The following is a 144,179-nucleotide window of genomic DNA, read 5'->3' as shown; positions in this document are numbered from 1 at the left end:
CCATTCTTTCCTTAATAAGCCATGCTTTCTCATGCCTCCATCCCTTAACAAATGGTTCTATTTAGAAAGTTCTTCTCCCCTTCTCATACTGTAAGACTTGGATTAAGTATTACTTCCCATGTGAAAATTTTTCTTATTCCGTCTTTCCCACTTAAATCTGGGCCCAGAAGAGTTAATTGCTCCCATTACAATCTGTTCATATCTCTGTTATAGCAGGTATCCCACTCTAAAATAATTATTTTTTACGTTTGGTTTATCTCCCCCTCCCCCACCTCAAATAGGTCATGAACAAGGACAAGGACAGAGACCACATTTCTCAACTCTGAATATATGGACCTAGCATTTGGCAGACTCAAAAAATTTTTTGCTGACTGAATAAGTGACTCTACATGAAAAACCAAGTTGGCACTGAAAAGTTATATGGCAAACAAAGAAAAAAAGCAAGGGAATTAAATATTCTTAATGAACAGGAGGTCATCCAGCCATTCTAGCATTATGCAGCCAACTCCATTCTAGACCATTACCTCACACAAGGACCAGGGTGACCACAGCTTCCTCTCCCTTAGAGTATGTTTAAAACCTTGACAGATTACTGCAAATAACACAGCTTTTCATCAATCTTCAGTAGGCAATACAACTGAAGAGATTACTTTCCAGGTCTGTACTTCTCAGTGAAGGCTTCATGCTTAAATAATCACATAGGAGGGCCAGTCTCATCCATTACATGTTGATTACCACAAGTATCCGTTTACCAACACAGCTAGTATCGACATTCCTAGCATGCTGTTTTTAAATTCTATAGGTGAATGCTATAAGCTCAGAGCCAGCCCTAACTCCATGGAAAAGCATGATCTTGAAGAAATAACTTAACTCTCTGTGTTTTATGAGTTTATCTTTAGAGAGTGGAAATATTACAATGAGAGTTTTAGAAGTATCTTAAACACGAGGAGATTTAGGCCATAAAATTAATTACTAGAATCTAGATCTGATTCTCAATCCAAGCTTCTTCAGCTACCTCAAAAAGCAGATCTCCACCTGCCTTACAAATTCATTGTGAGGGTAAAATAAGGCAGAATGTGTTGTTGGAATAAACATACATGAGAGTTCTTTGAAAAGACTCTACATAATGTACTTGTTATTAATTAAGTAGAAAATAGACCACAGTTAATGTGACCTACAGTGTTCACCCCAAGCCTGTTCTTGAACATTCAGCTCACACATAGTAATTAAAAGGTACGAAAAAGAACCATCATCTTGTTTCTTTATACATTCAAACCCAGGTCACGCCTATGAGATCCCTGGCATTCTCCATGCCCATCAGCCAGGGAATAACCTTTCTTATGACATGTCTACTGTGTCCCAAGGTTTCGGCATAAAGCCTTTGGAGGACACAACAGACCAAGGGTTTTCTATTTCTCCATGACAAAATCACAAGTATTGAATCCTGGCAACCAGGGCAGTAATTTTAAAGCTCCTTGAGACTATGTCAACACTGACATATAAATATATAAAATATATAACATTGCAATAGTTTTAAATGAGAAAATTTCCCTTCAAAAGCAACATCCCTCTCCATCTTACTAGATATATGCTCTTCTTTGACAGAGTTTCTACCTCCACACAGGATTAAAGGATACAACCATGCTCAAAATGACACATGAGATTTTATTATTCTGAGAAGCACAAACAAAATTAAATGAATATGAGAATACCACCTCCCCAGGCATACTTCACAAAAACATAGTAGTCAGAGAAAACTCAACAGACAGCTCTACTAGTTTGCTTAGTGATGTCCCATGTATACAATCACTTTTTCCATTCCACCACTTAAATAACCATGATTCAAGGAACAACTGTTCGAGAACATACCACCCTGAAAGTCAGCTCAAAAACACAGTTCCAGAAAGCATTCAGTCCTCCTGCTGCTTACATCACACTTTGGAAAAAACTCTAGAGCTAGGTGAAGCATCTTGGATAAGTCTACTAACTCAGAAAATTTGCAATTATTCATTGCTAGTATTTAGAAATGTAATTTATTTTTATATATTGACTTTATGTCCTATGAACTTGCTAAATTAACTTATTAGTTGTAGGAGATATGTATGTCTTGTAGGCCTCAAGCTACTCAAGTACCTGATTAACTGTACTCTCCCACTAACCTGTGTAAATTCTATAATTTAACTCTCTAACACAGTTCCTCTTATTTTCTGTTTCTAAGTTATTGAGAAAGTTCCAGCACCCAACTGATCATCCAGTACTAGGGAGGAAAAAAATATGTCCTATTTTCTGTACTAGGGTACCAAATGAAACAATCTTGGCCAGTGTACTGAAGCCTGAAGCAGCATTACCCCTAGTGTGTCTGGAACCCAGTTACACTCAGAAGAAAGGAGGTATAAGTCCTTTCTACTGGTCTCCAAACTTGTCATCCTACATACTTACATTGGAATTATCTTTATAGTTAATTTATCTTGACATTCCAAATACATCACATACAGAGAGTGTGTAATGAGGAAAGAAATCTTGTAGTGTTGAAAACCAGAGCCAACAGCGTTTACATCTTCCTCTCAGGTGTCTGAAGTTCAAAGTAGGCAATGTGATGGAGTTGACATGTTAGGAAAAATCACTAATTTGTTATATGTTTTTATCTTACCCACATAACTCAGATTTGTGATCAAACAAATGTGAGGATAACTCATAAAACTCACAAAATTATACTTGGACTTTTAAAAAGATAATTTAACACCTTTCTGGGAAAATATCTCCCTCTTTCCACCTCAATTAAATAAGCAATGTGGAAAGTATTTCACAAGTAAGAAACAGTTCATGGAGCAGATTAAAATGTAAGATTCCTTTTCACACAAACTCTAGCACATACAAGATTTGAGCGAGGGGTCCAGAGTACATTGGGGTAAACTTAGAACTCTTGTACAGTTTCTAGAACTGTATCATTTGGCTCCACCAAGATTGGCAGAGCTCACATACTTTTTGAGTCACAAATTAAGAATGTGTCATTTTTACTTATTTGTGAGAATTCCGGTATCCAGTTGATCAGCTAACAAATAAATCTTTAGAAGTAGAACCACTGAATTGGTCAAAGTCCCTGAAATTTCTAGAAATCACCAAGACAAATGCAGAATATCACAGTCACCACAGACTCAAAATATCATAACAAAATGGTACAGATGAACCGGTTTGCAGCGCAGAAATTGAGATACAGAAGTAGAGAAAAAACGTATGGACACCAAGGGGGGAAAGTGGTGGGAAGGGGGGTGGTGGTGTGATGAATTGGGAGATTGGGATTGACATACATACACTGATGTGTATAAAATGGATGACTAATAAGAACCTGCTGTATAAAAAAAAATTAAATTTAAAAAAAAATATCATAACAGGGCTTCCCTGGTGGCGCAGTGGTTGAGAGTCCGCCTGCCGATGCAGGGGATACGGGTTCGTGCCCCGGTCTGGGAAGATCCCACATGCCACGGAGCGGCTGGGCCCGTGAGCCATGGCTGCTGAGCCTGCGCATCCGGAGCCTGCGCTCCGCAACGGGAGAGGCCACAACAGTGAGAGGCCCGCGTACCGAAAAAAAAAAAATATATATATATATATATATCATAACAAAAATAAAGAAATAAACAGACTTCCGGGTAAGATGGCGGAAGAGTAAGACGCGGAGATCACCTTCCTCCCCACGGATACACCAGAAATACAGCTACACGTGGAACAACTCCTACAGAACACCTACTGAACGCTGGCAGAAGACCCCAGACCTCCCAAAAGGCAAGAAACTCCCCACATACCTGGGTAGGGCAAAGCGGAGAGATTCCCGCACAGAGGATCCGTGCCGAGCGGCACTCACCAGCCCGAGGGGCTTGTCTGCTCGCCTGCCGGGGCGGGCGGCGCTGGAAGCTGAGGCTCGGGCTTCGGTCAGAGCGCAGGGAGAGGACTGGGGCTGGCGGCGAGAACTCAGCCTGAAGGGGGCTAATGTGCCACAGCTAGCCGGCAGGGAGTCCGGGAAAACTCTGGAGCTGCCGAAGAGGCAAGAGACTTTTTCTTCCCTCTTGGTTTCCTGGTGCGCGAGGAGAGGGGATTAAGAGCGCTGCTTAAAGGGGCTCCACAGACGGGCGCGGGTCGCGACCAGTGACGGGCGTGGGACGCTGGGGCTGCTGCTGCCGCCGCCAAGAAGCCTGTGTGCGAGCGCAGGTCACTGCCCACACCGCCCTTCCGGGAGCCTGTGCAGCCCGCCACTGCCGGGGTCCCGGGATCCAGGGGCGGCTTCCCTGGGAGAACGCACGGCGCGCCTCGGGCTGGTGCAACGTCACGCCGACCTCTGCCGCTGCAGGCTCGCCCCGCACTCCGTGCCCCTCCCTCCCGCCCGGCCTGAGTGAGCCAGAGTCCCCGAAGAGGCTGCTCCTTTAACCCTGTCCTGTCTGAGCGAAGAACAGACGCCCTCCGGCGACCTACACGCAGAGGCGGGGCCAAATCCAAAGCTGAGACCCAGGAGCTGTGAGAACAAAGAAGAGAAAGGGAAACCTCTCCCAGCAGCCTCAGAAGCAGCGGATTAAAGCTCCACAATCAACTTGATGTACCCTGCATCTGTGGAATACATGAATAGACAACACATCATCCCAAATTGAGGAGCCCGGAGTCAGTGCTGTGCCTCTGAGGTGGGAGAGCCAACTTCAGGACACTGGTCCACAAGAGACCTCCCAGCTCCACATAATATCAAATGGCAAAAATCTTCCAGAGATCTCCATCTCAACACCAGCACCCAGCTTCACTCAACGACCAGCAAGCTACAGTGCTGGACACCCTATGCCAAACAACTAGCAAGACAGGAACACAACGCCACCCATTAGCAGAGAGGCGGCCTAAAATCATAAAAAGTCCGCAGACACCCCAAAACACACCACCAGACGTGGACCTGCCCACCAGAAAGACAAGATCCAGCCTCATCCACCAGAACACAGGCACTAGTCCCCTCCACCAGGAAGCCGACACAACCCACTAAACCAACCTTAGCCACTGGGGACAGACACCAAAAACAACGGGAACTACGAACCTGCAGCCTGCAAAAAGGAGACCCCAAACACAGTAACATAAGCAAAATGAGAAGACAGAAAAACACACAGCAGGAGAAGGAGCAAGATAAAAACCCACCAGACCTAACAAATGAAGAGGTAATAGGCAGTCTACCTGAAAAAGAATTCAGAATAATGATGGTAAAGATGATCCAAGATTCTATTTCCCAGATCCAAAATCTTGGAAATAGAATAGACAAAATGCAAGAAACAGTTAACAAGGACCTAGAAGAACTAAAGATGAATCAACTATCGATTAAAAACACAATACATGAAATAAAAAATACTCTAGATGGGATCAATAGTAGAATAACTGAGGCAGAAGAACGGATAAGTGAGGTGGAAGATAAAATAGTGGAAATAACTGCTGCAGAGCAAAATAAAGAAAAAAGAATGAAAAGAACAGAGGACAGTCTCAGAGACCTCTGGGACAACATTAAACGCACCAACATTCGAATTATAGGGGTTCCAGAAGAAGAAGAGAAAAAGAAAGGAACTGAGAAAATATTTGAAGAGATTATAGTTGAAAACTTCCCTAATATGGGAAAGGAAATAGTTAATCAAGTCCAGGAGGCACAGAGAGTCCCATACAGAATAAATCCAAGGAGAAATACGCCAAGACGCATATTAATCAAACTGTCAAAAATTAAACACAAAGAAATCATATTAAAAGCAGCAAGGCAAAAACAACAAATAACACACAAGGGAATCCCCATCAGGATAACAGCTGATCTCTCAGCAGAAACTCTACAAGCCAGAAGGGAGTGGCAGGACATAATTAAAGTGATGAAGGAGAAAAACCTGCAACCAAGATTACTCTACCCAGCAAGGATCTCATTCAGATTTGATGGAGAAATTAAAACGTTTACAGACAAGCAAAAGCTGAGAGAGTTCAGCACCACCAAACCAGCTTTACAACAAATGCTAAAGGAACTTCTCTAGGCAAGAAACACAACAGAAGTAAAAGACCTACAATAACAAACCCAAAACAATTAAGAAAATGGGAATAGGGACATACATATCGATAATTACCTTAAATGTAAATGGACTAAATGCTCCCACCAAAAGATACAGATTGGCTGAATGGATACAAAAACAAGACCCATATATATGCTGTCTACAAGAGACCCACTTCAGACCTAGAGACACATACAGACTGAAAGTAAGGGGATGGAAAAAGATATTCCATGCAAATGGAAATCAAAAGAAAGCTGGAGTAGCAATTCTCATATCAGACAAAATAGACTTTAAAATAAAGACTACTAGAAGAGACAAAGAAGGATACTACCTAATGATCAAGGGATCAATCCAAGAAGAAGATATAACAATTGTAAATAAATATGCACCAAACATAGGAGCACCTCAATACATAAGGCAAATACTAACAGCCATAAAAGGAGAAATCGACAGTAACACAATCATAGTAGGGGACTTTAACACCCCACTTTCAGCAATGGACAGATCATCCAAAATGAAAATAAATAAGGAAACACAAGCTTTAAATGATACATTAAACAAGATGGACTTAATTGATATTTATAGGACATTCCATCCAAAAACAACAGAATACACATTTTTCTCAAGTGCTCATGGAACATTCTCCAGGATAGATCATATCTTGGGTCACAAATCAAGCCTTGGTAAATTTAAGAAAATTGAAATTGTATCAAGTATCTTTTCCGACCACAATGCTATGAGACTAGATATCAATTACAGGAAAAGAGCTGTAAAAAATACAAACACATGGAGGCTAAACAATACACTACTTAATAACGAAGTGATCACTGAAGAAATCAAAGAGGAAATTAAAAAATACCTAGAAACAAATGACAATGGAGACACGACGACCCAAAACCTATGGGATGCAGCAAAAGCAGTTCTAAGAGGGAAGTTTACAGCAATACAATCCCACCTTAAGAAACAGGAAACATCTCGAATAAACAACCTAACCTTGCACCTAAAGCAATTAGAGAAAGAAGAACAAAAACATCCCAAAGTTAGCAGAAGGAAAGAAATCATAAAAATCAGATCAGAAATAAATGAAAAAGAAATGAAGGAAACGATAGCAAAGATCAATAAAACTAAAAGCTGGTTCTTTGAGAAGATAAACAAAATTGATAAACCATTAGCCAGACTCATCAAGAAAAAAAGGGAGAAGACTCAAATCAATAGAATTAGAAATGAAAAAGGAGAAGTAACAACTGACACTGCAGAAATACAAAAGATCATGAGAGATTACTATAAGCAACTCTATGCCAATAAAATGGACAACCTGGAAGAAATGGACAAATTCTTAGAAATGCACAACCTGCCGAGACTGAACCAGGAAGAAATAGAAAATATGAACAGACCAATCACAAGCACTGAAATTGAAACTGTGATAAAAAATCTTCCAACAAACAAAAGCCCAGGACCAGATGGCTTCACAGGCGAATTCTATCAAGCATTTAGAGAAGAGCTAACACCTATCCTTCTCAAACTCTTCCAAAATATAGCAGAGGGAGGAACACTCCCAAACTCATTCTACGAGGCCACCATCACCTTGATACCAAAACCAGACAAGGATGTCACAAAGAAAGAAAACTACAGGCCAATATCACTGATGAACATAGATGCAAAAATCCTCAACAAAATACTAGCAAACAGAATCCAACAGCACATTAAAAGGATCATACACCATGATCAAGTGGGGTTTATTCCAGGAATGCAAGGATTCTTCAATATACGCAAATCAATCAACGTGATACACCATATTAACAAATTGAAGGAGAAAAACCATATGATCATCTCAATAGATGCAGAGAAAACTTTAGACAAAATTCAACACCCATTTATGATAAAAACCCTGCAGAAAGTAGGCATAGAGGGAACTTTCCTCAACATAATAAAGGCCATATATGACAAACCCACAGCCAGCATCGTCCTCAATGGTGAAAAACTGAAACCATTTCCACTAAGATCAGGAACAAGACAAGGTTGCCCACTCTCACCACTCTTATTCAACCTAGTTTTGGAAGTTTTAGCCACAGCAATCAGAGAAGAAAAGGAAATAAAAGGAATCCAAATTGGAAAAGAAGAAGTAAAGCTGTCACTGTTTGCAGATGACATGATACTATACATAGAGAATCCTAAAGATGCTACCAGAAAACTACTAGAGCTAATCAATGAATTTGGTAAAGTTGCAGGATACAAAATTAATGCACAGAAATCTCTGGCATTCCTATATACTAATGATGAAAAATCTGAAAGTGAAATCAAGAAAACACTCCCATTTACCATTGCAACAAAAAGAATAAAATATCTAGGAATAAACCTACCTAAGGAGACAAAAGACCTGTATGCAGAAAATTATAAGACACTGATGAAAGAAATTAAAGATGATACAAATAGATGGAGAGATGTACCATGTTCTTGGATTGGAAGAATCAACATTGTGAAAATGACTCTACTACCCAAAGCAATCTACAGATTCACTGCAATGCCTATCAACCTACCCCTGGCATTTTTCACAGAACTAGAGCAAAAAATTTCGCAATTTGTATGGAAACACAAAAGACCCCGAATAGCCAAAGCAATCTTGAGAACGAAAAATGGAGCTGGAGGAATCAGGCTCCCTGACTTCAGACTATACTACAAAGCTACAGTAATCAAGACAGTATGGTACTGGCACAAAAACAGAAAGATAGATCAATGGAACAGGATAGAAAGCCCAGAGTTAAACGCACGGACATATGGTCACCTTATCTTTGATAAAGGAGGCAGGAATGTACAGTGGAGAAAGGACAGTCTCTTCAATAAGTGGTGCTGGGAAAACTGGACAGGGACATGTAAAAGTATGAGATTAGATCACTCCCTAACACCATACACAAAAATAAGCTCAAAATGGATTAAAGACCTAAATGTAAGGCCAGACACTATCAAACTCTTAGAGGAAAACATAGGCAGAACACTCTATGACATAAATCACAGCAAGATCCTTTTGGACCCACCTCCTAGAGAAATGGAAATAAAGACAAAAATAAACACATGGGACCTAATGAAACTTAAAAGCTTTTGCACAGCAAAGGAAACCATAAACAAGACCAAAAGACAACCCTCAGAATGGGAGAAAATATTTGCAAATGAAGCAACTGACAAAGGATTAATCTCCAAAATTTATAAGCAGCTCAGGCAGCTGAATAACAAAAAAACAAACAACCCAATCCAAAAATGGGCAGAAGACCTAAATAGACATTTCTCCACAGAAGATATACAGACTGCCAACAAACACATGAAAGGATGCTCAACATCTTTACTCATTAGAGAAATGCAAATCAAAACTACAATGAGATATCATCTCACACCCGTCAGAATGGCCATCATCAAAAAATCTAGAAACAATAAATGCTGGAGAGGGTGTGGAGAAAAGGGAACACTCTTGCACTGCTGGTGGGAATGTGAATTGGTACAGCCGCTATGGAGAACGGTATGGAGGTTCCTTAAAAAACTACAAATAGAACTACCATATGACCCAGCAATCCCACTACTAGGCATATACCCTGAGAAAACCATAATTCAAAAAGAGACATGTACCAAAATGTTCATAGCAGCCCTATTTACAATAGCCCGGAGATGGAAACAACCTAAGTGTCCATCATCGGATGACTGGATAAAGAAGATGTGGCACATATGTACAATGGAATATTACTCAGCCATAAAAAGAAATGAAATTGAGCTATTTGTAATGAGGTGGATAGACCTAGAGTCTGTCATACAGAGTGAAGTAAGTCAGAAAGAGAAAGACAAATACTGTATGCTAACACATATATATGGAATTTAAGAAAAAAAAATGTCATGAAGAACATAGGGGTAAGACAGGAATAAAGACACAGACCTACTAGAGAATGGACTTGAGGATATGGGGAGAGGGAAGAGTAAGCTGTGACAAAGTGAAAGAGCGGCATGGACATATATACACTACCAAACGTAAGGTAGATAGCTAGTGGGAAGCAGCCGCATAGCACAGGGAGATCAGCTCGGTGCTTTGTGACCGCCTGGAGGGGTGGGATAGGGAGGGTGGGAGGGAGACGCAAAAGGGAGGGGATATGGAAACATATGTATATGTATAACTGATTAAATTTGTTATAAAGCAAAAAATAAAAAAAACCAAAAAAAAAAAAAAAAGAATGAAACAAACATATATGGACCAGCCACAGCGAAGAGCAAAAGGCCTCAGATTGTAGTCACTGTGTGCTTCATTCCTCTAACAGTTAGAAAACCAGGTGTGGTACTTAAATGAAAATGAAAACTAAATCTACACAGAGAATTTAACCACTATGAGCAAGTAATTATGAGTAATCACACCAAATAAAGTTTTTATAAGACTAAACTTGAATCATCTGAATAACTGCCTTAACTGGCTATTTGTTTCTTGCACAGCTTCTTAAATTTTGAGATCATATGATTGTATATAACTTAAATGCTTCTTAGGACTCGTAAACACAGTGATGAGTTATTTTTAACTTCTCTCTTTCGAGTAATTTAAAAACATGGAATATGAATTAATAAGTTAAGAAGCCAGAATTTGAGCAAATTGGAAAAATCTCAAGATATTGAATGAATTTCCATACACTCATTTTAAGGCCAGAATATACTGATGGAAAGCAATTAATGTGTCATCAAAATGCACAATCTTCTGTAGACTGAGATAACTGTTTGAGTTTTAACATTTCAACCCCAAAGAAGGTAACCAGTGCTCCTTAGGCTTCTATGTAAACAACCAAGTTGCCACACTAGATTACCATGCCCTTTGAGGTTGAGGACCCTCACAGTGCCAGGCAGATGGGACCTGACCCAGTGTACCCAAGAGACATTGCCCCAAATATCTCTCCTCAGTGTGAGAGAGCACATCTGTTTCAAAGGAAAGCTTTGAAGAAGACGGATTCAGATGCTGTTTCCCATATTAACAAACTAACACCCACACCCCACATGTATGGAGTCTCTCTAAAAGTTGTTATTTTAGTCACAGAAATTGCACAGATGAATGTCAGGATGAACCAGTCTTATGTACTAGAGCAAACAGTGATATAAGGATGTCTTGGTTTACTAAATTAAATTAAATATCAAGAGATAAACAGATGACATGAGATAAAGACTTACATTCATACACACCCACGTACATAAGCATTGCTACCAATGGCACTGTAAATCAACTAATTGCTTTCAGAGAAGGCTTTGATCAACAGTAAATGTGTTTATTTGTATATGCATACCTATATTTCCCTTAAAAATTTTTTTTGGGGAGGCAACAGGTTTTTAAGTAGAACAGAATTCTAATCAGAAATGGATGGAAGCTTTGCTCTACTTGCACAGCATGGTCTTTTTGGTCAATTCCAATTTGTCTAAATCACAATTCATTCAAAAATTCAACCATCTATCTCCTGAGCACATACCCTGTGTTAGGCACTGTGGATAGAAAATCAAGTAATAGTTCTGCCTCAAAGAAGTTTCCCAGGAGAGACAAGTGAGAAAGGGTTGTCATGAGAACTGTAGAAACTAACAGAGAAAGTCATAAGGTCTAGGCTGAATTAGGGAAACAAAGAAAAAATGTTATTTAGTTCCCTGGCAGGTAGTATTGAAAAGAGTTCAACAAGGGGAAAGATGCTTGAGCATCTTGGAGGATTAGCTGGAATTTGACAAGTAGACATGACCAAGGATAGCGGGGTATAGGGCCTGGTAGTGCAAACAGCATGTGCACATTCACAGAGGCAAGAAACAGCACAGCATGTTCAAGAACCAGTAGTTGAACTGTCATTGGATTTAAATACAGAACAGTTGTGTTAATATATTCTATAATTTCCTTATAAATAAACCATACATTAAAGCCACATTGCGGTTTTTCCCCATCTTTTAATACTGAGAAAAAAAATCCCACGAATTTTCTTTGAAATTTTACAAGATCATCCAAAACACATTCTAGGGGAAAGTTACAAACACAATTACAGTAGATATAAATTCACAAATGACTTACAGTTGAACTTCAACGAGGAAGAAACTTCTCCGATGTATTTCTTTTCCATCACCCTTGGATTTCAGGTTAAGCATTTAATTCAATTCTTTGCTCAGAAGCACCATATGGTAGAAGTTATTCCTGAAGCACAGTGCAAAGATTAAGAACTTTGGACCTGTTCCCACCTGGGTTTGAATCTTGCCTTTGTTTCTCAGTAACTATGTGACCCTAAGTTTCTTAACTTTTTGAGCCTCCGTTTCCTTGTGTTATACCAACACACGCCTCAAATGGATAGTCTGATAATTAAATGAGATTATATGTAAAGAGCTTTGCAGAGAGTCTGGCATGTAGTAAGGTTTCAATAAATGATTTAAAAATAAGAACAAAACAAGACAATACAATTTATGTAATTGTATTTAGTTAATTTTATGTTTAAAATTTTAAGTTTATGTTTAAGTTTATGTAATTATCCAAGTAATTGTGAACTAATTCTCATTTTTGAGAAAACAGCTATTTTAGATATTTAAAAGGATGTGGGTTTCAGAAGAAAATGGATGGGGGTTGATTTTTCTAGCAAAGTAAGTCAATTCTCTTTTTTCCTGTAAGTGTATAGAACCAACCTAAACTTCTGCTCTCACTAAACTCCCTAAACTTCTTGAATTTTGGTTGTACCAAATTACTCTTTAGTTAAATGTTGCTTGTATTGTTTATTATAAAGAGATGAGTGAAAGAAAAAGTACCTATACACCAAAGAAGGGGATATTGAGATATCTGAGAAGCCTAAAAACTCATGAACAGCATGGCACACTTTAAAAAGGCAACCAGTAGAAGCCCACATGAGCAGTTTCCAAGAACACCTTAATAATTAGCACTGTCAATTGACTGACTCTTCAACTGATGCAATTGCACAGTATTTTTTAACTCTAGCTGTATTAAAATCACCTGGGGATCCCTTTATGATCCCTTGTGCCTTCTGGTTGGTCTAGATAGCAGCCTTGCTGTCTGCATTTCAAAAATTCCCCACTCAATTCAAATATGCATCCAAGATTTAAAACCACTGGTGTGGCATAATGCCCTCTTATAATACTGAAAACAAGAAAGAGAGAAAAGAAACTATTTGTTATATACAGGGACACTTGAAGATGGTCATGTTCTGATTTTTGGTTCCGTTAATAATTTTGCAAGGGAAAAATAATGCCATAAAATGTCTTTTGTTTAATTTAATTCAATTTAATGGCAATGTTTACTGAGTGCTTGCTATGTACACTGTACATTGTGCTAACAACTGTCAGGAATATTTTTTTAAAGTCAGTGACACTGTTCTTGGCAGAGGAAATAATCTGATTGGGAAGACAACATTAACACACAAAAACATAATTAGTGATAGCTATAACATAATAATATGAATAATTGAATGGTCTGATTCTAGAGTCTCAGGAAGGTCAGGAGAAATGACCAAAGTGGCTGAATTTCTAGGGAACGCTTCAAGGACATTGGGGGAAACTGAGACAGACCTTTAAAAGGTAAGAATTGTAAAAGCAGAGAGAAAAGGAGAAGTTCAGCATTTCTTTTGGGGGATGTACATTGGGAAGAATCCAGTTTTCAAGTCATCTTTCTAGCTGGGCTTATTTATCATTGTCTAGTTTAAAGGCATACCCAGCCTGCTCCTGGCCTCCAACAAGGCTCTCCTTTCTTCATAATTTGGTGCCTGTGTAGGATATGAACAGACACACACCATGATAAAATGACAGCCATGGCCTCTTTCTGCAAAGAAAAAGTCTCTGAGATCAGCTCATGGGGAAAAGCAAAACCAAAAACAATGGAACAACCCTGTAGAAATCAAGACATTTTTAACACTCTTGAGTTTATTTCATTTTCACTCATTGCCCAGGTGGGTTTCCTGACATTTTATTTTCTTGGCTCGGGCTTCCCTGGTGGCGCAGTGGTTGAGAGTCCGCCTACTGATGCAGGGGACACGGGTTCGTGCCCTGGTCCGGGAAGATTCCACATGTCGCAGAGCGGCTAGGCCTGTGAGCCTTGGCCGCTGAGCCTGCGCGTCCGGAGCCTGTGCTCCGCAACGGGAGAGGCCACAACAGTGAGAGGCCCGCGTACCGCAAAAAGAAAAAACACACACACACACACAAAAAAACTGTTCCTATTTTCTTGGCTAATGTTCTTTAGTTTACCATTTGTCTTCAGTCTACAGTGTTGCTCACTGGATTTGGTTGTGTCCTCCCTTTAAAATGCCGGCAGTATTTACTTTAAAGGTTTTAATACTGGTTGAGGATTTTCCTTCTTTAATTTGCAATTTGTGGTTGGGAAATGATCTGCTTAATATTTGCCAATATATTATTCCTTCTTGCACTTCAGTGGGTCCATTTACAAAATATTTAATGTCATTTGTGTCTTTGAAGAACAGTGTATTCAGTTAGAACAAAAGCGAGTACCTGCAGTGAGCTTGTGATGATTTATAATTGGAAAACTACTAACTTAACTAGGTTTGTGAACTAATATAGAATAGGAAATTTTTGGATGTACACTCTATTCCTTTTATTCATTAATTTATTTATTCAACAAATGTTTACTGAGACACCCTCTCTGCATCAGGCACCAGGTTAGGCACAAATAAGGCTCAGCTCCTGCCTCCAGAAAACTTATGATTCTTTTTGGGGTGGGGAGGAGATAGAAAAATAGAGAGTGCAAACACAATGTGAATAATGCCATGACAAAGGTAAGCACAGGGAGCTATGGGAAGCCCAGAGGGAGGATAATCCCATCCCTGAGTGGTGCCTCAACTGTAGTAAAAGCAAAGGATTTTAGCTGCACAAATAAGAGAGAAAAATCACCTCAGGCAGAGGAAGTGGTTTGTACAATGGCCTAATGTCACAAGAGATCATGAAGCTCAAAGCATGGAAGAAGTAACCCAAGATAAAACTGAAGAGATGAACAAGAACCGAGTATGGAAGTATGTGGTACCAAAAAAGCATGAACTTAACTCTATAGACAATGAAGAATCACTGAAGAAGTTTAAGTAGGAAGATGCATGATCTGGTTTAATATGGCTGTGATTTGGAGAACAGACTGAGGACAAGGAGAAGAACAAATGAAATAGATGCAGTGATCTGAGTGAGAAATAAAGAGACTACGAACGAAAAGAGTAGAAATTCATACGTAGAAAAAGGGATGAATTTGAGAGGCAGTAGAAGATAGAATTGACAGAATACACGGAATGATCCGATGAGGATAGATATGGAAATGGAAAAAAGGCAGTCAAGGATGATGTCTAGGTTTCTAGCTTGAGCAACTGCCCACTGTGGCACCACTAACTAAACATTCCTCTCTTACACTCATTGTGGCTTAAGTAAATTTTGCCCAGAACTAAGCTAAGCAAATGTGTTTAAGTAATAATGGGAATTTAAGTAATTCACTCATGATTCAATGAATAAAATGGGAAAAATTTCATCTGTGATTCTATTTGGATGATATTTGTATTGGGTATTTCTTAATTTGAATCCATTACTTTTAAATAAGTCAGCACAGGAATTAGAGACTAGAAAATGTACCCTTGTCATGTGAGTAATCTAAGGACATCTTCCTCCATTTGTGAAAACTATAGACCTCTGAAACCATTTGTTTAACCTCTGAGACCAGAAAAGGGACAACAGGCAGGCATCACCTTGAACACAGCCAGGATGTCAACTGACTGAAGAAATCCACTGTGTCAAGGATTGGCCTATTGTAGCTTACTGATGCTACAGGCCTTCATGAGTACAAAGAAGACATGGAGACACATTCAGGGCCACAAGGAGCAGCCTTCCTCATATGTTATGCTACCTCACATATCAAAACTTTTTCTAATGTTTGATATGCTTAGAAAATAAAGGAAATTGAAATGGCATGAGACTGAAGGAAAATGGTAAATGGGCCTAGTCTCCTATGAAATAAGAATGGGTAACTACCTATTGCATGAATAACTAATACACTAATGCATGAATAACTAATAACTAACTAAACCACTTCCTGGCATATGTTAACCAGTACACTATGTGTCAGGAACCAAGTCAGATTCCTGCTCTAGTGGAAAGTATAGGCTAGTGAAAAAGACAGACATTGAACCAGTGAGGAAAGTCTGCTGAAAATTTGGAAAATGGTACCGAGGACAATGGAAGTAAACAGCAGAGGACCTCACTTAAGGGATCAAATGACCCTAGTGCAAAGGGTCATAGAAACCTCTCAGAGCAAAATCTCTCTGAGCATATTCATGCTCAGACTCAGGTAAACTGGGATCAGGGAAAAGGAAGAGTACTCCAGAAACAAGGAAGGGCTAGAAACTACCCCTGATAAACTCAATAATGTGCCTCGGAGAGCCTCACAGAGAGAGGTGATGATGGGATATCAGTTTGTCAAGGTCTGAAAGCATATCAGATAAGTGAAGCTCTCTAAATAAGCTGAGGCTTCCAAAAAGAATGCTCAGCAAAAATCATGGTTAAAAACAAGATCAGTGGATGAGAGTGAATCTTTCACCTGCTTCTGCATCATGCATTGAAAACAGTGATCTCTGAATTGAAACCTAGAGAATAATTTAAATATGAGGATATGAAATTCCAAACTGTTTAAAAATAAAATGAAATAAGAGTCTCGGTTCATTTCTAGAACACTGGGAAACCTGATATAAAGTAGATCAAAATTGATAGTAGTTAAAGAATTTTAGAGAATACAGGACATGCCTAAAGACCTATTTTCAAAATGAAAAACAAATTATAAAAAATGAATATGATCATAATTTGGGGGCAAGATTCCACAGTGTGGTAACCACGTCTTCAAAGAAAAGAACACAGAGCAAATGGTTAACTGATATTACATTATTACATTTATATTAATAATATACAATTGATGTTACATTATAATTCCTAATATTGAAAATACCCAATAATATATTGACAATATATTACAATATAATATATCACAATAATATCTATTGTATTATCCAGGTTTCAGAGAACCAGAAACCTGCTGACATATTTATATGTCAGAGTCACCCCTAAGTAGGGCTATAATGATGCAGCTGTCCAACTTCGGTGATATTGGCATAACATGCAGAACTGTCCGTAAACTACGCTCAAGATTTTTCTTCTTTGTTCAGTTGGCTTTAAAGAACTCCACTGGAGGTCATAGGCGTGAACTGAGGATGAGGACTCAATTTTGAGAGTCTGAACAACATGCTAGAGCAACTTACCAGTACCTTCTAGACCTGCCCGAGCTTGGTTTCTTATATATCATTTTCACATGATGATAGACTGTGCTGTACACACCCAACTTCGTGGGTCAGACAACATCCAGTTCATGATGGGAAGCTCAAGCCACATACTCACTTGGTGTCCCGTGGTTGAACTTTCAGTCTTTACATGGTGCAGTAGCAAATCAGAAGCTTTTTCAAAAGAATAATTACTTGTAGAGGAAGGCACAGATCTGCCTCAAAAGCCTAGAGATCTACTTGCCAGAACTCCATACAGCATCCCTATTTATTATGTACACACTGTCACTGGATCTCCTGGATCATAAGGCTCAGGTGGTGGAGCAGCAGGCCCTGAGGCTGGAATTGCTGCAGAGCCTTCTCTTGCTCTGGTTCACATTCAAAACTGGCAGCCTTAAGGGGTAACTCTGCACATAGCTAGGAGCATGCTCAAATGTGGTACATGTGACCTCAATTTTTTTTTTAGAAACCACACACCAAGCACTGTACCTCTTTTTTTTTTTTTGCGGTACGCGGGCCTCTCACTGTTGTGGCCTCTCCCGTTGCGGAGCACAGGCTCCGGACGCGCAGGCTCAGCGGCCATGGCTCACGGGCCCAGCCGTTCCACGGCATGTGGGATCTTCCTGGACCAGGACACGAACCCGTGTCCCCTGCATCGGCAGGTGGACTCTCAACCACTGCGCCACCAGGGAAGCCCCCTATACCTCTTTTTTTCATGGCGGATGGTGCAAGGTGCAGCAACTTATCTTTCACCTTACTCTAGACCATTAAGCCCCCGGAAACTTCACTGAAATGTTGGGCCTCTGAATTTTTGTGGGATTTATGTCCCACTCTCTTGTTTACACATTTTTTTACGAAGGCATCTGATTTCTACTTTCTGCTCCTTAGATACAATCAACATGATATTATGTAGAACACCAGTGTAATGTTTTGTTCAATGTCATGACAATCTATTTCTCTGCAAACTATCTTACAGCAGAGAGCAGAATTGACATAGCCCAGACTCAGGAGTGTGAAGGTCCACTGTTGGCTGTGCCAGATAAAAGCAAACTGCCTCTGGTGATCCTTGCAAAATAGTTTGGAGGAAAAGGTATTATTCAGGTCAATAGCTATATTCCAAGCTCCAGGGCCCGTGTTTATTTGTTCTAGTCATTTTGGGACAGCAGCTGCAATTGGAGTTACCACCTGTTTAAATTTATGATTCACATTCTCCAAGATCCAGTCAACGTCTGCATAGGCTAAACAGGTGAGTTAAATGGGCACGAGAATGGGCACTCTGCACCTTTCAAGTCTTTGATAGTGGCACTAATCTCTGCAATTTCCCCCAGGGATGTGATATTGCTTTTGGTTTATTATAGTTGTAGGGGTGGGAAATTCCAGGGGCTTCTACTTTGCTCCTCCTATTGTAATGACCCTTTTTCCATGGGTCAGAGAGCCTAAGCAGGGATTCTGACTGCTGCCAATTATACATTCCAATTTCTACAACTATACATTCAGGGGAAATAACCACAAAATTGGTCAGTTGAACAACTGAGCTCACAGTGAGTTAAACTTGGGCTCAGATTTTATCTGTCTCCTGACCACTGAAAACCCCTATTTTAACTGGTGCGCTATGGTGGGTAGTTTAGGTCATAGGAATTAACATAATTAAGAGCCAGTATCTAGTAATTCCTGAAAGACCTAGGTATTTCTTTTTCCTTTTCCACAATGCACCCTCATTCTATCAAATGGCTGCAGGTCCCTTTGGGAAAAGACTTGCAGGAAGTCTATGGTATTTACTAGAAGCAATAATGAAGGGTCCTTGCTCAAGGGGGCCTGGCCTTTCCTTCAATCAAGGGACTCTGAATTTGTGAATTGGATTAGGTTAAAACTTGGTGAGTGGCCTTTACTCTCCACTGTGGCAACCCAGTCAGGCTTTTGGCTACCCAACTAGAGTTTTTCTATTACATAGATCAAGCAATACTCTAGTATACTGCTCATTCCTATTTCATTCCTAGGGACACCATGATCAATTAGCCATCATCAAAGATCTTTGCAGTCCAATGCACTCCTATGATTATTATGTCCCTGCTGCCTACACCTTCAGTAAAAAGAAACCCCATGTCATGGGGAGAAAAAAGAAGGAACTGTCCTATCGTGTCCTGGGATTTTCACAGTAAAAATGATTCTCTCTTTGGCTACCTCATGCAGGTCTGAGGTTCTGATTTATTCTACCTTTATGGTCCAGGAACGCCCCGGTCAAAAAATTAACAAGCAACTATACCTTTTTAGGGTCATAGTTTGCTCATCTGAAAGATGTAAATAATATTTACCTCCCTCAAATGGTAGTTGTAAGGATTAAATGTGATAATGTATAAAAGTAATACATTTCATGAGGCAGAGTATATAGAAAAATTTTGAGAAATATTAGCTATTACCATTACTCTATAAGAGAAGAATATTATGCATCAATTCTACACACAAAAGTGCACCTCAGCCACCATACACTGTCCAGAGTAGCAGGACAAAAGCATGCAAACTTCCAGATGTCCCCGGGTCAGTTTTTGCCACTTGTCTTTTCTGAAGCAGCTGTTCTCCCTCAAGCTGACTGAAGTTGTATACCTCTGGCTCCTCTGGCGGGGCTACGTGCATACCCCTCGGTGCTGGCTGAGTTTGTCCTCAAAGCAGCTTGACTCTCTAACCTTAAGTAAACTCAGCGATCCAGGGCCTATGACAAATGCACAGTAAGGACGACATTACGACAGAGGAGCTGCTTGATTTATTGTGCCTTATGAAATAGAACCCTCCTCACATCATGGGAATTAGTGATGGAATTTTTAAAAGAATAACAAAATGAAATCATGAACGGAAGAAAAAAATGCCCGGATCCAACTCAAAAAAAAAAAAAGTTTCTAATAAAAAATGCAAACCAGATGCAGTTAGAGATGACTGATAATTAAGGATGATAAATGACTAATGTTTTCTATTGAATTATCCGGTGCACACTATTGTTTCTGCATGAGGGAACAATTTACATATGGCTGCTGGGATATCTTTTTACCTAAATTTGATTTCACAGGCAATTCTCCCAATCCCAAAGTGCCCTCCATCACTGGGTCCTATACTTCCCTCAGGAAAGTGACTATCTTACCTTTCCAAGATCTCTTTTATAAGAATAAGAAAGAATAGGATAGATTATGCATAAATATTCTCTCCAATAAGCATACAATGTACGCAACGAAGCCACAATAAGTAGGATACAAATGCTGTTTCCTTGGTGGGGATGACACATTAGCATGAGGCTTCCCATATTTCCAAACCAGTCTACCTTGTGATTAAGGGTGTATATCGTTCAGGCACACATAGGGGGTGAGGTGCACGGTCTGTGATTAAACCTTTCTTAAATCCCAGAACAATCCCCCATTCTCGCTGTCAATTTATCATGACCACAGCCTGTTTTCTGAGCTCCTAAAGAGTTTTAGTCTATATCACATAACACAGTTTTAGTGGTATGCTGCCTTTTACTACTAGCCATTGTTTAATTTGTGCTAGTATTATCTCAGCAACTAGATTACGATAAGGTAGGGACTTAATCCACTGCCCCCATCCACTTAGTACCATGTGAGCATGAAGGGTATCCTCAACAAATACTCAAAGGATGTGTGCTCCATCCCATATGTCCATATATATGTTAATACTCAACTGAGACGACTAGATTCAACCCAGACTTGGTTTATGTAACTTCAGGATTTTTTAGACATGATGAGATTATGTTAACCACATAAGAAGCAGAGTTGTAATGAAGAACAGGCTAATAGTCAAATGATTAACACTCTCTCTACCCCTAGAGAATCCCACTTAAAGTTTAACATTAGCCTTTCCCAGTTGAAGTTGCTATAGATGAAGTATTGTCATCTGAAGTTTTCAGCTGAGTTGTTAAGTCTCCACTCTCACATAGGGAAGAAAATAATGTTTATTTTATATATGTTGAAGGAAAAACAGCCCAATCTGAGAAGAAAAGAAATGTCTTCTAAGAGGAAACCTGATTCCTCCCACTCACCCCTCTAGGGCCAGTAACACTTTCTGTCTAGCCAGTAAGAGGATTTTGGTTTAATTCAACTTATTACCTGAGGAAAATCTATGGGGAAGGATTTAGGGGATTTTTCATGTGGATTCTTATTCAATTCATTTAACTATCTTGGACAATAAAACTTTCTTTACATTTGCTGCCTTGCTTGTAAAAGAGGAGGAATTCTGTTTTTCAGGTAGAGGTTTCCAGCAAACTTTAACAGAATCAGATGAAAGAAACTACATAAGAAAGGAAAGTGATCTGTTGGAGCCTCTTATCTCATTTTGGTTGTCCACGTGTCTTGTTTGATTTCCTAATCATACTCTTCAAAGCCCAGATGTTGCACATCTGAAACAGAGTATGTTGGACACTGTGGTGATGACAATGTTAAAGGAAAGTCACTCTTGGGTTGCACATCAGACAGCCAAATTGCTCTGTTAGTTTTAAATTCAAAAATTGGCCCCAGCTGCTTCAACTTCTTTTGGCTCCTGACTGAGAACACTAAATAAAGATAAATAATTAATCAGCCTATTGGAAAGAAAGTAAGCAAATGTCATGTGATTTAGAGACTGAGGTTACAATAGTTTGGGTCACCAGAAAGTTACTGCGTATCTTCTTTCAGACTTTTCTGCAGAAGTGTTGGGTTAAATAGGACAGACACCTGGGCCAAATTCCCCGACACAGTCTGCAAAGTTTGGTTCTGGCTATGGGATCTATACCTTTGTGGTATTATGGCCAGAGAAAACATTACTCAGATTTACTTTAGATATTTGCAAAACATTCTATGAACTAACAGTCTGATTTTTGTGGAGGTGATAGGGATGGAGGGGAGTTTCTCCCTTAATATTCTTAAAGCTGATTTAAATATTTGGTTTGTCATAAGTGGAAATGATTAACAGAATTAAATCCATTTTGACTCAGATAGTAATCAGCCAACTAGTAATTATAACTAATAGTTGAACTAGGATTAGAAGAAACACATATAGGACAATTAGTCACTCTTCATTTATATGGTAACTATATTACAAAAGCAACAATTCTGTGATGTAAATGTATGGGTTACAATTATCAGTACTTTCTTGGGCAACTGCTAGTTATTTGGGTTTTAAGACAAAGGGGTATAAGGATGCTATTTTGGAGTTTTGTAGAGTGATAATTACTAGCTCTTCTCTTTTAGTTGCAAGTTACAGAAACCCAACTCATCCTAGCTCAAACTAAGGGAATACATGGCTTACATAACTGGTAAAGCCAAGGCATGAATTGGCACTGCTCGTTCCAGGGGTTCTATCAGTGTCATCCAAATCCTGTCTCTTTTCTCTTGCTCTATAGTTTCTTTGTTTGGCTTCATTTTCAAGCAGACACATCCAATGATGGCACTATATTGACACAGTTATTGGCATTAGAGGCACATAAAACACCTAAAGCTAGGGAGGCCTGAAAGAAGGGCTCTCCTGTCTCATGCTGTCTCTGCTTGGTCAGGTGTAGGACACATGCTCAGCCCCAGAGGGAAAGGAAAGGTCAAGTCAGAACTATATGAACCAAAATTGGAAGACAGCTGGTTCTCATAAGGAAATGTGGGTTCTGCTACCAGAGGAGATAATAAATATCTACAACCTATGTCCCTTTTCCTCAGTTTTTCCCCACCTCCTACTCCTACCTCATCAACTTTAGTAGCATATTACGCAGGCAGAAAAAGGGGATGAATGAAAGCTAGGCCAAGACAACTAAGACTCATGTGCCTTCTCCATCTTCCTTCGTCTTTGCAAGAGTGACCTTGGAGACTCTGTGGTCCAGATGGGATGGGACCAGATGGAGAAGCTCTCCCCGACACAAACTGGCCTCCGTGTGAGCAAGAAACAAACTTTATTACATTAAGTTACTGAGATTTGGAAATCTGCATGTTGCAGCACCTAGGGTTAATTACCTAATATATTACTATTTCTTAGCAGTAGAGAGATGAGAGGTACCATTTAAATAAAGCCTTACTTATGGATCTCACATAGTAATTTACTCTCTGACTTCTTGAAAATGGAAACTTGAAAGTTTCCTTTAATAAGAGTTAAAAGCAATCGTTTTAAGGTGTCCTGCATGTCTCCATTATTAATTTATTGACAGTGTTTTCTTTATACAGAGTATTTAATTGGCATTTAGGACTTAACTCAGGGAACTTGATTCCCAAAATATGATGTTCTTTTACATTTAAATGATTTTTTGTGTTTTTATTGAGAACCTTTCTAAAATGTATTATTCCTCTTATCAGCTATTATTTTTCAAAAATTAAGAAATTTTTGATGATGTAATATCACCATGAAAATTGATTATCTGTATTTACTTCAGTAAATGAAGAAATGGATTGAATGAGCACTGACCTTCAGACTTTTTCTGGCAGCCTGTCTTGAAAATAATTCTTTAATTACTTGCTCTTTGTATTTTTCCCTAACTTCTGGTTCAGGTAGGATCCAGTTAATTAAGGATTCTGCCTAATTAAGTTCCTATTTATCTGGGTTTCACTGAAATAAGAAATTAAGAAGTTGTTATTTTGGATGCAGTGTAGAAAACAGTGTAGAAAAACAGACATTGTTCCAGGGATCTAACAGTAAAAAAAAAATGGGATAACTGCTAGACCCTAATGTCTTTTCTCTCCATTGCAATGGCCCTTCTGATAATTTCTTTTAGCTATAGCTACTATTCAAACTATTTTACCTTATGTATACTTATCCTCACCCCAAGAAGTCCATTTTGAAGAGAAAAACCTACATATCATTTATTCATTCAACAAATAGTGTGCTCCTATAATAAGTAAAGAAGTCTGTGCCAGTGGGGCACAGGATTATGAGCAATTATGGTGTAATAAGTGCTAAGTGCTGTGTAAGCTACATACACAGAAGTACATACAGCAGAAACGTAGACAAGACTTTCTGGCAGAAAAGATACCTCAGCTTGTCCTCGGGACTAGCCTGGTAAAAATGCAAATTTAGGGCACTGAGGCAAAGAGCACAGGCACAGAAGTAGAGAGAGGAAGAAGGATTAGCTGGTTTTACTTACTAATGTAATCAGCCTTGGAATATTCAGGAATCCATTTGCAACCATGCGCATCCTTACAAAAGATGATTTTAAGGCACAAGTAAGTTGTGCCTTATCTCTTGGAAGGACAATTCACAGCATGTTCCATGAATCCTTGGTTTGAAAACTCATTGTGCACAAACTGATCCCAGGAAGCTGAGATATGGCATTGTTACCCCTGCAAGGACTGTTAGGATCCCCAAGAGAGCTAGCCAGAGGGCAGGTGGAAATCCACAGGCTAAGCTGATAGGCTCCACGGGTTAGCATGCAACTAATATGAATGAAACTGGGCCTCAGTACTGTGCGGATCAGTGAGCTTCCTGCTGATCCCCAACTGTGGGACCTCTGACTGTGGAGTGGACCTTTGTCCCAGCTGTGTCAAGACCTAAGTGGGGTACAGATCTGCCACCATCATGAAAACACCACTTAGAGACCATATTTTCTTGTGGATAGGTCGGTAATATATTTTGATATGAAGGGTGGCCTATATATGAAGGATATATACTTTATTCATTTCTCTATCACAAACATCATTGCTTAGGGAAACTACACGGGATTTCATTGTATTTTTCACCTTTCTTTTGATCTCGATCATTCCTTATCAATCTGTATCTAGTCACCAGATACAGGTTTGTTTTTTTAAGTGTGATTAATTCACATTTACCCTTCCTTGTTCTGAAAGGATTTTAGGTAGTTTAAAAGATATATAAACACAGAAGGATACCATACATTAAGAGTAAGCGATGAGAGACGTGCTGTTTAAAGAAAAAAGTGGCTTATAACACAGTTACATACTAATGTGCCAATTTATTAAAATAGAAAGATGTATACATGTATACAAAAAGACTATAAAATATTCTGGGTTTGTTGTTTTTGCTTTTCCATATTTTCCAATTAGTCTAAGATAAACAAGAACAGTTTTACAATTACAGTCTTTTTTATAAAGTACATAAGAAAGGAATAGGAAACACACACACACACACACACACACAAAGGCAAAAGCACATATCCTGTAAGTTACCTGACTGACTAGTCACAAATAGGACTCAAACTGTCTAATAGCTACTGTGAGCATGGAAACTTGGTTAGCAACAATTTCACATTGTTTAAAAGAAACCAGTTGTTCAGGAAAAACACTGATATTCCTGATACTTATATCCAAGAAAAATATCTAAGACACTAAAAAAGAATAACATACTCATAATAAAAAAGTATCCGTTTATTACCTAACCACTCAACTTTCTGATACTCACTAACTGTATATAGGATAATAGAATAGGAATTATTTTATATTCATGTCACATGAATTGAGTATGAGGCAAGGAACTATTTCCAAAGTGGGTTTATGTTGTAACTTTGCAATTCGTGTATCCATTTGAGAATGGATAACAAGAGTGGGTCGTGCATAATGTCTCATTAGAGGACTTCATTTATTAACTAGAGAAATGAAGGAACTTGCCCTAACATTTAAAAATAGAAAATGGAATTATCCACGTGCATTTGGTGTGCTAGGTGCCGTGATTCAGACTATATTTTATAAGAGAGTGGTTTTAGTAATCTCTCGTTGAGTCCTCACGAGCGAAGACTCAGGGAGAGTGCTCATTCTCCTGGGTTCAGAGTGAGCAAAAATCCTTCTGAGGTGGTACTCAGCTGGGGCACACAGCGTTTCTACTATGACACAAATCTGCATTTTCAACCATGTTCAGGATCCAGCCATCAATGGTTACAGGGAAAAGCCTCCCAAAGAGGCACAGAGCCAGAAGGTTACTCCTAGAAATCCCGGTAAGGGGAACACTAATACCCCTCAGATAGGATCCTCTATGATCTGAGCCCCAAATGCTCAATCATTACATTCAACTTCTATAAAGACTGAGGAAGACAGATAATTTCTTCTCCCAATTCTGTATAAATTCTAATTCACATATAAAGTGTACAAAATTCAGATTATTTCTATCTACACAAAGGCTATAATTTAACAGATGAGTTCTTGGCACCTAGTTTAAATTTAAAATCCAATGTTTCAACTTAATAGCATTTATTGAACACCTACTAAACTTAACACATTCTATTAGGTGCTGTGGCATACACAAAGACAAGAACACAAGTATATGACTTTCAGAAATAATAGTGTTTTCTTTTCAGAATATAAGTGCTGAAAGTAATTATCAGGCTTCATGTGCTATGTTCAACATTGCTACATGACCTTATACTGAAGAACAGCATTAGTTAATCCTTAGAACTCCCCAGGAACAATGAAATAAGTATTTTTATCAGCTGGGATCCCAGCAGATGCTATTAGATATATCACAGTGGTTTTTACAGTGATTCCTAAACCTGCACTAGACTAGGTGCAAGTGATTCAAGGAAAAAGACACAAGACACTAAGAAGTGTTCAGATCACACAGCTGGATAGCATGGAGCTGGGACTGTAAATCAGACCCTTGAAATTTGTACCTGCCCCAGCAGCATCAGCATCACCTGAGAACATCAGCAGTGCAAATCTCAGGCCCCATCAAAGACCTATTGAGTCAGAAACTCTGGCCTGGGGCCCAGCAATCTGTGCTGTGACAAACCCTCCAAATGATTCTGATACATGCTGAAATTTGAGAACCAATGATATGTCAAGATGTGGAGAAAACTTAAGCTGACACTTGATTTTTCCAGCTGTGGCCACTTTGTTCTGAACCTGATCTGACATTACATCTTAACACTAAAGGCCAATTGTAATGTGACTTCTAATACCATATTCTTCTCCCCAACTCTCGGAAGAGTTCATTTTAGCTTCTGAGAAAAAAAAATTCTCCTTCACTGATCAGTATGCCAGCTTTTATTCTTAGAACCAGGCCTGCATTGAATTATCTGCAGAGATTTCAAAGATCTTTAATAGCCCACCAACATATGGGAAAATAAACTACTGACAATGTGTCAATGTTTTCTTTTGCTTTTTTTTTTTGCTTTGCTTTTCTGTGATTGAGTTACTGAAAACAATGCATAGCTTTTGCAATCCTGAGGTCTGTGGACTTACAGAAGATCTACTAAAAATGTCATAAATTCAAAGCAATTTGGTAAAGGAAAATAAGAATTCAAGCTATCACACGAATGCCAATGGCCCAAGTGGCTTATGATTAAAACATGACATCGGGACTTCCCTGGTGGCGCAGTGGTTAAGACGCCGAGCTCCCAGTGCAGGGGGCCTGGGTTCGATCCCTGTTCAGGGAACTAGATCCCACGTGCATGCCACAACTGAGAGTTTGCATGCCATAACTAAGGAGCCCGCCTGCCACAACTAAGGAGCCTGCATGCCACAACTAAGGAACCCGCCAACCATAACTAAGGAGCACACGTGCCACAACTAAGGAGCAGGCAAGCTGCAACTAAAGGGCCTGCCTGCTGCAATTAAGACCCAGCACAACCAAAAAAAAAACCATGATGTCTGCTTTACATGATTTTTACAGCTAATTAGAAAGATTTATCAGCATCCAAAAGAAGCCCCCCAGAGGAAACAGGGCTGCACGCATTGATTAATGATAACCAGTTCTTACTTAAAGTGGAAAACTACTACACTCCAAACACTCATGTTTGGCAATAAGACTGACTATTTTTTCTGAAGGGCATAATAAGGCCATAAGTGGCACTCACTTGCCTACTTCCTCCATATATTCTTCACCAACTCAAGTCCCATCAACTCCACAAAGCTTCACTCACTGGCATTTTATTTCCTTCTTTAACAGAACAAATTATTGTAGCCTACAAGTCAGAGTGTAGGGCTGAATTATCAAAGTGGTTGGAAGTCAGACCAGTTTGGATCCTCCACTTAGTAGGTGTATGGTTATTAGGTAAGCTCAACCTCTCTCGGCCTCAGCTTCCTCATCTGTAAAAATGTGGGAAGTAATACTACTAACATCACAGAACTGTTATAAGAATTAAATGTAGTAAAACATATAAGATGCTTAGCACATTGTTTATATAAATGCTGAATAAGTGGTGCTGTTATATTGTCATTATTGTTCAAATTTGGTTTATGCGTGATGATGTAACCAACTAGAATGTTAAGTTCCTGGAAGAAAAGCACTGGGTCTATGATTCCTATAGGAAAAAAGGTACGAGTGGAAAAGAGAGAAAGGAGGAAAGGGAGGAAGGAGAGAAAATCCATACAAACTTTCCCACCAACTGGCTGATTCCTGGAATTCTACCTTCAGAGCTTCATTCCTTTATTTTTGGTTCTGATCTCACGAATCCATCTGGTTTTGCAAACATCTCTCCCTTAGGATGAATGTAAGATCTGAAAGTCAATTTTTATTCAAATTTTGGAGAAAGAGAACATGTGAGAATACCAGGTACGTGATATTGGGCCAAAAAACAAGGGAAGAGGGTGTCTGTGCAGCAAGGATAAGCCTTGCAGCTTCCAAAGTTCCCTGGACCCTAACCACAAGCGGCAAATTGGAAACTACTATGGAAACCAACATGTCTCTTGATTCTGATATGGAAATCCTAGAGAGAAAGCAAAAGAAGTGAAAGTTCCTTCATTCTCTGATGGGCAGCACATCTCCATCACTGTCTCCAGAGATTAGACCCCCTTTCCTGACTGAGTTTCCATCCAGAATTCAGAAAAGGAAAGGGACCCATGGCTACTATTTATTGTGTCATCTGTTGTGTTTTCTTTTATTTTGATCCATGTGGTTCTACTTTTGTAGGACTCTCTAATTGCCCCCAAACCCTCCCAGGGGGATCCACTGGGAAGTAGCCATACCTTAACTCCTTTATTTGACTCTTCAAAAACAAAGGCAACTTTAACAGGGCATTTATGACAGATCCTTTTTTGTTTCAATGAAACTAGGAAGAAACCTCCTTCATCTACAGAAACCAAAGGTATCACTATTGTCAATCTCTCCCTCATGTCCACAGTTACAGCCTTCAAAAACAAAAGAAAAACTGTTCCTTAGAAGTTTCCAATAACCAGAGAAGACGATGCCTTTGAATGCTGGCAGGTCCTAGATGACAGGTTCCGGAAACAGAGACACCCTGCTGGCAGCAGCAGATGGAGAGCTCCCAGCATGAAGCTGTTAACAAAGGGGAGCTGGGATAACATGCAGCTTCACAGCTTGCCAGCTGTCTCCAATTGCAGGGCTCAGACATAGGTCCAAAGCAACTAAAACAGCAAGAACACTTAGGTACAACTCAGTGTTGGAGTTTTATTGTTTCCTAAGAAGTTTGCTTCTTTTAAGAAAAAGAAACTATGTAGAAACCAGAGAAACCCAAATGATTATTGCTTTAGGGATGCTTTCAGAATTCTCCCAGAAACACTAAAGGTACAGTCAGTAAAAGTTTGGCATTTTAGTGGTTGCTCACAACTCTGTCTCTTTGGCATCACAGACAACACATCTGCTCAAAGGAATTTCCTATATCTGATCACAAACTACCAAGCCATTGGTTTATGGCTGCCTAACATTTGTAGCCTAGTCCTGCTGTGTGTTCAGTCAAGCACAGCCTTACAGGTAGTTGGGGCAAAGCAAGGGAAGGGAGGAAGGTAACTCATTTACTGAACATCTTCTGTGACTTGGCATTGTTTGGTGCTGATAGAGACCCTTCACTCATTCAGTTATCAAGGAATCAGAATGACTGGATTTCACCAGCTTCCAGGCACACACCTTGATACCTTAAATTACAGTGACTCCAAGTTCTCCCTCCCCAAACTGGCAGACTCTCTCCTTTTCCTGTGGTCCTCTTCTCATGTGTCCAAGAATCCCCAGATATGCTGACTCATCTCCTAAATGAGTCCTGGCTCTTCCCATAGGTCAGGAACTCCAACAGCCCTCAATTCTGGATAACTCCACAACAGCTGGTCTGGAGGTTGGTTCCTACAAAAGCCAATGCCAGACCGCAGTCACCACCATCATAGCTGTAGTGCCTGGAATACGGTCACTCACAAAGTGAGAAGAAACAATTCTTTGGGATCCACTTTGTAAAACTGGAGAAAAAGAAAAAGAAAAAAAAGAGGGAATGAAGAAAGTCTTTCTGTCAAAATTCTAACAGATGCTTTTGTGGGACTTGATGAGATGAGTTTTAAATTTATAGGAAAATGCAAAGAGTTAGAAATAGTCAAAATGCGCTTTTGAATAAAAACAAAAAAGAAGAGAAGATGACTTGCTTGTCCAGATATCAAATATCAAATCATATTCTAAAGTTACAGTGATTAACATAGTGAGGTATTGGTCCAAACATGCACAATTCTATCTATGGAATAGAAAAAGCCTTAAACAGACCTGTGCATAAATGGATACTTGGTTTATGTCAAATGTTGCCCTGCAGAGCAGTGGGGAATGGATGATGTTTTAAATAAATAGTGCTAGGAAAACTGGATATTTTAACAGAAAGAAAATAAAATTTGATCTCCTTAACTCACACCATACACTAAAATTATTTCTGAGTGAATCAGAGCTCTAAATGTGAAAGGCAAAACAACAGATTTTCTAGAAGATAATATAGGAGACTAACTTCATGACCTGACTTAGGAAAATACAGTATTTCTAAAACAGGACACATAAAGTTCTCACCATGAAGAAAAAAATTGTTGAATTTATACGTAACAAAAATGAAAACAGCTGTTTATCAGATAGTACTATTAAACAAGTAAAAAGCCACAAACTGAAGAAAGGTTCAGACTCAGAATTTTTTAATAACGCCAATGAAACAATTAAAAAAAGATGGACAACACATCCCCCAAAATGAGGCAGAGACTTAGACACATCACAGATGAAATCCAAATGATCTATAAACATGTGCTCATCTACTAGAAATCAGGAAAATAAAAATTACAAACAATAAGTAATGGTTACACAATTCTGTGAATATACTAAAAATCACTGAACTGTCCATTCAAGAAATGAGTGAATTGTGTGGTATATGAATTCTATCTCAATAAAACTATTATTTAAAAAAATTGTTTAAACACAGCACATTTAGCACACACTTACCAAAATGACTAAAATTAAAAAGATTGTATTGGTGAGAATGTGGGGCAATTAAGTTCTTAATCACTTCTGGTGGGAAGGTAAATTGGTACAACCACTTTGGAAAATAATCTGGCATAATCTGTTAAAGTTGAAAATACGCATACAGTATAACCTAGCAAGTCAACTCCAAGGTATAAACCCGACCAAATGAATGTATGCGTTTACCAGCAGACACATAAAAAAATGTTGGCAGCAGCATTATTCATGAATGCCAAAATCTGTAAATAACCGAAATGTCCATCATTGCTAGAACTGATAAATACTGTAAACTATAGTATATTCACACAGCAAAGAACATGAACAAACTTTGGTTAGATGCAACAATATACATGAATCTTACAAAAGTGTTGAGCAAAACAAGCTACCAAACCATGGTGTTTGAAGATGCACTCTTAGGTGGTAAATCTCTAAGGTAAGCAATGAAGCGCTTACCTGAAAGTCAGGATATTGATTCCATTTAAAAGGCACCAGGGCAACTGTGTTGGGAAAGTGGCACATGGATGGCTTCCTGTTTGGGCAATATTCTATTTCTTGATTTAAGTGATGGTTACATGAGTCATGTGTGTTTACTCTGTGATAATTTATTGAACAATATACTTATGTTGTACACATTTTACTATATATATTTTACAAAACAGCAGTTATTTAAAAAATAAAGTTTTGAAGGGAGTTGCTCAGGCCCCCCAACATTCCAGCCATTAAGCAATGCACCTTGTTTTCACCTTGGCTAGTGGAGCCAATGTCTGGCTGTTCAGGTAGAGGGCACTTCAAGCCTCACCTCTACCGCACCATGTAGTTTGCCCTTTGTCTCACCCTCAGGGTAGGTCTGACAATTCACCCGGGGTTTCCATCATCTCTAGGCAAGAGAACATAGTATTCCGACTGAGGAGTGTATTTAGTCCACAGAGAGTCACGCCAAATAGCATGGGCCTATGATTCACTCACTACAAGGCAGGAGAGGATGAATTCTGGCCCTCAGGGCACCCCTGACTCACCCTGGCCAGCCGGGAGAGGCCAGCCTTGGTACTGGCCTGCAAAACGTGTTTCTTCCAGAGGGCTTCTTTGCTCACCTACTTTTACAGTCTGGCCTTGATCTTGTTCCCTGGAGTCATCCAACAAGGGAGGAGGTCTGAATCCTAGTCCATTTCTCTAAGGAGACTCCACTTCTGTGTAAATGTACATGTGCAGGCAACTCTGCCCAATACCATCTGAGTTCCACCTGTCCATAGTCTGAGCATCTGCCTCAGCATCCATCCTTTTTTACCCACAATAAGCTCATGAAATAGGTACTATTATCCTCATTGTACATATAAGGAACAGCTTCAGAGAAACAGTACAATCTGCCCTTGACTGCATAGCTAAAGAGTAATAATAATATAATTTTGATGATAAAGTATTATCTTTTGAGTACTTACTGTGTGCGGGCACTCTCCTAAGCACTTTACATGTGTTAAATTTATAATCCTCAAAACAGCCCTATGAGATAGGTACTATGATTATTTCCATTTCACAGTTAAGAATACGGAAGCCCAGAGAGGACTAAGTAAGGTGTTGACAGTAGTGAACAGAGGCATCAGGAATTAAACCAAGCCTACTTAATCACAATTTAGCCAGCGGTTGTCCAGAATTAAAGGATAGATTATTTTGTTTTCTGGTTTGGAGTCTTCCAATATACCAAGAGAAGGTCACTGTCAGTGGATAAAACACAAAAAGGGGGCATCCTTTACACTGCTGGGTAGCAGGGCTACAGGAGGACTCAGGCTGGTGGGATTCAGCTCAGTCCTACCTGCATCTTACAGGAGCCCTGTAGCTTCTCCAGGCCCAGGCTCAGTGGACATCATGACAGAAGAAACAGATGACGGGACCAAGTATCATCTCTCCTTTACAGTACTCCAGTTAATAGATTCCCTTTATAGTAGGTGGTCTTGTCAAGCTATTTACTTAACAGTAAAAAAAAAAAAAAAAGCTTCAGATTCAATTATTTGGGTTTTTAGAGCTCCTTTTCATAGGCAAATAGTTCACATCTTTTTGTGAGTGAACTATGGTCAGTGGTTTCTAGCTTTGGGAACTAGTTTCTACCCTTTCACTTTCTCCTTCTGTCAACTCTGTCCCCTAGTGAGTGTAAGTGGTGACTCTGTACTTATCCGCAGATAAGGATCTCAGCGGAATCTAGATGCTCCTAGACTCAAAGCAGGGGCGCCACCCCCGCCCAGGGGATCAGTCTTCACCTCCAAAGTAAATGCCAAGTTCTGTTCTAGTATCAAGTTAACTATCCTTTGTAACTATCCCTGCTCTGCATCAAAGGTAGTAAGCAAACATAAAACAAGGCTTTGAAACAAACAATTAAGTGACAATGAAAACCACTGGGCCTCCTAACGGTACATGATTTTTTGGCCTGCAGAAACCATGTTTTTGACCTGGTGTTTGCTCTCAAAATAGAATTTGCTCCTTATGGTTTATTGACCATTATTATCTTGTCAGAAATTGTCACAGTTTATTAAACAGAAAGTTTTAAAAGATTGTCTCCAATCTTTAACTGTGACTTTCTTTGTATATTGGAGGCAAATTAATTTTTTCTTATAACACTGCCTTTCAGCTTCAGGAGGCAAGTTGATTGGGAAATGCAGTCTAATAGCTCTTGCCTCTATTTCCCCTACACAACCTCAATCCAGGAGCCCAGGGCTCTGGGTGACTCTGGCAGCAGTGTAGTTAATGTACTCTAATTCCCATTTTGAGAAGAGAAGATACTAATCCTTCTGGAACTGTTCCCATGTCCTTAAAAGTGGACCACAGAGCTCTGGTTTAATCCAGGGTGTCAGTTGGCACATAGGCAGACTTTCAGAGATGCCTTGGGCTGTCCTCAGATACCCCACAGGTCAAGGGTCCCAAATTGTTGCCTGGTCCCTCCGTCCCTCCACTGCAGGCCCACCTTTTCTCAGGAGTCAGCACCAACGTCAGCCCTCACCATCACCTCCTCCCTCCCCTCCTCCCATGCTTACAAGCTGCCACTTCTCCCAAAGTATCCTCTCCAAATGTTGCCAACGTCTAGCTCTTTCTAATCCACTGGGTGAAGGAGACCCTCAGTGGCATCTTCAGGAATGTTATATCAAATAATATTGTAGGAACAGCCATGTCAGTGAAACCCAGCAGGACCCTGTGGGGCTCTCCTGGGAACAAAAGCCTTTCCATGTCCCCCATTTCTTGTTAGTAGGGAAAAGGCTTCAGCCTCCTAGACCCTCCCTGAGTTCTAAAGGGCAGATTCAAACAATTACTAATTAGGGGAGTGGTATTTCTGACTTCTTCTACAGGAAATAAGGCTCCTATCCAGGTGGAGGATGATAACTTCAAGCTGAGCATAAGTACATGGACCCAGAAGTCTGATTGGAGCCAGAAGTCCGATTCCTGCAACACCACCCTGTTACCTCACTACCATCCAATCAGAGGAAGGTCACACACACTGCCTTCCTCTTCCCAAATTTTGCCTATAAAAACTCTTCCCTCAATATCAGTGGGGAGTTCAGGCCTTTTGAGCACGAATCACCATTCTCCTTCCTTGGCCCTGAAATAAAAATTTATCTGCTCCAAACCCCGATGTTTTGGTTTGTTAGGCCTTACTGTGCATCGGGCACACAAACTAGGGTTCGACAACATCAGCAGGATGGTCTCCCTCCTTGCACGGTCCCCCCTCGACCCACCTCCACATGTTCTGATCCACCATCTCATCCCTCACTCCTACTCCTAGAACTCTGACCTCAGTTCCACTCTGATGAAACCTTCAAGTCCCAGACCCAGAAGGCTCAAATCCTCCCAGCTTTCTGGCCTGGACTCTAAAAGCTTTTGCTCAGTGATTGTTTATTTTTCCTTGGCTTGGAATGATTTCCAATGTCATTAAGAATGACAACTTCGGTCTAGAGACCCTTGCCACTCAAAGTGTGGCCAAAGACCAGCAGCATCGGGCTCCACCTGGAAGCAGGATGGAAATACAGAATCTCAGGCCTCACCACAGACCATCTGCATTTTCACAAGATCCTTAGGGGATTCACATTAGGATTTGAGAAGCTCTAGTCTAGAAAACAGAAACGTCTGTTCTAACACAAGTTTAATTTATTCTTTTTTTTTAATCCCCAATTGCAGGATGTTTTTACAAAATCAGAACTGTTGCAGAAATATTTTCTTAATTTAAGTTCCACTGAATTTGGCTAATTAAAAATAAAAGCTAATAAGACTTTCCACATTCTCAGGAAAATTTAGTATTTTTGTATATAATTTCTATGTGTATAATAAGGTTTAGGCTAGATATCTAATCCTTGACATATCTCCCCATATTAATTTACACACAAAGTTCACTGAGTCTCTAATTTATTTTTAACTAAAAATAACCTTTTCTTGTTTTCATGTTATAAAAGCAAAACATGTTTTTATAGAAAAATCAGAAAAAACACATAATTGGAAGGAAATAAAACAAATCAATAAGATAAAATAAAACTATGCAGAGATAACCACTGTAAGACACTGCAATATTTCTGTGTATATGTAATATCATTACAAATAACAGATGATAAAATGCAATCGCATGGTACATACCCTTTTTTCATTTATCTATCATGGACAACACATGTCCAATAAATATTAATCTACAATATTTTTTAAATGGCTGAAGACTATTGATTATTTATTTAGGACATTAAAACAACCAATGTTTCACCAGGATCCATTTCTATTTTCTTCCAAAGGCATTTAAAAAATAAGTAACTACATGTTAGCTATCCTCTGGGCTTGATTCAATTGATGGTTTATAAGGCAGTATCATTTATTCATTTGATTAATTTGTATCACCTTCAGTCCTTTGTGTTCACTAATACAATTAAGAAATACATCTGTGGGAAAAGTGTGTGAGTTTTTATGCAGCTCTATGAATAGATAAAACCAAAATCTGTCCACTAAGTAACATCCTTTGAGGGTCGTTAAGTGGATTGGCCTATACTAACAGTATTGTTTTCTGTACAATAGATTGATAAGCTATACATGTGTTCTTTCTTTCCCTGGGGTTAATTTTGAACTCATTTAGGATGTACTAAGAGCATATGAAAACCGAAGTCATGAGTTTAAAAACTAAAAAACACACTGAGGTTAAGGCTGAAGTTGCCACGGAAGTATCACCTACCTGTATACTGGTGATTATTGATCAACATTAGCCTTTGCAAAGACATACATATATATAAAAAACTACAACAAGGCACAGGATAAAAGTTATACATAACATTTAAACAACCTTAAAATCCTTTACACCTGGCTATAGAACACAACCCAGTCAATGAAACAAAGTGGAAAGTTGTGGTGATTCATAAGTGCCATCCCTCCTCACTAAAAACAAAATTGGTTTTCCACAACATGAAACATATTTAGACGCCTCTGCTCAGCCAGAGTTCTTTGGTTTGCATCAACAGAAAGGAACTGTGGCTATCTTAGGCAAATAAAAATGGACTATATTGTAAGAACATGGAATAGCAACAGAAGAAAAAGTTGAACAGCCAAGCCTCAGACAGGATGGTAATCCAGAAACTCCGGGATCTAGGCAGCAATGGTCCTCTCAGCTCTTATGATAGAATAAATGAGCTTCAGTCTCACAATCAGAGAGTGCCTGATTGGCCCTGCTGTGGTCACACACCAACTCATTTGGTCACTGGAGGGGAGAGGACCTTCACTGACAGCCCCACCAATCTGGAGGCCTCTAATGAGGAAGACGTTATTATGAAATAAAAGGGAAATGGGCCTCTGGGCAGGCAAGACAACAGCTGTTCACAACAGCCATTATCTTCTAACAGTGTAATGACTACACACTGGCTATTGGTGGCAAAGAAGGACACCAACAAATTCAAGTATCAGACTGAACTGGTTACAGGCATCAGCAACTGAAAGAACTAACTGATCCTTGGTTCATTCTGAGGATTGTGAAGCATGTAGGGGAAAAAAAAGAAGCCTGTGATTTACTGATGTATAATAAATGGTTTTGGAGAGAGTAGGCCATTTTAGTTTAAATAAACAAATAATTAACCTTGATAACAAAAGTTTAAGAACTATGTTAATGACTTTTGTCATCTTTCTTCTCTGCTATTAGATAATAGTTGTTACATATGTGGTATTAATGGAAACTTGTTTTGAGTTTGAAGCAGTGCTTATCAAATTTTAATGTCCATATAAATCACTTGGGGATTTTGTTAAGATGCAGATTCTGATTTGGCAGGTCTGGCATGGGGCCTGTGATCAGGCATTTCTAACAAGTGCTGGGGTGATAACAGCAAAGTACCAGAGGGCTGAGCCTCCCCCTACCTTGCAGCTCCCCCATGGCCGTGGCTGTGATTCTCCTCTCACATCATGGGGTCCTTCATTCAGCCCCTGCACTACTCACCAGCACTTCCAAGTAACAAGAGGCTACTTAACTTTTGGCAACTTTTAGAAAGATATGGTGAGGAAGAAGATTGACACTACCCACGAACGGGAGTCTTATGGATTTCATTTATATAAGTGCAATGGACTGAATGTTTGTGTTCCTCCCAAATTCATTCTTTGAAATCCTAATCCCCAATGTGAGGGTACTAGGAGGTGGGGCTTTTGGGAGGTGCTTAGGTCATGAGGATGGAGCCTCACGAATGAGATTAGTGCCCTTATGAAAGAGACCCTAGAGAGCTCCCTTGCCCCTTCTGCCGTGTGAGGACACAGCGAGAATATAACAATCTATGAACAGGAAGTGGGCTCTCATCAGACACCGAATCTGCTGGCACTTTGATCTTGAACTTCTCAGCCTCCAGAACTGTGAGAAATAAATTTCTGTTGTTTATAAGCTACCCAGTCTGTTATCCTGTTATAGGAGCCCAAACAGACTAAGACACCAAGTGATTCCCTTTCCCTGAGCACAGAAACTACAATCCATTTGTCCTCTTCTAAAAGCAGACCACAGTGGTTTATGTTGCATTCTCAAAATGCTGCTCAACTCAGAAATCTAATATACTGACTTACATCAGCCCTTAAAATGGGGCATTGTCTGTCATCAGAGTTGGGGGATTCATTTCTCGATCAAAAGAAAAAAGGGAAACTTTGAAACAAATCTATTGTGTGCTTGCTGGACAGAGCCCAGGCCTTGTCCTCACCTCTGGCAGTGACTGGCCACATCCTGTGAGCAGGGCCAACCCAGACCCTCCGGATGTTGTGAGGTGCTTTTATCTGCACCTTGTCACAGATGCACTGAGTGACAGAACATGGAGTGAATGGTCTATTCTCTCTGTAGAGATAGAGTCAACAGTGTTCTTGTAGCACACTTGGCCTTACTTGCCTGAAGGAGAGTGAGGGCACCACACACACCCCCTCTGGCATTTCACTTCCCTCAGTGGACAGCTTGAGCTGGAGAGCCAGTGATAAGATATAAGTAAAACAGAGATAGCGGATGTCAGGTTCTGAGGCAAAGCATTATTTTTAGAGCTTGTAGGTAATAGAGTAGCTAACCCTAAGGGGAAAACAATTCCTCAATTTTAAAATTTGACTTCTTGACCTAAGGTTTTGAATTTAAGAAATATTATAAAAATCTTGCAACCAGGTCTAGGTTGGGTCTACAGCATGAAGAAAGGAAGAAAAAAACGACCTGCTCACAAAAGTAAAAAGTGACAATGCATTTGAAGTAAACCCATAGGGTTTATATAATTTTTCTCTGAGTCTTGATGGTCCTTGTCCATTCATTTTCACTAGAATGCTGGTGAGCAGAGGGCTCGTGAAAACATCATGGCCAGCAGAAACAGTTCTCACCCACATTTCCACTGACCATGATTTTTTTCCTTCCTTTCCTCCAGATAAATTTTCTGAATATATTCTCAGAGCTGTCTTTGGACATGACAATGTGCAGTTCTATGTCAATGGAGAAAAGTTTCTTGAGAACAGGATTTAATTCCATACAACCAGACAATATGATTAGGTATTGAGAACACCAAAATAAATGGGCCAGAGGCCTTATCCTGGAGAAACCTACAGTCCATAGGAGAAAAGAGTTACTAGCTATTGGTAGACCGTAATGGTCAAAAGTACAGACGTCATCAGTCAAATGCAGGTTCAAATCTAACATTATTCACCATTAAACCACTTACTTCATTTAGTCTCCATGAATTTCAGTTTCCTCATCTGTAAAATGGCATAGAATGGCCATGAAGATGAAATATTCCATAAAAAGCACTTATTACAATGTCAGCCTATTAAATATTTGGTATATTCGGGTAATTATTATCATTAGCATTGCAGCTCACTGAATTTCCTCATGCTCAGCCTCTACCTTCTATCCACTAACTGTTTCTCCTACTACACATGTTTTTGGTCTGTTTATAAGAGCTGTCATAGACACTCATTTTAGCCACACAATCCCTGGTCCAAAATACATTGAAAGAACAGGGAGGAACACCCTGAATTGTGTGATGTATGTTTGGCTTGTACCACCTCTGGGATCTTTCTGGGCCCAGAATCTTAAAAGTGAAGAGAAACTTAGAAATCTAGTAGCTAACCCTGTTTATAGTACAGCTGTTACCTGCCACATCTTTGGCTATCAACAGGGAGACAGAGTGGTGCTGACAGACAGCAGAGGTGCAAGGACTCAATGCATCCAGAGGCATAGAAGGGAATAACCTCAATACCCAAGGTAGGCTCCTAGACCCATCTGAGGCACAATAACAAAAATCCAGCCAGCTCCATCATCTGCATTGGCCATATCCTTTTGAAATACTACTGGGGAGATGGAGCTGCCCAGCTAAGCCTCTCAATCCTCACCTGCCCTTTAGCAAAGATGTTCTAGTAGAAAGACTTTGAAGACAACCAGGGCCATAAGGAGGTAATCTCTTAGGCCACTAGGGCTTGACCTATGTGCCTTGAGTTCCATTGCTGTGAAAAAGCTAAAACCATCTCACATACAGATGGCCGGTTTGATTGCCTGAAGACAGTGGTGTAAATGACACGTTTTCTGTGTTTTTCCTGAAGACTAATTGCTCCCTGCACAGAAGCATTTTAACTATTTTAATTATCACCAAACCCACTACAAAACTCCTGGTGTCTGTGCATTTAAAGCAACTTTAACCAAGCTTGTTTTGTTCACTGGTCACCATGATTTCTCCTAGAATTACAGTGTTCAGACCTCTGATTTATATTCAACACTGACCAAAAAGCCACCAATCCCTTCCAATCACTGGGGACTCTAAACTTCTCCAGAGATCCCCTAACAGAGCAAGGAATAGAAACAGTATGTCCACCCAGATATCCCAATATGATTCACCAAAAGACTCTCCTTGAAAAGTATCTGATTTTTCCCTAATATATGGAAGATAAATAACTTCAAAGAAAACTTAACACATAAGACTTAATTCCCAGCATCCGAAAGTCAAGACATAAACCACAGACACCATCAGACAGTTACCTGTGGAATAAACTTTATTTCCTGCCACAGAGGGACGGAGAAGAGTAAAGAGGGAGATAGGGGGCAGTAAAGTCTTGCAACCTTGGACAGTCTCCCACGCATCCAGGGGCTTTGCTTAGGCTGCTTTGTAAAGGAAAATTAATGCTCAAAACAAGTTTATCATTTATTGAGTATGTACATATTCATAATTCTCTTTAAAAAAAGTCTATGAAGGGCATAAGATGAGGGATCCTTTGATAAAATGGCACCAGAATTCACTGACCAGAGGACACCGGTCTCATCCACATAACTGCAGGGCTATTTGTCACTACACAAGACTCAGTGGGCTGCCTACCCGAGCTGCTATCTGCACTAGACACAGCCTTTCTGGGGCCAGGTGAAGGCACACACACATCAAAGCCCGCCTTATCTCCGTCCCTGCTTCTTATCTTCTGTGGAAAAACAAGGGCTCCAGCCCGGGCTCTCAGGCCAAGTCCCCTTCACACATGCATATTCAACGGCACACCGAGTCTGCATTCCTTCCAGAAGTACAACTTCCTCCCAAGTAAAGGGCACGCTTTGCCTCAGGGAGGATGGTGACCTCCACCCTGAAGAAACAGTCCTCCAGCAATCTATCTTTTCTCCCAAACCCACATGTTTTTCAAAGTAACCTTGACCAGATCTTTTCTCGATTGGAAACCACTCCACGGACCAGAAAGGAATCAAGCAGCCCAGGAAATAAGCCTCAGCTGATCCCAAAGGTGGCCGATCAGGTAGCTACAAAAGGAGTCGCATTCTTTGCTTAGTTATGCACCTAAGAAAGGGCACTGCCTCCACTAGGTCATGGGAGGCCTCAAGAAAGAATCTGAAAATTGACAGGAAATAAATCCATCCTTTACCTTTCCCTACTGAGCTCAACGGCCCCTCCACGTCTCTTCATTGCAAGTTTTGAAATCAAGTGAAAGACTTTCTTGGACGATAGCCTGGAGGATTTGACTCCTTCCCATGACAAATATGCCTGATGGGTTTAGCTTTAGGCTCTGGGTTTTCTCTTCCCTTACAGAACAATCTTTTAAAATGCATTTATACACATCATCACAATAGACTCTCATTTCAAGGGAGATAGCTAAGGAAACATTATTATTATTTTTAGGTTAACAATGAGAAGTAGACACAGATGAAGTCAGAGCTGTCCTGATGGTGCTGGGAGGGACCCTCTCACTTCTGGTTCTTTTGTTACCGGCAAAGCCCATCAACAATTCCTGGGAAATAAAAATAGAATCCAGGTAATAAAGTCTAACCTTTTGTTTTTCCTTTTCCTTTGTGCTTGGTCTAGTTTCACTTGCTCACAGGGTGCCGCGTGCAGAGGCCTTGCCCCGGCCCTTCAGACCAGAGTTCCCGGTGACAAAACGCTGCGCTGACACCTCATTCGTGGACCTGAGGCAGAAGCGCTGCGCTCGACACCGCAATTCAAGATGGCGGCGGGCGTGTGCAGAGACGCTGCCGGCCCCGCCCACCCCACCCCGTTCCCGCCCCGCCCACCCCACCCCGTTCCCGCCCCGCCCACCCCACCCCGTTCCCGCCCCGCCCACCCCACCCCGTTCCCGCCCCCGCCCCGGCCCCGCCCCGCGACCTGGAGCCCCAGCAGCATAGCGGCGCGCCTGCGCCAGTGCCCGACCCGTGAGAGCTCTGCTCCACCCGCTCTCCCGCCCAGGAGAACCCTGTAAAGCAGCCCTGATCATGGCCTGTCAGGGAGGGCGTGGACTCCAGAGCGCGAGCTCTCACCTCTCCAGTCTCTGATCAAAGAATAAAACTGTCCTTTGCTTCTGAACCGAACTCGGTCTCTTTCTATTAGCTCAAACGACACCGGCCAGGAAGACGCTTGTTGGGGCCCAACTAGAAAGGGTCGGTCACACTTTGTTCTTGCCATGTTCCACATGTGTGTTGCAATGATGGCTTCACATTTGGACTATCCAGTGTTGTTTGACATTGAGCTAAGCCATCTGTGACAGTGGTTGTCTCCAGGGCAGGGAGCTGGGTGGCTGAGGCACCCACTGGGAGGGAAAGAGGGGAGAGGGAAACTTTTCACTGGGTATATCCTTTTAAGCTGTTTTGAATTTTAAACCATGTAAACTTATTGCCTATTCACCAAATTTAACAAAAATGTTTAAAGGACTGTGGAACTTTATAGAACACAGAGGAAGCATGAAAAAGATAACTGTAGAGCTTTATAGGAGGAAACATGAACATTTAAAGAAAATGGTTAAGGGGTGAAAAGAAATATACACTAAGGGACTTCCCTGGCAGTCCAGTGGTTAAGACTCCATGCTCACAATGCAGGGGGCATGGGTTCGATCCTTGGTCGGGGAACTAAGGTCCCACATGCCCCACGGTGCAGCCCCCAAAAATAAATATACACTGAAGGAGAAATTTTTTCAATTCTTTTAAGACTGACTATATCTCCCAGCCTATCTCCCCACCATTCCTAACCTCACTAGTCCCTCAGCAAGAACAGTATTATATTGAAAGTGGCACAGTCTAGCTTTGTGTCTGATATTTTTGCTTTTTTTTTTTTTAAGTACCAGAGTTTGGAACTCAGAATATGATTTTTAGTAGTGTAACAAAAATTAGCTTAACCAGACTACGTATATAGCTTCTCAGCCCAAGAAACAGTCTTTTTATCATCTTTTTGGCCAAGGTGGTTGGTATACATCAGGCATTCAGTAAATGTTGAAGGAGAAGCAAGAAGGGAATGATAGAGGGAGGGGACTGGAGAGGAAGGAAGGATGACAAACAAATGCCCTCCCTCTCATCCTCATTATTGACGGGTTTTTAAAGGGTCATCAGAATTTGGAGACTCAAAAAAAAAAAAAAAAAAAGACTGTATGCTCTGGGTAGGCTACTTCGAGGAGATGGGAAAGACAAGTGCTCGGGGTTCTGAGCCATTTTCCTTCAGGGAACACTCCAGGTCTTAGACATCAGAACAATGGACCCCAAGGCAAAGCTCTGAAACAAGCAACAGTGTTTGAATCACAAACTGTTTTTTATTTATGAGAGACTCCTTGAGGTTGATCAATAAAATATCCTTTATGTCTATTGCTAGGATTTCAAAATCATGACGCTTCAACAGCTCATTTGTCTTGTCTTGAAGAAGCAGCTCCCGGAGACAGGGTTTGTGTTTGTCCTTGGAAAGAAGGACAAACGAGAGCCGGCAACGCAAGAGTCTTTATTTTTGTCAGCTTGCTCTTCTGCAGGCTTACACCGTCAGCACTGTGTGAAGAGTGAAACCAATAAAAAGCATCTCCCTCAATGCAGGAGGCCAACTCAAGACTGTTTCTTGGCTCTGAAGCAAGTGTCTGTCAGTCAGGTTCAGGGAGGTTTCTGCTGCATTTAGGTGGGAAATCTTTCACACAGTGTAACTGGGAGCCTAAGATGAAGAAACTGAGGCTCCCAGGTAGTAATGCTTTGCTTCAGGCCGCCTTAAGTATGTGGCTTGCCCCACTGAGCGGTCATTAACTGAGACCCAGAACCAAGAAAGGAACAGACCCTAGAGCAGTGGCAAAGCCACAAACTCCACCACCATAGGACCTTTGTCAAGCGTCTCAGCCACAGGGTACCATTTTGCAAGAAGCTACAACTTCCTAAAGAGACTTGACAACGGCATAAAGGGAACGATCATCATAGGGAGGGAACTTCTAGCTCAAGCCCAGACTCTGTAGAAAGGCATGTAAGTCCTTTATATTTATGATCTGGCCCTCATTTCCTCTCCAGCTTCATTTCTTCTCTTCACCCAACACTTTTAGTTTAGCTCCAAGTATCCGAACTACTTGAATTGTTATCCAAATGTGCTTTTCCCTCTGCCTGGAATCCCCCTCTCGCCCTCACACAACCTGACGTCAGCTGGCAACTTGCACTGCTTCTTCTTCAGGAGTCTACTTAGATGTCATTCTCTCCCACCCCTTATATTTTAAAATGTAGATTTTATGATTATTCAAGTAAGCTGAGACCAACAGATTAGAATATGATTACCATTGAAAAGATAGTTTGTCCCTCAAAGTTCCCCAAAGACAGCATGTCTTGCCATGCAGGGACACACACGTTGGTCAGAAGGCAGAGGGGAGTGAGGGGAAAATGTGGGCAAGAGCCTTTACTGGGGTTCCCACAGGAACAAACTGTGAAGTAGGGTAAGCAGGCTTGGAATTGGCTAGTTTGAATAGTTTCAGTGGGCTCTGGGGTGTAGGGTCTGTCCCTAGTTGTCTGTATGTGGCCCTTGAGTGATTATGACATGGGAATAGTGGCCCAGAGTGTAAGGGGCTGAGAGAGGACGTAGGTGTATATGGGCTCTGAGCTGCTTAGTCTGCATATGAGAGACACACTAGCAGGCGAGTCCTTTACCACCTCTAGGAATTGCCTGCCCTGGAAGGAGCAGTCTCTCCAAGATCAGCAAGGTCCCACATGTCAAAATATCAGAAACATGGGCTTCCCTGGTGGCGCAGTGGTTGAGAGTCTGCCTGCCGATGCAGGGGACACGGGTTCATGCCCCGGTCTGGGAAGATCCCACATGCCGCGGAGTGGCTGGGCCCGTGAGCCATGGTCGCTGAGCCTGCGCGCCCGGAGCCTGTGCTCCGCAACGGGAGAGGCCACAACAGTGAGAGGCCCACGTACCGCAAAAAAAAAAAAAATCAGAAACGCATGGTTAATACACCCTACACTATTCGAAGTGGTTAAATGTTCCTCTTATATTCACCATGGACTAATGCTCTGGTAAGACTGGCGACTATTTGAATTGACTACTTACCTCCTTGTTTACTACCACTTGTAGCCCGACCAACTATAAGCTCATTGAGGACAGGGGCTGTGTCTTTTTCATTGCTAAGAATGGCAACAAAGTATACAGAGATCAACTTGATAGGCTTTGAGGTCTAACCCTTGGTTCTGGTGCACTAGGTGACATCACCTGCTGCAGGACTGAGTCTCCTGGACGACTCCCAGCTCGTGGTAACGCGTCATGTCTTCTCCAAGCAGCCTCGCTCGTTACACAGCACTCATCTTGCCCTTCTCTCCTCAGGAACCCACTTAGCATCATGCAAGTTCCTCTCTTCGGGTTTAGAAGCCAGACTGGAGGCAAAAACAAAGTTCTGTTGTTTTCAGGTTCTTGATCTGTTTTTCCAAAACTAAGAAAGAAAACAAGCTAACAAAGGCATAAATCAAAAAACAAATTTTTATTCTCTATTTTGCTCCAAAAGATAAGATTGTTTGTAGAATTAAATGTCAAGGGATCTTATGACATTTCCTGGCAGAATTTGTGTGAAGCTTTCGACCAGTTCGTTTAATCCAAATTAGTAGGAGCTTCAGAAAAGGTTTTTGGCCCGTCCTCAGCTAGGAAGAGGTTTTGTCATGAACTCTGCCAAATGCATAAGTATATATAAAAAGAGAGTAGAGGGAAATCGGGATTTTGGCCCAACTTTTTTTAATAATGAAGAAACAAACAAAACCCCCAGTTTAATTAAAAATTTCCCCATTCTGGCCTCCCCTGTAATTTTTATGTTGCTACCCAAAAGTTATTACATAGTTACTTAAAAAAGAGAAAGGGGAAGTATTTTTAATTTTAAAGGATAAGGAGAAGAGGAAAAAAACCCTTGAGTTCTTCTTTTTCTACATCCAGAGTTCAAACAGCAGTGGCCTGTGTTTCTTTAGCAGGTTTGTCTTAGAGGCAACTAACAGCAGCCTATCGGTTTTTAAAGTTCTAATTCTACGATGAGGCTCACTGATGTATACAACAAATGGAGTACATGCACACATCCAGTCGTACAGAAGCACATCACCCCAAAGCCAGTGCTGCTCTCTGCAGCTTCTAGTAGTACAACATAGTAATTTCATCTCGTTAGTAACTCGAATATAAGTTTCTTGTAATAACTTTGGAATTGCCTGATCCAGTCTCATGGGTATTGGGTCGCGCCAATTCTCTTTGCTAAACATACATATCACGCAGGGGGACAATGCAACAGAATGAACCTTAGAGCTGTATGGGGTATCTTAACTCAGTAGTTCTTTGTCTCATGCAGGCATCTTCTGCTCCTCACGTTTGCAATCACTATCCAGCTTTGGCCTTGAATACTCAACAGCCTACTGTGCAGATCTCTGTGCCTGTTCCATAGGCTTCTCATGTTCAGGATGTCTGTCCGATCCTAAACACATCCTCTTTCCACTATTTTCTATTCCAGTTTGTGTCATGCCATCCATGCAGTCACCCAGTTGGAACCCTGGACATCATCCATTACTCATCCCTGTGCCCAGTCAATCACCAGGACATGCTCATTTCATCTTCTTAATATTCTCCATTCAATCTTTACTACCACTGCTCTAGTTGAGATCCTTACATCTCTAACCTGGACGGATGACTGCAACAACCTTCTGACAAACATCCCAGCTTCTAGTGTATCTCCCTTCACTCCAAACTATTACCACTGGAGTGATGGTGATAGACCAAGCCTGATAATATCTCCTTCCCACTAAAAATACTGAGGTAGCTTCACTTCCTCCCCCAGAGCAGAGGGAGGCGAGGCAGAAACCCCTCCTGCCATAATCTCTAGCCTTACTTTGTTGATTCCCAGGTCACACATCACCCTTCAGTGATTCTAAACCACATGTAGCTCCCCTACACGCCATGCTCTTTCTATGCCCTGGCATCAACCAATCACCAGCAGGCAAGCCTTAGAACATGTGTAACAGGGAAAATAGAGTAGCACATATAACTGCTACATGGAAAAGCAGTTACCATTAAAATAAAATAGAAAACAATTTTTGTTTACATTTTTTGGGATCTAGAGGAAAATGTAAGGAGAAGAAAATTAAAGATAATAAATCAGCTGAAATATTGATTTTCTGGCTTCAACATCAATAATAAAGCATACTAGGTAGAGGAGTCCTTTTGGACCGGATTGTCACAGCTCCCTCTTTGGTGCTGGTTTTGGAAACCTTCCCAGCCTGAGACTCAAGCTATTAATCAACAATTGTCTCTGAGTTGAAACCCACCAACTGAAAGACTTAGGTGTCTGACAAAGGACAAAACACTGCACTAGTCAGAGCCAACTCTGGAGCAACGTACTAAGCCTTTCTGAGAAGGCTTGGTAAATGACTGCCAGAGAAAACACAGAACAATGTAGAGAAAATTGCCAAAGCTCAAAAATTCCAGATGCCTGTGGATGGTAGGGAGCATGGAAAGTCTACCAGATACCTTGACTATCAGCCCATGGTTGAGTGGCTTTTGCAATGAAAGGTATAATACCATTGTCATACCAAATGGTCCAGAAAGCCAAACATGTGACACGAATTAGTCTCAAGGGCCAAAGAACGTGGCTGGAGTCAACTGAAGAACAACACTAACCCGAGAAAGCGCCAACAACTCTGAGAGTGGCGCAAAGATCTAAAATAATCAATCTGCCAGAAGCAGGCTGGACAACACTCCATGCAATGTGGTCTCCTTCACCACAAGGCAATCAGGTCTACCTTTGGCAGGAGTCACAAGTCTGGCAGCAAATGGTAACTCTGCATCAGAAACACAGTCCTTTACTTTGTGTCCTGTCTATATAATGGTGGATATGCTGCCATGTGTGGGACAATGATGGATCCAGGGAACAGTGATGGCAATCTGGGTGGTGCCAGCCCAACCAACAGCTTTATTCTAGTTGGTCTCATCAGAGAATGACCCAGACAGCTCTGTCAGCAGCCACAGTCTGTTTCCACTATTTGTAGCCCCTAAGGAAGGGTATCTTTAATCAGCTAATCTGTAGTTTCCCAAGTGACATAACAAACCGTAGGTCATTAGCAACAGCCTAAAAGTCAGTAAAAATATAACAAGGCTCAGCAAAGAGGGTATTGGCTGGAGTTATGAGAATAGCTTTTTCTGCCCAGGGACCAGGCCAGCCACATCCATTTTCAGGTCTGTGTACCTGGCGCTGAGATCGAGCAGCCACAGCAGTCCACCACCACTGGGTTTCAGTTTGGCCAATCCATCAGTGAACGAGGCAGAGGCATTTAGAGGAATCTCCTAATTGTAACCTAAATGTATTTTTAACCCACCCTAAATGTAACCTTTATGAATCAAGGACACCATTGAGCCACTCCTTTTGTTTCAGGCAGTGGAATGGGGGGTAAAACTTTCCCCAAACGGATAGCTGCCACCTTTTCATCTAAATCCAAGATGCAACAAGGGCTAAGCCAGCTGCATTCTTGAATATACCAATTCCATTGGACAACTGAGGCTTGTTGGGCCCTTCTATCTTGGTAGTTGTGAGTCTGTTTGATCCACTCCATTTTGGAAGTATCAGGTTGGATGGCTCAGGTATTCAGTTTTGAAAAGAGCCCAGTAGTCAGCTAATAGTTAGCAGACTATTAGCTAGAATAGTCTTCTTCCCTTTTCAGAAGAGGGAGGAGGAAGGGGAGGTGGAGACACTATCTTTATCTTTCAAGGGTGCTCACACTCCACCAAAAGACGGTCTATGATGCAGGGGGTCAGTGCCCCCTTTAGTAAGGTATACGGAAACGCAAGGCATCTATGGAGAATTGTCTCCCAAGAGGTAAAAACTATAGAAAAATAATGCAAAACGAAGTTTTGCTGTTTGTGCTAGAAGCACTCAGACTTGTGGTGAGATACTCCAGTCCATGATTTATAAATAAACAGATATTAAAGAGGTTTTACAGATTTTTAAAGCTCACCAATACCAGCTCTGACCATCCTGATCCACTTCAAAAATGTACAACACATTAGATACAATACTTGGGCAGCCCATCAAAGCCCAACCCAAGTACCATTTCATTTCCAATTTTAATTTTCTCCCCAGCCATTTAAAAAATCTGACTAATTTCACACATAAGCCCAGCTAATCTCCACTGCTGGATGTTAGACAAAATAGAGTTCTTCTGATAAGCCCTCAGGAGAAAGTCAGGAAGGCTTGATTAAAGGAGAGATTTTAAAGTCATAGAGGTCAAAGCAGATTCCTTTTTAGGTGATTCAGTTTGGCATCATGGCGATATAATTATCTTAGTAAGAACATTCAAATTCTAGAACAAAAATATACTAAGCACGTCCTAATATCCCAAGAAATAGGGCTAGCAGTTACATAAAGTGAAGCTGGCTTATCTTAACATTCATCTTTTAAGCCTATTTTGTTCCATGGCCCAGGCTTCTTAAGAGACTGCCATGAGAATTTAGCCTCCATCCCCCTAAGAGCCTGTCTACAATGGCTTATAAAGCAAGGGATAAGAGCCAAATTCCAGGTTGGCCTCAGTTATGTCTAAATGTCAACTTGCTTATCCCACATAGTGAAACATGTGAACATCCTGAGGCAGACCTCTATTAAGGGAATAGAGTCAGGTTTGCCCAAAGGACATCCAGGAATGTGCTGTCTCCATGATGCTATGGCTAGATAGAATCACAGATATGTTTATCATTCCATTACAATTCTTTACACTCTAGACCTTATGTTCTTAAACCACTCTGTTTTAGAGACGACCTCAATGTTTTAGTAAAGTACAAACATCATCAGTCTAGTGTTATTGTGTGCATGTGTATGTTCTGGATTAAGGCACTTTTTTTTTTTTTTTTTGGTTTGGATTACAAACCACATTACTTGATAAATATCTGAGAAAAATGGGAGTGGGTGAGTTGGAAATCAAAGTAGACTTCGCTTATTCTATGAATACAATCCTTCTAAGACAGAAAGATTCTTACAAGTGTTTAGTTTTCTAAATAACTTTATAATGGAGAAAACCCATGCTCTTGTAAAAAGAGCCAAAGTCCTTATTCTGGTATAATTTACTCCCTTTGGGTCAAACAGGCAAATCAACAATAAGGTCATCAATATTCTCAGCAACACCAACCTCCATTTCTACCCCTATGTTCCATTAATGAATTTATGCAGGGCCAGTGCCTTCTTTAGTATTAGAACCATGAACATCAGCTTAGTTCCACTGTGGTTTCAGAAGGGAGATTAGAATGGTGTAGAAAGATTATTTTCCCCAAAAAATGTCACCTTTGATTTTCAACACATAATGTTTTATTACATATCTCTTTGGATTAGTAATACTTGATAATATTTCCAGCATGGGTTAGTTCTCTTAACCCAAAAGGACTAAGGCCTTTGATTCAAGAGTCAGATTTGCTTATATTGGCATCTAGATAACACAAACTTAACATCTAATTTCCTGATGTTAAAAAAAAAAGTCATCCCTGATTGTTTAATTATAAGAGTATAAAACATATTATCTTAAAAGTTGTTTCTGTCCCAAACTTTTAAAGCACATTTTTTATCCAATAATGTAAACACATTCACTACAATGCATCTGGTATGTTAACTCATACTCTACTTTTCCCTACCAAACTTGAAATAAAGTTCTTTAGTTGTAATCACCATTCTTCTTAAATATGTAGGGTATATCAAATTTTAAGTGAGTTTCCACCATAAGGAAATAACGGTAACACTGACTTACCTCCCAGAGTTTAAACAGTTTGAAAATGTTTCATTGCTCAATCTCTGTACTTAAAGAATTAGTCATAAGGAAGTTAGTGGCGAACAGGCCTAAACCTGGGTCACCTTGGGCAGGAAGTGGCTAGAAATTTGTAGATTTTAAACTTTTTTTAATCTGTTGGCCACTTTGGCTAAATACCCCAAAGACCTCCTATTCCACTATTCCTTCCCAGCTACCACAGCAAAAAAAAAAAAAAAAAAAAAAAAAAAAAATCCACCAGAATGGATGGGAAGGAGGTTACTTATGATGAAACGCCACCAAGACGGTCACATCCATAACCGTCTGTATTTTACGGATGTTTTAATATATGCCAGAAATAAAATTATAGAGTCTGTCATATTATAAACATTAAATAGGCCAGCCCACAGACCACCTAGGGTTCATTCACAGATTACACTGTAAATTCATACTACAGGACTACCTAAAATGTAGGCATTTTGCTAGGTGATATTCCTGCCAGTAAGTGCATGAGGAATACACATAAAACTAAAGCAATCCCGGAAATGATCTTCTCCAACTTATGCAGAAGTAGTAAGATCCTGATGCCAGAAAATAAAGTCTCTTTTTTAAGAATAAGAGGACGTGTTACCTGCACTAAAATCAAAATCGGTTGAAAGTGTTTGGGTTTCTTTTTCACTTCTGAGTACCAACCTTAAAACAACTGCACAAATTCACACTCTGAGTCCAGTGACATTTCAGGAATGGGAGACTGAACTTATTGATATATATGAAAATAAACCTCACAACAATGAAGAATTAAAGATTAGAAGGCCTCCACGAATGGTAATAAGAAATAATTTGAAATATTTTTTTTAATGTTGGATAATTTTTAAGAACAAAGTGACTAAAATTAATGTTGCAACTTTTCCAGATCTAATTTGGAACTAATTTGGACTAATTTTTGTGACAACCAAAAAATGGGGCAAGGCTAAAATCTCATTCCAAATTTAGTCAGCTACAAAGTTTCAAACTCACCGCCCATATAACCTCAAAAAATTTTAAATAAGTCAGTTTACAACAGAAATACTGAAAATAAATCATCCTTGAATACTTTTAGATTTTCCCCAGTGTACCACAAATCACATCCAGAAACCCAAACAAAACAATCACTGAAATGTTTGAGATCTGCTGCTGAAATTCAGAGCTGCAGGACAAGAAAAGGAGGGAGAACTAAGCGGATGGCCTGCTCTCTCTCTGCTTGGGCAGCACTGGTCTCCTGGAGGTCCTAAGCTATGCACGTTCAAATTGTGAGTCCATAAAAGCCAACAGTAACACTAAAATAATAATAATAGCATAAATAAAAATAGGCTCTGGTTAAAGAGAGAGGATTCGTTTACTGCCGTCCTGCTGAGGTACTTTGACCACCGTGAGCAGGAAAGCTATTAGCATCCTGAATTAACGGGTAGAGTGGTTTTCAAACAAGATATTTTCATGATGGACACAATGTAGACTCAGCAAAGTTTCTCCTTCAAGAAAATACAGCTTCGATTTCAAAGAGTTCTGATTAGACTTAATACCATTAGGGAACCATCAAGGATTTGTGCTGTTGTTACTGCTTTTAACTATCAGTTACTTTCTAAACCAAAAATTGTGGGTAGTTAACTTGACCAACAGTCAAGGTTTAGGAATGCAGACGCAAATCCAAGGTACAGACGAGCTTCAGATGTGGACAGGCCTCAAGGAGTTTGGAATCTTTTTAGGTTGTCAGGTCCTAGCCTTTCTCATCATCACCATTGTGATTACTTACTTGTCTGGGATTTATAAATAAAAATTCATTTCCTTCATCACATCCCCTCCGTATACTACACGATTTTAGGAATCCTCAGTAAGCTTTATTAGTGACAATGTAAAACAATTACAATCAAAAACAAAATTAAACAAGCCTACCTAATGAATAAATTCTCAAACATACTAATGCCTATAACATATCCAGCAGATATCTGTTTAAAAAGTCAACACCATTTGTAAATTAATTACCAAAAATATAACTGTTTTCAATTTCCATAATACTTGAAAGCATAAATATAAAGTTCAAAAGAACACATACAACAAAATAGTCTATAAAACAAAGTTAACATTAAAAGAATTGTTCAGTTGACTTTATAGCATTTATTTTGTTATATAAAATTATTTAAAACAGTACATTTTCTGTATCATACATGAAAGTTCACATCCAGATGTCTTTTCTATCAAATCCTTATTCTTTCTCCATTGTCAAAATCCTAATTTTCACTCCTGGCTAGATTTTTCTTCCTTGGCAATTCTTTTTGTTACCCCACTGAAATATTTCTCACGGAAGGAATTATGACCTTGGTACGGCAGAAAGTGATCACTCAGCAGATGTGAATACTGGTCCCGGTTCTGGTTGGTTGGAAAATACAGAAAATAAAGATGTTTGAGTTATTTCTTTCGTTAGCCTGCAACCAAAGCAGTCATTTACTTTAAGCAAAATCTCACTCTCTGGTACACATTTGTTTTCCTTTATTACATGAACAAGAAATACACCACCACTTTATATCTGTATCATGCTTGGGTCTCCAAAGTGTTTTCACTTACTTCACCTCATCTGATCCACACAACGGTCCTCTGCACAGAGAAGGCAAAAACTTTTACTGGGAAAAGAGACCCAGGGAATGCAAAGAGAATCATCCAGGCAACTCGAGTTGGGACAACCACCTGCATCTTCCAATTCCTAGTTCAGCACAAACTGAAACTGTCTTTGACTATAAGAATTATCAAGCAAAGAAGCTTCTACTCCAATGGTGTACAACAAATTATTACATTTGTATGATGTCATACAGATCAGTAAAACTGTTTGGGGGTACATGCACGTTCAGTTAATGAAATAAACTATTCCTGGCAACTTTAAGTAACCTCAGTAGATGAAGATACAGGATAAACAAGTGATTTTCACACTTTTAGAATTCAGAGACAGGTGAGGACTAGTGCTTAGACTGACATTTGGAAACTGGAAATATTAACCTGGGATAAAATGTCATGTTTCAGCTTAGAAAATTGAGGATAAGAAGACTGACAGACAACATTGAAACATCAGCTTCTCAGCCAATTTCACTAGCCACCTCAAACTGTGAAAAAAAAAATCTAATTAGAAATAAAATCTCAGGCTTCCCTGGTGGCGCAGTGGTTGAGAGTCCGCCTGCCGACGCAGGGGACACGGGTTCGTGCCCCGGTCCGGGAAGATCCCACATGCCGCGGAGCGGCTGAGCCCATGAGCCATGGCCACTGAGCCTGCATGTCCGGAGCCTGTGCTCCGCAACGGGAGAGGCCGCAGCAGCGAGAGGCCCGCGTACCGCAAAAAAAAAAAAAAAAAAAAGAAAGAAAGAAAATCTCATTTCCCATGCACTTCTGTAAATTCATATTCAAATGTACAGGGATTAATGTGATTCTGAGAATTGGTGGGAGACATAATTAGAAAATATGAAGCCTAATTATTTATCCTGGTTTCAGTATCAAAATGATATCTACAAATATATCTGGAATATAACAATCCTCAAAATATTTTTGTATTTTTCCTCATTCCTGTATGAGATGAATACTTTCATTCTCTCCCTCATATCTAATATTAATAAAAGCCCAGGTTTAGCAAAATAAAATTATGTTGGCTGAGTTGTTTATTCAGAAACTATTTTGCCCCAGAATGTTTTTTTTTTAATTATACAAAAAAATTATTAAACATGCCCAGATTTCCTGAGTCATTTAAAAAGAAAAAAAGTGGCTATTTAAATTTTATGGCACTAAGTATACTACAGTTCCAAATTCTTGCAAGCACGTGAAAGCATGCCAATGGTTACTAACTTCAGGCTATATAATCCCCAAAAGATAAAAAGTTAAAGAATACCAAATGAAAGGTAGTATTTATGGGGTATTTATTATGGGCCAAAAACCATCCTAAATGCTTTACATGCACTATCTAATATAAACTCATCAGCTCTAAGAGATAAGTACACTATTATTACCATCTACAGATGAGGAGTTATTTAAGAGTACAGGCCCGAGCCAATACAGCTGGTAAGTGACAGAGCTAGGATTTGAACACAGGTCTACCAGACCCAGGGACTACACCCTTTAACTATAACATAATGAGGTTTTTTCCCCCAAAAGAGCTAACTTTTTTTCCTCAACTCAAGAAGCAGGAGTATCTCTGGGAATAAACATGTGATGGACAAAGGCTTCCCAGAAAGGAAGAGACCTGGATCAGAAATGCTATTAACTTTGTTCTAGTAACTAAGAGGATTATTTCAATGACACAAAATTTTCATACTAGAAGGCGATATAAGGAGTCACAGGATGCCTGAGGGATACCATAACCCTAGCAGTACTGTCGACTGGACAGGAGGACTCAACGTCCACATCTCCAGACCGGACCTGGGAGAGCAGCAATACAGGACGATGGTCCAGCATTTAGCCTTGCCTTGTGCATGCCAACTTTTATCAGAAGTCTGACTGAAGAGTCATAGGAAAGGAAGGGACTTGCCATCATCTGCTCTTCCAGGCGTTCTACATTCTGTCCTTGTATCAAATAAGATCACTAGAAAACTTGCCTACTTTCTGAACTACATCAGCTTAATCCTGGCAGAAATACCTTTACTTGGTTATACGTAAAGCTATGTCCAGATGTGACATCTCTCCTGCTACATTACTTCTCACAGCTCTCTGAATCATTCTCCACCCAGTCATCAAAATCAGACACCTGGGTCAAATCGCTCTCCCTTTTCTTCTCACATTAAGTCAGTCCTAAAATCTTAGATTCTGCATCCTAAATTTCTCAAATCCACTCCTCCTCTTCATCCATAACTCCAGTACTATAGTTTAAGCCTTCCTCATCTCTCCTTGCTTTTTTCCTAAACTGCCAGTTGCCTTGCCTTTGTGGCTCTCTCTCTATTCTCCATAATGGGATCAAATGCAACTTATTAAAACGCAAATCTAATATTCCAGCATTCTGGCTAAAATCCAAACGGGTTCAAACTTTCCCCAATTCTGAGGCTTTTCCCTTAACATTTGGGAGTGAGATTCAATTGCACATCAGTTTGCTGAATGTCTTCTCAGTTTCCTCTTCTGTACAAGAGGGATCAGAACACTGTCAGGCAGTGAGATCGTTCCCAGCTTTGCCTTCTGTCCTCTCTTCTCCCTGTGACTCCTCTAAGCCATGCAAGAGCACCTCTACATCTCAAAATGCACTGCAGACTACTTCAGTGAATGTCCTGGGGCTGCAGTGGTATGACAGGACAGAAATGTGTGATCCCAGAGTGCTAGCTTAAAAGGTAGAGGCATGGTAAGACAGCTGAAGATCACGATGTGCCGGGGACTAACTCAGGCTCAGTTACTTATGTGCCTAACCCACCAACACTGCCAATTATGCAGCTCACTGGGGGAAGCAGGAGAGAAAAGCCGAAGCACAATGGAAAGTAGGTATCCTCATAGACCAAAGTGGGAGGAGCTTAACCAAATAGCTTGTCTTTGACTTAAAGGATATATATAGGACAAACTGAGGATGAAGAAGAGACTATAAAGACCAGAGGCAGAGACTGAGAATGAACAGCAGAAACCTGGAAAACCCAAAAGTAATGATTAAAACCTATGCCAATTAATGTTTATCAAGAAAACATATACTACCTATGGCATTCTTTATCTAACTAGTTTAGACTTCACGATTCGCTCAGAACATATAGTAGTAAAAGCAAAATAAGCCCCTAACAGTGCTACAGAGACCCAGTGACAGAGAAATACATGCTACGGGAAAAGTGGAGAAAGACTATTAACCTTCGAAATGCAGCCTCTGGGGGCTGGGGGAAATCCTATTTATCTCCCAGGGAGTAGAGAAGAATCAATGTGAGGTATGTGTTTGGGTCCTATACTGGCACGCCTCCTTCTATAAGATTGATTACCCCCTAATTGTGAAATAAGACATTCATAACAAAAACTCCTGGAGAACCCAAAAACTCCAAATCCCTTGTGCAGACAGGGACCTGGCAAGAGCCGTTCTATTACTAGCAGCGTTAAGTCCTGCTTCGGGATAAGCCAGACACTCCAGAGACTTTGGCTGCCATTTTCATCTAAGTGGAAAAGATATGGTTCATAAAATGTTCCACATAAAACATTCAGTACATTTATGGTCCACATATTATCACATACATATCATATACGTAAAGATCATTACCTATGAACAATACACATTTAACATATACTCTGGTCCTTATGAAAAATACCATTTGCAGCATTCAGAACTTATGTTACCTTGATGCTGAATAAAATGGCAAGCTCGCTATTTTTTTCTCTCTTTTCCCTCTCTCTTTCATCCTATCTTTAGTTTAGTTCACCAGGGCTCACACTTGAGATGATGATATTCAACTCTACATATTTTTCATCACCTTTTGGTAACTCTTCTCTATTCACATTCCCTGCCCATCTCAACCAAGAATATCTGCAGATTTTTTTTTTCAACTCAGTATCTCAAAGGCCAAGGGTTTACTTAAAAGGAGAAGAGTATCCTCAAGCAGCACAACCCTTGATCTCCCTCACTAACTCAATCTTGCCCCAATGTTTGATTTCTGGTTTCTCTAACACTTCCAAATCTGTCTATCACTATCAGTCATGATATCATCTATGTATCATAAAACCTGAGTTCCGCCAATCTTTAGTAAGCAAGAAATACTTCATGGAAAATAAAAATACACAAAGAATTAGGAAATGCCAAGAAAGAAAACTATGGCGATGAAAGATTACAGACCACCTTTCCCAAATTTCATAACTACTGGTTAAATTTTGGCACATGGCAGTACTTAAGGAAATATGAATAAAATATTAAGATTGTTGATTACACTATCTACTTTTTATCATTTTTATAACCAGACATCAAGAATTTCTGTAGGAAAATCTGTGCTAGCTACAGATGGCTACATAATGGAAATACACAGCTTTCAGACCTATCACTTAACTTTGTAAGACAAACAGCAATTGTAAATATGACAAGAAACATACAAGTTCTGATTCAAGAAAGCAACTGATACGTATTTGCAACTATGTGTTTTACATAAGTGAATTATTTAATTTTCTGCATCTTTTCACAGCAGATTATTATCTAAATTTTGCAGATATGGAAAGAGACTAAAAGAGTTTAAATAATCTGCCACAAGTCACACATCTAGTAAGCAGTATTTCCAGAATTGTAGACTAGATCAGACTTCAAAACTCATGCTTTTTCCATCACTTTTTTTTTTTTTAAAGTAGAAATTACATCAAAACAATGGTTAAAGAGTTAACTTCCCACGTGGTAGATTAGTGGGTCGTTCAAAATGGAGTTTGACATTTAGAGAACATTCTTCACGGAACAGCAACATATTTGGTAGCACATATTTCAGATCTAAATTTTTACACAGAACCCCTTTAACCACTGTCCCACCCAGCCAATTTCCTGTCCTATCAGTACTGCTAATTCTAAACATAAACCACTCGAGGAATTTTAACACACTTGCCAAAAAAAATCAAAGGAAGCTTTACAATTGGTAGTGTACTTTTATGTGTACAGTGCCCTCTTCTGGCTGAAGCAGATAAATCCTTCTTTATAGTATTTCCTGCTGTGGATAAAGATAGTTTAAAGCAGAGCTGACCATCATGCATCCGACAGTCAGAAGCACTCTATTTCCCTCACTGTCTCTAAGTCCTGATTGCTGTAAACATCCAGAGTTACAGAGCAGCAACATGATGGCCATTTTCCTTCAGAGGGCACTGGCATTTATTCACACCATTTCATTTTTAGAAATATACAAATACATATTTACCTTAGTGATTGTAAAGTGTATCATTGTCATTTATGTCCATTTGCAAATTATTCTCAAGAAAAATAAAGGAAAAGTACATAAACTAGACCTTATTCAAGTTAATCTTTATTTTTACAAATAACTCTACATCAAAAGTAGAGCATCAAAAAGAACACAGGAGACATTAAAAGGAAAGTACTTCAGCCACTTGTAATTTAATAAATGTTAATCTAAAGGGGAATAACTTCTCAAGAAAAGAAAAAAAACTGTATGTTTTGTAGTTACATCTGAAGCTGACACTTTGAATGCAACTAATGACATTCTGGATTACACTGGGAGAATACATACATGTAAGAGCGTCCTGAACATCATAAAACTGCTCAGACTTTAAAGACACTAAAGTTGACAACTCCATTTAGGTAAAACTATCCTTCTAGTTACTGCCTTCTCCCAGACATCTGCCATTCTTTGTTATCATCTCCTCCTTAAACAGAAGGAAGGTGTTATGATTTTCCACAGTATGGCGATTCAGCTGCGTTTTTGGTTTGCTTCTCATGAGAAATGAGGCCTAGGTATGATGGGATTAAAATGTTTCTGTACCACTGACTTTTGAGGAGTGATATCAGGGTAATGATAAAATTCAGTGTATTTTGAAACAGAAAACTTTTAGCTAGCCTTAACTATCTATTCCTACTCTCCTTTCAAATGGATGATTTAAATGCTGTTGAATTTGATTGTTTTTACTCTAGAGGGGCCCCAAACAATCACTGAACAATTACTATTCATTCTATAAATATTTACTGAGTGGTGAGCAAAACAGTCAAGCTCCATGAATTCACAGTTATATACTAGCAGGAACAGACATTAAACAATGTATACCCAAACATGTATTTACAAACCATGATTAAACACTGGGAAGAAAAAGGTTACTATAAGAATATAAGGAGACACCTACTTAGATGGGGGAGAAGAGAATGGATAAGAAAGGCTTCCCTAAGGAAGTGACATTTATCTGAGACCTAAAGGATGAATCAAATTTACTCATAGAAAGAGATGAGAAGAAAGCATTCTAGGGAACACACTGTGTTCTAGGGAACACAATGAGGGAGGAAACACAATGTGAAAAGACTCAGACTTGAAAGAGGTAAGTACATTCTGGGAACTGAAAGCAGGCTAGTGTGGCTAAGGCTTGCAAAACTAAAGGGAAGGTGGCAGAAAATGAAATTGGAGAGACAGGCCAGAAGTCTAAGGTCAGGCCGGCCTTGAAGGTTATGTGAAGGATTTTGAATTTTAGTCTAAATTTCACAGAAAGTTATTGATGACTTTTAAGCAGGGGAGTTTCATTATCTGTTTACATTCTGAAAGATATTCTGGCTACCGTACAGGAAATGTAATGGTAGGAGAAATTCCAGAGGCAGGGAAACCAGCTGGAAGACTACTGCAGTAGTCCAGGAAAGCGGCACTGCACCATGTCCTTTGGGAAGCAGGGAGGAAGGACAAAAATACATGCACCTACTCAGCTACCCCAAGCCAGATTTCTAAAAGTTATCCTTAACTCCTGTCTCCCTTACCCCAATTATTCAATTAGTCATTAGGTCCTGCCACATCTACCTCCCCTGAAGCTCTCAATTCCACTGTCTCGCCCACAATCTCCAGTTTCTACCTTTCTTAGTTGACAGCCTCATCATCTTCACATGACCATGCCAGAAGCCTCCAGGCTGGTATCACAGGCATCTTTCCATAATAAAAACTTGCCTGCATGTTAAAGCCTGGGTGACCTTCCTAAAGCAAGAACTTCTGCCACTCTCCTAACTCACATTCCTCAGGGCTTGCCATCACTGATAGGATAAACTTGAAACTCTTTGGTATGTAAAGACCAAACTCAACACTAGGCAGGCCTTTGGTTTTCCACTTCGCAAGCCACTCCTCCCCACATATTTAGTATTTCAGTCATGCTTAAATGTCTAGGGTTCCCTGAATGCACCATAACCCCTCTCATGTCTCTGTACCTTTGCTGAAAATGTTGGCCTCTTGACTCAAGCACCATCTCCTCAGGTAGGCGCTCCCTGGTGTTCACAGAGCAATGTGCACTGATCACTACAGAACCAAACACGTTATGCTGGAATGGGTTGGGTCATCGTTTCTCCCACATGCAAGTTCTCTAAGGATAAGGACTATGTTTTATCAGTCTGTTCTGTCTCAACACATGACACAAATGGTCCCATAAACACATGCTGAGTGATGACAGCCATGGCTTTCCCCTCAGGGAACATGCAATCAAATCAGAAAAAGAAAACATACAAAAATATGAAAAATACATGAATGTAAAAATCAGTAAAAGACAGTTTTCTCATTTCTCATACTACCTTTTCCATTCACTCTCAACAAAACTTAATCCTTCTTTAAAGAGAGAAAAAAAGGAGTTATCAGGTATGAATTTTCTCAACTTCCTTGCCCCCAGCCCCCCTCTACTACAAACTGGATCCCCTTGCTTAACTCTACAGTCTGTCTCATCACTCCCAACCCACATTCTAACTGAAGCCAAAATTCTCTCTCACGGTATCCCTTTACTGCCCAAAGAGTTAACTTCAAAGAATCCCCCAACAATATACCTAAGAATAATCATCAATTTATAAAAATTACTGTTTAAAAACAAGAGCTTTCCCCTAGAAAGGTGTCACTTTGGGGATGAAGTTGAAAACCATCTGGAAGAAAACCAAATGGCTTCTATTTTAATAATAGGTCAGGTTTAAGTTGTCCTTTCACTTACTGACAGCTCCTGATAATGAGATAATGATTTCTTCTACCTCACTAGTATTAACCTTAAGTCATTTATATTCGCAAAGTGGCAGCAGTTTATACAAACCAGCAGTTTCACTGCAAACACTTGAAGACAAATGGCTTACGAAACTTACTCTATGGTAAGTGGAAACCAATGAGGCTGTCATCGTAAGTAAAAGCCATCAAACTGGTGATGCTCACCTAATTCTGTCGAGGATTCATGAAACAGATTAAAGGTATAATACACATTCTTTAATAAGGTGAGAGGAAGAAGGCAAAGAGATGGAAGAGGAAAACAGTGAGCAGATTTTCCTTCTTATAATCAGCAGAGAGTGGAAATGAAATGTAAATGACAGTGCTGAACGTCATGGACCTCAGTTCAGCTTCAGGGTAATTATCCATGTCCGGCTTTTGTTTAAAAATCCTGCTCCCCTTATCAAAGCTTCCCAGTGTTCTACATCTGGTACTGGACAGTAGCTATAGAAACCACTTGTGCTAAAGTTATACAACTATAAACAGCACTAGGCCATTTCCAAACCAAGGACAAGCAGGTCAAAAGTCTGGCATCCAATACTATTAAGGAAAAAAACCCTCTAGCACTACTCTTAATGGGAGCAAGGTAAGGGTTGGAAATCTTCATCCCTAAACTAGGTATTTACATGTAACCTGTACTTGTAAAAAGTTTAATTACTCTGTAAGATATTAAGTTACCTAAAATTTGTTAAAATATTTTAATATATATAAAAATCTTTATATCTAGAATTCTGAAAATGAGTGACATCTAATAATTGAATTTTGACATCTGGCACTCAACATATAATTTCTTTCTAACTAAAAAAAACCCATCATGGATATTTGTGTTATCATGATGATACAGAACTATGAATACTTTCTACATACTCGCCACTAAAACCTATAACTCCATAAAATTCAAAACTTAACCTCAAACACTAAAATACAGGCCAACACAGGGGATAAAAATGTAATGACAACTTATTAGTTACTATATCTAAAAGTCAATTAAAGTTAAGAAGAACCTTACCCTAAGCAGCAGAGGATGAGTAACAGACCAAAACACGCATAGACATGAACATACATACTCTTGATTTAATTTGGAGACAATTCATCTCCTAGGTGACTTCTTAAAATCATCAACAATCCATTAAAAGAAAAATTAATTAAAATACACATGCATTTATATATGTAAGCATCAAAAACAAACAAAATTATTTTGCTTAGGGATGAATTCGACAGTGATAATATTACAAAGGGAAGTAAGGAAGTGATTACAATAAAAGTCAGATTAGTGGTTATACCTGCAGGAGGTGTTTATGATCAAAAATAGCCACAAAAGGGGGTGCTCCAATACTCCGTAATTCTGACCTTGGTGGTGGTTACAGAGATGTTTACTTTATAATTATTCATTAAACTGTACCCTTTAGGTTTGGGGCAAAAAAATACACATTAAAATCTCAGGGTTGGGTTCTTGGTGGGTCATGGAGTGAGAAGACGACACTAGTTTGTGTTTGAATTTGAAAAACACTAGAAATATAGTTCTAAATTAAATAACCATTTGATAAATAAATAAAAATACAAAAAATAGAAAACGTGTCATTTGAGAATTATAAAAAAAGCTCCAGAGGATTATGCTATGAACATAAACTTCCCATTTCCCTAAACCATTCATGCCTTGGACTCCTAGATCATACTTTATATTTTGCAACTGACCTCTGCCTAAGATTCTGTAACAGCAGTTAAAGACTGTTTTACTGCCATGGTTTGAAAATATGAACATTAGAGCTGAAACATTAAGATGGATGTTCTCTCTGCCTTCAGAGAACTGCTTTTTCCTGCAAATAAAAGAGTCATATCCAAATAGCATCATAAGTAGAAGGATCCACGTATCTTAAATGATTCCTTCTTGGAGCTAGTAGGGGATAGACTTTTGCTTTTTCTTGGTTTACCAGAAATAGTAATTTAAAACTATTATGATAGCATTAATTTAACAAAAAATCCGGTTTGGCAAAGTCATTTAGTTGCAGAAGTATAAAAGAAAAAGTCAAGTGATGACTCTCTAAAATTTAAATTCAAGGAAAAGTACCATTTACAGCAAAAGTGATTCATTCAGAACTAAGTAGATGGCATGATCCTTAAAACTGAATTAATACAATATGATATGCAGCATCAGGCTTCTTTCTGTTTTTATAAGCCTTTTTTAAATATCTCAAGTTGAAATATAATTTATAAATAATGCAAATAGCTTCCTTCTGATTTCTAATGCAAAATAATTTAAAAGTGTCTCTCTTTCTCCATCTCTCTCCCTGCCCTCTCTCTCTCACACACACACAGAGACACACACACAGACACACATTTTGATGGTAATGAATACTGTATTGTACTATGACCTAGACTCAGTTCATATCCAACTATCATGTTCTGACTTAGTGTCACCCTGTCTTATTTTCCTCACTGATAAATGAAGTAGCATCTATTTCCCACCAGGTATGTTATAAGACTGAAATACTTCATACCTAATCTCTAATCTTTCATAGCTCTAATCAAAAGGAAAATACCCAACCATCCTGGCAAGAGACAGGCAAAAAACAAAGTATTTCAGAAAGAAAGGTCAACAGCAAGAGACCACCTTTAATTCAAATGGCTGCCAAAGGAAAAAAAATTGACAACATCGATCCTGGGAAAGGATAATGCATAATGGAAACAGGCACAAGCATTATGTCAGCAAAACACCACAGTTTATGATTAGCAACACTACTATCATTCTAATATGGAAACTACTTATACAAAGACTAATTTCTTCCACTTCAAGCCATTCATAAGTCATCTTCTCAAACAAGTGGCCTCAGTTTCTCTTCTCTCTCTTCCTCATTTAAAACACTGTTGTTGTTGTTATAATGTTAATGGTTCTTTTCTCCCTCCGCAGCTTTAAAATCTTTCAGTCCTTTAGTCAAGTCTTTCAGTTTTGGCCACCTTCCATTCTGATTAATGAAGCATTCATAGGCTTCATGTTACTGGACTCTTTCATTTGGTCCAAAATAAAAAATTACATTAACTTTCATCACCTGCTACTATGACCTCCCAATATTCTCTACTTTAAATCATGGGAACTATACTGGCTAGCTATAAAAAAAATAACAACTGATTTATACAATATTATAACTTTAGTCTAAATTAATGCCCATATGGTATCTAAAATTAAATTTATCTATACTTCAGTACTTCTCAAACCACCAGCAGTGTAAGGCAGGATGTCAAGTAAATAAGCCACAAAACAAATAGGGCACATGATGGCCCATTTAGTGCAATGACAATTTAAGATAATTTTCTTATATTTAACCAAGTACTATAGTGTATAAAAGTTGCATGAATGTTTAAAAAAAAATTTCAAGGAAGTCTTGAAAATAGCTGCTTTGGGCACTCATTTGTCTATCCAAGTATATTGGTATAAAACACTGAGAGAGTATTATTTTGGGTACTTCACTGAAGACAAACTACTACACTTGATTTCTGAACTGTTCTGGACAATTCTAGAGATCAGCATTTTTCTCCTATGAATTTTATATGAGAAAAATGTTTTATAGGAGTAACCACTGTGACCACAACTATATATAGCAGCATTGACTACATGTTGTATCAACAGGAAAAATAAGTTCTAGTAAAAACAAATCACATTCTGCCATGGCCCCATGAGTGATGAGAAAAAACTGGCTTTAAAAGAAACTTGTAACATGCTACTCAAGAACATTTGCCTTTTAATCTTGGCATATTCTAAAGGTAGAATTGTGTTTTGGTGAAGAGGCAACATGATCTAGAAAAAAGGATAGAGAATTTCAGGGACAAGGAGGAGTTCTGGTCTCAAATTGGCCACTTCCTATTTAAGTGGACTGGGCTAGGCCTTGGCCACTTCCTCATCTCTAACAGAGGCAAAATAATAAGGTCAAATGGATGTGAAACCGCTGTAAAAAATAAAGCATTAAAACAGTGTTACTTGTCATTCACTTAGCTTTCAGACTACATCAACAGGGAATAATGACAGAAAACTAGCTTTTCTTAATCAGGCATCTTCATAATTTTAACATGGTTAGCAAGAATTTTCTCCTTTACTACTAATGTTCAGTGAGTCTGAAAACTATAGCCAATAATGTAAAGATACAAAGTTTTATGAAATATCTATATTCTTTAGATTTTTTTACATGTATAACTTATGTTTACATTTTAAAAGGGGGGGGAGGAAGAACACTTTATAACAACACATCAAGTGGGTCAAAAGTTATACTGAAGTTAAACCTAACAAGTAACAAATCAAAAATGAAGAGACACAGTATACAAAAGTGTAAAAATCTAAAATTAATAGTCTTCCACTGCCAAAATCAACAACACTGAACAAGGTCGAGAATAATTTGTTAGATGTGCATGAGAACTGTTTGACAATTTTATGTCATCACTTTCATTATAAAGGACTGGGATCTTGCTGCAATTATATACACTCCTCTCCATACAAACAGAAGGTAGAAATGAAGTAATTAATTAAAAGCCAAACACGACTAATTTAACATGACAAAGTAATTTCAGTTATAATAAACTCCATACAAGTTAAAACTCACTGATTAAATTTGATCTTATAAAGTGAAGCCCATTTCAAAAAATTACTTGAGCAAAAGGCTTTCCTTGTTTTATAAATTAATTTGCAAGGACAAAAGTAAAATGATAAAAAGCAACCAAACAAAAATTAACACTGCCTTTATAGGTTTAAAAATATCTAAGGTGAGTGACCTTATTTATCATTTTTAGGTACGAAAAAGCATTCTCAGAAGCATTCTTAGATCATTCTCTATTTCTTCTTCTGTGTATCAAATTTGCTTAGGGAAATATTATAAATCTGCCAAAAAAATATACTAGACTTTCCTAAACAAATTAAACTCAGGGAAAAGCAAATGTGCAATTGTCCACAATGGGTCTTAATTTTGTCACTAAAACAGAAATGACTGATTTATTATGGGGCTCCATTAATTATTAAAGCCTTTTCTCTAGATTTTTCTCCTTCCAATTCTTTGGAACAGTGCTTCAAGCCCTCATAATCATCATATGGTGCAAGTACTTTTTATGGAGGCCACAAAATTAAGACTGCTGATGTCATTCACTGTACTTTCTAATATCAAGACTTAAAACTGCAAAATTTACAGGTAATATTTGTATTTTTAATGCATTAAAATAAACATTAAATAAACAACCTAACTTTATACCTCAACAAACTAGAAAAAGAAGAACAAACAAAGCTCACAGTAGAAGGAAGGAAATAAAGATCAGAAAAGAAATAAGTGAAATAGAGACTAAAAACATAATAGAAAAGATGAATGAAACTAAGAGCTGGTTCTTTGAAAAGATAAATAGAGCTGACAAGCCTTTAGCTAGACTCACCTGAAAAAAAAAAAGACTCAAATAAGTAAAATCAGAACTGAAAGAAGAAACTTTAAACGGATACCACAGAAATACAAAGGATCATAAGAGACCACTATCAACACTTATATGCCAACAAATTATACAACCTAGAAGAAATTCCTAGAAACACACAACCTTCTAAGATTGGGTCATGAAGAAACAGAAAATCTGAATAGACCAATTGCTAATAGAAATTCAATCAGTAATCAAAAACTTCCCAACAAACAAAAGCAGAGGACCAGATGTCTTCATTTGTGGATTCTACAAAACATTCAAAGAAGAATTAATACCATCTTTTTCAAAGTCTTCCAAAATATACAGAAAGAGGGAACACTTCCAAACTCATTCTACAAGGCCAGCATTACCCAAAACCAGACAAGGATACCACAAGAAAAGAAATTACAGACTAATATCCTTGATGAATATAGATATACAACTCCTCAGCAAAATATTAGCAAACCAAACTCAATGATACATTAAAAGAATCATACACCATGATTAAGTGGAATTTATTCCAGGGATGCCAGAAGAGTTCAATACAAGTCAATCAAACGTGATACACCACATTAAAAAAAGGAGGAATAGGGCTTCCCTGGTGGCGCAGTGGTTGAGAGTCCGCCTGCCGATGCAGGGGACACGGGTTCACGCCCTGGTCTGGGAAGATCCCACATGCCGCACAGCGGCTAGGCCCGTGAACCATGGCCGCGGAGCCTGTGCTCTGCAACGGGACAGGCCACAACAGTGAGAGGCCCGTGTACCACAAAAAAAAAAAAAAAAAAGGAAGAATAAAATTATATGATCATCTCAATAGATGCAGAGAAAGCATTTGACAAAATTCAACATCCATTTATGATAAAAATTTGTATGGAACTGCAAAAAAGCCCAAATAGCTGAAGCAATCTTGAGAAAGAAGAACAAAGCTGGAGGTATTATGCTCCTTGATTTCAAACTATATTACAAAGCTGTATCAATTACAGCAGTATGGTTTTAGCATAAAAACAGACACATAGATCAATGGAAGAGAATAGAGAACCCAGAAGTAACTCCACACTTTTATGTTCAATTAATTAATGTATGACAAAAGAGCCAAGAATATACAATGGGGAAAGGACAGTCTCTTCAATAAAGAGTGCTGGGAAGACTGGACAGCCACATGCAAAAGAATGAAACTCTATCCTCTTCCATCATACACAGAAATTAACTACAATGGATTAGAGACTTGAAGAAAACACAAGTGGTTTCTTGACATCGATCCTGGTGATGATCTTTTGGATATGACTTTAAAAATAAGACAACAAAAGCAAAAACAAACAAGTAAGACTACATCAAACTAAAAGGTTTCTGCACAGCAAAGAAAATCATCAACAAAATGAAAAGGCAACCTACCAAATGGGAAAAAACATTTGCAAATCATGTATCTGATAAGGGTTAACATCCAAAATATACAAAGAACTCATATAACTCAAAAGCAAAAAATTAAAATAAAAAAATGGGCAGAGGATCTGAATAGACATTGTTCCAAAGACAACATACAGATGGTCAACAGGCACTTGAAAAGATGCTCAACATCACTAATCTCGGAAATGCAAATCAAAACCACAATGAGAGATCATCTCACACCTATTAAAATGGCTGTTATCCAAAGGAAATAACAAATGTTTGTGAGGATAAAAAGGAAAGGGAACCTGTTTGCATTTTTGGAAGAAAGGTAAATTGGTGCAGCCACAATGGAAAACAATATGAAGACCCCTCGAATTAAAAACAGAACTAACATATGACCCAGCAATTCCACTTCTGGGCATTTACCTTATGAGGACGAAAACCCTAACCTGAAAAGATACATACACCCCCACATTCAGTGCAGCATTATTTACAACAGCTGAGATATGGGAGCAAGTTGTATGTTCATCTATGGATGAATGGATAATGCAGACGTGATATGTATAATAGAATACTCCTCAGCCATAAAAAAAGAATGAAATCTTTCCATTTGCAACAACATGGATGGACCCTGAGAACTTAAGCAAAGTGAAATAAGACAGAAAAAGACAAACACCATATGATCTCACTTATACGTAGATTCTAAAAAAGAAAACAAAAAACGAAGCTTATTAAGACAGAGAACAGATTGATAGTTGTCAGGGGGTTAGAGGTGGGAGACAGTGGAGGGGGGGTCAAAAAGTACAAACTTCCAACTATAAAATAAATAAGCCATGAGGATGTAATGTACAGCATGGTAACTAGTTAATAATAGTGCATTGCGTATCTGAAAGTTGCTAAGAGAGTAGATCTTGAAAGTCCTCATCATGAGAAAAAAAATTTGTAACTATGTATGGTGATGGATGTTAACTAGACTTACTGTGGTGATCATTTCCTAATGCACACAAACACTGAACCATGGTGTACAGATGAGAAATATGTCCATTATACCTCATTAAGAATGCTAATGTCACTCACTTTACTTTCTCATTTCAAGACTAAAACTACAAAATCTATAGGTAATATTTGTCTTTTATATGTATTACTCATGTGGCTGGCACATAAATGTTACTTATTATTCTTATTATTACTACCTCAAGTAAGTACATTAAGTGCTGTGATTTCTAAGAGCTGTAATGTTACTATCTGAATTATCAAATGTCTTACTACTTCCCTCAAAATATAAAAGACATGAGAATTGACTGGGAGAGTATGAAAAACGCATACTCTAACATACAACAGAAGGCTTTTATTCAATGTGACAGATACTGATAATCAGTGTTATGGACTGAATTGTGTGCCTCAAAATTTGTATGTTGAAGTCCTAACCCCCCAATATTTCTGTACTTGGACATAGGGCCTTAAAGGAGGTGAATGAAGTTAAATGAGGCCATCACTGTGGGGTGGCAATCCAATAGCACCGATGTCCTTATAAGAGGAAGAAACATCAGCAGTGTGTATGTACAGAGGACACAAAGAGAAGGCGGCTGTCTACAAGCTAGGAAGAGAGGTCTCATCAGAAACCAAACCTGCTGGCTTTGGACTTCCAGCCTCCAGAACTGTGAGAAAATCAAGTTCTTTTACTTAAGCCACTCTGTCTGCAGTATTCTGTTATGGCAGGCTGAGTAGACTACAGTTAATTTAAAAAGTCAGTAAAAGCAGGAAAAAACTAAAATGCTTTGTTAATATATTAAACATCTTATTTCAACTTAAAAATCTGTATATTCATGGACTTCCCTGGTGGTCCAGTGGTTAAGACTACGCTTCCACTGCAGGGAGCGTGGGTTCAATCCCTGGTCGGTGAACTAAGATTCCACATGTCACGTTATCAATCTTTTGATACAGAATTAAGACCTGCAAAGATGTCCAGTTTTGGCTTCTGTAAAATGAAGCAAGAACTTAGACTCTTACAAAGCAACCTCAGTGCAGAAACCTGGACTGCAGTAACCTTTTTCCAACCTGTTATAGTTATCTCAACCATTTCCAATACGAGACTCTAAATTTTTCGGCAATTCACTTTGTCCTATCTTTCTAAAGCATTCTTATTTGTTTCTACAGAAATGACAACTTTATTTTTCCATTCATATTTCACTGGTCTAACTAGTATTTAATTAGATTATATAAATGCCATAGCAAATATAACTGGCATAAACAGCTCATAGGAAAAACACAAGTGACTCACAATAGACAATTCATCTGTAAGTACAGAAGTGTACAGATACAGTAGAGACCAAGTAACTCACTAGTTCAAAGTATCTGACCTATTCTAGGCATCATGCATTGTGTTTTAGAGCAGGAATAGCCAGTACTGGTTAATCAACTGAGTTTGAAATGAGGTTAGTTAAGAGGGCTTCTATGGTACAGCCCTCCCTTGGCATCCACAGGAGATTGGTTCCAGGGCCCACTGTGGATACCAAAATTGGCAGATGCTCAAGTCTGAGAGTCGGGTCTCGGCATCCACGGGTTCTGCATGATCAGTTTCAACCAACTGTGGATCGTGTGCCACATTTAGGATGTGCAGTTTGGCTGAATCTGTGGATGTGAAACCCTCGGATAGGGAGGGCTTATTGCATATCCAAATAAATGGTGGCCATTTAAAATGATCGCTTTGGAAGGTTGTGTCACTGTGTCAAACAATTTGAAAACTCCTCTTTTGGAATTTCTGAAAACTGCTTATATTTTAAACGCTGAATGGTAAACTGTCATCCTTGGAATGAGAGTTGACTTCCAAAAAACATTAAGTGACCTGTCTGGTATAAAATGTGAGCAGCAAAGTGAAGGAATATAATTTGAAGAAAAGCAAGGTGTACTATAAAGTAAAATAACTGTTTAATATATTTCTTCTTTAAATGTAAATCTAAAAGTTTTAAGAACATGCTGAATAATTATGACATAAGTATACTGAGTACAAGATGCCACTCCAAGAATTATTTGCATATAAACTTCTAGTATTTGTTTAAAATGACTATCAGACATTCATTTTAATTACATCACATATACCTTTACATATGTATGTATGTGTGTACACAAATACATACATACACATATACGTAAGAGTGGACACCAATCACTTTATACACCCCCCCCAACACACACACATACGTATATGTATATATACACATAACTTAGCCTTCAGAAATGCCCTGATACTGGAGCCCAATTATTGAGGAAATTTTGTCACATTGAAGATTCTGAACCTTACTCTGTTATAAAAATGAGTCATGAAAATTTTTGCATCAAGAAATGACTTAATGGGGCCTCCCTGGTGGCGCAGTGGTTGAGAGTCCGCCTGCCGATGCAGGGGATACGGGTTCGTGCCCCGGTCTGGGAGGATCCCATATGCCGCGGAGCGGCTGGGCCCGTGAGCCATGGCCGCTGGGCCTGCGCGTCCGGAGCCTGTGCTCCGCAACGGGAGAGGCCACAAGAGTGAGAGGCCCGCATACCGCAAAAAAAAGAAAAAAAAAAAAAAAAAAAAAAAAAAAAAGAAATGACTTAATGAATGCAGTGTTTTAGGAAGATTTATTTAACATGTAAGAACTAGAGGTGTGAAAAATGGAAGGAGAAAGGTAATTTAGGACATTATCAGCATAAACCAGGTATATGGTAATAAGGGTCTAAATTAGAGACAGACAGGAAATGGAAATTAAAAGGACAAAAACAAGAAATATGTAAAATAATATATGCAAAAGGGACTGTACGAACATTAGTTTTATTATTGTGAAAGAACCCATAAGCTGTGAAATAGATGAAAAAAATCAAATGCAGAGTAAGGATGAGTAAGACAAAATCCTCAGGCAGTAACACCCTGTTCTTTTCCGCTTGCCCTACAAATCTAAAACAAAGATGAGGCTTACTCAAATTTCTAGTGAATATGGAAGAGCTTTGGTTGTCAATCAAGATAAGTACAGCCCAAGGAGCATTCTATAGATTTAATTAAGCTCCATTATGAGGTATTATATCAATTCTGATCTGGATATGAAGTAACAGATATTTTGTTCTTTCTTCTCAAGCTTAAATGAATTATGTGTGGGGGAGAAAGAAAGAAAAAGAGAGAGAGAAAACACGTGTCGGACCCTAACAGAGGGGGGCAAATTACTTTCTCCTTTCTATAAAGTGACATTTTCTCTTCAGTACAGTCTGCAATCAAGTAGGTTCTGCTTTTGGAGAGAAACGGTAACTGGTACATTGCTAATTAGACAATGGTTGTTTAATTAAGAGTGCTCTGTTTTATAACTGAGTTAGCCCAAGGATGTCAAATAAGCCTGAAAAGTAAAGGTCAACTTTTATTTCTAGTCTTCAACTTCTATACTCTATTCCTACCCTCTGAACTCCACCAAAGGCCACAAACCTGTTCAACTTCTACCTCTTCCTGAACTCGTCAATAATTTTTTAAAAAATCAAGGACTAACATTTCCAAACTTCATTAGAGGAAAACTAGAAAAATCTACTTCTAATTCTTCCATAATTTATCTGAAAAACACTAGGATAACTTACCTCAAATCCCTTCACCTTTTCCATCGTTATCAAGCGCCTTGATGTGCGACCGGAAAGCTTCTGCTCACAGTTGCTGATGAGTTTCAAGCAAGGGTGCCAGGGTACCATCTCTTCAGTGTATCTGAAGAAAGAGCAGCTGACTGTTAGGGACACTCACATGTGCACCACGCAAAGGATCATCATGGGGGTTATCCAGTGTGGTATGGGACGTCCTCCCACTACATGCTATACCATTTTATTTCACATACACTAATTGTCCATATAATCCATAAATAATCTGCATTTATAAAAAGCAAAGTATTTAACATAACCACATCCAAAGAAAGTAGTTTAATTTTTTTACCTGTATAATGAGAATGAGAGAGAACACAGGTATGTTTTATTGAAGAATGCCAAGCATTTAAACCACAAAAATACAAGATGACAATTCTACCCTAAAGGATCCCACAAGAGCACATAAGACAGACAGAAATACATTCCACAACAACCCCCTAACATTCATGAGGGACTGATTTAACTGGGGATGTTTATAAATTCCCAGAGTAAAGTCCACTACAGCATATACCCCTTTAAAATGAAAAGTCCCTGCAAAATTTTTTATGACATCTTGAGACCTCTATTAACCTTGTTTTATATAAGATTATTCAGATAAACTACCACTAAACACTACAGATGACATCAATCCTCTGCCATGAAATAAAACCAAAGTTACGATAAAGAGCAGTGGTGCTTGCTGCTGTACAGCACATATACTTAGTGAATGAAGATGACGACACCTAGAAAGCAGGACAGTCAGGGCGCAGTAGTTCAGAACTTCATGTCTGATAGGTTGTTGGCACTAATCTTGGTAGAAGAAACAGGTAACAAATGTGGGGGGAACAGTTATGGAGCAGAATTCAGAAGAACAGCAGGAGAGAGGGCTCACTAGGTAGGGCCACCTTTAAGAACACTGGGATTGCCAGCTTTTATTTTTCCTTTGCAAACCTTCGTATGTTTCTAGATAAATAGCCTGCAAACATTTCTTATATGGGAAATCTTAAAGCTCTGATCCAAAATGGGAAAGGTGCTGATTAGCGCTTCCTGTAAAGGACCACCATCTGACCAGCCAATTCTAATGCATCAACACTGTCTTCCCCACCACCCGTTCACTGATTTCTCTAGGTCCCTGTGACCTTCAACAAGCTCTCCCTCATTACCTTGACCACATGCTCAAAACTTTCATCACCCACTTACCAAGCAACATTCATAATGCACTTCACTTCATTATCAGTGGAAGGAATTCTCTTGAAGTCATTCTCTGCCTCCCTCCTTAGGGCTTTCCAACAAATAATGGCCATTTCAGATTTCATCTCACCTAATAATTCTCTAATGCTCACTATACAGTCAGAAATGTTGAGCTCCTATAACATTAAGTTGATGTCAAATTTGGAGTCTTCACACAAAGCATTTATGATATGAAAGAATACATTCTACACCATAGTTGACAGGCTTAAGTAATGGTAACAAAGAGAAGATATAGTTTTGACCTTAGGCTTGCAAACATCAGGGTTTAGAAATGTCTGAAATTGTCAAATTTAGTAATGTACCCTTTTTTAAAGAAAAAAAGTCTTATTTCTTGGCAAAGGAAAAGGTATTTTTATTAAATTTTATTTATATACCTTTTATTGACAAGGTTTTTTTTGTTTTTTTGCAGTACACGGGCCTCTCACTGTTGTGGCCTCTCCTGTTGCGGAGCACAGGCTCCGGACGCGCAGGTTCAGCGGCCATGGCTCACGGGCCCAGCCGCTCTGCGGCATGTGGGATCTTCCCGGACTGGGGCACGAACCCATGTCCCCTGCATCGGCAGGCGGACTCTCAACCACTGCGCCACCAGGGAAGCCCAGAATATTTTTTTAAATTAATTTATTTACTTTTGGCTGTGTTGGGTCTTCGTTTCTGTGTGAGGGCTTTCTCTAGTTGGACAAGGTATTTTTATTAAAATGTTTCTTAAATGTATACAAACATAAATTCCTCATGCTTATATAATTTATGTAACTATAAAACCCAAAACAAATTTATAAATTAAATCAAAGTACAAAACTAATACAATTTTAATTAACATTTATGACATGAATAATGCTAAACTGGTGAAACTAAGTCATTGGCATTTGGCTTAACAGCAGAAAAACATTTACATGTTCTAGATTATTTTTTGACTTGATCTTGGAGTTTAAGCATGAAAGGACATCATTTAGGTCATCATTATCATGAACAAACTTGTTTTTAACCACTACTCTATTATATGAATGAGCCAATCAATTTAACAGTGTACTCCCAAAATATCACACTAAAAATAAAAAACAGCAGTTAAAAATTATTTACTAACATATTTCATACTAATGGACTATTTGAAATCTGTTAAGTAGAAGCTATAAATCTGTACTATGCCTAGACTATTATGATAGTATGGTATCTTATCTTAATTCCCTGTTTTTAGTACTATTCCCCTATAATCTAAGCATTTATTTAAAATCTAAATCAGCCAGAATAGGTAAATCCACAGAGATAGATAAGTGGTTGCTAGGGACAAGAGCAGTAGTGACTGCTTATGCATACAGGGTTTCTTTTGGGGATTATAAAAATGTTCTAGAGGGCTTCCCTGATGGTGCACTGGTTACAAATCCACCTGCCAACGCAGGGGACACAGGTTCAAGCCCTAGTCCGGGAAGATCCCACATGCCACAGAGCAACTAAGCCCGTGCACCACAATTACTGAGCCTGTGCTCTAGAGCCCACGAGCCACAACTACTGAGCCTGCACACCACAACTACTGAAGCCTGCATGCCTAGAGCCCATGCTCTGCAACAAAGAAGCCCACGCACCGCAACGAAGAGTAGCCCCCACTCGTTGCAACTAGAGAAAGCCCATGAGCAGCAATGAAGACCCAACGCAGCCAAAAATAAATAAATAAAATAAATTTATTTTTAAAAAAAGTTCTAGAATTAGACAGTGGTGATGGCTGTATAACTTTGAGGTTATACTAAAAACCATGGAGTTGTACACTTTAAAAGGGTGACTTTCATGGTATACAAATTATATTTCAACCTTTTTTAAAAAAGCAAAAAAAAAAAAGTGTATAGGTCCCTAGCTTTTCCATCAATCAATTTTGACAGCCATGTATTTTCCTGCGAATCTTCATGATTCAAGCTAACTATTTCCAAATGTCATTAGAGTTTCATTCCCATTTGAGAAATGGATTTTGTGCTGATTGGAGCACTTACTGAAAACAATTTAAAGAATCACTTTTCTCTGTTTCCTGTATGAAAGATGAAAAACAACATGTTCTGCTCTGTTTTGTGTGGCTCTGAGCCACCACAAAATTCATTTCATCACAATTAAAATTTATCCCCAAATCTTACTTTGGAGTACTTTATTAGACTTCTTCACTTTGTCATCATTTTTATCACAAGCACTAGCAGTTGGATTTCTAGTAAAGGACATCCTTCACAAAGAAACACAGTTTCTAATCACTTCAAGAGCATTATCTGTGTATAAATGACAATTAGAAAACAACACATAGGGATATGTGGAACCTGGGCAAAAAGCTACACTCACTCAACAGCTTAGCAACTCCTATAATATCAAATACACGAGTTGAATGTATGCCCTGCCCAAATGAATGTTATACAGATCTTCAGGGTCATTTGCAAATAGTTGAAATTGTGAATAATAAACTCACAAATACCAAAAGTCAAGAATAATTTTATGTGGTAAGTCTCTATGAGTTATAAAAGTAAACTACTAGGAAAGCACATATGAAGGATTGATGAATTCTGCTTAGAAGCTTTCAGAAAGTGTCACAGAGGTGGTAACAATTAAGCCAGGCCTTGAAAGATGACTAGAATTTTACGGCTGAGGGAAGAAGAAACAGTATATCAAGCAATGGGTACAGAATAAATAAAGGTTGAAGGACATAACATATACAGAATGTCTTGATGCTAGCCAAAAATACAATATACTAGAGTGGGGAGAATCTGGACTAGAGGAAGCAGAAGTTTGTTGAGTAGCAGTTTCTTCACCACAATTTAAATTACCAAATAGTGAGAAAATCCTTTTTCAATCATCAGTTCTGACAATTCTTCACAAATAACTAAGCTGTTAGGTAGTATTTTGTTTTTATCGTCTTATACCTTTCAAAATGTCTTGGGTTTAAAAAAAATAAAAATGTTCTGGGTTTAATGAATAATACCTTAACTTGATTATAATGTGCAAGTCTTATTTTTAAACTTCAATCATATAACAGGATTTGGCTGAGTAAATTAATTCAATAGTAGGACTAAAAGCCTACACCAAAAATACAAAAGTTTTCAAATTAAGCTGTGCTAAGGTACAATTTTAAAATGAATTCTTTATTCCTAGTCTAATAAAAAGCTGTATTTGCAATATAACATAACCAAACTAATTCTAAATTGTTTAATTCAGAAGCAAGAACATTATTTCAAACTTTTGCAGATGACTTTAGTTTTAAGTTCATCTAATACTGCGTTATTTTAAAAAGAGTAAATACTTTGGATTATGTTTGCTGCAAAAGTGAAAACAGTTCATTCCCTAATATAAACTCAAGACAAACTAAGTTCATTAATAAGATCACTTTGAGTTAAGGGGAGGAGAAAGCACAACAGAAGTCTAGTTATGAACATCAGAAGACCTGACAAATAAGTCAGCGAAGTAAATGCCATAGGGGTCTTTCCGTGTGTGTCCTAGCCTGGATGAAATTTGTCCTTTGATAAAACATCTAAGGTAAAAAAAAAAAAAAAAAAAAAGTGACAAAAACATGCTTCCCTTTCTTACTTCTAAAAAATCCCTTTGGTTATATGGACTTGGAAATTTCCCCTTATTGAAAATTATTAAAAGAGAAGTCACTGAAGAAATATCCAGTGGCCATTTTTTAAGGTCTTCAGAAATACTAAAATAGTTGAAAGTGCCTCCAGTTTGACTTTTTATAAAAAAGAAATAAATAAAAGAATTACAGAAGATATTCATAACCACATTTAATTTCAATTATAATTAAATAATAAACTACAAAATAGTGGAAAGTCAGAAATGCCAGAATATAAGAAACACACAAAAACTAATGAGGATATTTCAAAAGGACAGAGGAGCCACCTCAGAGGGACTCCTGCTGATCATAAATCTGGGACAATTTGAACAAAATAATGATAGTAATAAATTATAATCTAATGAATAATATAGGAATCTATGACTCCATACCAATATAAATTAATAAATTAATGGGGGGGAAGGGAAAACTAATCCTTATAGTAGAAAGCCAACTTAAAATGCAGAAGGAATGATGGAATAGAAAAGTCATCATTATGGTGGTTGTCAACAATAGAGTTGTCATTGTGAGTAGTCACCCGATGAAGAACAAGATACTGGTGTAATCTTGTGATACCTCCCCCTGGGAAATACTAATCGAGAAGAACATGATAACTCACAGCGGAGAAACCTGACAGAGAACAACATGACCAGATGATCAAGTTTAAGACCTCCTGTAGGGGTTGGTTCTGTGTGCCCCATAATGCAGGGCACTAAGCACAGTACCATTTTTGTGGTATTTCTACCAAGAGCATTGCCTGAGTCTGGTCAAGGAAGAAACATCAGATGGACCAGGTTAAGGGTCAACCTTCACAATATAAGCCCTGTACTCTATAAAACTGTTAAGCACACAAAAGATAAGGAAAGATTGAGGAAATATTCCAGACTGGAGGAGAATGACATGATGGGTCAATGCAGTACAGTTTCCTAGGTAGACTGCAATTAGTAATATCTGACTGGGGTCCATGATCTGGACAGCAGCATTATCAATGCTGATTTCCAGACTTCAGGGGTTGATGGTGATTTGACAACAATGCTCTTGTTTCTGAGAAATGCAATGAAATATGCAGGGGTGATGGGGCATCATCATATCTGCAACTTCTCAAATAGTTCCAAAAAACATTAATGATAATGGGCATGTGATTAATGTAATGGGTGAGGAAAGGGGGGTAGAGGAGGTGTATGTTAATAGCTGGAAAATTTGGATGGGGGAGAGATGGAAGTTTTTTGCATTTGAAACTTTTCTGTAAATTTGAAATTTATTTCAAATAAATTTTTAAAAATTCCAGCTCTGAAAACTTGAATTAAAACAAAAAGACAAGTTAGTTTGCTGCTGGAGTTCAGCTTGCCTAAGGCAGAAACCACTTTTGAATAAAAATAAACAAATATGCTTTTCTCTGAAAATATTAATAAAACACCATCTATCACTTCACATACCAGACATCTGAGGTCTTGGCAAGATGTTGAATTATGTGAACAGCACTAGGAATAACGAAAACAATAAACTAGCTAGCTTTTAACTTTAGACAAGTCATTTCACTCCTTGGAATTAATTTCTCTTATTTCCAAAATCAGTAAGTAATTAATTTCTTGACAGAACATAAGCCCTGTGTTAAGGGGTATGGGTATGAATGTGTACAGTCTTATTAGCTGATAAACAAGATGCAAAACTAAAGTTAGGTCAGGGCTTCCCTGATGGTGCAGTGGTTAAGAATCCGCCTGCCGATGCAGGGGACACAGGTTCGAGCCCTGGTCCGGGAAGATCCCACATGCCGTGGAGTAACTAAGCCCCTGTGCCACAACTACTGAGCCTGTGCTCTAGAGCCCGTGAGACACAACTACTGAAGCCTGTGTGCCTAGAGCCCGCGCTCTGCAACAAGAGAAGCCACCCCAATGAGAAGCCCGCGCACCACAACGAAGAGTAGCCCCCGCTCGCCTCAACTAGAGGACACCCGTGTGCAACAACGAAGACCCAATGCAGCCAAAAAATAAATAAATAAATTTTAAAATAATAATAATAAAAAAATAAAGTTAGGTCATGGTAGCTCCCAATGAAACATTTATAAAAGAAACAACAAAAAAGCATAGCTTCCAACTGCTGAGGACCATCCACCATTATGAAAAGACAAACAAGATAACACTGGTCTAAAATACTTTTTGTACAATTATGTATAATAAATATAGAAATTAAAATAATTTCTAAAAAAAGATATCTATAGCATATTGAACAAATAGCCAAATTTTCAGCTTGACACTGCCTTTCAAATCTAAAGATCCTGTTTTGTCAACACATCTTGTCTTTCATTGTTGGTGTACACAGCTCTGTTTATAATTAATAATTACTGAATAATAAAACCCAGACCAATAATGTTGAATATAATCAGGGCTTTAAATATACGCACAGCTCTTAGTTTGTTTGGTCTTAGCTTTTAAAAAAGATTTTACTGCACTTACAATGATCATAAGAGCCAATATATATTCAAGGTAACTAGCAGTAGAGAGATGAATCACTCAGCTAAGTTGTTAAATTTTATCTAAGTTTATGGCCTGGCAAAAGAGCTATTGAACACACAGGCCCCGGGCTAAGTATGATATACAACAGGGACAAACTTTTGCTCTCACAGGCCAGATAGTAAATATTTTAGCCTTTGTGGACCACATGTGTTTCTGACACATATTCTTCTTTGTTGTTTTTTTCTTTTCTAACAACCCTTTAACTAGGTAAAAACCAGTCTTAGCACAAGTGCCTTACAAAAACAGGCTGAAAACCGTATCAGGCTCACAGGCTGTAGTTTGCCAACCCCTGATGTAAAATAAAAAGTTCAAAGCAATCCAATCAATAAGAAGAAGGGGCCTGTTTTATGCAGCGTGTTGGTAAATGAAGGCCATCATACACATTAAACACAAAGATATTTACTCTGAATATGATTAGAGACAGGGAAAAAAAGTATGCTAGATATACAAATACCATAAGAAAAAGTAAAATTTTTTAATATTTTAAATAATTAAAAGTAAAATTATTTAATATTACATACTCTGGTGTGTACACTGGTAACCAATAGACTAGTCTTCCACCTAATACGAGGGTCTCAGCTGCAAAGTTTAACAGGTCAAAAAACATATCACTCAGATGATAACTCAAGGAAACAGGAACGTGGCTTTCTGGACTAGACAAAGAAAACGAAATTTCAAAATCAGTGAAAAACATAAAAACCAGTGAAAAACTTTATTAAACTAAGTTAATTAAAAAAAAAGCAACATGCTTCTTCCCAAAGTAGTAACATACCATATTTAACTTTTACTTACCATTTTTCTATCCCCTTTGGTATTTCCTTCTGTGAACCTGTTCTTCTTGTAGACTCTCTAATACCATATGGAGCTACATAGAAAACAGAGGTAACACGGATAGTCAAAAGTCACCTAATCACCACTGCAAAGCAGATGGACATCATGTGCCTCCAGATGTGACACCCTGAGAAGGACACATCACCTATGCAATATTCCAGTTGAGAATGCATAACAAGAGGGACATTCTATTTAAAACACTGGGGGGGCAGACAAGCAGGTAAGTGCATTCTTCAAAATGTCAATGTCATAAAAGACAGAGAAAGGTTGTGAAAATGTTACAAACTAAAGGAGGGCTAAAAGATATGACTACTAAAGGCAATACCTGACACTAGGCTGGATACTGCACTTCAGGGAAAAACATGCTATAAAGGATATTACTGGGTCAATTGACAAAACTGGATGAAAAACTACAGATTAAAGAATTAGCGATTCACTGAAATTGTTAACTGTACTTTGGCTATCTAAGAGACTATCCCTATTCTTAGGAAATATACACTGAAGTATGGGGGTGGTGAAGGGCCATGATGTATACAACTTACTCTCAATTGATCAGGAAAAAAATTACATATTTTTATAAATACACATAGAGAGTGAGAGCAAATAATAAAGTAGATTATTAATAAAAAGTCACTCAATTTTCAAAAGTATATTCATACTGATATTCATACTTGCTAATTTTTCTTTTGTTACATTTGAAAATATCTAAGTTACCAAAGAACTGAAAAGGTCTGAGATGGAAGGGTTGAGATACTGTATGCTACTATATACAGATTTACTGCCAAATACTATAGAAAAGGCAGATTTATTCTTAGATAGGATGCCTGAAAAGTCCAAGAACTCACATGGCATGAGAAAACAAGTTCTCATGCACATTCTTGAAGCTCAATGGGTTCACAAGCACAGTGGGTCACACCCAAATTTCTTTTAACTCTATAAAGGAGATGCCAGTTACAACGGGCACAACAACAACAACAAAACATAAAAGCCTACACATAGAGAAATGGGAGATATCTGAAACTTTCTTCTTCAATCTGATACCGTAATTGCAAATGACATTTTGGCTCCAGTTGCTACACTAATAACCAATTACGGTCAAATATAAAACAAATATAAAAACAAATTTGTATCTTAAAAAATAAGCCAAAGAGAAAAAGGGATGACAAGTTAATACATACAGTTTAAAAAATCTAAACCACTTAGTTAAATTGGTGTCCTGCCCTACATTCATAATTTTTTCCTTCTCACTATGTGAAGAAGTCAGGGGTGAGGGGAACACTAATACAAGTTGGCTTTTTTTGTTGTACTGATAAATTTTGTACTTTAAATGTAAATGACTTTAGGAACCTAATCCTACTCCTACTTTTGTATAAAAATAAACTTACGATCAGTGATGACTGCATCAAAGTATGTGCCCTTCCTCCAAGAAGGTTTAGATGCATCTGAAACCAGGACATCAAGGTAATACTTCTCTAAACCATATTGACGAAGATTTGCCCTAATGTTTTCATCTGGTCCTCTCCATTTCTGGTTTTTCCTACTAGCCTTTCCTGAAGGGAAAGAAAAAGGAAGACAGAACTAACAAACAACATTCTTACCTCGTCATTTAGCTAAAAGTAACGTTTAACTTATCTAAACCTATATTTAATCAAATAAAACTTGCTTTCATTTAAAATCTTAATTTTATTTATACAAGGAACAATGATTTTGTGTGTGTGTGTGTGTGTGCGGTACGCGGGCCTCTCACCGTTGTGGCCTCTCCCGTTGTGGAGCACAGGCTCTGGACGCGCAGGCTCAGCGGCCATGGCTCACGTGCCCAGCCGCTCCGCGGCATGCGGGATCCTCCCGGACCGGGGCACGAACCCACGTCCCCTGCATCGGCAGGCGGACTCCCAACCACTGCGCCACCAGGGAAGCCCGGAACAATGATTTTTATTTTAACTTATTGTAAAAAATATTTCGAAAAGTAAACTGTACTGATGTCTAACTATCCTTTCACATAAAACTATCTTAAAACACTCATTCAATAATTAATGCATTCAAAGCATACTAATAAAGATACAGAGTTAAACAGAATATGGTCCCTTTCCTCTAGCAGTGTAGAAATACTGATGAATTAGATAAATGGAACAGAAATGAAGAGAGCTAACTTGGGGAATGCAGGAGCTGTGACCATGGACAGAGGAGGTAAAACGAGAACACAAGATATGGAAAGTTAAAGTGGGGGACTCAAGGAAGAAGTTCAAAAGTTTTAGTTTAGGAGACATGAGTGGATGATGATACCATCAATTAAGATCTGAGAAACCAAGAGGAAAAGAAAACCTAGGAAAAAAGATGAGATTCATTTGAGATACATCAATCTTGATATACCTTGAGGTACCTACAGAAGCTTCAGGAAGAGATATTCAGCAGGTAAGTTAGAGGCCAGAATATATACATACTTGAGAGATATCTGTATATAAACTTAAGTTAAACCTGTAAGAATGAATGATATTTCTGATTAACCTAGGTGGCAATTACATAAGTGTTTGTTCGATAATTACTCTTGTTATTTTAATAAACTCTTCTGTATTATGATCTACTTCACAATAAAAACAAAACTTAAAAAGCAAAAGAAGAAGAATGACATGACTCTGCACAATATGTAGTGTGATAAAAGGGGTCAACGAGAGATGCCTGGAGAAAAGCAACATATAAACAGACGTTAAAGAAAACTGCAGGGCCTTCAGGAGACTGAGATGGAAACAAAGAAATCAAAGTACCACCCAATGAAGCCACTGTCTAGGGAACCAAGGGATGCTTTATGAAGGTCAACACTGCCAAATACTGTAGATCTGTGGCCTTAGTAAGATTTTTCAGTAGGCATGCAAGCTGAAAAATAACAGGCAGAAGGCAGTTAGAGATGAAGAAGAGGAATAGCAAATAAACTAGTCTTTTTAAGAAGCACATTGGGGGATTTCCCTGGTGGCACAGCGATTAAGAATCTGCCTGCCAATGCAAGGGATACAGTTTGAGCCCTGGTCCAGGAAGATCCCACATGCTGTGGAGAAACTAAGCCCATGTGCCACAACTACTGAGCCTGCGCTCTAGAGCCCGCGAGCCACAACTACTGAAGCCCTCTTGCCTAGAGCCCGTGCTCCGCAACAAGAGAAGCCACTGCAGTGAGAAGCCCACGCACCGCAACAGGGAGGAGCCCCCGCTCGCCACAGCTAGAGGGAAAGCCCACATGCAGAAACGAAGACCCAACACAGCTAAAAATAAATAAATTTATTTAAAAAAAACAAAAGAAGCACTTTGGGGACTTCCCTGGTGGTACAGTAATTAAGAATCCGTTTGCCAATGCAGGGGACATGGGTTCGAGCCCTGGTCCGGGAAGATCCCACATGCTGGGGAGCAACTAAACCCATGCACCACAACTACTGAGCCTGCGCTCTAGAGCCTGCAAGCCACAACTACTGAGCCCACGCGCCACAACTAGTGAAGCCCACATGCCTAGAGCCCATGCTCCGCCACAGAGAGGCCACCGCAATGAGAAGCCCACGCACCATAATGAAGAGTAGCCCCTGCTCGCCACATCTAGAGAAAGCCTGAGCGCAGCAACAAAGACCCAACACAGCCATAAATAAATATATAAATAAATAAATAAATTTTAAAAACTCAATCTCTTAAAAAAAAGAAAAAGAAACAGTTTGGTAAAAGGAAGAGGAAAACAAAGTAGTAGCTAGGAGGGTCCCTATAGGACTGATAGAAAAAGTTCTGTATTTTTAAAATAGAAGAAACTTGGAAGTATTTGAGAGTATAGTAAGAGACTAGAAGCATAGGAAACAGAGGGCATATCTAACAGCATCTTGGATAAGCTGAGGAAACTCTACCTCAGTCAGAATTCTACCCAAGTAGACTGAAAGTTTATCACATAACTTTTAAACATAACTCTAATAAATAAAAATTCAAATGAATTATATAGGACAATATCCTTAAAGCAAACATACTGCTTCTACTAAAAGCAAACAGGAATCATTCTTCTTAGCACTTTGTCTACTCTAACATACTGCAGGCAAAGACTATCTTTTTCTGGTTAGCCCATTTAGGTGAACTTTATAAAATGTTACTCATTCTCCTTATAGTACTAAATTCCTTATAGCAAGGTAGGAAAAAAGACAGTTCATCAAATACAATATATCAAATTACTTAAGCAGAAGAAAATAAAGTCTAATAAATTCTCACCTATATAATAATTTACACTGGGTGAGTAAAAGGAAAAGCATGTTTTATAGGCTGATTCTAGTTACAACAATGAAATACCAGCATAAATACAATTTCAAAATCAAAGAAGCTTTACATTTTTAATACTATTCAGCTATGAAGAAATATTTTCAGTTTGATTCAATTTCACCCAATCACACTTTATTAGCAAAGCTTCTAGATTTTAAATTATTTTCCAAAATTGCCTCAAAAGCAAGCAGATGCTTATCTCAAATTACTCTCAGTCTAATGCAGAATCTTTACTATTACTGCCACCTTAACTGTCTCAAAGATGTTTTGGTCAGTTATGAAATTAAAAACATGTATGGTACTCAAGGACTAGAAATGAATTAGAGTATACACATATGACTGCTGAATAAAAGAACAGTGATAATTGTTAAGTAGAAACTCTATGTTTTACTAACATGAACATGCTAATTAAAAATGACTAGTCCCTCTCCCACTTCCTTCCCAACCCAGAAGTTTTACAACCTTATTGATTGCCTACTTTTTAAAAATCTAAGACCAAAATAGCTCTGAGAGGAGGGACTTTTCCTACTCATCTTTGTGTTTCCCCGGGGGGTCATTTTGCTCACACTGGATCACTTCATAAAAAGCAGATACCCAATGAAGTCTTATTGTTGTAAGAATAACAAAAACTATATCACAACTCTTTAACATTAAAAATAGATGTATAATGCCATATATAACTATTTAAGTATCTTAAAGGCACATTTGGTACAAGAGCAAAGACTGTAACACTGTCTAGAACCACTACTCACCCAAGCCATGAACGGTGTTGTAGTCTATGTCTGTCCCATATACATATGCACCAAAATGAGCAGATGCTATCAGAAGGCCACCTGAAAAAAATCACACAATTGTGGTCTGTTAACCAGAAAGTCCCAGACTCTTATTTCTTCCCCTATTTAATCTGATCCAAATTCTTACAAACCAGCTGTAGGCAGAGTACCCTAGAATGACATTGGTTCTGGCCATATTTAGTAGGCTTCAGAACTGAAAAAACAAACCCGTAAGCTGTGCTCATCACACTGGTCACAAAGCAGGGAATTAATATATGCCCTGGCATTATTACTTTAAACAGCACTACTTTGGGAAAATTATCCTTTTTTTTGGTCAAAATAATGTGTATTTAGACATTTTCATCTTATTTTGAGAAGTCTATACAAAAGCATCTTGCTCCTTTCTTACAATGAACATACAAGGCTGCTACACAAAGAGCTGGCAATAAATAAGTCTGACAATCGGGCTTAATTCTCACCAAAGTCAAGAGTTTCAAATAACTTAAAGAGGGCATAATTAATATATAAGAGATTAATTCTTACAAAAATTAAAATATGAGGACAACAAATAGTTACTCCTATCATCAGTGAGGTAATTATCTGATTTTAAACTGTAGATACAAATTTCTGAATAACTGTTATCAGACATACACAAAAATAATTAATGCAACAAATTTTCTGTTTACTTGGTGCTGTGAACAAAGAAAGAACAAATGTCCTAACACAATTTGACTAGACTAAGTAATTTGGTAGGTGTGACCAGTTCACATATGAAGGAACATCCTTATAAAGATTAAAAATTAATGAAATCCTTTAAACTAAAAGGTATAATATTTTTAAATTGTTTAAGAATAAAAATTCACAAAGTTAAATATCTTAATAATTGTTCTTTTCAATGAGCTTCACTTTTTTAATTACCCAAATTAAAAATGTTCTTAGTACTTGGGTAAGTCCTAATAGCTATACTGCAGAACGATCTGTCAGCCAAACTGAAATCAGAAATATACAGAAAAATATTCTTAGCCTATGCACAAATTTGGATATGGGGAAATAACTAGGGCTCTTTCCATTATATCCTTTTGAAATGTAATCTCTAAAATTAAGATGGGTAGTGCCTCCAGAGGGTCAAGGTCTATAAATTAATGTGTTCCTTCCATAGCCATTTAAAACAGTTTGGTAACATGTACTTAAAAATATTTTGCTCAATGAAAAATATTATAACTACTACCTAATGGAGCCATGAATAAGAGAAATGGAAGACTAATACAAGTACAGCAGAAACCAAAACCTAGGTTCCCTCATACTAACTACAAAAAGCATTTGTTTGAGGACGTAAGGTTAAGTAAGACCTCATAATTCTTAGCCTATAAATGGAACAGTCCATATTTAGGAAAGGTACTATATTTAGTAATGACTTGAAATACAAAATCACTTCACCCAAATTACGAGGAATTACTACAATTCTGCCAATTAAGGCAGATACTCACCTAGAAGAACTAGTTGTCAAGGGGAACAGAAAAGCTTTCCTGTGTTCCTTAAACAGAACCTTATCCATTTGGTTAGAGTGAGTTTTGAGAAGACCCAATTTAGAGTACACTGCTGAAAGGAGATGAATAATCTGTTAGACTACATCTGTTAGTTAACTTTGTGCCCTTTAAAAGCTTTTCAAGTTTCAAATAAAATCACTATAAATTAGCTTCTCTGAACTGGTCACTGGGTAATCACTGTTAATCATCTAGTTGTTTTTTTTCAATTAAATTGAAGCATTTTCACGTTTAGTTATACCTCAGTTGGAGTTTCCTTGGAAGTTTTTTGGTGGAAGAAGGGGTGATAAAAAGGAGGGGGTGAAGTGTTGAGGGGGCAGATAACATGACTCACCGATTTCTTATTAGCTATCAAGTGTAAAAATACCACATATGTGATCTAGACCAGCAAATCAGTATTTTAATGTCTTATTACCTAAATAGTAACCAGTTTGAGGTTAGGGTAGTATCTTACAGGTAAAAGGACACAATAACTGAACTTTTATGATATAGAAACAAATTTATGAGTTTCATCTGTAGAGATTTAAGTGGAAAGTCTTATAAAAATGTGAAAATGAGAACTGGGCTTTGGTTTTGCCGAAAGAAAAGGAAGAAAAATTGTAATACTATGTCCCCTATGTAATCCTTAACAAAAACAAACAAACAAACAAAAACAACTCATAAATTAAACTAGTAGCTTAAGCAAAAGGATATTGCCAGAAAACAGAAATTCTACCAAACTATGAGACTCAGGAAAAGGGGTCTACAAAGAGTTGTGGATAAAATGGGAAGCAGAGATTCTCACAAAGACCTACAGAGATCCATTATCTCTCTGCTAACTTTCTCTTTTCCTCCTCATAGTCTCCTCCCAGAGGTAGACAGTGGGCTTCTCAACACCTTGCTCCCATGTCTATCATCTGCAATGACAAAATTTCAAAGTTTTACTCCTTTCCTTAAACCTATGAGCCATTTGAAGGTAGAACAGGCAAGGAGTACACAATAGTCTCCTGGGTATATTCTCAACTGCTAAAGGAGTGGACTCATTTGAGAGAGGGGAAAGGGAAAAGCAATCAGAGCTAGGGCTGCAGAGCTACGTCACTGCACCTACAGACATCAGCACACACTTGCGCCAATTATTTTCATTATGAACAAAGAATTAGAAATTTACAATTTTAACCCTCAATTACCTTGCCTGCTGCCATAATTTGCCAATAGTTGCAAATTATGAATATCTTGGAAATCAGCCAAAGAAGGAACTAGAAAATGAATTCATGGCCAAATTGTTCATCATCACCATTCAATATTAGCTATACCTAACATCTTTCACCAAAAAGGTATCTAAGTGCTTAACAAAATAATTAAAAAATGATCAACAGTATGGTTAATTGACTGTCTTCCATCCATCATACAATTTCCTAAGAATTTCATATTATATGACATTTAACCTCACAATATATTACTTATTTAACCTCACAATATATTACTTATTACCATTTCACAAATGATGGAATTGAGGCCCAGACAAGTAAAGCATCTTGCTCAAAGTCACATAGTAACTGACAGAGTAAGGATTTAAAACTCACTCTCTTTGCTCTTATGGTATGCTATACTATACAACCTCCTTTAGGGTCAGCAGCAATTGAAGTAAATATTCATTAGCCTACTAATAAGATACACAAAAGTAAAATTTGTTATTAAACAAATTAAATTAAGTAAGGCTGCACACTCAGTTAATAAGAGTTGTATACAATTCACGAGCCTTGTATCACATCACAGGCAGGCCTGTGTCATTATAGGTGTTCAACTTATGCATGCTGATCATTCCCTTAGCAATGTTCATATTAGAACAGCAGTACTTCCTAATTACTGACAGCTGACCCATGATATATATCTTCCCCCTTGAGAAAATGGAGATGTACAACTTAAAATAAATCTTACTATAATGAGAATCAATGTATTTGCTAAAATGGAAACGAAAGTGTGTTTCTGTAGCTCATAATTTCTCTTGTCATTCTAGACAAGAGAACAGACTGTCTAAAAGAAAAAGGAAAGGTATTTAGGGAGGAAAAGATTATATCTCTCCTTTCAACTTCCCAGAAGCTTTCTAACCTACTCTATAACCTTGAGAATATCACAAGCCATAAGTAGTCTTCAGGAAAACCTTCGGGAAACTAATAAACATCAAGTTTGTACCTTTAGAATGGAAAAGGGATATCATACATTTGAATTAAAACAAAAATATCAAAAATGGAAAAAGGAAAAAAATATCATCCAATACTTATGAAAAACTACGACCATGGAGGAGAGCACAAGGCTACTTATTTCTCCAAACCTTCAGAAGGTACTACCCATCGAAGAGACAAAAGGTCCAGTAAAGAGGACAAACTGCTTAAGAACTGTGCCTATTCTCAATTATTAGCCATTACCAGTTATAAAACAAAAGCACCAAAACTAGCTAAAGTCTTAAAGCTATGCTTAAACAGTAAACAACAAACACAAATTATGAAATGTATTTTAGCAGCATCTTTGCAAAGATCTTCCTCTTGCAATTTTCCATTAACTGTCCTACATATTGCAATTAATTTCCCATTAATTGTCCTATACAGTATAAACAGTCAAATGACCAAGATATGCTACCCACCCTAAGGAGCAGCCTTAAAGCAAATTAGGGGCAGGTCTGCTAACCCCTTACCACACTAAAAGTAGTCAACACCTTGATTGCTATGGAAGTTAGCATTTCATAATATGCCCAGCCTCATCTACATCAAGGGAAGGAAATTTTACCCATACTGGTAACTATTTTTAAACTTTATGGTCTGGTCTCTGTGTATGTGTGCATACTAAACACGTACATGTATGTATCTCAAAGAATCGCTTCACAGGAAAAGGTTTTAGAAGTCCAAGAACAAGATTAAGAATTAATAGAGGGTTACCATTTGGAAAAAGATAAATTTAATCCATTCCTCATGGCATACAAGAAAATAAACTCCAAATGCATTCTAGATCTAAAAGGAAAAAAATCAAAACTACTAAAGTACCAGAAAACAGAGCTGAATTCCTCTATAACTTGGATGTAGGGGGAAGGTTTTTGCCTGGCAAAAAAACAAGTACATGCAAAGTCAAAACATAAAGGGCAAACTGGGAGAAAATATTTTACACATTTATATACATAAAACAGGAAAAAAGGGGGAGAGTGACTAAAATATAAAGTATTTTTAAAAATAAGGGGGGGGAATCAAAAAGTCTACAGAAAAACAAGCAAAAGACTTGGAGATAATTCCAAAAAGGTTATAAAACTAGACCCTAAAATAGAAAAAGTGATTAGATTTCACTCGTAAGAGAAACACAAATGAAGACTTCACTGAGATAACATTTTCACCCAACAGATTGGCAAATTTCAAAAGCCTAACAATATACTCTGCTGGTGAGGCTGTGAGGGAACAGGGGCTCATATATTGCTGGAGAGAAGGCAAGATGGTATAATGGAGAGTAATTTGGCCACATTTAACAAAACTACATACGCTTACATTCTTCAACCCAGCAATCCTAATTCTAGGAATTTACCCTGGAGCTATACTTCCAACACTATGAAAGTATATATGTACAGATTATTCATTGCAAGCATTATTTGTAACTGTGAAATATGGGAAACTACCTATATCCAAGTTTAGGTGATTGTTTGAATAAATTACAGTACATAAACCCATGGAGTACAACTATAAAAAAAAACGAAGATAATCTCTATGAACTAAAGGAAGTGATTTCTAAGAAATACTAAGTGAAGTTAAGTGAAAAAAAAAAGAAATCTGTAGGGTTAGACCATAATTTGTAGTATATGTGAAAACTCACAATTTCTAAAATATATATATGTTTGGTTGACCCAAAATAAGGAACATTCTGGATACAAAATAAAGAGAGGAGGGATAGTATTCTTCAAAATTGTAAGTTTTATAAAAGAAAAAGTAAGATTTTGGATATACTCCACATCAGGGGATCAAAGAAATGTTAACAACAAAATACAATACCTGGAAAGGAAAACAGATGGTATAAAGGGACATCAGTGGGTCAATTACCAAAAATGGAATACAAACACTAAACTACTGTATTAATAGTACACTTACTAACACTGAAAACTATACTGTGGTTATGTAAGAGAATATCCTTGTTCTTTTTTTTTTTTTTTGCGGTACGCGGGCCTCTCATTGTTGTGGCTTCTCCCGTTGCAGAGCACAGGCTCCGGACGCGCAGGCTCAGCGGCCATGGCTCACGGGCCCAGCCGCTCCGCGGCATGTGGGATCTTCCCGGCCGGAGCATGAACCCGTGTCCCCTGCATCGGCAGGCAGACTCTCAACCACTGCGCCACCCGGGAAGCCCAAAAATATCCTTATTCTTAAGAAACATATTCAAGTCTTTGAGAGGTAAAGGGATGTAATGGATGCAACTTACTTTCAAATGATACAGAAAAAAAAATACCTTGTATATAAACATAATGAGAAAATAAATGATAAAGCAAATGATGCCAAATTTTAACAACAGTCTACTCTGGGTCAAGGATATGTATGTGTTCTTTCTTCTATTTTTTAATCTTGTAACTTTTCTATAAGTTTGGCATTAATTCCTGTAAAGTTCAAAAAGTTGGGGAGGCACTTACGATAATGAGGATAGGAAAGAAAGGAATAGGTATAATAGTATGTTGGGGGTGGGATATATGAAGACAATGGTGGAATAGCAGAAGAGAGACTCACTAAGATTAATTCAACAACACAGGAAATAATTCCACCGGTCTCTTGACCTTGATTCTATTTGCTCCTAATAACATGGGATTGTATTCCTCAAGTTAGTTTATGGTACAATAGCTGGCTGGCAGATCCTAAGGCTGAGAGAGGCAGCATTATGATAGTAAAGAGCACGAGCTCTGGAGTTAGACTGCTTGAGTTTGAACCTCATGAGATTTCTACACTGTATAACCTTGACCAAGTCACTTAACCTCTGCCTGTGCCATAATCTCAGGAAGATTTTTTTAAGTATCTCAATTTCAGTAGTTGTAAGAATTAAATTAGATAGTAACATTAGAGTGCATAGCTAGTACCTGACATGTTTACTATTCAACAAATACTAGCTACTGCATCATCACTGCTTACAAAGTTTCTGATGAGTTTCTAATGAGTTTCTGATGGGGAAAGACCACTACAGGGAGAAACTCCAACCATGCATAATTTGTTCCTAAACGATCTGAATCATAATGAATTTAGCCAGATGAACCTAAATGTGAGTACTCCCTAAGTATAGGCAAGATGGAAAAAAATGGGTTGAAGCAGGAAAATGTCTTCAGAGTCAGATGAAATAAACTTGGACTTTTAGGACTTCCACACAGAGTTAATTATAAGAACATCCAATCAAGTGCATACAGAACCCAGGTCATAGTCTCAGCAGCCAAGCTCTAGTCCATTGATACTTAGTCACTTTTCTTATTTTCAAACTTCACATATGAACCTCCACAAACCAAAGGCACATTATTTTTTTTCCATGTAAGTATATAATTATCAATTTTAAAAGATGAGCACTTTTTAAAATTTTGTCACTCAAGTCTTTCTTCCCCCCAAGAGTTTTCCTTTTTTTTTTTTTAATTGAAGTATAGTAAGAGTTTTCCTATTTAAATAAACTATATGGCTTTACAACATTTCTACAATGTATGGTATACTCCCCTTAGTGGTTTACTTGGGGAAAAAAAACCCCACAAAATTCTTTCAGCATCCTCTTTGGAAGTGGCAAAAGTGTTAAATATTGGCTACTATACAAATATGTGGTTGTCTCTCATCTAATGATAAATAAAGGATTATTTTATCTTTTAGCAAAAATATTACTATGACCTTGACTAATATAAACAAGCAACAAGCAACATCTCTACACTAGTTTAACAATTAAAGTAAAATACCTGTTCCAACAAATGGATCAAATACAATATCATTTTCTTTCACTTTTCCGTGGTTGGCCATGATGAATGATAAACCAGCATCCATGCTTGTATTTCCAATAAAGTGTCTCTTTTTGACACTGTATGACTCAATAAGCTCTCTCTGCCCATCTGCAATCTAGATTAGAGATAATTTTCAATTTGTGTAAATGTACAGAACAGATTTAAGATAATTATTCACAATAAACCCACAGTATCTTGATAATGAGAACTTCTTTCCATTTACCACTGTTTCACATAAATATGTGATTAAGGCAGTTATGGACAAATACCTTTCTTTCTTAGTGTGTTCCCATTTATTTTTGCTTTTCAAAGCAAATTTGAATTGAATTTGAATGCAATTATTCCAGGGCTCGGTGGTGAGCTCTAGCCACCTCTTTTTTTCTCCTAAATAACAATATTCTGTAACATGAGCCACAGCTTCCTGCCTCAGGGAAGTGGGCAGAAATGCTCTGCAGTAATTTCATTTCTCTTCAGAATGGAAACCTGGATCAGAGAGCTCCACAAATGAGAATCCTGCTATCACAGCACTCTGCCTTTTCTCTGCTTTATTAAAAAAGCAGTTCACACTTTCCAATGAGTCTTAAGACTTCCAGGTACATCACCTCCTACCTGGGCCCCATATCTAACAATCCTCTTGCATTTCATCAGAATCTCTGGAAAAACAAAACACACAACCACATATTTTCCACTGATTTTAATTCATACAGTAGTTCTGACTCTTCAGCTCCTTTAAAGTTTTACATATAGTCAAATACAAAGGCCTACCACTTAGCATTTTTTCTCTTTTTTCAATTTTTTATTGAAGTATAGTTGAATTACAATGTTAATTACCGCTGTACAGCAAAGTGACTCAGTTATACATATATATACATTCTTTTTCATATTCTTTTCCATTATAGTTTATCACAGGATATTGAATATAGTTCCCTGTGCTATACAGTAGGACCTTGTTGTTTATCCATTCTATATATACCAGTTTTTATCTGTTAATCCCAAACTCCCACTCCTACCCTCTCCCACCCCTCTCCCCCTTGGCAACCACCAGTCTATTCTCTATGTCCCTGATTCTGTTTCTGTTTCGTAGAATAGGTAAAAAGAACACTTGCTTACCCATCTACCAAAATAGATATTATGTGGATTCTCAGGGATGCAGTTTGGGTCCAAACCATAATCCTCCAAAATAGAGAATATATGTTGTGGCTTCTTTAAATTCACTTTTCCTTCAAATGGCAGAAATTCAAGTGCCTAAAAAATAAAAGTAATTCTAATGTCCTATAAAAATTTAAAAGAAAACATAGTGCTTATATAATAATACCAATCTTGTAAGTCTGGTATCAGCACTAAATAAGACAAAACATGAAAAGTACTTAGCACATAATGTGGTACAAAAGAAGCACTTAGTAGACATTGAGGATATTATATATCAACAGTGGCTATATTACATTAATCTCATAGGTTTTTGGTTTTTTCTAAATACACTTACATCTATCCGTTTGACTTTTTCTTCTTGTGTCAACGTTTTATTAAATGTGTGAATCTTTATTTTATATGTAGACTCTGAATGCAGAAATGGAACCTAAAATAAGAGCAGATAAATTCTTTAAGCTTAGTAATTCTACAGTATCTACAGATATGCTTACATAAAACCACATTTCACTACGCACCATCTTCTCCACAGGGTAGTTTTTCAAAGAACTATATAGCTCCTCTGGAGACTTTCCATGACCCCATAGTTCAAATATAGACCTAGGAAATAAATGATTGACATTAACCTCAGTAAAAAAAAAAAAAAATGAGTTCATACAGTAATATGTAACAATTATTTCACTGGTTCTTTATGCTTGCTCCACTAAAACAATTATTGCCTATGTTTTCTAAGCTATAAATGAGAAATACACATCCTGGAAACAAATATAGCTTAAGTCTAAATTAACACAGAAGTTGAACTTTACACAAAGAAGGAGGATTTATAAGTCAAGATTTTTTGAAGTTTTCATCATTTAAAAAAATTTTTATTGGAGTATAGTTGATTTACAATGTTGTGTTATCACTTCATCATTTTTTAACTAGAACACAAATGATTCCGTAAAATGACTTGTGATTTTAGTGAAACAGTAATAAAGGTGCAGGAAATTCAATCATTCTCATTGTCTTATGAATAAAACAAAAGGAAAAATGACCAGATAAAAATGTTACCATTAATATTTAGCCATTATTTAATAACATTTAGTAATAATGACTTACAAAAACAAAATTCTTACTACAAAAAAATCTCAAGCGTCTATCAACTTCAAGGAACATAAAAAATTAAGCAAAATTTCATTGTAATGAATGAAACAATTCTTAGAATTAGTTGTAATGGAACTTGATCTATATATTAGCACAACTTTGTGCATCTGAATTCAATTACTTTATGATTGTAAGTAATGCTGCCATTAGGACTGAGTATACTATCTTCTGAAAATGAATTCCTCCTTTCCCTTGTAATGAATTATAGAAAGAGGGCCTCTACAGTAATACTACCCTTACTTAGCTAAGTAAGAGCTAACAATATAACTCAAAGTACCAGGGACTGTTCTAAGGCCATTTAATATTAATTCACATATTCCTCACAGGAATCCTATTAGGTAGCTGGCAGTATCATCATCCATTTAACCAATGAGGAAACTGAGGCACAGAAAGATTAAATAACTCTCTCAGGTCACATAGCAATTGGTTAAGCTAAGATTCAAACCCAATCCATCTGACTCCAGAATCTATACACTGCTTCTCAGATATAAATATGCAAAAAGACAGGAACTCCAGGCCATTCACAGGAAAGGCACAGACAATTCCATAAATCATAATTATCCCTAATGAACAATTATACGGTAATTTATAGGAACTAATGCTTGTAGTGATAACCTAGAATCAGTAAAAATGAAATAATACTCCCTACCCTCTTTTTCAGAAAGAATTTATATAACATTAATAAATTTATACTTAAATGGCAAAATAAAAATATTAGATATATAACATCATAAGCTTCAGTTATAATTGGAACACTGGAGTAACACCTTTTGTGATTTAGATTTCGGAGTAAACGGTTTTCATATATATGACTGCACTATTATGATCCCTATTTTAGAGATTATAAAACTTATATGAATTGCCACATCTCATGGGTGCTACATAAATAAGCATGGATGTCAACTTACTAATATAATATCAATATGACCTAAAATATTTCACTGATTATAGCAGTAATAATGAAACCTTTCTGACAAATAAAAATGCTTTAAGAAACTATGCTTTGAGGGAAGAAGGGTAATAGAATGGGGAAAGATACACAAGGAGCACCAATGGTTTCTGTCATGGTTTATTTCTTTAAAAAAAAAAAAGGCTGTGGCACATATCTCAAAATGTTGAGATCTAACAAGGTAGGTACCTAAGTGTTTGTTATATATCACTGCTTGTGATATGCTCATACTAGTCCATGTTAAAAATAAGTCAAATAAAATCAACTTTCAATCCCTATTCTACCACAAAAAAATTTGAATTTAAGTTAGCTTTGAATGCACAGTTCTAAAAGTCTATTAGTTCCAGAATAATTAATGCTACAATTAGAACTTTAAATTTTATCCTCTGAAAATGAATTCCCCCATTTCTATTAAATTTATAGAGAGAGGGCCTCTGCAGTAATACTGTTCTTATTTAGTTATCACTTAAGGTATAACCTCAGCTATGCAAAATATACAGAGACTAAAAAGCAGCCAGGGACATTATTTCATAATGTTATACAACTATTACACAACTATTTATTGTGCCATTACTCAAATATATTCATCAGAAGATATGAGCTTTGAAGGAAGTATACAAGTTCTGGTTCTCAAGTAGCTATTTTAAACCTATAAGCTTTACCTTTGGAATTCAAACACCTCTTACAGCCATAAATTTTAATACGCTAATGTAGAGTAATAATTATTCAAAGGATGTGTTTCTTAGTTCTGTTTCTGCTTTCTAGTCATTTTTATTGACTAAGTAAGACCCATCAACAAGCCTCAATTTATGAGATTAGATTTAGCACTGCAGCTAATTTTCAATAGGATAAATTTAATATGTGGGTTGTAGTCTATTCAATAATATAGCAATGACATACTATGCTATAAAGTATTGCTAACCATGCTAACAGAACTAGATATATGTAAATTCTTATTTGCACTGCATTATTAAATATTGTAATTTCTAAGCAAAAAGAAGTTTTCAGAAATCTTTGGGGGCAGGGGGGCATGTAAAAAAAAAGCAACTCAAGGATAACATAAGTTGTTCAGTTCTTAAAATGGTAGCTAAAAATGCAGTTTAATTTTCAAACCCAAAGATAGAATTCTCCAACAATTAAAAAAAATGAAAAAAAGAAAAGAAATGAAAAAAGAACAGATACTAATGATAAAAGCTAGAAAACACTCAGGCAGGATAAATAAGGATGACATCATTATATTAATCCATATCAAGATATGATAATCAGAGTTCCTCTAACAAATAAAACAGAAAACATACTTTATGGTAGTCCTCATTTTTTGTCATCTTACACTTCACCAATCTGTTCATCTAACTAAAAACCATCTATAAGAAAAACATTTTTAGGTTTTCAATACTTTGGTTATAATTAAATGTGGCATTTATCCTATGTAATAACATAGCATTTACATCTTACACCATATGCTTGCTTAATGTAGAAGGTAAAAAAAATTATTCTAAAGCAAGTGTTTCTGCATTTCACCACTGAAATTCTCTCACCCTCAGTTTCAGCAGATAACTCTCCTCTGTTCTCCTACCACCATCCAGTGGCAAATACATGTAACTACAAGCTAAGCTGAGCTCCCCAAACAATCAACCCCTTCTACCTTCTGCCAACATAAGCAAAAAATAGGACAGAGTCGTTATGAGAAGTCTGGTTTACACTCATGCAGGAGGACACTATAAGTTTTTCTTACTTGGCACACACTGTCCGTTTCATTAAGTTTCTGGCAATATCTTCAGAGGGAATGCTAAGAATCCAAAAAGGAGACTGAAAGAAACAACAATATATGGTTTTATGGCCTCATATGCTTTTGTTTAAGAAGTCAATAAGGAGAGATTCCTATCTGCTACTTTTATGTAAGAATATCTGATTTGACACTCACCAAAATAAAAATTGCTCCAATAGTTAAAAAAAAAAGTAAATTATTGGGCTTCCCTGGTGGCGCAGTGGTTGAGAGTCCGCCTGCCGATGCAGGGGACACGGGTTCGTGCCCCGGTCCGGGAAGATCCCACATGCCGCGGAGCGGCTGGGTTCGTGAGCCGTGGCCGCTGGGCCTGCGCTCCGCAACGGGAGAGGCCACAACAGTGAGAGGCCCGCATACCACAAAAAAAAAAAAAAAAAAAAAAAAAGTAAATTATTTTAATAGGTAACCTGTTAAGATAATACAGTACAATATCAGAACACTTTTATAAATGACTGTATAAATGAAAACATCAGCAAATTTAAGGATATTTAAACTTCAGGTTAATTTTGTATTTGCTCTTTTATAGTTTGATCAAGAATTAATGAGTATTTTACCCCAAAATATAATTTCAGAATTTTTTATTGTTGCTAATTATTTCTTATAACACAGCTATTTTATTTTTAACTACTAAGTAATGTATTTCTTTGAATGATCCCTTTTTTTCTAGGTAGTTGTGGCCACCCGAGGGGGTGGGAAACATAGTTATTGTCTCTGCAATAACTATGATGGAAAATTATACAGTATATTATTAAATTATCATTTATTGGGCTTCCCTGGTGGCACAGTGGTTGAGAGTCCGCCTGCCGATGCAGGGGACATGGGTTCGTGCCCCGGTCTGGGAGGATCCTGCATGCCGGGGAGTGGCTGGGCCCGTGAGCCATGGCCGCTGAGCCTGCGCGTATGGAGCCTGTGCTCCGCGACGGGAGAGGCCACAGCAGTGAGAGGCCCGCTTACGGCCAAAAAAAAAAAAAAAAAAAAAAATCATTTATTTTTATTATTTTATCTAAGGAAAAAAGTTCCCAAGTGCATCAGCGGGTTTTAATACCCAAGATTATAGGCACTTCTGTGCTCCACCCAGATAACCACTTGCCAGAATGCAGCAAAATGTAGCAGGATCCTAACCTCAGTTTAACACCCTCACCCAGTTATATCCACACTCTCCCTCTTTTCCTCCTCCCTCAATAAGTGAAATTCATTCAGGAGTACAAGTCCAACACCAGGAGACTTTCAACTTAAGTTCTCTCATCTTTTGTGAAAAGTCCTCCCTGCCACACCCAGCCTTTATTCCAATATTTACACTACCCTACAGAAAAATTCAAAATAATCCAAACAGGAAAAAAGATGGTCATGTCAGTATTATTTTTATTAGGAAAAATTTAAATGCAACCTGAATGAAATGAAATCATTAGATAAATTACGGCAGAGCTAATCGATGGAAAATATTACAAAGCCCTGTTAGTAATGAAAGCTATGCAGAAATATGTGCCTATATTAATGTTATCAAATGAAAAAGAGATGCAGAAGTTCACTGGTAGCAATACCACTGAGGGGAAAAAACGTATACGAAAAAAGACTAGAAGGCAGTACCCCAAATTATGTCATGTCAAGGAAGAAGAATTGTGAATGATTTTTTTTTCTATTTTCCAAACTCCTCTGATAAACCGTCAAATACAAAATATATAAATAAACTCAAAATTTCACACATGCACAATTACAAATTTTAAAATGAGTACCAATATAAGCCTGAAATTCAGCTAAATTCTAAACTCTAATTATACCTCATCAATAGAAGACAGCCCTTTTTCCAATGAAGCAACAGATATAAATTATGGTAAAACTGTTGAACTACAATTTAAAAACTAATAAAATAAGTGAATACTGGAAATAAATCTAACTTTCCAAAACCAAAATTTCTCTAAAATATCCTTTTTATTCAATTGCCCCTAAAAACAGACACAAGTAACCATAAAAATATAAATTTAAGATTTTGAGTTCTTCTCTTTAAATCCAAGGTTCTACATATGGTCTAATGAAAAATACAAATTCAACTTACCTTTCCATAAGTTTCCTGACTATTGGTGAACTGACCTCCAAAAAGTGAAAGCAGAGACTGTATTTCCTATATTGAAAATATCAGAGAGAGAATACATTTTAACACAGGGAACTTAAAGTCTATTAAGATGCAGTTATAACACACACACAAGAAGAGCAGATTATCTACCTAAGGTGTTTAAATGTCAATACCAGAAAAATTACAACTCTGGGTTCTAAAAAAATTTTACAGTCACAATCATGGTGAGTAATTTCTGAGAAATTTTAGAAAAAAGAAAAAAAAAAGCATTGCCAAAAAACTTTGAGAAAATGCCCTGATTTTTAAAAGGAAAAAGCAGATTACAGAAACAATAGATTAGTAAATCTGACAATGGATCAATACAAATAAGTTAGATGATTTGAGGATGTTCAGAAAAGAAAAAACATGTTCGTAATGATGTTTAGGATTCCTGTGTTTTCCCTTTGAATATTAATATCATAAACATTTTCTTCCTTGGCATCAGGACTGCAAATTTCTCAGTAGGAAACAATATACTTTTCATTGGACATTTACGTGTTTTCAATTTTATCAGTTTAAAACAAAGCTAAATACTTATTTTCACAAATATATGGCTTTTTCCATTTGAGACTGTTTCTTTAAAGTAGCATTACTATACTCAGAGATGTGAAAAATTTTATGGCTTCTTAGAGTATATGTGGTCAAAATACGTTTTTTATTTCTAACATCTTTATTGGAGTGTAATTGCTTTACAATGGTGTGTTAAGTTTCTGCTGTATAACAAAGTGAATCACCTATACATATACATATATCCCCATATCCCCTCCTTCTTGCGTCTCCCTCCCACCCTCTCTATCCCACCACTCTAGGTGGACACAAAGCACAGAGCTGATCACCCTGTGCTATGCAGCTGCTTCCCACTAGCTATCTATTTTACATTTGGCAGTGTATATATGTCCATGCCACTCTCTCACTTTGTCCCAGCGTACCCGTACCCCTCCCCGTGTCCTCACTTCCATTCTCTACGTTTGCGTCTTTATTCCTGTCCTGCCCCTAGGTTCTTCAGAACTTTATTTTTTTTTTAGATTCCATATATATGTGTTAGCATACGGTATTTGTTTTTCTCTTTCTGACTTACTTAACTCCCTATGAGACTCTAGGTCCATCCATGTCACAACAAGTAACTCAATTTTCTTTCTTTTTATGGCTGAGTAATATTCCATTGTATATATGTGTCACATCTTCTTTATCCATTTATCTGTCGACGGACACTTAGGTTGCTTCCATGTCCTGTCTATTGTAAATAGAGCTGCAATGAACACTGTGGTACATGATTCTTTTTGAATTATGGTTTTCTCAGGGTATATGCCCAGTAGTGGGCTTGCTGGGTTGTATGGTAGTTCTATTTTTAGTTTTCTAAGGAACCTCCATACTGTTCTCCATAGTGGCTGAATCAATTTACATTCCCACCAACAGTGCAAGAGGGTTCCATTTTCTCCACACCCTCTCCAGCTTTTATCGTTTGTAGATTTTTTGATGATGGCCATTCTGACCGGTGTGGGGTGATACCTCATTGTAGTTTTGACTTGCATTTCGCTAATGATTAGTGATGTTGAGCATCCTTTCATGTGTTTGTTGGCAATCTGTATATCTTCTTTGGAGAAATGTCTATTTAGGTCTTCTGCCCATCTTTGGATTGGGTTGTTTGTTTTTTTGATACTGAGCTGCATGAGCTGCTGGTATATTTTGGAGATTAATCCTTTGTCAGTTGCTTCATTTGTAAATATTTTCTCCCATGCTGAGGGTTGTGTTCTTGTCTTGTTTATGGTTTCCTTTGCTGTGCAGAAGCTTTTAAGTTTCATTAGGTCCCATTTGTTTATTTTTGTTTTTATTTCCATTTCTCTAGGAGGTGGGTCAAAAAGGATCTTGCTGTGATCTACGTCATGAATTGTTCTGCCTATGTTATCCTCTAAGAGTTTTATAGTGTCTGGCCTTACATTTAGGTCTTTAATCCATTTTGAGTTTATTTTTGTGTATGCTGTCAGGGAGCATTCTAATTTCATTCTTTTACATGTAGCTGTCCAGTTTTCCCAGCACCACTTACTGAAGAGGCTGTCTTTTCTCCACTGTATATTCTTGCCTCCTTTATCAAAGATAAGGTTACCATATGTGTGTGGGTTTATCTCTAGGCTTTCTATCCTGTTCCATTGATCTATATTTCTGTTTCTGTGCCAGTACCATATTGTCTGGATTACTGTAGCTTTGCAGTATAGTCTGAAGTCAGGAAGCCTGATTCCTCCAGCTCCATTTTTCTTTCTCAAGATTGCCTTGGCTATTCGGGGTCTTTTGTGTTTCCATACAAGTTGTGAAATTTTTTGTTCTAGTTCTGTGAAAAATGCCATTGGTAGTTTGATAGGGAGTGCATTGAATCTGTAGATTGCTTTGGGTAGTAGAGTCATTTTCACAATGCTGATTCTTCCAATCCAAGAACATGGTATATCTCTCCATCTATTTGTATCATCTTTAATTTCTTTCATCAGTGTCTTATAGTTTTCTGCATACAGGTCTTTTGTCTCCTTAGGTAGGTTTATTCCTAGGTATTTTATTCTTTTTGTTGCAATGGTAAATGGGAGTGTTTCCTTAATTTCTCTTTCAGATTTTTCATCATTAGTGTATAGGAATGGAAGAGATTTCTGTGCATTAATTTTGTATCCTGTTACACTACCAAATTCATTGATTAGCTCTAGTAGTTTTCTGGTAGCGTCTTTAGGATTCTCTATGTGTAGTATCATGTCATCTGCAAACAGTGACAGGTTTACTTCTTCTTTTCCAACTTGGATTCATTTTTTGTTCTTCTCTGACTGCTGTGGCTAAAACTTCCAAAACTATGCATAATAATAGTGGTGAGAGTAGGCAACCTTGCCTTGTTCCTGATCTTAGTGGAAATAATTTCAGTTTTTCACCATTGAGAATGATGTTGGCTGTGGGTTTGTCATATATGGCCTTTATTATGTGGAGGTAAGTTCCCTCTATGCCTACTTTCTGCAGGGTTTTTATCATAAATGGGTGTTGAATTTTCTCGAAAGCTTTTTCTACATCTGTTGAGATGATTATATAGTTTTTATTCTTCAATTTGTTAATATTTTGTATCACAATGATTGATTTGCATATATTGAAGAATCCTTGCATTCCTGGGATAAACCCCACTTGATCATGGTGTATGATCCTTTTAATGTGCTGTTGGATTCTGTTTGCTAGTATTTTTGTTGAGGATTTTTGCATCTATGTTCATCAGTGATATTGGCCTGTAGTTTTCTTTTTTTGTGGCATCTCTGTCTGGTTTTGGTATCAGGGTGATGGTGGCCTTGTAAAATGAGTTTGGGAGTGTTCCTCCCTCTGCTATATTTTGGAAGAGTTTGAGAAGGATAGGTGTTAGCTCTTCTCTAAATGTTTGAGAGAACTTGCCGGTGAATCCATCTGGTCCTGGGCTTTTGTTTGTTGGAAGATTTTTTTTTTTTTTAATTTATTTTTGGCTGCATTGGGTCTTCGTTGCTGCATGCGGGCTTTCTCTAGTTAGGGCAATCGGGGGCTACTCTTTGTTGCGGTGCGCAGGCTTCTCATTGTGGTGGCTTCTCTTGCTGCGGAACACAGGCTCCAGGCACACGGACTTCACTAGTTGTGGCACACAGGCTCAGTAGTTGTGGCTCACGGGCTCTAGAGCACAGGCTCAGAAGTTGTGGCTCATAGGCTTAGTTGCTCTGCGCATGTGGGATCTTCCTGGACCAGGGCTCAAACCCGTGTCCCCTGCATTGGCAGGCGGATTCTTAACCACTGTGCCACCAAGGAAGCCCTGTTGGAAGATTTTTAATCACAGTTTCAATTTCAGTGCTTGTGACTGGTCTGTTTATATTTTCTATTTCTTCCTGGTTCAATTTCAGAAGGTTGTGCTTTTCTAAGAATTTGTCCATTTCTTCCATGTTGTCCATTTTATTGGCATATAGTTGCTTGTAGTAATCTCTCATGATCTTTTGAATTTCTGCAGTGTCAGTTGTTACTTCTCCTTTTTCCTTTCTAATTCTGTTGATTTGAGTCTTCTCCCTTTTTTTCTAGATGAGTCTGGCTAATGGTTTATCAATTTTGTTTATCTTCTCAAAGAACCAGCTTTTAGGATTAATTGTCTTTGCTATCATTTCCTTCATTTCTTTTTCATTTATTTCTGGTCTGATATTTATGATTTCGTACCTTCTGCTAACTTTGGGGTTTTCTTGTTCTTCTTTCTCTAATTGCTTTAGGTGTAAGGTTAGGTTGTTTATTTGAGATGTTTCTTGTTACTTGAGGTAGGACTGTATTGCATAAACTTCCCTCTTAGAACTGCTTTTGCTGCTTCCCATAGGTTTTGGGTCATCATGTTTTCATTGTCATTTGTTTCTAGGTTTTGTTTTTTTTTTTCTTTTTGCCGTATGCGGGCCTCTCACTGTGGTGGCCTCTCCCGTTGCAGAGCAACAGGCTCTGGACACGCAAGCTCAGCGGCCACGGCTCACGGGCCCAGCTGCTCCGCAGCATGTGGGATCCTCCCGGACCAGGCCACGAACCCGTGTCCCCTGCATCGGCAGGCGGACTCTCAACCACTGTGCCACCAGGGAAGCCCTCTAGGTATTTTTTTATTTCCTCTTTGATTTCTTCAGTGATCTCTTGGTTATAGAGTATTGTTTAGCCTCCATGTGTTAGTATTTTTTACAGATTTTTTCCTGTAATTGATACCTAACCCCATAGTGTTGTGGTTGGAAAAGAAACTTGATATGATTTCAAGTTTCTTAAATTTACCAAGGCTTGATTTGTGACCCAAGATATGATCTATCCTGGAAAATGTTCCATGAGCACTTGAGAAGAAAGTGTTATCTGCTGTTTTTTAGATGGAATGTCCTATAAGTATCAATTACGTCCATCTTGTTTAATGTATCATTTAAAGCTTGTGTTTTCTTATTTATTTTCATTTTGGGTGATCTGTTGGTGAAAGTGGGGTGTTAAAGTCCCCTACTATTATTGTGTTACTGTCGATTTCCCCTTTTATGGCTGTTAGCATTTGCCTCATGTATTGAGATGCTCCTATGTTGAGTGCATAAATATTTACAATTGTTATATCTTCTTCTTGGACTGATCCCTTGATCATTATGTAGTGTCCTTCTTTGTCTCTTGTAACATTCTTTACTTTAAAGTCTATTTTGTCTGATATGAGGATTGCTGCTCCAGCTTTCTTTTGATTTCCATTCTCATGGAATAGCTTTTTCCATCCCCTCACTTTCAGTCTGTATGTGTCCCTAGGTCTGAAGTGGGTCTCTTGTAGCCAGCATATGTACAGGTCTTGTTTTTGTAACCATTCAGCCAGTCTATGTCTTTTGGTTGGAGCATTTAGTCCATTTACATTTAAGGTAGTTATCGATATGTATGTTTCTATTACCATTTTCTTAATTGTTTTGGGTTTGTTACTGTAAGTCTTTTCCGTCTGTGTGTTTCCAGCCTAGAGAAGTTCCTTTAGCATTTGTTGTAAAGGTGGTTTGGTGGTGGTGAATTCTCTTAGCTTTTGCTTGTCTGTAAAGGTTTTAATTTCTCCATCGAATGTGAATGAGATCCTTGCTGGGTAGAGTAATCTTGGTTGTAGGTTTTTCCCTTTCATCACTTTAAATATGTCCTGCAACTCCCTTCTGGCTTGCAGAGTTTCTGCTGAAAGATTAGCTGTTAACCTTATGGGGATTCCCTTGTATGTTTATTGTTGCTTTTCCCTTGCTGCTTTTAGTATTTTTTCTTTGTATTTAATTTTTGATAGTTTGATTAATATGTGTCTTGGCATGTTTCTCCTGTATGGGACTCTCTGGGCTTCCTGGACTTGACTATTTCCTTACCCATATTAGGGAAGTTTTCAACTATAATCTCTTCAAATACTTTCTCAGTCCCTTTTTTTCTCTTCTTCTTCTGGAACCCCTATAATTCAAATGTTGGTGCATTTAACCTTGTCTCAGAGGTCCCTGAGACTGTCCTCAATTCTTTTCATTCTTTTTTCTTTATTCTGCTCTGCGGTAGTTATTTCCACTATTTTATATTCCAGGTCACTTACTGGTTCTTCTGCCTCAGTTATTCTGCTATTGACTCCTAGAGAATTTTTAATTTTATTTATTGTGTTGTTCATCATTGTTTGTTTGCTCTTTATTTCTTCTAGGTCCTTGTTAAACGTTTCTTGTATTTTCTCCATTCTACTTCCAAGATTTTGGATCATCTTTACTATTATTATTCTGAATTCTTTTTCAGGTAGACTGCCTATTTCCTCTTCATTTGTTTGGTCTGGTGGGTTTTTACCTTGCTCCTTCATCTGCTGCGTATTTCTGTGTTTTCTCATTTTGCTGAACTTACTGTGTTTGGGGTCTCCTTTTCACAAGCTGCAGGTTCGTAGTTCCCGTTGTTTTTGATGTCTGCTCCCAGTGGGTAAGGTTGGTTCAGAGGGTTGTGTAGGCTTCCTGGTTGTGTAGGCTTCCTGGTGGTTCAGAGGGTTGTGTAGGCTTCCTGGTTGTGTAGGCTTCCTGGTGGTTCAGAGGGTTGTGTAGGCCTCCTGGTTGTGTAGGCTGGTTCAAAGGGTTGTGTAGAACTGGTGCCTCATCTGGTGGATGAGGCTGGATCTTGTCTTTATGGTGGGCAGGACCACGTCTGGTGGTGTGTTTTGGGGTGTCTGTGAACTTATTATGATTTTAGGCAGCCTCTCTGCTAAAGGTGGGTTTGTGTTCCTGTCTTGCTAGTTGTTTGGTATAGGGTGTCCAGCACTGTAGCTTGCTGGTCATTCAGTGGAGCTGGGTCTTAGCGTTGAGATGGTGATCTCTGGGAGAGCTTCTGCCGTTTGATATTACGTGGGGTCGGGACGTCTCTGGTGGTCCAATGTCCTTAGCTCGGCTCTCCCACGTCCGAGGCTCAGGACTGACACCTGGCTGGAGCACCAAGACCCTGTCAGCCACATGGCTCAGAAGAAAAGGGAGAAAAAAAAAAAGAAAGCAAGGAAAAAATAAAATAAAATAAAGTTATTAAAATAGAAAAAAACTATTAAAAATAAAAAAATTAAAAAGTAATAAAAAAAGAGAAGGAAATAAAGAAGAGAGCAACCAAACCAAAAAACAAATCCACCAATGATAACAAGTGCTAAAAACTACAGTAAAAAAAAAAGACAGTCAGAACCCTAGGACAAATGGCAAAAGCCAATCTATACAGTCAAAATCACACAAAGAATCATACATATACACACTCACAAAAAGAGAAAAAGGAAAAAAAATATATATATATATTTAAAATTTAAAAAGGAAGAGAACAACCAAATCAATAAACAAATCTACCAATGATAATAAGCTTTTAATACTAAACTAAGATAAACATAAAACCAGAAACAAATCAGATGCAGAAAGCAAACCCCAAGCCTACAGTTGCTCCCAAAGTCCACCACCTCAATATTGGGATGATTCGTTGTCTATTCAGGTATTCCAGAGATGCAGGGTACACCAAGTTGATTGTGGAGATTTAATCCGCTGCTCCTGAGGCTGCTGGGAGAGAGTTCCCTTTCTCTTCTTTGTTCGCACAGCTCCTGGGGTTCAGCTTTAGATTTGGCCCATCTCTGCGTGTAGGTCGCCTGAGGGCGTCTGTTCTCTGCCCAGACAGGACGGGGTTAAAGGAGTGGCTGATTCGGGGGCTCTGGCTCACTCAGGCCGGAGGGAGGGAGGGGTATGGAATGCAGGGTGAGCCTGTGGCAGCAGAGGCCAGCATGAGGTTGCAGCAGCCTGAGGCGTGCCTTGTGTTCTCCCAGGGAAGTTGTCCCTGGATCATGGGACCCTGGCAGTGGCGGGCTGCACAGGCTCCCAGGAGGGGAAGTGTGGATAGTGACCTGTGCTTGCACACAGGCTTCTTGGTGGCTGCAGCAGAAGCCTTAGCGTTTCATGCCCATCTCTGGTGTCTGCGCTGATAGTCACGGCTCGCGCCCGTCTCTGGAGCTCATTTAGGCGGTGCTCTGAATCCCCTCTCCTCGTGCATCCCAAAACAATGGTCTCTTGCCTCTTAAGCAGGTCCAGACTTTTCTCCGGACTCCATTCCAGCTAGCTGTGGCACACTAGCCCCCTTCAGGCTGTGTTCAGGCAGCCAACCCCAGTCCTCTCCCTGGGGTCTGACCTCCGAAGCCTGAACCTCAGCTCCCAGCCCCCACCCGCCCCGGGGGGTGAGCTGACAAGCCTCTCGGGCTAGTGAGTGCTGGTCAGCACCAACCCTCTGTGTGCGAATCTCTGCGCTTTGCCCTCCACACCCCTGTTGCTGCACTCTCTTCCGTGGCTCCGAAATGTCCCCCTTACCATCCCCATCTCTGCCAGTGAAGGGGCTTCCTAGTGTGTGGAAACTTTTCCTCCTTCACAGCTCCCTCCCAGAGGGGCAGGTCCTGTTGCTATTCTTTTGTCTCTGTTTTCTCTTTTTTCTTTTGCTCTACCCAGGTATGTGGGGAGTTTCTTGCCTTTTGGGAAGTCTGAGGTCTTCTGCCAGCATTCAGTAGGTGTTCTGTAGGAGTTGTTCCACATGTAGATGTAATTTTGATGTATTTGTGGGAAGGAAGGTGATCTCCATGTCTACTCCTCCACCATCTTGAAGCCACTCCCAAAATACTTTCTTAAAGGACTGTTCTAAATTATAAGGTGAAAGTATCAATTTGCCTTCACTACTGCTCAGTTGGATGTTGTACTGTTTTTGTTAATTAAGTAGATTAAAAAATAGTACTTTTAACTTGTTATTTTAATTTTTTGATTACTAGCACAGAAAATTATTTTTACTATATTTGTTTACAAGCTGTATTTGGGACCATTTTTTTTCTAGAAACTAAAATCATTAGTAATGTATTAATTTATGATTAAAAGACTAAAAGATGAATAATAGAATTTTACCAAATGTCAGGAGTCCCTTTAGAGATTAACTCTGCTGTCTTGTCCAGTTAATTAGATGAATAAATATATGTTAAATTTAAAAAAAGAAAAGTGATTAACTAGGGAGCATCACTGTGGATTCATTATGTACAAGTTATGGTACGTTAACCTCCTTTCTGGATAAAATTACAGAACTAGAAAGAGAATACAAAAGCTACTTTAAAACATCAGGTATGCAAACCTGAAATCTGTTCAGATAGTACATATAGTCTATGAAGCAATCACTGTGTGTTGATAAACACAGGATGATTATACAAACTTTATGATTTATACTACTAACAAATTTTGCCTCCCCAAATAACATAAAGCAGGTAGAATCCCACTCCTCTGTATAGGTCTTACAGAGGAGTAAACCTAATGAGAGATAAGTGTCCCCACTGCGGGGTGCCTACAATCCCCTTTCATCCCAACTAGGGGAAGGAACGTTTAACACCACGCCCATCATGAGCCACAGCCACCATGACAGAATGTACACCCAGACCATGAAAGAATGGGAGGTTTGAACAACTAGTACTTTCTCTGTTTTCCCTTTTGTCTATGCAAAAAATCATTTTTTTAATCCCTGGCATTAGAAGGTGCTGAACTCAGTTGAATCACATGGACAGACCAAGAACTAGCATAGACTATCAGTAAATCACTGAAGGTAGTCCAAAAGTCATTTTGCAACATGGGTGACACAAATTTGAATAGGAGGCATCACAGGACCTCAGAGTAAGACCACAATTTGTTCTTCAGTTCTTCCAAACAGTAGCTGTGTGATTTTATTTTATTTTTACAAGAAGCTTAACTCCTTTGACCCTCAGTTCCCCCACCTATAAAACAGGAATCAGCTACCTCACGAGGTAAGGTCTGTAAAGAATGGAGCAAAGAACCTAGGCTGTTATTAAAGGAATCAAGCTGATGATGACCAACACTATCCTTGAAGTCCAGTGCGTCAAGAAATCAAGGGAGACTGACAAAGTTATAATACTTGAAAGAAAAAAATGAAGTTATAGATTGTCTCTTGACCTAGAATGATTATTGTTCATTCTGTATTAAACCATATTATGAAATCAGCTTTACATTTAAAACAGGAAAGTGTGCTGCTCTTGGAATACATTGTTAGAAATTAGCAACAGGTTAAAGCACAAAGGTTCTAAGAGTTGTTTTTTTTTTTAAGTGAGGATTATTGGAAATTTTATGGCATAGGATTAGCACCATTACCTAAAATCTAAGCAATGATTTAAAGTGAGAGTAAATGTGATAATCCAAGTTTCAAATTTAAAAGCAAAACACATATTAAACTACATCAACCTACTTGGAAAAATCAAAACACAAGATTTTTATTCATCATATGGCAAATTCACTTTCCAGTTGAGAATCTTTTTACATCAGGAACAGAAGAATTTATATTAGACATTGGATATAAAAATATGGCATGATCCGATGCATACCTGATGCATTAATTCACACGAGCTTTTCAGTTCTTTTAGCCACTCTTTCATCCATTTAGTTTGCTTCAGAACCAGCAATAAAACCCAGGGGTCTGAAGTTTACTTTTAGTACAATAAGGCAGCTGCCAACTAAAACTGGCCCTGATTAACTGCACAGAGGTAAAACCAGACCACACTTGCACTCAATCTTTCATCTTAAATCATAAAGGCAGCTACTCATTATAGCTTTCCTGCCTAGCAGTTCTCATACAGTAGATGGGTCCAAAAGTGTAGACTGTCCTTTTGATTGCCTTCCCTGAAGAGATCCCATTTCACTCAATTCAATATTTATTAAACAACTAATATATGCAAGGCACTGAGCTATGTAAAGATAAATATATATTTATCCTGAGGGAGCATAAGCTCTACTAGAACTAACAGTTAATCCAGTAACTGAAAAGTGAGGTGTACAACAGTGAGTGCTCTTAAAGAAGCAAATAAGTATTCTACCAGAGTACAAAGGAAGAAAAGATTACTTCAGTTTTAGAAGAAAAGTTTCAATGGAAACTCACTTAAGGGGCTTCCCTGGTGGCGCAGTGGTTGAGAGTCCGCCTGCCAATGCAGGGGACACGGGTTCATGTCCCGGTCTGGGAAGATCCCACATGCTGCGGAGCGGCTAGGCCCGTGAGCCATGGCCACTGAGCTTGCACGTCTGGAGCCTGTGCTCCACAACGGGAGAGGCCACAACAGTGAGAGGCCCACGTACCACAAAAAAAAAAAAAAGAAAGAAAGAAACTCACTTAAGCCCTGATACACAGGGAGAATCTGTATAGAGAGAGGACTTTCACTTCCAGTGATAGCAAACTAGGAGATTCAGATTAAGCCTCCTGATGAAAAGAATTTTTTAAAAAACCTGACTTCTGCTTGAAGGCATCAAGAGATTACAAGAATTACCAAACAAAGATCCAGGAGAGGACAAAAATCTCAAGGTGCAGCCACTCTCTCCCTGGGACATTTACCAATTCCAAAAGCAGCTGTGAGGGTGGACAGCCCTTTTGACAGCTTAATGGAGCTAGAGGAACAAAAAGAGTATAGGGCCAACAATGAGAAGGAAAGGAAGTTTGATAAACCACCCAGTTTAGACTGGCATCCCCACAGCTAAGCACACTAGCAGTATGTGCAAATCAGAACAGAAACAGAACTTAATGGCTGAACACCAGCAAGTGATCCTAGTGTGTTAATGCTCCTATATTCCTCAAGAGGATTTACATAATCCTAGCCCTCACTTATTTTTTCAAATAAATTTTCAAATATATCTGGCATATATTTAACAAACACCCAGCACACACATGAAAAAGAACCAAGAGAAACAATATATAAAAGAAACAGACCCATAAGGACCCCTTTTTTCAATTACATACTTTAACATAACTGTGCTTTCTATATTGAAGGGGATAAAAGACAAAATTAAGAATTTTGGTAGAGGATTTAAAAAAAAAGGAAATTGCACATTTGAAAAAGAATCAAGTAAAAAATATAAACCTAAAATAAACAAAAATGTGGGCAAATCTAAATGAATATTGACTATATAAAATCAGTAAAATGAAGAGTGGGATAGGAAAGACCCAAACAAGAGGGCATCATTCAGGGAATAATGGGGAAGTCTATTTTGGCTGCATTGTTTGTGGGAGGAGGGGGTGGGAGGACACAGAGGAGAAAACCATGCAACTGCAGGCCTTGAATGCCAGACTAGAGTTTCAGCCTTGGGACAATAGAGACAGAAAAGAGGGCTGAGCTTTTGGAAGATTAAACTGGCACAAGGGAAAGATACTAAGAATAATTTAAGAAAGAAAAAACAGGTAAAACCAGCAAATACTACGGATGCTATTTTTAAGACTGCAGCCTAACCACTCCATTCTCCCTGCATTATCTGACTATAGGCACTCACCGTCCTTGGCTTCTCTCTAGTTCCACCCCAGTATCCTCTAAGTGGTATCTTTTCTCTGGTACTCCAGAACTATCTTTTTAAAACACAAATGATTGCTAGTCACTTAGTGATTTTAAAAGAAAAAATGTTTGTCACTTTCTGGCTTAAAAAGGAAAAAAAAAAAAGAGTCAATGGCTCTCCATTAAATCTAAAACAAAATCCAAATTCCTTCCAATGGTTTCATAACACTCCAAAATCTGGATCCTACCCACCTCTCTAGCCTCAGTGCCCATTACTTCATCCTCCTTCCCCTCACATCCCACACACAAACCACCATAATCAACCATCCCTCTGTGCCTCTACATTTGCTTTAATTTCTCACTGAAATGGGCTTTCTGGTCCTCTTCATCCCCAGAATATCTCCTTTATCAGTTAAGATCTAATTAAAATATTACTTCTTCCATGAAATTCTATGTCCTTGCACCCCATCTTATCAATGCACCTGCCCAGCAACACATTAGTCCCGAATCAATGCCACAATCTTCCTTCAAAACTCCTAAGGCCAGTGAGTTGAACACAACTGAAGAAAATCACAGAACCTTGGCACAATTACAAATACATGCTCTTCACCCTCAGCTGGGTTTTCAGCCTCGCTCTAACACCTGAGTTCTCTACTCAACTGTTGTAGCTCATCAGCTCCCTCTTTGCTCTCAATGATTATTTCAGATTTTACTATTTTTCTCAATTTCTCCATTCAATCGCTTGGTCCCCCATCTTTCAAGAAATAACCTTGACTCATTCATTACCCAGAAAACAGGCCCTCAGACAACTACCCGCACCCATCTTAGTCTCCTCTGCCCATGCCCCCCTTCTACTGAAAGGCCAACACCTCCCACTGTGTCCTTATATCCATTTTCCCCTTCCCTTCAGCCTACAAACATGCCAATTTCTCCAAGAGGGATAGGGATCCTCCCTTGACTCTAGGGCCCCCTCAAACTGTTAACCAATCTCTTACTTTCCCTTCTTATGTTAAGAGCCGTCTATCTCCCCTTCCTCATTTTCCAGTGACCACTAAACCAAGCAATCTGGCTTCTTTGCCTAAAACTACACAACCACTCTAGCAAAATCCTAAAACTTTACCCTCTTGATTTTTATGGTCTCACATACTTCCTATTCTGACACTTGCCTATCTTCTTCATGACCTCCTTTTCCCAATTCCCCTTAATATCAATGCTTCCAAGTACCTGCATTTGGCCCACCACTCTTTTGAAGCTATGCTTTCTCTGAATAATTTCATTTTCTCTCCTAGAGTTCATATGCAGAAGCCTCCCAAATATTAATTACCAGTACGTGCAGCTCTATCAACATCTGTGCATACTCATATTCACTGCCTCCTGGTCATCTCCATTTGATGTTACACAAGCATAACAAATTCAGCATAACCAAAATTTAAATCATAAAGCTGCCTGTGCTCTCTATTTTAAGTGGAAACACCCTTATATCCATCCCAGGAATCATCCTTGATTGGTCCCTCTTGCCCCCACCTTCAATCAATCATCAAGCCCTGATGACTTTTTGTTTGTTTGTTTGTTTGTTTTGCAGTACACGGGCCTCTCACTGTTGTGGCCTCTCCCACTGCAGAGCACAGGCTCCGGACGCGCAGGCTCAGTGGCCATGGCTCACGGGCCCAGCCGCTCAGTGGCCATGGCTCACGGGCCCAGCCGCTCTGCGGCATGTGGGATCTTCCTGGACCAGGGCACGAACCCGTGTCCCCTGCATTGGCAGGCAGACTCTCAACCACTGCGCCACCAGGGAAGCCCAAGCCCTGATGATTTTATCACCTAAATATTTCCCCAGTCTATTCCATCCTCTTACCCCCTGCCCTAGTTCAGACCTTCTTAATTAACAAGACTATTCCAACAGACTCAACTCCCAACTCCTTATTCCTCTCAAATCCATCCTCCGTACTGCAGCCACAGTGATTTCTTAAGAAGAAATCTGATTCTGTCACTTCCTTAAAATTCTTCAATAAAGTCCCCTTCTAAGATCCAGAGTATTTAAGGCTTTGCATTTTCTGAACCCTACCCTCCTCTCCTGCTCTCTTCTTGTCATTCTTTGCTACATATTTGGTAATGCAGTAATAATGAATAGCTTGTAATTCTAATTTACTTATGTCTCTCCTTGGCCTGGCTAACTCCTACTCTTCTTTTAGGTTACAGTTCAAGTGTCATGCCGTCCTGGAAGCCATCTTAATGGCCAACATCACCCACCCCTCAGGTGGATCATATTTCCCTTCTATATGCTGATATTTCCCTACCTATCACTGCACTTACCAACGTTATTTCATGGTGCTATATTTATGCATCTGCTCATCCCTTAGCCTAGACAGTAAACTCCTTGAAGATAGAAACTTTGTCATCATTATATCCCCCGCGTCCAGAATATTCAATTACAGGTACTCTGAAAATGTTTCTTGAATGAATAAATAAAACAATTTCCCCAACTTTTTCATCATCTAACCCTACCACCCACCATCGCCACCACTACGCCAACCCCCACGAAACCTGGCCCGCATACTCGACATTTAAAACAGTACCCTGAGTACTTCTGTCTGCTGTCTCTATTCTCTAGATGAAGAGCTCCAGGAGGGAGAGGACCGGTCATATTCACCTGCCTGACTCCGGTACCTGGCACATGGGCTGGAGAATGAATGAAAATGCTTAGCAAGGCTGAGAGGCTGTCTCGGACTTCTCTCTCACACCCTCCGCAGATCTCAGACCAATCCCGGGGGCCGAGGGACTGGGGGGGGGACGCGTGATCTCCCCGACAAACACAGACGCCCAATGCCCGCGGGCTCGGACTGCGTGGGTCGCCGCCGCCCACACACCAACCTCCACCCCGCCGTCCTCTCCAGAAGAAAGAGGTGGAGGTCACTGCGGCGCTTACCGGCAGGCGGAACTCCAGGTGTTCCTGTGCCATGAGCAGAAGATACCTGTTCACAGGTCCCAACAGCGCCATCGCATCAGCCCACGGCGCGCCTGCGCCACCGAGGGTGTCTCACTCTTTTCTTCCCCTACAGACCGCTTCCGCTAAGGCGGAGCCTGAGGAGCCAGAAGCGGAAGTCGGGAGAGTCGGTTCTCTCCGGAGGTTCCTGGCTTGCAGGATTTGAGCCCCGCAGTTCGAGGAGAGGTTTCTTTCGCTGCCGGATGCGTTCTGTTTGAGGTCCCGGTGTACCAGGAGCAGGTGTGAGAAGCTGTGTTGTGTTCAAGAGCAGGTTGCGATGAGACAGTGTAGTTCCCAATGATCCTCCACCTAGAATGTACTTTTAACTTCCCCTACAACTCTTCAAATTCCAGGTCTTCGAAACTGAACTGAAATTTCTGTTTTTTCCCTGCAGACTTCTCTCACCACTACAGGCTTTGGGGACTGACTTAGCTGGACTTAACTATACTTATTGAAGTATAGTTGATTTACAGTGTTGTGTTAGTTGCTGATGTACAGCAAAGTGATTCAGATATATATATATATATATTCTTTTTACTATTCTTTTCCATTATGGTTTATGACAGGGTATTGAATATAGTTCCCTATGCTATTAAGTAGGACCTTGCTGTTTATCCATTCTATATATACTAGTTTGCATCTGCAGTTGTACTGGAAGGGGCACAAGGGTTCAAAGTCTGCCTTCTGGACAGATGCAGAGCTCCGTCTGCTCACTAAGGCAGATCTCGTAGAGACCTGGCCCCTCTTGTGAGATTACTATTGTGTAAGCATTGGAGCCTCTGGTATAGGCTGCTGCTTATTAAAAAACCAGAGGTGTTCCTGGGAAGGACCAGGAATTGGAAAGGAGAATTTTGAGTTCTGGTTATAACAGGTCACTACAGTGTTGAGACTAGTAGGACACAGTCAGTGAAGAAAGGAAATTAGCGAGTTAACAGGTCCCAGTGGCAGAAGTCACGTGTAATGTCAAAGTTGCCCATACATCTGACTGAACATCTATCACTTGAAAAGGGTTTAGGTGTCCCTATGGTTTAGAACCATAGGGATTTGTGAACCAGTGAGAGGGAGAAAAGCTCTCTTCATACATAATAAGACTAGATTTTTGCAATGAGTAGAAAACAAGGGGTTTTTGAACAGTTTGGAGAGTAAAGTTTTATTGTAACAAGTCATATAAGAACTATGGAAACTTCACTATAGTGAAGCATTCCTGAGGGAGTTCTATTTCACAAGATTCCAGAAGGGTCCTCAGCATCTTCAGTCTTCATGAAGATAATTCAGGAAGAAGAGAAGAGAGGAAAAAACACTGGCTGCTCTCAGGAAACAAAACTGAACAAGTTGGGACTCTGAGGCACCTGTTCAGACATAAGCAACTGCAATGGATTTAAATATGATTCAGCTCCTTGAGGTCAAATTTCCAACAAGCAAGAACTCCAGAAGTGGAGAAAAGTAGATCTCATCCTCTGGTGAAAAGATTCCCCAGAACAAACCTGAAGCCCTAATTGCAAACTAGACCAACTAATATGCTTCCTGTGAAGCAAGATCTGTGCATAGAAAAAAAATGTGAAGGAAAACAGGCTGGAGATTCAGCCTTCTCTCCTGGTCATCCTTAAACTCTAATGCTGCCACAATTCTAATAATCAAGGGCCATACATTTCCAGGCAGATGTAAGATGGCAGCATAATTGAGTTAAGCTAGAGGAAACCAACTCTCCCCAGTCTGAGCAACTGCATGAAATGGAAGCAGTTTTCCAAAAGGAGCCTAACCTAGGGCCTGCCAAAATTAGGGATGCCTTTCCTCTTTGGACCAGTCCTTAATTTGATTCTTTTGTTTGCAGTGAGATCGAGATACCAATAATGGTATCAGTCTTTTTATTCCACTTCAAATACAAGGCCATGCAAGACCTGGATATCATCTATGCTGCTCCAGGTTTCAGCTTTGTAGCTTAGGTGGCTTTACACATCTTTGAATGGAATGCCATTTACTACTTCCCTTGGGCAGAACTGGTGTATTAGGGATAAGTTCACAGTGCATTTACTTCATTTGAGCCGGATCTTTTGTCCTTCCTGTTTTCCTCCTTCTCATTTTCCTTCTCTCCCTTCCTTCTTTCCTTCCTAAAATAAAAGAAGAAAATATGATTTCTAAAGAAAGAAAGAAAGGCTTTTGACAAGTAGTTTGCAAATATTAAGTCTCAAAAGTAGGTGTGCAGCTTTCCTAGGAAAAAACACACAGATTCTTGTTTAAGCACAATTCCCAATAATCACCATCTCTTGCTCCTAGTTGCTTCCCATGAGTAGGAAAATAATTATATATAGTATAGATAGCCTCAAGTCCCATAAAAGGGATTTTCCTGAGCATCTACTATAACAGGGCCCAAAGAAGAGTTTTATTCAATCCCATAGGGCACAGGTTCTCAAATTTAGCTGCACATTGGAATTACCCGAGGAGATTTTAAAAATACAAGGCCCAGAATCTATCCCCAGAGATTCAAATTTAATTTGTCTGGTATGTGGCCTGAACATAGATATTTTTAAAAGCTCCTCAGTGTTTGACTTAATCTGCAGTCACCAGCAGCATCAGTATCACCTTGGGAACCACTTAGAAATACAAAATCCTGTCCCGCCCCACCTCTAAATCAGAAACTCCAGCGTGGGGCCCAGCAGTCTGTTTTAAATAAGCCCACCAGATGGTTCTAATGCACACTAAGCTTTGAGAACCACTGCCTGGGAGAGAGCTGTGTGGGTGGACGGATGGGCTCTGATTCCCTGGTACTACAGATAACAGCACGTTTTGCCTTCTTCACACCCACTTTGGGGAGAGAATTTATGTGATAAATTTGCAAAATGCTGCAAATATTTTTCTCAGCAGAAGATACAACAAGAAGAATATCCCCGTCTTACTAGTCAGAATGAGAATCTAAGATAATCTCCTTAGCTGAGAAAATACCTAGTATAGCCTCCAAAGTTAGGTGACTTCCTGTGGACCAGGCATGTTGACTAGAACTAAGCCTTCAGAGAAAGTTTTTTAAATTCCAGAGTGAAAATAAGATAAATGTGTTCCAAAGGCAAGGAGAGGAGAAGTAGAGGAAAAGAGAGTCAACAAGATGGCAGGAGCTAGATGACACTTTCCCCTTGCCCTGCAAAACTTTGGTTATTAGGTGTTTGAAATGCTTGGTGTGGGTGGATGTTTTTGAAACTCAACGAGATTTCATACCTGAGTTATATTGGTCATGGATACTGCCATGAAGGACATAACGCCAGGGGGATCCTGATATCTAGGTTACACTCCTGATTTTTGGATTGAACATTGCCTGAAATTAGGGTTATCATTGTGTTTGATCTGATTTTGGTTTGTTATGGTAACGTTCTAAGGGACTGAGAGATTAATATACAACATTTACTGACTAGTAATATGAATGAGTCACTGGGTTAAGGCAATGGGAATACAAAGATAAAAAAATTAGATCCCCCAACCCTAAAAGACCTCTAAATCTAGTGGCAAGAAATATAACATTATTTCCTGGCTAGACTGTGTAAGGTCTATGCTAGGAAAATGCCAAGGATCACAGCTGAAGGAATATTTAATAATGCTGTGGTTGGGAATGGGAAGTATTAGAGAAGACTTCCCAGAGGAGGTAAAATTTTAACCTGGCCTTTAAAGGTGAACAGATTTTCAAAGGTGTGCTCAGTTTAGTTAAAATAGTAAAAATGTCTGGCTTGTGGAGTATAAGTACAGTAGACAAAGCTGGAAAGGCTGACAAATAATCTTGAGGGTAAATGGTGAGGTTTTCATAAGCAAGAAAATTGCATAATCAGGTCAGCAATTTAGAAATAACTCTGATGGAGGCTGTGTTAGAAAGGAAGCAACTGGAGGCATGAAGCCCAGTCAAGAGATTCTAGTAATATTCAAGGCAAGAGAGGATGAGTGTCTGAAAAGGCAAAGACTCTGGGCACTTAAAGGAATGAACTGATTTGTTTTAGGTCCCTTTAAGGCAACATCCTTATGCCAAAGCTTTTTTGTGTCTATCTGAGGGGAAAGTGTTTGGAAATTGTGGGCCTGAGAGAACACTCGGGCATACATGTTCTATTTATTGAATGTATAAATATGTTGAGAATAGACTGTAGGGTGGGCAAGGACAAAAGCAGGGAGAAAGTGTGGAGGCTAATCTAGGTAAGAAACGCTGAGAACTTGGCCAAGATGACAGCAGTACAAGTGGTGAGAAATGGTCAAATTCTGAATATATCTTGAAGATACTGCTGACAGGGTTTACTGATGGGTTAGATATGAAGTGTGAGAGACAGGAGTCAAGATTTTTGGCCTGAGCAACTGAAAGACTGCAGTTGCCATTAACAAAGATGGGGAAGACTGAAAGGAATGGGTAGGAGAAGGGGAAATTTTAAGCTTGAGATGCCTATTTTATATCAATAGAAAATATAATACATGTATCAATACCTGAAAGGTATTTGACTTCGGGATTGGTTTAATTAATGGATGATTGTTAATTGTGGATCCATCTCTACCTAGGTGGCTTTAAATAACTAATCGTACAACAAGGATCTGATTCTTCTTAGTCAAAAGTACACTTGGCCATTTTAATTAAGTTTTTTTAAGCTGAATCAGAGATCTTTTTTTTTGTATTTATACTGCTAAAATAAAAGCTGACTCATAAACAGATGAATCAACAGCTATCAGCTTTATTTTAGCAACTTACAGTACTGGGCACTTAATGAAAGTGTGGGCATCAACTTTTGTAGATGACTTTTTGACATCAAAATCTAGAAATGTATGAGTGTTGCAATAATAAAGACTGCACTCTTGACTTTGGGTTCTTATATGAAAGAAGAGGTATGTCTACGTCTCTTGAAAGTGAACCACTTCTACTTCAGGACTAGCCAATTTATTAAACATCTTTCATTTGAACCTCTGTTTATAGTACTGCTGAAAAAGTCTAGATGACCAAGTGGGATTTATCCCAGGTATGCAAGGCTCATTCAACATCTGAAAATCAATTAATGTAATCCATCACATCAACAAACTAAAAAAGAAGAATCACGTGATCATATCAATAGATACAGAAAAAGAGTTTGACAAAGTCCAATACCTATTTTTTATTTTTTAAAAAACAAAACAAAAAAAAACCCTCTTGGGCTTCCCTGGTGGTGGAGCGGTTAAGAATCTGCCTGCCAATGCAGGGGACACGGGTTCCAGCCCTAGTCCCGGAAGATCCCACACGCCACGGAGCAACTAAGCCCGTGAGCCTCAACTACTGAAGCCCGCACGCCTAGGGCCCATGCTCTGCAACAAGAGAAGCCACTGCAACGAGAAGCCCGTGCACCGCAACGAAGAGTAGCCCCCCTCGCCACAACTAGAGAAAGCACGCGCGCGGCAACAAAGACCCAACTCAGCCAAAAATAAATAAATAAATATATTTTTAAAAAACTCTCATGGGCTTCCCTGGTGGTGGCGCAGTGGTTGAGAGTCTGCCTGCCGATGCAGGGGACATGGGTTCGTGCCCCGGTCTGGGAGGATCCCACATGCCGCCGAGCGGTTGGGCCCATGAGCCATGGCCGTTGAGCCTGCGCATCCGGAGCCTGTGTTCCACAACAGGAGAGGCCACAACAGTGAGAGGCCCGTGTACCAAAAAAAAAAAAAAAAAAAAACCTCTCAGTAAACTAGCACTAGATAAGAACTTCAAATGTGACAATTTATATAAAATATCTACAGCTAACATCATATTTAATGATGAGAAACTCAAAGCTTCCCACTGAGATCTGGTACAAGGCAAGTATGTCCCCTCTCACCACTCCTTTTAAACATTATAACTCTAAGGTTTAGCTAATGCAATAAGACAATAAAAGAAAATTTAAAGTATACAAATTGGGAAGAAAGACATAAAACTGTCTTTGTTCATAGGTGACATGATCATCTATACAGAAAATCTGAAAGAATCAATGAAAAAACTACTGAAACTGATAAGTGATTACAGCCAGGTGGCAGGATACAAACTTAATATGCAAAAGTCAATTGCTTTCCTATATACCAGCCATGAAAAAAATGGAATTTAAAGTTATAAACACAATACTTATTTATATTAGCACTCCCCACCCAAATGAAATACTTAGGTATAAATCTAACAAAATATGTACAATATCTATATGAGGAAAACTAAAATACACTGATGAACAAAATCAAAGGACTAAATAAATAGATATTCCATGTTCATGGATAGGAAGACTCAATATTGTCAGGATGTCAGTTCTTCCCAAATTGAGCTATATATTCAATGCAATTCCAATCAAAACTCCAGCAAGTTATTTTGTGGATACTGAAAAATTGATTCTAAAGTTTATATGGAGAGGCAAAATACCCAGAATAGCCAACACAATATTGAAGGAGAAGAACACAGTTGGAGGACTGATGCTACCCAACCTCAAGACTTACTATAAAACTACAATAATCAAGATGGTGAGGTACTGATGAAAGAATAGACAGATAGATCATGCAAAAAAAAATGAATCTAGACACAGACTTTATACCCTTCAAAAAAGTTAACTTAAAATGGATCAGGGGCTTCCCTGGTGGCGCAGTGGTTGAGAGTCCGCCTGCCGATGCAGGGAACACAGGTTCGTGCCCCGGTCCGGGAGGATCCCACATGCCGCGGAACGACTGGGCCCGTGAGCCATGGCCGCTGAGCCTGCGCGTCCGGAGCCTGTGCTCCGCAATGGGAGAGGCCGCAGCAGTGAGAGGCCCGTGTACCGCAAAAAACAACAACAACAACAAAAAATGGATCATAGACCTAAATGTAAAATGCAAAACTATAAAAGTCCTAGAAAATAACAAGAGAAAACACAGATGACCTTGAGTATGGCAATGACTTTTTAGGTATAAAATCAAAAGCACAATCCATGAAGGAATAACTGATAAGCTGGACATAATTAAAATTAAAAACCACTGCTTGTAAAAGATCATGTCAAGAGAATAAGAAGACAAGCCACAGTCTAGGAGAAAATATTTTCAAAAGACATAACTGATAGAGGACTATTATCTAGAATATACAAAGAACTCTGAATACTCAACAACAAGAATATTAATAACCCGATTAAAACAACTGGAAAAAGATCTTCTACCAAAGAAGATACAGAGATGGATAATAAGCATATGAAAAGATGATCCATATCATATGTCATCAAGGAAATACAAATTAAAACACAAGTGAGATACCACTACATACCAATTAGAATGACCAAAATCCCAAACAATGTCCACACCAAGTTCTGGCAAGGATATGGAGCAACCAGAATTCTCATTCATTGCTGGTGGGAATGCAGAATGGTACAGCCACTGTGGAAAACAACTTAGCAATTTTTTACAAAACTCAACATACACTTACCATATGACCCAGCAATTGTGCGACTTGGTATTTACCCAAAGGAGTTGAAAACTTATGTCCACATAAAAACCTGCAAATCAGTGTTTAGAGCAGCTTTATTCATAATTGCCCAAACTTGGAAGTAACCGAGATGTCCTTCAGTAGGTGAATGGATAAACTGTTGTATTGCCAGACAACGGAATTTAGTGCTAAAAACAGATCAACTATCAAGCCACGAAAACACATGGTGGAAACTTGAATGCATAGTACTAAGTGAAGCCAATTTGAAATGGCTATATACTGTATGATTCTAATTATATGACATTCTGGAAAAGGCAAAACTATGGAGACAGTAAAAAGATCAGTGGTTGCCAGGGGTTGGAGGGAGAGGGATGAATAGGCAGAGAATAGAGGACTTGTAGGGCAGTGAAAATACGTTTATTCTGTATGATACTATAATGATACATGTCCCTATATATTTGTCCAAACCCACAGAATGTACAATACCAAGAGTGAACCCTAAGATAAACTATGGACTTTGGAGTGGTTGTGATGTGTTAGTGTAGGTTAGCCATTCGTAACAAATGCACCACTCTGGTGGGGAATGTTGATAACAGGAGAGGCCTTGCATGTGTGGGGGAAGGGTATAAGGAAACCTTGGTACCTGTCTCTCAATTTTGCTGTGAACCTAAAACTGCTCTAAAAAAGTAAAGTCTTAAAAAAAAATTTTTTTTAAGTCCATAGGCAAAATTTTACACAGTATTTTTCAATATTTATTTAGCAGAAATTTAGCTAAGTAAACAGTTTGAAATAGTTATTAATAATTTTACAATTCTGCAGTTAAAAAAGTATCACAACATGCATAAGTAATGCTCTTGATACTATTTTAAACATTTTTAAGACAGGTTATGAATTAGCTTTGTACTGAGCTAATGTTATAGATGACTAGAGAGTTACCAAATAATTGAACTACTGAAAAGGCTGAGTGAATTTTAATTGTCATAATTTGATTATTAATCTTTACAAGAGAAGAGCCACTGAAAATGTAAGGTTCCAAGGGTTTTCCAACAAGGAGAAAAACTTACTATGAGAGGGTATAATCTCATATAAATTAAATCAAATGGCTAATCACATTTTTTAAGAGGTCCATAAGGCATTTGAAAATTCCTTAAATACCTTACATATTGTTATCATAATACTGTCAACTATGTAAGTTCACATAGTACAACATGTTGCACATGTTGAAAATTCCTTTTCTGAAGCTGATCACAGTTGAACTGATTTATAGAAACATGTAACTGCTAATCTGTGTGGATGCTCAGCCAGCTACTTAACAAAGCAGTGCTGAAAAACTTGTAAATCTAATTTTGAGAGCCCGTAACCCCTACTTCCAAATTCCCCTCTCCACCTTCAGTGAACAAAATGGAATTTGGATGTTCAGTTGTTAAGTAAATAATAATGGAAGCAGAACCCAAGGAAAGTACATGTTGGTCTCTCAGCCTAAACTTCCACTATCTACCTGCCTAACATTGAGTCTCAAATACTCAGTTCTACTGCCACCTGCTCTCAAAATTGTTTCCCTCTCCACAGCCTCTTCTATGGACATTTTTGTACTTAACATACCAAATTGTACTCACTGGTTTTGTCCGATCCTTGTATTAGCAATTAAAGGCAGACTGTCCTTTCTCACTTCTATATTTCCTGATCCTGGCAATGTCTGGTACATGTTAAATGCTCACCGAATTTATTTTTTTAATTTTTTTTATTTTTGGCTGCATTGGGTCTCCGTCGTTGCACGCAGGCTTTCTCTAGTTGCAGAGAGCGGGGGCTACTCTTCGTTGTGGTGTGCAGGCTTCTCATTTCGGTGGCTTCTCTTGTTGCATAGCACGGACTCTAGGCGCAGGGGCTTCAGTAGTTTGGCACGCAGGCTCAGTAGTTGTGGCTCATGGGCTCTAGAGCTCAGGCTCAGTAGTTGTGGCACACGGGCATAGTTGCTCCATGGCATGTGGGATCTTCCCAGACCAGGGCTCGAACCTGTGTCCCCTGCATTGGCAGGTGGATTCTTAACCACTGTGCCACCAGGGAAGCCCACCAAATATTTTTTGAATGAATTAATGAACAAATGAACTAAACAGTATTGATTCCAGAGGTTGTAACTAAGTATTTCATTACTTAGAACTATGTTTAATATCATCCCCCCCAAAAAGAAGGAAAAACAAAAAACTACTCTTCTCAGCCTGTTTCTAAGATCAATACTTTAATCCTTATGTTCATTTATATTCATGTACATGGTAGAGTTATACACTGGCACAATGTAAGATTAGCTTTCAGTACTTATTTTTCACTCACATTCACTATTGTTGGTGTAGATTAGCACCAAAAGACAATTCCTAAAGAAATATGTCTCATGAAATGATTTATCAATATATTAATGTTGCTATTAAAATTAATTTTCTCATCCAACCTATCTCTACTTTCAAATCAGGACTTTTTCATGATAAAAGACAGGTCTAACCACTTTTTAATTCTAATTTCCCTTTGGTATAATAAACAAGCCATAAAGCAACAGTTTCTGCCAGTTTTAATAGATTAATGTAACCACTTATGTTTCTTCCCAATTTATGTTCTTACAGGTAAAATTCCATTACAATGAATTTTCTTGGATAGCCAAATTGATTGTTATAGCAAATTCACTGTTACAGTGAAATTATTTTATATATATTACATAGCTTCAGGATCAATTTATTACAAAGATGCTAGGATGCAAGAAGTGAAAGCCAGAATCTGAAACCTGAGTAAAAAGTGACACATATACAGTTCTTTCCATCAATAATCAGAGATCACTGTGTAGTACGGTACTCTTTATTTTGAAATTTTATGTGTAAAATTATAGAACAATCAAGAAATAATTTCTCTTTCTCCTTCATATAATAAAGGCTCCAACAAAGTACTTTTTATACATTTATTCTTCATAAATAAATCACTATTATAATTGACTATTGAGAAATAAAAATATTTGAACTTTAAAAAAAATACAGAGCCCTTCTTGATTAACAGAATTTGTTTTAATGGGATTTTATCTATAGTATCTTATACCTTAGACAAGGAACCACTAAAACAAAGTCAATGACAAAATATTCATATAACTATATCACAGATTTCAGGAAACAAACATTAAGAAACAATTTAAGACTACCCAGTAATAGCTTTGCATAAAACCCAATTGTAATTAGACTTCAAAGAGACCAGAATATTAGTTTATGTTGAGCTAAAATTAGGAAAATCTTCCACTGTTGACATGTTCATGTTCTTAGTTTGTCAATCAAATAATCAGCCTGTAATGGAAAAATAACATATTTTTTATTCTAGTTATCACAGCCTACATGAAATAATTCTACTGGCACCCCTATTATAATAAGCCACAGCAGAAGAACTGGATACTACATATTCTGTTCCTAAAACTATCTTACAAAAAACTCTCAACATAACAGTTTTCAAACTATAGTAAAGGTGTTTATTCTATACTGTATATAAATAGGCAGATTTTTATCCACATGGCCTTTTTGTTAGATAGTTTCAATAAGGAAAATAAATATAATACTAAAGACATGGAAGAACCTGAAATGCATTTTACTAAGTGAAAGAAGCCAATCTGAAAAGGCTACATACAATATGATTCTAACTACATGATATTCTGGAAAAGGCAAAACTGGAGACATTAAAAAGATCAGTGGTTACCAGGGATTAAGGAGGAGGGAGAAATGAATAGTCAGAGCACAGAGGATTTTCAGGGCAGTTAAACTATTCTGCATGATACTACAATTGTGGATATATGTCATTATACATTCATCCAGACCCACAGAATGTATAACACCAAGAATGAACCCTAATGTAAACTATGGACTTTGAGTGATAATGACGTGTCAATGTAGTTTCATGGATTATAACGAATGTATCACTGTGGTGTAGGATGTCGACAGTGGGGAAGACTGCGAGTATGTGGGGACAGAGGGTATACGGGAACTCTCTGTACTTTCCATTCAATTTTGCTGTGAACCTAAAACTGCTCTAAAAAAATAAGGAAAAGAAAAAGAATAAAAAGTAAACTAAAGCCTTCTAGTTACATCATTTCAGATACTTTTCTCAATCATCATATATCTGAAAAATTATATAAGATTTCAGAATAAACGTTAATATCTTTATCTTGATTTTTTCAGTCTCATAATATATACTTAAATACCTAGATTTAAGAAGAGTTCAGATTCCCAGGACGAACCATTAATAGATCTCATAACTTTGTTCATTCATTTTTTTCCCAACTAAAAAATCATGTAAGGAAATACAGTTTAAAAAGTATAAAAATGTATTTCTAATTATTTTTTACTATCAAAGCATAGATAGTGTAGAAACTTAGAAATACAAATAAGAAAAAAATATCTGTTTTTTATCATACTGATTTTTTAAAGAGACCACACCAGCTTCCTACAAAATGTCCCACTTTTTAATTTCAAATATATACACCACATAACTTAAATATATTTTTAATAAAATAAAATCATCTGGACAACAAGTTGAGGAGAGAGATAATAAGTTTGAAATATGAAGTTTCTAGAAATCAACTTTTTCATTTCTTTTGTACTATGACTATAATAATAATCTGCATTAACTAATGGTAATTACTTAATTTGCAATTTGATGGTTTTTCAGATATAGCAACTATAGGTCACCTTATCATCATGGACACATAAAATAAGAAACATAAATTACTAGTCAAGTGGCCCTGGAAGGACAGAGTCATTTAATAACTAAAGCTTGACTGTCAGGTTACAAGCCAGTAATCAGTTGAATTCTATTCTACTTTTGCCCTAGTAAAGCAGAATTCTGCAATTTTTTTAGGCTCAAAGCTTCAACTTCAGATCTAGTAGCTGATGCTACTACTTGCATCAATTTCTGCAATGAGGTTGAGGATGACAGAGGCAGCAGATAACATTTACTGAGCCCTCACTATCTGCAATGTACAGTTTTAAGTGCTTTACATGTTAATTATTTCATCAATCCTCTTATCAACCCTAGATGTAGGCACTATTACCTATACGTCAGTAGTAGATTAAAAAACTTGGGCCTTAAAAAGTTTAAGTAACTTGCACATGGTCACTCAAGTAACTAATAGAGCCACAATTCAGAATTCTGAACTATTAATGCCATGAACTTCTATATCATATCCTCTGCTTACAATTGAGAGACTTTGCCATAGTATCTCTTCCTACAGACTTGATGACCTGGAAAAGTAGCCCAAATTAAAAATATTTTAGATATGTGCAAATAGAATGTTAAAACAGATGATCAAGTCTATAAGAGGTGTAAGTGCCCACTGTTGCCAAGAAAAGAAAAACTACAACAAAAAGGACAAATATTTTAAATATTTTTGTATGCTGCTAGCATAACAATAACACTTACTGTGATAAACCAATAGGAATTCACTTTATAAACCAATTTTGATAAGAAGCTAAGCTGATCGGCTGGTGCCAGAACATGAAGGTGCAAATGGGAAATGGAACTGAATGGTGGCACATGGAAACCCATTCTGAAACAGCAAGGTAAGAGATAATTGACAAATTAGTTCTACAATAGTTTAAAACTATATTTTCAGGTTAAAACACATAAATATTAAAGATATCCAAAACAGGTTACCTAAGGTAGACAGATTACCCCTCAAACATCTCTTTCACTGTTTTTCTTTATGAACTTGAGAGTATTCACAGAGTTCATCTTCATGTTGAAGTTCACAATAAGATAAACTCTTCATTGAGAAAGGCTTTCACAGAATATTATGCCTCTGTATAACCCTTATGAATTCTGAGCTGGCATTATGTCTTATTACTTCAGTTCTTATCATATTAAGCTTTAATTCTCCTAAAAGATGCCTCTGCAGTGAATCTTAAAATTACTGAACGCTGAAGTAGAAGTAGGATTCCTTTTTCCAAGACATAGCCAGTAGATGGCGCGCTTTCTCCTTTAATAAAGTGGTCATTTCCTTACCCTCACTGAAAAAACTTTATCATCACTTAAGTTTCTTGAATACTAAAAATAAGTTAGATGATAACTATTCATAACTATTTGCTTTATATAATATTTACAAGAGAATTCCTTTGGTAAAAAAAATTTTAATATGATTTAACCTCTTAAAAATCCATTTACAAACAGTTTTGTAAGTCTACTTTGTAAGTGGAGCAAGGCACACCTGTAACAATAATTCAAGCCTAGAAATATTTGCCTGTTCAAACTAGAAGTAAGTCTCAATTTTTAAAAAAGACTAAAAATGACTGGGAACATGGGAAGAAGGCAAGGAGAGGTGCTATAATGCAGCAATACAGGACAGACTGTGGAGTCAGATCCGTGACATATTGAAAAGCCTCTACCACCACCCAGAAAAGGAGACTAGGTTTTCCCTCTATGAAACAGGAGTCATATAATGGAATCAGGTAATCTAAAAGCTAGAAGTAACTCAAGGGTTCACTCAACCTTTTCATTTTAAAGATTTTAAAGATGGGGAAACCAAGATCTAGAAAGTTGAAGAGACTTCTCAAGGTCACAAAGTTAGGCAGTGGTAGAGCTAGAATTGAAACTCAGGGCGCTTGACAACCAGTCCAGTGTTCATTCTTCTAATGAGCACTTCTATGACTGGGAAGGGAACGTGTTGATTTTGACCAAAGGGTCTCAAACACCATCTGTTCCTTGTCATTATCACCCTTGGATATAGCTCATAATAGTTTTCACAGGATTTTCACGCATTTAATCTCATTTTAGCCTACAAGTAGGCAGAGCAGGTATTATCTTGGAGAGTTTAAATGACTTGTCTAAAGTAACACAGCTAGTACAACTATAGTAGCAGCAAGTAACACTAACACTGATAGCATTAGAATTCAGGCCTCCGAATTCCAGTTTAGAGGTGTCAGAAGTAATCACTATACCTGCCTTGGTACTACTTTGATCATAGAAGGCAAAATCGAAATCTTTTAAAAAGAAAAAATAAATAGATTAATTAAAACAGTTACCAAATTGAATATTGTATGCTTTTACTCAAACTTTGGTTAATGTCAGAGTTCAGTTCAACAAATTCAAGTTACTTTCATGTTAGAAGGGTAATAATGTATTTTTTTTTTTTTTTTTTTTTTTTTTTTTGTGGTACGCGGGCCTCTCACTGTTGTGGCCTCTCCCGTTGCGGAGCACAGGCTCCGGATGCGCAGGCCCAGCGGCCATGGCTCACGGGCCCAGCCGCTCCGCGGCATATGGGATCCTCCCAGACCGGGGCACGAACCCGTATCCCCTGCATCGGCAGGCGGACTCTCAACCACTGCGCCACCAGGGAGGCCCAATAATGTATTTTTAAATATTATAAAATAATTTTTTTCTAAGGAAATTCAATTTATTCACAATTTTATAGGAATGCACATATTGAACAAAGAGGACTAAGCAACTAATTTTACCTACCCACTGCTTCAATATACTTGTCTGTCCAAAACTAAAAGTGATGATTATTAGACGATGTTGAGACGTGAAAAAAAAGTTTTGTTTATTAAATTTACTAATGAACAATATGTTCACTTTCAGGAAAACTGCATTTAAACTATGAATTCCGCCATCTCTACTTTAATTTTCCCGAGGAAATAACATTTCAGAAAAACCAACTGCATATATTGTTTTCTATCTGGAAGTATACATACCTCGTATTTTTGAAGTCAGTGAAATTATTCCTTTGAAGAATGGTTTTTCCAACAGTTACCATGTTCTCAACTACAAAACAGTAAAGAAACTACATTACACTATAGGAGACATTAAGTTCACTACCTAGTTATTAACCCGAACTTTTAGGGTCCTAGTAAAAAGTCGTATCAAATGGATACACGTTTAAAGACTCATCCAGTAGCTCTAAGTTACTAAGAAGTTTGCTTATCAACAACTGAAATGAAGGTTCAACCCATCACAAAGTATCACACATAAGCTGACTTTGAACAGCTGTTGAGGGATATTATCAAGTGACTGTTTAGGACATCTGATCCTACTGAGGTCTAATTCTAATCATAAGGAAACCAAGTAATTAAACAAAAACTGTTTGAGTTAAGAGGACAAGAAAACTTTGAATTTGTCTTTGAACTCAAATTAGGAATATGACATCCCTTTATGTTGGCCCAGCCATGACTAGCTAAATGTTTGTTTTGGCTTCCAAACTCTTATTCGCCTTTAGCATCTTTATTGTCTCAATGTTTTATGGCCTTCAGGTGGGAATATGCTTCCCCATTAAAAAAATTTTGGTAACCCAGGATCTTCAAAGCACAATGCCAAACTTTAGATCTCTTTTGTTTCTGAATGGTGTAATCAAGCATTTGAAAAGAGAAGAAGTGAGAGAATCTGCAGAGGACAGTTGTTATAATGAGGCTTATAAAATCATTGCTAACAGTTTACTTCTTTAAGTCAGGCTTGAGTGGGAAGGCTTCCATGACAAGGCTAGTACCACAAGGTCAAAAAAAAAGCTCATGTTACTTCGAGCCAGACTGTATCTTGTTTTCTTTTTAAAATACTCCCAAGGGCCTCCCTGGTGGCGCAGTGGTTGAGAGTCTGCCTGCCGATGCAGGGGACACGGGTTCGTGCCCCGGTCTGGGAGGATCCCACATGCCGCGGAGCGGCTGGGCCCGTGAGCCATGGCCGCTGAGCCTGCGCGTCCGGAGCCTGTGCTCCGCAACAGGAGAGGCCACAACGGTGAGAGGCCCGCGTACCGCAAAAAAAAAAAAAAAAAAAAAAAAAATAGACACAAGAAGTATTCCCAGACAAAAAAAGGAACATTTTACAATGATAAAAATGGGTCATTGAGAAGACACGACAATCATAATTATGTATTCACTTAAAATCATATCCAAAATACATGAAGCAAAACCTATTGTCTCTTTCCTATTTCATTGATATCTACTCTACTATTTCCTTCTTTATACTTTATTTTGATCTGATTTGCTTGCCTCTTCCTAGCGTCCTAAACTGGAAACTTAGGTCATTGGTTTTGTACCCCCTTTTCTAATATAAGCACTTAAAGCTATATAAAATTTCCCTCTAGGCACTTCTTCAGCTACATTCTACAAATTTTGTTATGTTGTATTTTTATTACCAATCAATTCAAAATATTGTCTTTTTTACCTATTTATTTAAAGTTACTTAAAAATGTTTTAACTTAAAAATATTTAGTGCTGTTCTAGATTTTATTATTTATTTTAATTCTATTGAATATATTTAGTGCTATTCTAGATTTTATTATTTATTTTAATTCCATTGTCATCAGACAACGTATTTTATAAGATTTTGATCATTTGAAATGTATTGAGACATTTTATCATCCAGAATATGGACTATCTTGGTGAACATGTGCTCACAACAAAATATATATTCTATAGTTAGGTGAAGTTCTATTAATGTCTATTATAGTCACAGTGCTTGATAGTATTATTAAGCTCTTCCATATGCTTATTATTTTTCCAACTTTATAGACTGTATAAAGGTATTAATTGCAAGGACTTAAAGTTGTATTATGGAAATATTCAAATATACACAAAATCAGTAAAAACAGTACATATAATGAAATCCCAAACACCCACCATGCTGCTTCAAAATTAGTAACATTTGATTTGCAACTGTTATAAAAACTTTTAACAAGAAAAGAAATACTAGAAAAAGAAAAGCAAGCATAAACACATTTCTCCCTCCTTAAGAAAAACAGTATAAAAGGAAATACTTAAGGCTATGGTGGCTGTTGCCTAGTACTAAATACTGCACGTATATTGGCCTCTGTCTGTTGGAATGAGCATGAAACATACTAATAGAACTTAAGATGACTAAGGAATTTCACAATATCTAGAAAAAACAGTTTTAAAAACTGGTAATTCAGTAGTCTAAACACTAATAAACCACATATCGAGGTTTTCATCAAAGAGTTTTCTTAGTCACCTTCAAAAATCTGGCCCAATTTATCTATTTTGACAGCTACCTTAAAGTGTTGACCAAACATCCCAGACCCTGATGACAATGGCTATTGAAGCAGGTTTGAAGTAAACTTAGCAATGTCTTAGTAAACCACAGCTGACAAGTCACAGAAATCATGTATAGGAAAATACAGGATAATCCTGTAAGAGACAAGATTTCAGAATCTCTTTTTCAGAGGCTAAAAGTTCATCACTAAAATCTCATAATTAAACTTTGGTCCTACTTCATCTATACAGGAAATTACGAGGCAGGAAACTACAAGGCAGGTACCAATATGGTCTCACTCTCAGGTAATGTGTACTCATATGCCACACTATAACTTATTTGTTTATAACTTTTTTTAAATTAATTTTTATTGGAGTATAATTGCTTTACAATGTTATGTTAGTTTCTGCTGTACAGCAAAGTGAATCAGCTATATGTATACATATATCCCCTCTTTTTTGGATTTCCTTCCCATTTAGGTTACCACAGAGCACTGAGTAGAGTTCCCTGTGATATACAGTAGGTTCTCATTAGTTATCAGTTTTCTACATAGTGGTGTATATATGTCAATCCTAATCTCCCAACTCATTCCACCACCCTTGCCCCCCTGGTATCCATACGTTTGTTCTCTATGTGTGCATCTCTATTTTTGTTTTGCAAATAAGTTCATCTGTATCATTTTTCCAGATTCCACATATAAGTGATATTATACGCTATTTGTTTTTCTTTTTCTGACTTACTTCACTCTGTATGATAGTCTCTAGGTCCATCCACGTCTCTGCAAATGGCACAATTCCATTCCTTTTTATGGCTGAGTAATAGTCCATTGTATATATGTACCACATCTTCTTTATCCATTCTATTTGTTTATAAGTTTTCATATTATCTTTCACTTTCAGAATCAAGAAAGCCATCATTTAAAAAGCATAAAGAGGCATTATCTTTTAGAGATTTTAAAAATTAAATAACATGGTGTCTGAGATTTGCTTAAAATCCACTGTGGGAGAAGGTTAATATATGTAAAGAGATTGGCCATGAGTTAATAAATGTTGAAGTTGGGTGATAAATACATGGAGATTATACTATTTTCTTTATTTTTGTCTAGATTTGAAATTTTTCATAATGAAAGTTTCAAAAAGCCATAATGCTCCTTTATCACAATACCTGGCTAAACTGTTTCTTTTCAATTGTCACTGCCATCACTGATGCCAGTTAACGATGATATAACCATGAAGAATACTGCCATCAACTTACCCAATTCTATCTGATCTTTCTTTAGATATCTGCAGTTTCCAATATGCATCTTTGGCACCACAAGATAATGATGAGGTGCTGCTGGCTTGATATCTTTGAAGCAAACTAGGTCTTCATTCTAAAGGAAAATGTCATTTGTTAGTGAATTTTTAAAAAGAATTTCCTAATGCTGTTCTGGCATGTCTTAAACATCATACATAAATCTCAGTCTGATAGGGAAATGGTGCTTATGTTACAACAAATCTCCATTGGGCAATTTTGTGATTATGCATTATGTCCATAAAGACAAGCTTTAGCTTCCTTCATGAGATGCTCATTTATTCCAGAGAAGAAAAAGACTTATATAAAATCAATTTCCGGAAAACAATTATGAATGAAGTTCATTAAAACTTCATTACCATAATCCCAGAGTTTTTAAAAATTTCATTATATATTTCTCCATCTCTACCCTAAGGTTTTTCTACTCCTAATATGTACTTTTAAAGGTTCTACCACAGAATCATAGCAAGATTGATAAATTCTTTTTTACATTTAATTTTTTTCCAAAGTGCCATTTTCTTCATTTATAACATCTATATATCCAGGGGTTACATTATTAAACGTTTTTTACAATAATTATAAATACTTTTTCTTTATGTTTACTTGCCACTTTATAGCATTAAAAAGACTCTGAAATGCTGAAACAAACTCCAGTATACTGTACTAAGTTATGTGTCCAGTCCATTACATGTATGGTATCAGTTTTGTGGTTTCTATACTCCACACGTTAATGTAAGGAAAAAAGAAAAGGAAACAAAAAAGGGAGTCTTTCAACCTATTAACATTTGAGTTTCAAGTTTTTTCAAAAGAAAAATCTGTATTCCCTAAATAACCTTATTCAATATCTTATATTAAAAAATTAGTCAAAATTAAATAAAATCGGTATCAATAAGCATAGTTTCCCAGAATGCACTGTTGCTTATTAGTTCTCCATTCCAAGAACTAAAATTCAGTTGGAACAAGGGCCTCATATCCATGACAATAATCTTGATTTCAGTGAGAATAATGATGAAAGGCAATTGTACATACTGTACCACGAACTTCCTTATCAGTATCCATACTGCTCATCTAAGCTTCAGGTGACTGACAAATTGACCTGCAGTGAGACCACAGTTCAGTGAATGGGACTTTTTATCTACTTTAGCCCCCAGCAGAGGCATGACTGAAATGGAGGGCAGCAAAAATACAGTATTATGTGTCCCTTTCCTATCTCAAGGCTTCTATAAAATGTCCACAATATCACTCTATTAAAATATTGCTTAAATATTGATTTTGTTGCTGTCCTCATTTACATACTTTCAACCAAGAGCTGCTAAAATGTGGAGGCACAGCAACACAAAAATCTCGATTATTTTTCCAGCTATTGAGTGTAACCTGCCTATAAGATGAGAATAGAGAGGGGGAAAAATTGTAACTTCTAAGACCTTGAAGTAAACAGTGACGGGTCAACTGAATGTAGCATGAGCTATGAGGAAAGTACACAAACAAGAAATGAATTGAGGTGCCTGCCTACAGAAACAGGGATTTATGCTGTGTTTAAAGAATATGAGAATCCTATTGCCCCCAGACTTTGAGGAAAAATCTATAGCAGCTGTTGCTTTGCGTTAATGTATCAGGAAAATGAAAGGAAAAGAATCTGTTACTCTCTTCAGCTGATGCAAGACAAAGGTTTGAGGATAAGATAGAAAATTTAGTAGAAACAGAAAATCATGAGAGGTGACTAGGGATAATGTATGCAGCATACTCCCCCCAGCGCCAAGAGGAAATCTTCTGATATACTGGGGAAAGTGATGGGTTTCCTGCAATTCAGGGACAGAGACTCAGACCAGGTGTTGTGTGTGTGTGTGTATGTAAATTTACGTAAATATGTGTATGTGTGTATATATATGTATGTGTGTGTTATATATACACACACACACGTGTGTGTATAGTCCCAGAAGGTTGGTTGACTTGGGGAACCCCAAGAGCTAGCCCTAACCCTAAAATAACAAGCATGACAATTATTTCCAGTTTTATTATGGTTTTTCCATCTAGTAGTAACTTTAAATATACATATCCATGGAATGTTTTAGAAAGGGATAAGATCAAAAGGGATAAGACAGCAACGTATTTGGATGTTTAAAGTTTTCCATTATTTACTTAATGCTTCCAGCTGAGAAACAACTAGTATCAGGGGTCAAATCTAGTACAACAAAATTGTACTTCCCAGACTGATTCATAACACAACAATTTTATATGTCTTTATTTCCCCCTCAATTATGGCATTAACTTTTAAAAATCCAGAGGTAATTCTTTCTGGTACAGAATACATCCCGATTAGAATTATTTTGAGATAATATAGCTGAATTCTACCTCAAAGCAGGAGTAACACTTCTTTAGATTCATGGAACTACAAAGTGCCAGTCTAAAGGATAACAGGAGAAAAACATTAAAGAAGCTCTTAAAAATCTGCTGTCTTACATGACTCAGCCATAAGAATGAACCAATGCCCAGTTCTGTCTTCATCTCCCAAAACCCTATTTTGAAAGGTTCTGTTTACTAAATGTCATGTGTGAATACTTTATTTTCCCAATTCTCGTTAATTAAAGAAACCTACCAATTGACATAACTGTCATCATCACCAGTAGACAAAATTCCTGTCAAAAGCAAAGCAATGACGTTTTATTTAGCCTATGCAATCAATGATTGAATTAGATTTCCATTAAGCTTTCTAAAATACTGAAACTGGCTCTCTGATGTCTCTCATTGCTACTACTGATCTAGCCAGTATTTAGACTCTTCATTTAAAAGAAAGACTGGGGCGTCTCTGGTGGCGCAGTGGTTGAGAATCTGCCTGCTAATGCAGGGGACACGGGTTCGAGCCCTGGTCTGGGAAGATCCCACATGCCGCGGAGCAACTGGGCCCGTGAGCCACAACTACTGAGCCTGCGCATCTGGAGCCTGTGCTCCGCAACAAGAGAGGCCGCGACAGTGAGAGGCCCGCGCACCGCGATAAAGAGTGGCCCCCGCTCGCCACAACTAGAGAAAGCCCTCACACAGAAACGAAGACCCAACACGGCAAAAATAAATAAATTAATTAATAAACTCCTACCCCCAACATCTTCTTAAAAAAAAAAAAAAAGCCACTACAAACCCCTACAGGAAAGCTATCCAAAGATCACTCATTAAAAAAAATAAATAAGACTGTCCTCCCATTCCACAGATAAACAGGCAAAAAATATGAAATGATATTTGCACAAGGCTATTCTTTGCAGCATGATTTATGATAACAAAAGACTGAAAATAACCCAACTGTCCATAAAATTCAACTAAGACTGGCTGAATAAATTACAGTAAATCCATACAGTGGAGTATTGTGTAGTTATAAAAAGGAATAAGGAAGATCTTCATACACTTATGAAATCTCTGGAATAAATTCTTAAGGTAAAAAAGAAAAAGCATGGAACAAGGTTAAGCTATCTTTTGTGTAAGAAGGCGGAGTATAAATATAAACACACACATACATATCTACTCACAAAGGAAAGATAAACCAAAAATATTTTTTAAAGGTTTGTTATGGGGAAAGAGGAACAGGGTAGAGATAACAAGAGAATGGATACTAGACTTCAAATGTACTTTGCTTTACAATTTTGATTTTAAAAGCATGTGAATATTTACCATACATTTTTGGACTCAAAAAGAAAAAAAAAAACAAGTAGTCCTTAACAATGGAAAACAAACAGAAATGAGTGAACCTAACTATATGTCATGTTGGTAGCATAATTACACAAAGAAAAGATAATTTCAAGTGACTTTTAAATACAGAATTTGACTACCTATACCTAGTGACACCCACTAAAAGAGAATTTTTCATTTCAATTCAGATCATAGGCAAGCTTCTCAAGTGTAGGACATGCCATGTTCATCTTTGAGCTCCAAGTGAGTAACACATATCAATAGTAAGCCTGCAAAATCTGTTCAGTAAATGACAGTTGCTTAAATAGAAAGATAAAATTACCGATACTCCCTTATCTACCCCTTAAAAAAATGGTGTGTCATTAGGGTTTTCATATACTTTTCCACAGAAATGGATGACCTTCAGGCTTCCCTGGTGGCGCAGTGGTTAAGAATCTGCCTGCCAATGCAGGGGACATGGGTTCGAGCCCTGGCCCGGGGAAGAGCCCACATGCTGTGGAGCAACTAAGCCTGTGTGCCACAACTACTGAGCCTGCACTCTAGAGCCCGCGAGCCACAACTACTGAAGCCCATGCTCCTAGCCCCTGTGCTCCACAACAAGAGAAGCCACCGCAATGAGAAGCCCACGCACCACAACGAAGAGTAGCCCCCGCTTGCCGCAACTAGAGAAAAGCCCGCCCGCAGCAACAAAGACCCAACTCAGCCAAAAATAAATAAATAAATAAATAAATAAATAAATAAATTTAAAAAAAGAAATGGATGACCTTCTTAAAGTTGGAATTATGGCCATTGTTTGATGATAACAGCGTTTCTTAAACTTTTCTCATTATCACCCTCCTAAGGAACATTTTTAGACTTTTTCCTAATTGCCCTCCCATGATATGTTAATATCACAAATATATTGTGTATCTCTCATGTCCTATATGGCATAGCTGTACTTTATATATAAAGAGTAAACCATATACTTTCCTCCTTCACCTCCTTCAGGGCTTCATTCAAATGCCACCTTCTTAGTGCAGCTTTTCCTGACTAAACATTTAAAATTGCATCCATTTTCTCTTTTTTCATTCCCATCTAATGAACTATGTATCAATATTTTGAACTATGTATCAATATCCATTCTCTATATAATATTTTACTTATTGTGCTGCTTACTGTCTATTTCCTGTGAGTAAGCTCCATGAGGACAGGGATTTTTGCACATTTTATTTACTGCTATATCCTAATGCCTCCAACAGTGCCTGACACACAGAAGGCACTCATTCAAATACTGAGTAATGGAGGAGTGACTGAGTTTCCTCTTTCTCAGGGACAAAGATCTACCACCCTGGGCCATTTTAAACCTCTCCCCATTGGCACCTTCCCATCAGGATTTAAACGCACCAAAGTCTTCACTGTTTTTTTTTGTTTTTTTTTTTTGCGGTACGCGGGCCTCTCACTGCTGTGGCCCCTCCCATTGTGGAGCACAGGCTCCAGACGCGCAGGCTCAGCGGCCATGGCTCATGGGCCCAGCCGCTTGGCGGCATGTGGGATCTTCCCGGACTGGGGCACGAACCTGTGTCCCCTGCATCAGCAGGCGGACTCTCAACCACTGCGCCACCAGGGAAGCCCAGTCTTCACTGTTTTAAAAAGCTTTCTCTTAACTCCATCTCCTCCTGTAGTTACCTTACCTCTTCCCTTCTCCCCAAGCCTGCCAAACTTCCTTCAAAAGTCGTCTGTATTTGCTGTCTTCAATTTTTTATCCTTCAGGTTCTTATCAACTACAATCTGCCTTCTGCCTCACCACTGCACTGCAGTTGCTCTCCTCAAGGTCAATGACCATCACTCTGGGGACAAAACCAGTTCTGATCTAAGTTGCCCTCTCTGCAGGAATATTGGAGAGTCACCTAACCCAGATTCGAGGATTAGGGAAGGCTGATGTTGCCTCTGTTTCTCTCTCCTCTTTTCAGGTCCTCTTCCTCTGCCTCTCTCTTATGATGATAGTGTTCTTTACAGTTCTGTGTAGGGGTCCCTTCACTTCTTACTCTACATATACTTCCTAGGTGATCTCATTAATTTCCATCTTTTCAATTTCCATCTATAAGCTGACAGTTCCTATAATCTGAGCTAGAGATGCATATCTCTGCAGTGTCAGACTCCTAAATATCCTTAAATTGATTAGCTTTTCTTCATTCCCACTACTACATCTTATTTCAGGCCATCATCAGGCTGGATTACTTCAACAGCCTCATAACCGATCTCCATGCCTCCAGACTGGTCCTCTCTAAATCATTCTCCACAATGGTGTCAGATAATCTTTCAAAGATCAAACCCTTTCATGTAACGTCTCAACCCCTTTCTTCCAACCCAGCATTAACAGTAGCATTAAACACTGTAGAGCTTCCCTTCACTCTTCAAATAAAGCCAAAACTCCTTAACATGAATTACAGTAGCCTTCATAACTCGGCCCCTTGTCTACCTCTCCAGCCTCATCTTTCACCACTCATCCCCTCAGGCTCCATGCTCCAGTTAGATTGAATTTCTGTTCTCCTGTGGCAGAAACCAAACCTCTGAAGGTGCTCTTTACCAGGGGCATCTTCTCTCCTCCTCACCTGACCAATGCCTACTTACTTTTTCATGCCTCACTTCCTCTGGAAAGCCTTCCCTATCCCTTCAAATCTGGGCCAGGTGCTCCTCCCACAAGGCCTGCAAAATACTGCAGGTGGTAAAACCATCTCACCATACAACAGGGCACTGTTATCAGCTGCCTCTTCTGTCCCTTTACATTATAAAATCCAGACAGGGACTATCCTTTACCTTGCTCACCAATGAATCTCCAACAGTGCTTAGAAGGAAGTCAATTTACTTTCTACAAATGAATGAATGATTACTACAAAAACAACAACAAAAAAACCACAAAGAAGCCCAGAATCTTTGGAGCTGATTCTTTCAAAAGATGTTTCTTTAAAGGCGAGTCGAGCTGGTGGAAGAAAGTGCCTACCAGATCATCTGTTTTAAAATATCTGGACAGGGCTTCCCTGGAGGCACAGTGGTTGAGAGTCCGCCTGCCGATGCAGGGGACACGGGTTCGTGCCCCAGTCGGGAGGATCCCACAGGCAGCGGAGCGGCTGGGCCCGTGAGCCATGGCCGCTGAGCCTGCGCGTCCAGAGCCTGTGCTCCGCAACGGGAGAGGCCACAACAGTGAGAGGCCCGCGTACCGCAAAAAAATAAAATAAATAAAATAAAATAAAATATCTGGACAAAGTCTTAATGCTCTGAAAATGTCCATATATCCTAACTGATAACACTTCTAAGGAACTGGACCCTTTAGTGAAAATCAGAATCTATTAAGTAACAGTTTGACCTCGGACCCACTCCTGCCAGCCTACTTTCAGTCAATCTAACAAACAGGCTTTTCACAATTACCATTATCTATTTTCTACTGGTTTCTCTTCGGTACCAGTATTAAGAGTGCGGAATGTAAAAGCAGTGTCTAGAAAGGCGGGGGGAGGGGGATCCCTTTAATAAAATCAGAGGCCATACATGCTATTGTCCACTAAGTACCTCGGCAGCTGCAGAGAGACTTTACCACTACATTTTCTCCCCTTAGAATAGCAAAGAGGTGGCTGGTGACACTCCCCGCGCCTAGAGAAGCAAATCTGTTATTAACACTAGGACGCCCAGCCTCCCCCAGCCCCATTTAACAGGACCCTCCCCACCCGATCCACACCGGCGAGGTCCCCTCGCGGAGCCCCCAGGAGCGATCGGGTTCCCGGTCGCGCGTCGCCGCCAACCTCACAGTACAGGAGTTCAGTGCTGGGATCCTGCTGCGCCGCGATCCGGCAGAACACGCACTTGCTACTGTAGTTCTCGAGCTCCGGCGACTCTGCGGCGACGGCGGTGGTCTCCGAAGGGGATCCCAGAGGTTCTGCAGCCGCCGCTGCCTCAGAATCGGCACATGACTTCCTGAAATCGCATTCCTGCTCCTCCGCCATCGCCTCCGCTCCCGCGCCGCCGAGAGCCTCAGGATTCTCCCGGACAACAGGGCCTACGCAGAGTTAGCCTCCCGCACCTCCTAGATTTTACCTCTAGGCGTCGCCCCTCGCCTGGCGCTGGGGCGGACAGGCAGTTGGGCACGCTCGCTGATCCCGGGCGACGTTAGACCGAAGGCAACTGACTAGCTGCGGAGCCTCAAAGCCAGAGGCTCGCCTGCACGCCGGCTGCCACTAGGGGACGTGCGAGGACGCTACACGGAAGAGCGGTCGGCCGCGGCAGTCGCCCCTCCCTCTGCGTCTCGATGGTAACTATGCAGGACTTCCGCCAAAACGCAGGCTCGCGCGCCCACGTCGCGGTGACGTCACGGGAGCGCCCTATCCTCGGGGCGGAATGGAACCTGTTGACCGTACTGAATGTCGTTTCCCTGAAGCCTGTAATGTAAGGTGCCCCAAGAGTGTAACGATGTCTTAAAAAAAAGTTTTTAAAGTTTAATTTTTTAAGCTTACGAATTCGTAGGTTTTAAGAGAATGAACAAAATTTCTAGGTCTTTGTTTTCAACAAGATCATAGTTGATGCTTTGTGTACGCATTTTCAGCCATGATAATTTTAGGTGCTAAGCTCAAAATGTGAAACTGAACTTCCCATCTGTCTTTAATTGTTGTTGTTAACAGCACCAGCTAGGTCAAAACAGCGCGCTTTATCTCATTCTTCATACACAGGTAATGCGGAATCCTGTAGTTTATAGTCTGAAATATTCCGGAACTTTACTGCCAGTGGCTGGCTCATTATGCCTCACCTGGACCACTGCGATATCCTTCTAACTAGTTTTCCGCCACTCGGAAAAAACCGTGTGTTACCAACCCAGGTGCTTGGACTCTTTATAACTTTTCATAAGGAGTCTCAGACTAAACTTTTAAAAGGTCTCTCAGGGCCAGGAAAGCCATGCCAAGGGATTATCACAGATTTTTGCCTAACAGATTTGGATGAATTCCTCCCTTTTTGAGGTTACCCTTCAAAATACCTTGAAACTCTTGCATTCGTTTGGAGGTGGCCTTCCTTATTTATTGGATAAGGTTTCTGGGAACCTCTGAGTTTCCAATTTCTGGAGGGTTCAGGTAGAGAGAAAATATAAATGTTTCAATTCTACTTAGGGGTGTAATTTACCAAACTGCTATAAATCATAATTAACTTGAGGGAAAGGGTTTCCTTGTATCTGGAGAACACAGAATAAAAGCTAGTAATATCTCAGGCGAGACCGAAAAATTATAACCATATCCATCAGTTTACTCAATCCCATGTAATTAATAGTTTTATAGAGCCATCTG

General features: G+C 38.5%; 2 protein-coding genes across 2 annotated transcripts; both read right to left on the bottom strand.

Moving 5' to 3' along the window:
• Positions 1 to 53,208: 53,208 nt before the first annotated feature.
• Positions 53,209 to 116,591, bottom strand: TRMT11 (tRNA methyltransferase 11 homolog). The gene is made up of 13 exons (XM_081251577.1): positions 116,481 to 116,591; positions 101,212 to 101,277; positions 99,108 to 99,181; positions 95,799 to 95,880; positions 95,618 to 95,710; positions 95,245 to 95,379; positions 94,093 to 94,249; positions 86,614 to 86,694; positions 82,975 to 83,139; positions 81,551 to 81,623; positions 81,280 to 81,411; positions 73,388 to 73,508; positions 53,209 to 53,759 (listed from the first exon to the last, which is right to left on the bottom strand). Exons 1-13 carry the CDS (start codon positions 116,550 to 116,552, stop codon positions 53,628 to 53,630), a joined length of 1,383 nt encoding a protein of 460 aa, XP_081107703.1. The 5' UTR covers positions 116,553 to 116,591; the 3' UTR covers positions 53,209 to 53,627.
• A 9,549-nt stretch (positions 116,592 to 126,140) lies between these two features.
• HINT3 (histidine triad nucleotide binding protein 3) lies at positions 126,141 to 143,027 on the bottom strand. Its single transcript, XM_081250541.1, has 5 exons — positions 142,653 to 143,027; positions 135,166 to 135,283; positions 131,625 to 131,694; positions 129,358 to 129,484; positions 126,141 to 127,235 (listed from the first exon to the last, which is right to left on the bottom strand). The coding sequence occupies exons 1-5, from the start codon at positions 142,851 to 142,853 to the stop codon at positions 127,203 to 127,205; spliced, it is 549 nt and encodes a 182-aa protein (XP_081106667.1). The 5' UTR covers positions 142,854 to 143,027; the 3' UTR covers positions 126,141 to 127,202.
• Between the last annotated feature and the right edge of the window lie 1,152 nt (positions 143,028 to 144,179).

This window comes from Mesoplodon bidens (assembly GCF_964165515.1).
Source record: "Mesoplodon bidens genome assembly, chromosome: 12".
In the NCBI taxonomy this organism is placed as follows: domain Eukaryota; kingdom Metazoa; phylum Chordata; class Mammalia; order Artiodactyla; family Ziphiidae; genus Mesoplodon; species Mesoplodon bidens.
The sequence above is the reverse complement of the archived record's forward strand: the minus strand, read 5'-3'. Positions and strand labels throughout refer to the sequence as shown.

What these genes read in the sequence shown, in the direction of transcription:
- TRMT11 (XM_081251577.1), bottom strand. Translation starts at nt 116,552, where the DNA reads ATGGCGCTGTTGGGACCTGTGAACAGGTATCTTCTGCTCATGGCACAG. An exon ending in AAAAAGTCAAACGGATAGAT is followed by an intron (nt 95,380 to 95,617) that starts GTAAGTGTATTT and finishes TTTATTTTTTAG; the next exon opens with GCACTTGAATTTCTGCCATT. An exon ending in CAACACCGTTCATGGCTTGG is followed by an intron (nt 83,140 to 86,613) that starts GTGAGTAGTGGT and finishes CTTTCCCTTCAG; the next exon opens with GAAAGGCTAGTAGGAAAAAC.
- HINT3 (XM_081250541.1), bottom strand. Translation starts at nt 142,853, where the DNA reads ATGGCGGAGGAGCAGGAATGCGATTTCAGGAAGTCATGTGCCGATTCT. An exon ending in ACTGACTTCAAAAATACGAG is followed by an intron (nt 129,485 to 131,624) that starts GTATGTATACTT and finishes TTGCTGTTTCAG; the next exon opens with AATGGGTTTCCATGTGCCAC. An exon ending in ATTCCTATTGGTTTATCACA is followed by an intron (nt 127,236 to 129,357) that starts GTAAGTGTTATT and finishes TTTCCATTACAG; the next exon opens with GCTGATTATTTGATTGACAA.